The sequence below is a fragment of the Hypanus sabinus genome, chromosome 1 (genome assembly GCF_030144855.1).
Source record: "Hypanus sabinus isolate sHypSab1 chromosome 1, sHypSab1.hap1, whole genome shotgun sequence".
NCBI classification, from domain to species: domain Eukaryota; kingdom Metazoa; phylum Chordata; class Chondrichthyes; order Myliobatiformes; family Dasyatidae; genus Hypanus; species Hypanus sabinus.
In genome coordinates, this window is record NC_082706.1 from 147,587,085 (window position 1) to 147,731,263 (window position 144,179).

Consider the following 144,179-nt stretch of genomic DNA (forward strand, 5'->3'; position numbering starts at 1 on the left):
CTAAGTTGCCGTATAGCAGTTTAACTTCTGGTTAAGTTAGTCATTTGTTTATTTTTCATTTTTGTTGAGCAGAGTTTAATAAATGTTTTGTTTGTTTATAAAACCTGACTCAATTCTATATTCATTGCTGTTGGACACATAACACCTTGAAAAACGGTAAGGAGATAGAGAGCTTAGTAACATGGTGTCATGTCAGGCGCCATGGTAGTGTAGCAATTAGCACAACGCTATTATAGAACGGGGCATTCTGGTGCCATTCTGTCAGGAGTCTCTGTACATCCTCCCCATGGAATGAGTGGGTTTTTTCCAGTTTCCTCCCACAGTCCAAAGATTAATTGGTAAATTGTCCCGTGATTAGATTAGGGTTGATCAGGATTGTTGTGAGTTGCTGGGGTGACATAGCTTGACTCAAAGTCAACAAAACAGAAGAGCTGGTCATTGACTTTAGGAAGGGGGTGAGCCATATGTTTCTGCCAACATCAAAATGTTGAAATTGAGAGCAAGTTCCTGGAAGTGAACATCACCGATAGCCTATCCTAGTCCAACTACATACACATCATGGCTAAGAAAGCTTAACAATGCCTCTAATTCCTCAAGAGGCAAAAAAAATGTGCATGCCTCCGCCAACCCCTACCAATTTCTATTGATACATCCTATCTGGTTGCATGATGGCTTGATATGGAAACTGCTCTGCACGTGACTGCAAGGAACTACAGCGACGCAGTTCAGCACAGCACGGACACTAATCTCCTCTCCATGGACTCTGTCACCACTTGTCACTGCCTTAGTAAAACAGCCAACATCATCAAAGAACCCACCACCCTGGACATTCTCTCTTCTCTCCTCTTCCATCAGGCAGAAAATACAAAATCCTTAAAGCAGATACCAACAGGCTCAAAGGTAGTTTCTACCCCATTCTTATAAGGCTATCAAAGGTCTCTCTAGTATGTTAGATTATTGACTTGCCAATATGTTTCATTATGATCTTGTTTATTTCCACTGCATTTTCTCTGTAGTTTATCCTGTATTGGTATTGTTTTACCTTGTCCTAGCTCAATGCACTGTGTAATTATCCAATCTGTATGAACAGTATGCAAGACAGACTTTTCATGTGACAACAGTAAATTAATTTCAATTCCAATTCTGATCTATAGACACTTATTTCAGAACCAGAATCAGGTTTAATATTTTGTGGAATTTGTTGACTTTGCAGCAGCAGTACAATGCCATACATGATAATAGAGAGAAAAAACTGTGAAGTATAATAAGTATATATATTAAATATATTAAATTAAGTAGTGCAAAAAATAGGAAATAAAAAAGTAGTGAGGTAGTGTTCATGGGTTCAATGTCCATTCAGAAATCAGATGGCAGAAAGGAAAAAGCTATTCCTGAATTGTGAGTGTGTACCTTTTGGCTTCTGCATCTCCTTTCTGGTGATAACAATGAGAACTCCTAATGAAATAAAGCCACTGCTTTCAGGTGACCCTGAAATTCTACAGATATACAAGGTGCAGAATAGGACTCTGCATTTGCTTGCATGTTCCTTTACTTTTGTTCAGGCCTGTGATTTGTATTAATCCGGATTTTTGGATTCTATATAAAGTGTAAAAAGGAGGTGAGAGTAGATATCAGATTGCTGAAACATTCTGCTAAAGGGGTAGTAATGGGGAACAAGAAAATGGCAGATGAACTGAATAAGTATTTTGCATGAGCCTTCACTAAGGAAGACACTAACAGTATTGATGCACCATCAATAACTCTCGGAGACGTGAGCTAAAGTAGACTTTTATTGGCTGGAAGAAAGCACGAGCAGCAAGAGACCACCACACAACATCCTGGAGACTGAGGAAGGGGCTGTGCCTCCAGTCGCCTTTATACCGGGGTCTGTGGAAGGAGCCACAGGAGCAGTCAGCGGGTGGGGGGGCGTGTCCAGACAGGTATATGTAGTTCACCACAAGTATGCTGATAGTTCAAGAGCATCTGGGGACAGAAGTGAGTGAAGTTGCCATTAGTAGGGAGAAGGTTCTTGGGAAACTGAAAGGTCTGAAGATATTAAGTCACCTGGACCAGATTGAGTACACCCCAGTGTTCTGAAATAGGTGTCTGAAGAGATTGTGATTTATCTTTCAACAATCAATAGATTCTGGGATGGTTCTGGAGGACTGAAAAGTTGCAAATGTCACTCCCTCTTCAAGAAGGGAGAGAAGCAGAAGAAAGGAAATTATTGGCCAGTTAGTCTGACCTCAGTGGATGGGAAGATGTTGCAGTCGATTGTTAAGGATGTGGTTTTGGGGTACATGGAGGCACATAGTTTCCTTCAGGGAAAATTTTTCCTAACAAGTATGTTGGAATTCTTTGAAGAAATAACAAACAGGATAGACAAAGGAGATTTAGTGAATGTGACATACCTGGATTTTCAGAAGGCCTTTGACAGGGTGCCACACATGATGCTGCTTAGCAAGTTAAGAGCTCTTGCTACTACAGGAAAAATACTAGCATGGAGAGAACACTGGATGTTTGGCAGGAGGCAAACAGTAGGAATAAAATGAATCTTTTCTAATTAGCTACAGTGACAAGAGGTGTTCCACAGGAGTCTGCGTTTGGACAACTTCTTTTTATGATTTGGATGACAGAATTGTTGGTTTTGTGGCAAAATTTGTGTCAATGCAAAGATAAATGGCAGTGCAGGTAGTTTTGAGGAAGTACAGAGGCTGCAGAAGGACTTAGATTAGAAGAATGGGCAAAGAAGTGGCAGATGGAATAGTGTCGGGAAGTGTATAGTACTGCTCTTTGTTAGAAGAAATAAAAGCATAGACTATTTTCTAAATGAAGAGAAAATTCACAAATCAGAGGTGCAAGGAGACTTGGGAGTCCTTGAGCAAGATTCCCTAAAAGTTAATTTACAGGTTGAGTCGATGGTGAGGAAGACAAATGTGATGTTAGCATTCATTTTGAGAGGACTAGAATCTAAAAACAAGGATGTAATTTTGAGGCATCACTGGTAAGGCTTCACTTGGAGTGTTGCGAGCCGTTTTGGGCCCCTTATTTCAGAAAACACATGCTGACATTGGAGAGGGCTTAAAGAAGGTTCACAAAAATGAATTTGGGATTGAAAGGCTTGTCATATGAGGAGTGTTTGATGGGTCTGGGCCTCTACTCACTGGAATTCGGAAGAATGAGGGGTGACCTAATTGAAACCTAACAAATGTTGAAAAGCTTCGGCAGAGTGGATGTGGAGAGGATGTATAATATGGTGGGGAGGTCTAAGACCAGAGGGCACAGTCTCAGAGTAGAGGAACATCTTTTTAGAATGGAAATGAGGAAGAATTTCTTTAGCAAGAAAGAGGTAAAACTGTGGAATTTTTTCCCACAGATGGCTGTGGAGGGCAAGTCACTGGGTATATTTAAGTCAGAGGTTGATAGGTGCTTGATTAATCAGGTTATGAAGGGATATGGAGCAAAGGCAGGAGATTGGGGCTGAGAGGGAAAATGGATCAGCCATGATGAAATGGTGGAGCAGACTTGATTCTGGCCTAATTCTTCTCCTGTATATTATGGTCTTATTATTTAGGGAAGAACAATTGTCCTCAATGAGTCACTGGAGCAGATGACAATGGAGAGACATGATCATCTAAAAATAAGGTGCTGCCTTTTAGCTTGTTCCACCAGCATCCTGAAACACTCTTCAAATTCAGACATATTCTTGTCATCATCTGCTGTATTTTATTTGTCGAACTTGTGGGTGGAATGATTGTCCATTACAGGAAGAGAAGGAATAGAAGGAATAGATAGTGACAGAGAGGTGACAAAGTGAAGTTTTTCTGAAACATGATACACTTTGTGGTTCCAAGGTGCCCTTCAGAACCCCACTTCCTAAATATAATCTTGATGCACCATCAATAACTCTCCGAGACGTTAGGCGAGATATAGGCTTTTATTGGCTGGAAGAAAGAACAAGCAGCAATTGACCACCACACTGCATCCTGGAGACTGAGGCCAGGGCGGTGTCTCCAATCGCCTTTATACAGGGTCTGTGGGAGGAGCCACAGGAGCAGTCAGCGGGGGGGGGCTTGTCCAGACAGGTATATGTGGTTCACCACAAATCTCTCACAGTGAGAGGTAGTCCATGCCACAATGTTGTGAGACATTGACACTGTTTAGATTTAGAATTGCTGTTATAGATTTCAGTTTTGAAAGAGGACAGTAGTGACTAAGTTGAAAGATGGTATTTATGTTGGGCTTGATCACGAGTGTGATCATTAAACTTCTAATGGTACTGGGACAAAGAAGAGGAATCACTCTATCTTGAGGGTCTTTCTCTCTACCACCTACCAATATTATCTCAGGGCATTTTGGGAGCTTTCTTGGAATTGTCAGTAAAGCAGACCTTAAAATGTGCTTTTCAACAAAGATTGCTGGGTTGTTATCTGTGAATTGTTGTGCTGGCCAAGTGTCAAATTCAAACTAGAGCCTACTGTCATATACACAAGAACATGTATGCACAAGTGCAATGAAAAACTTGCAATGGCATCACAGGCACATCACAAAAAATATAAATTGTAGATAAATTATACTTGATTTTTACAAGAGAACACAATTGGAGAGAAACAAAAACAAAGTTCATTTTTTTGCAAAATGGTCAAGGTCATCACAGTAGCTGCTAAACTCCAATGATTACAGCTTTGCCAGTTAGTTCAAGAAGTGAATGACATAAGGAAAGTTACTGTTCTTGAAGCTGCTGGTATAGGAAATCAGACTTTTGTACCTCCTGCCCAATGGCAACTGCAAAAAGATGGCATGGCCCAGAATGTGGCAATCTTTGATGATAGATTTTGTCTTCTGGCGGCAGTAGTGGTGGGGAGGAATGTACCCATGATGTATTGAGCAGAATCCAGTACTGTCTGGAGCTTCTTATGTTCTTGCACCTTTGAATTGATAAGACCAAACCATGATGCAACAGACAGGATACATTCAATAGTACATCAGTAGAAGTTTGCTAGTGTGTTCCATGTCAACCTGAATCTCCTTAAACTCATTAGAAAGTAAATTTGCTGGTGTGCTTTCCTTATCATTGCATTTAAGTGCTGGGCCTAGGATATGTTAGCACCCTGGAACCTAAAGCTGCTGACCCTCTCCACTGCTGATCCATCAACACACATTTTCACCCTCTTTCTCCTTCCTGAAAATCAACAATTAGCAATTTAGTTCTGCTGACATTGAATGAGTGATTGTTTTCTTGTGGCACCGCACAACCAGGTGCCCTACCTCCCTCCAGTAAGCTGATTCATTACAACCTGTGATTTGCCCAACAATAGTGTCGTCGGTGAATTTGAAGATGGCATTGAAGATGGCATTGCTTAACTTTAAATGTGCACTTGTTCTTAAAGATTGGGAATATTGATTTCCAGAAATATTAGTTTTGGTTCCTACCTGCCCTTAAATGCTTGGAAATGTGAAGTCAGTTGATTTAGGGGGATTTGTGATACTCATGAAATGGTGTGCATTTAATGCAGACACAGGGGAGGAAAGGGATATGAGAAAATGTGTCTCATCATGCATCAGCTGCACAGGAATACCCTCAAATATTTCTATGGATGATATATATTTTAAACCAATCATCTATAGACTATAGTGGTGGGGCATCTTACTTTATTTTTCATGGGAGAATTTGAATGATAATTTCCTCCTTAGCTATTTAGGAATAGGCAAGAACAAACGTATAGGCAAGAACAAACTTGATGCTAATATGCATGTTGGACTTATTGAATACAGAACAGAAAAGAAACATGCATTTTTTCACTTCTGGCACCAATAACATAATTAAGTCAACCTGCTATTTTCACCTGTTACAAGTTTGCAAACATTTTGCTTTGTTAGTAAAACACTTTTGCATACATCTTTATCAAGTATAACTTTCTTCTTCACTGAGTACTATATTTCCATTTCCATGAATATTCCTGGCTTATCTTTAGGATCTTTTTTTAGTGTCACACAGGTTTGTATACCTCCTGCTGTTCCTTACAATGCTAAATATTGAGCACACATTCTAGGGAACAGATTATTTCTTGGAAAAGCATTTAGGAAACAGTATTGCAATTGTACCAATTGTTTGTTTTAGTTTTACTCTTCCAAATGAACTGAAACTGAGTATAATTCCATATAACTTTTTGACTATGAAGAAAGAGAACCTAGGTTCCTCATCAGATTTGCTTGCTTCCTTAGGTTTCTGTGTTTCCATGTATTGCATTGTTTGAAACCTGGGCCTCTGCAACTGGATGCTTGACTTCCTAAGCAGAGCACCACAGTCTGTGTGGATCAGAAATAATATCTCCACCCTGCTGATGATCAAAACTGGTGCACCTCCGGGATATGTGCTTAACCCTCTGCTCTACTCTCTCTAAACCCATGACTGTGTGGCTAGGTACAGCTCAAATGCCATCTATAAATTTGCAGGTAACACAACTAGTGTTAGGAGAATTTCAAACGGTGACGAGGGCATACTGGAGGAAAATAGATCAGCTAGTTGCGTGGTGTTGCAGCAACAATCTTGCACTCAATATCAGTAAGACTAGAGAATTTATTGTGGACTTCAGAAGGTGTAGGATGAGGAAACACACATCAATCCTCATAGAGGGATCAGAAGTGGAAAAGGTGAGGAATTTCAAGTTTTCTGAGGATCTAACCTGGGCCTAGCATATCAATGCAACTACACAGAAGGCACAGCAGTGGCTATATTTCATTAGGAGTTTGAGGAGATTTGTTACGCCACTAAAGGTACTCATAAATTTCTACAGATGTACCATGGAGAGCATTCTAACTGGTTGCATCAGCATCTGGTAGAGCGGGTGGGGGGTGAGTGGCTACTGCACAGGATTGAAATAAGCTGCAGAGAGTGGTTAACTTAGTCAGCTCCATCATGGGCACTAACTTCTGTAGAATCCAGAACCTCTTCAAGGAGCAATGCCTCAAAAATATGGTATCCATCATGAAGGACCCCCATCACCCAGGACATGCCTTGTTCTCATTGCTACCATCAGGACAGAAGCACAGGATCCTGAAGGCACACACTCAATGATTCAGGAATAGCTTCTTCCCGTCTGCCATCTGATTTCTGAATGGACATTGAACTCATGAACATTACATCACTACTTCTTTACTTTTATATTCACACTATGTTTTTAATTTAACACACACACACACACACACACATATATATATATATATATATATATATATATATATTCACTGTAATTCATGTTTTTTATTATTATGTATTGCAGCATTTATAGTATTTTCTTTGGAAATACACTCACAGGTAAATGGATTTTTTGTTTGCAGTATTACACTCAGTATCCACATACAGCATGTATCCTGCCAGTGAGGACTGGAAGCTATTCAATCACATTGTTCCACCCAGCCAATCCATATTCTGTCATCATCTAATACTCACACATACCTTTTCAGCAAGGGTGTGTGACAGTGATTGAAGCAGCAACTTTCCCTGATTACCTTCCCTCTCACCTGCAGTGCAAAGGGCAATTACATTCCTCATATTGCCATTTAGGCTGGTACTAACCAGCACAACACAGGTTGGCAATCAGCCCAAGACATTCTTGGACTATACATGGCTTTGTTATTGCGTGAAGTCTCTGAGCTGCAAGAGGAACTAGCTACATATTTTTAGTAAAATGTATAAGTAAATCTACTTATACATTTTGCTGAGTTTCTTTATTGAAGATATAGGAGAAGAAAGTAAATACAATGAAAGTCCTTTATCACCATATGCACTGAAACGAAGTGTGATTGCTGGCTTACTCAAAGGAAAGGATATAATTGTTTAATGGATCTGTATATACCTGGGGCAGCTCAATTAAGTACAGTTCACCATTAGTGATCTGAAATGGAACAATAAATTTTGTACAGTATGTCTGAAATGGTTCAGTGTAACATAGTGCAAGAAATACTGGAATGTTACTTATTACAAACTACCTGGACAGATGTTGTTCCTGCTAATAAAAAGCAGAAAACATTATTTTCTCATGGAGTAGATTTGGTTGTGGTTTTAATCCAGTTTATTATTCTTTATAATTTCTTATTTGAAAGAAAGTCAATTAAGAAGATCCGTTTAACATATATTTTCCAAAGAAAATCCATATCACTTCTCTTAGAAATGTTTCAAAGTGCTTCCTAATGAGTTTCGTAAACATGTAATTGTTGTCTCGATATAAGTAAATTGATAGATACACTAAAGAACTGGTACTAAAAAGGATAGCAAACTGGGAACAGAACAGATTGCAGCATTAGTTAGCAACTGAAATAATGTCCTGCGTTTGCTCTACTAACTTTTCTGACATTTTTTCAACACTTCCTGCTTCATAATATACAGTAAAGGGTTATTGATGGCAGTCAATACTAACAGGGGTCATATTCTATAGAGTGCAATATAATTTCTAATGGGACCTGGTCTTCCCAACTGGTATTGCAATTCTTGTACTTCTGAGGTACACTATTATATTGCAATAGCAGCTGTCTCACGTCATTGCAAAAATTAGAGTAAAAATAAATGGGGAGAAAAATTCAAAATCAGAGGTGCAAAGGGACTTGGAATTCCCTAAGGGTTATCTTGCAGGTTGAATCGATGGAAAGGAAGGCAAATGCAACATTATTATTCATTTTGAGAGGACTGGAATATAAAAGCAAAGTTGTAATGCTGAGGTTCTATAAGGCATTGGTCAAATCACACTTGGAGCATTATGAGCAATTTTGACCTCTTATCTGAGATAGAATGTGCTAGCGTTGGAGAAGGTCTAGAGCAGGTTCACAAAAAGGATCCCAGGAATAAAAGGGTTAATGTATGAGCAGCGTTTGATGGCTTTGTGCCTGTATCTTCTGGAGTTTAAAAGGATGTGTGGTGGTGGGGGAATCTCATTGAAAGATGTGGATGTGGAGAGGATGTTTCCTATAGTGGGGGAATGCAGGACCAGACAGCACAGCCTCAGAATAGAAGGACATTTCTTTAGAACAGAGATAGGAGGAATTTCTTCAGCCAGGAGGTGGTGAATCTATGGAATTCATTGCCATGGGCAGCTGTGGAGGGATTTAATTACTCTGGACTTTGCATTCAGACCATGAAGTAAGCAGCATCCATTGAAAGAGAGGAACTTCACTGTTAGACCAGTATGTCACATAATAGGAAGGAAGAAAACTATTGGGAATGCTCAGTCAGTTCAGGGAGAAAGAGAAAATCAAAAAGGTCTTTGACATGAATTATTAATTCTGTCTCTCTCCAAGATGCTACCTCACTTGTTGAGTGTTTTGTGTATTTTTTGTTTTCTATTTCAGATTAGTGGCCACACTTTTATGACTTCCATTCTAATGATCTGCACAGTGCATTTCTGGGACAATACTCATCTGTTATGTTTCCCCTGAGACTATTTTTTAAATATACTAATGGCAGATCTTAACTCACAAATATTATGATGGACATTTATTGTCCAGGGCTAAAGGGGGCTTTTGTTTTTTGCCAAGCTCAGCTTTCTAAACATAGCAAATGACATAGCTGTTGTTTTTGAATAAATTAAGCTTCCAACCAGTATTCTTTGTTTAGCTTCTGGTCATAAATGGGAGCTAGTTCAGTTCTTAATGTAAACTGCAAGCAGTAATCAGTTTATGGTTAAAAAGACAGCTTTGCAAACAAACACATGGTTTATAGGGCCACAGGATGCTTGCCCATAGCACCTGCTCAAGAGGTACAGTGTAAGACAGTGGGTTATTTACATTGGCTAGTTTCATAATAAACAATGATGACTAAGTTGCTTCATTCAAGAAAATTTTCAGACTGGTTTGATATTATCAATTAACATTTAGATGATGTATTAATAAGTTGGAAGGTTTGTATACTCAGGGAGTCAGCTTCATAGCATTAATTGTAGGTACCTGGGAACTCTGTCCCCAAGAGCTTTTAAACCATTTGTCTTAAAAGTTATCTGTAAGAATATCATATGTGTGTGAAGTCATCCAAGTGACAAAAGGAAATAGTATAAATTAAGAGAAAAGTTCAGGTTTTTTAGGAATGGTCCAGGAACATCAAGAAGCACAACAGAAACATGGAGTGAACTAAAATCCATTCCCCTGCCTTCGATTTCTGTGACTGGTTCATCTGCAGCTCATGGGTATGTCTTTTTAGCTTATAGAAATTGTACTCATGATCAGAAATCCTTTGTGCTTTTAAAATAGCTTGTAATTAGAAATTTTTTATAAGATAGAAATCCTCTGTGAGTTTTAAATGTATTTTAAGAATGTTGTTTGGATTTAAATGTGTATCACTGAAAATAAATGAACTGTGTTTAAACTACTTTGTTAGCTGGAAATATCTTCCAGCTGGGAGAGGGGACCCAAAGCTCACATAGTGGGTATTGAAAGCTAAACTCACTGTGGAGGATAAACAGGGAAGTAAACTAGTCTTTGAAGATTGGGAGTTACAGTATAACCACTCTTTAGTGAGGGTACTTATGGATATTTATATGGGATAGGGCTTACGATTTTCATTTGAGTTTAGAACTTCATTGTCAACAAACCCAATACCATCACAATGATGATGGGCTCACCATTGAGCCCAGTGATGATGGGCTTTTTGGTCGTCAAAACTGCACAACAAATAGTTGAAAAATCAACACACAGCAATTGCCAAAAAGTCTGAGATCAAAACAGAGAAATACTTGATAGGTCAGACAGCACCTGAGAAACAGAGCTATCATCTCCATTTCATCAGAATAAGTGTTTTGATTTCTCCCAAAGTAAATTTATTGAACAGCCATACCTACATTCCTAAAGATATCTTTTAAATTCCTAAGGCTCCAAAAGGTAAATACAGTAGAACCAATTGCTATTCTACAATTTAATGAAGTAAAAGGACGTGAAGTTGTTTCATTTCTACTGACGTAAATGCATCAGGCCTGCTATCAGTTTAGTGGGAAGAATGAGATGAAGCAATATAAATTTTTTTTACAAATTCATCTCTATCAGGAAACAATGTTTCATTTTATTTTACTAAGTAATCTAGTAGTATTTTCATCAGACTTGCTGTCCACTATTCCTTTTGCTTTACTTAGTGATTTTTGTTCCCTTCTGGAATTTTCTGTTACAAAATAATAGATATTTGTTTTTGGTTTGATTTCATCATTTAACTGAACAGTATTTTGGACAGCCCATATTTATCTTCTCTATGGCTCATTAGGTAAGAGCTACATTTAACTGATAATTTGCTTTAGAATCAACAATGCAAAGTTCTTCAATTTAAAGATTCTATTTTATGTGGTGACACTAGCTTGCATAGATTAATTAGTAAGTTCAAGTTTATTTCCTGCTATTTATTTGTGTTTTGCTGAAGGGTCTCAGCCTGAAATGTCAACTGTATTTTTTCCATAGATGCTGCCTGGCCTGCTGAGTTCCCCCAGCATTTTGTACACGGTGCTTGGACTTCCAGCATCTACAGATTTTCTCATTCAAGTTTATCTCCATTTCGTTTCTTGCTTTGTGCATTTTGTAGTGCCTTTGTATTTAATTAAACTGAAATGTTTAAATTACTTGAGGAATCATTTAATCTTTTCAAAGTTCATGTTTCTAGTGGTATTTTACAACCTTGGGGGAACAAAAGGTTCTTCTAACATAAATTCCTGCAGTAGTTCACAGCTACTGTGATTATTTGAGCATGATGCTTCATGGTAATATAATAATTTTAGTCTTTTTAATTTTGATAGAAATATTTCTACATTCCCTTACAAACCATGAAAACACTTTGAACAACATCTGTGGGTGTGGTGGTGGGGTTGGTGGTATTTATTGAAATTTGGAGGCAAAACCCTACCTTTTTCTCCATGGATGCTTTTCGGCTTCTTCAATTCTTCCAGCAGATTGTTCATTTGTGGCTCCATATTTCAGCATCTTTAGTCTCTTATGTCTAGAAGTAAAACCTGGTTGCACTGAATACAAAACAGCTAAAGCACTGGATTAATTTCTCCCAGCAACATTTTAAGCTTGCATTGCATGAGGGATATTTTCACTAACTCAAAGCATTATTCACACAACTGTGATTCGTGACACTGACTGTCCAGGTAGACACATTGTCTCTGCCTGTTCCTGCCCCACTGAACTCGTGCCTGCATACCTCACCTCCATTCTATCCCTCATGGTTCATTCCCTTTCCACCTACATCTATGGCAATTTTCATGCTCTCGATCTCCTCAGCAACTTTCAATTCGCTGGTTCACACAGTCACATTTTCTCCCTGGATGACCAGACCCTATACACTTCTATCTCCCATCAAAAAGGCTTTAATGTTCTCCACTCCTTTCTCAACAAAAGACCCAACCAGGTCCTCTCCCTCATCACCATCCACAGTCTGGCAGAACTGGTCTTCACCCTCAACAATTTCTCAATTGTCTCCTCCCACTTTCTCCAAACTCAAGGGGAAACCGTGGGCACCTGTATGGGCCCCAGCAACACCTGCCTTTTTGTTTGCTACATAGAACAGTCCATGTTCCAAGCCTTCCCTGATAATACACTCCTACTCTTCCTGCGCTACTTTGACAATTGTGTGTTACTGCTTCATGCATCCATGCTGAGCTTGTCAATTTCTTCAACTTTGCCTCCAAATTCCATCCTACCCTTAACTTCACTTGGTCAATTTCTGACACCTCTCTTCCCTTTCTAGATCTTTCTTTCTCCATCTCTGGAGGTCAGCTGTCTACCAATATCTTATTAATCTACTGATTCTCATGGCTATCTTACTATGCCTCTTCCCATCTGTCTCCAGTAAAAAAAAATGCTATTCCCTTTTCTCAGTTCCTTCATCTTGTTATATCTATTCCCAGGTTGAGATTTTCCTTTCTAGGATATCAAAGTTGTCCTCCTTCTTCAAAGAACAGCGTTTTCCTTCCTCCAACATTGATACTGCTCTCACCCACATCTCCTCCATTTCATAGACATCCGCACTCACCCCATCTTCCGCTGCCTTAACACAGATAGGGTTCATCTTGTTCTCACCCACCCCATAAACCTCCACATACAACACAATATTTTCTGCAACTTCTGCCATCTTCAATGGGATCCTACCACCAAACACATCTTTAACTCCTCCTCTGCCCCCCTCCCCCAGCTTTCTGGTTTCCACAGGGATTGCTCCCTCTATGATTCCCTTCTCCATTTGTTCCCCCACCCAATAATTTTCCATCTGGTATTTATCCCTGCAAGTGGCCACAGATAGGAACTCCCAATGTGGCCTCTTCTACATCTACCAAAAGTGAAATGTCCCAGTGGCCAACCATGTTAATTCCTATCCCAATTTCTGTTCCAACATGTTGATCCATGGCCTCCTTTGTTGCCATGATAAAGCCTCTCTCAAGGTGGAGGAGCAACATTTCATATTCCATCTAGGTAGCCTCCAACCTGATCATCAAATTCTTCTTCTGGACGGATGGAGGGATGTGGATCATGTTCAGGCAAAAGAGATTGAGTCCTGACCTGCTGCGTGTTGTACGTGTTGCTTTGACCACAGCATCTGCAGTATACTTTGTGGTTAGAGATTGAGTTTGGGTATGGACATGGTAGACTGAAAGATGTGTTGCTGTGCTGTTGTGTTCTATCTTCTGTCTGTATCTCAATCTCAGCTGTATGTATCTGATTGATCATTGGAATAGTAAAACATCTTAAGAGGAACCAGAATCAGAAACAGGTTTAATATCACTGGCATAAGTCATGAAACTTGTTGTCTTTGTGGAAGCAGTACAGTACAATGTATAATAATAGAAAGCAAAGGAGAATTACAGTAAGTATATATGTATATATATACTAATTAAACTAGTAGTGCAAAAATTAAAATAAATAAGTAGTGAGGTAGTGTTCATGGGTTCAATGACCACTCAGAAATCAGATGGCAGAGGGGAAGAACTTTTCTGAATCATTGAGTGTGTGCCTTCAAGCTTCTGTAGCTCCTTCCCAAGTGGTAGCAATGAGAACGAGGCATGTCCTGGGTGATGGGGGTCCTTAATGATGGATGCCACCTTTTTGTGGCATCACTGCTTGAAGATGTCCTGGAAGCTGGGGAGGCTAGTGCCCATGATGGAGCTGACTGAGTTTACGATTTTCTGTACTTTATTTGGATCCTATGCAATGGCTAGCCCACCCCATACTGAATGGCGATGGAGCCATCTGGAGTGCTCTCCATTGTACATTTGTAGAGATCTGAGTGATTTTGGTGACATACAAAATTTCATGAAACTCCTTCTTTGGAGCTGCATTGATAAGTGGAGCCCAGGAAGATATTGGCATCCAGGAACTTGAAATCGCTTACTCTCTCCACTTCTGATCCCCTTGTGAGGACTGGTGTGTGTTCCATTGTTTTACCCTTTCTTTAGTCCTCAATCAGTTCTTTGGTCTTACTGACATTGAGTGCAAGGTTCTTGCTGCAACACCACGAGCTAATGAGATTGCATCCACTGTAGACCTATTGCAGTGATAGGCAAATTGCAGTGGGTCCAAGTCCTTGCTAGCCATAACCCACCTCTCCAAGAACTTCATCACCGTGGACATGAATGCTACTGGATGATAGTCGTTAAGGCAGCTCACCCTGCTCTTCTTGGGCACTGGTATGATTGTTGCCCTTTTGAAGCAGGTTGGAACTTCTGACTGTAGCAGTGTGAGATTGAACATGCATGCCATTTGGTTAGCACAGCTTTTCAGAGTAGGTGAATCTCAGGGTTAGGGAGGGGAACATTGATTTTGCCATTTGATGTGACCTCCAGGAGATCAGGGGGAGGCAGAGAATGAGTTTAACCTGAGGGTACCTGGAATTAAGCAGTTTAGGCCTCCCAGGTTGACACTTCAAGAAAGTTCATGCAACAATAGGCTCTCACAGGATAATGCATTTCAAATTCCTCTGCAATGCTCTGTGAGACTTTGTCCCATAAAGTGTCTCCATCACAAGGTATTCCATAGGATTTTCAAAGTGAACCCAAACGACCCAGGGTTTTTTGTTTCACGCAAAAAAAATCATTTACCCGTTCCTGAAAAGTAGCTCAGTAATTGAATTTCGAGGCACTTGGCTTTGCTTTTAGGTAAATGTAACAGACACCCGATCTTATTGCAATGAACAGCAAAGATATTCCATTTGCTATGGTTAATGCTCGTCTCCCACTATCATTGATTACACAATTATCAAGTTCAAATTCAGTTGTCATTCAGCCATGCATGAGTAAAACTAAACAGCTTTACTCTGGGGGCAAGGTGCAAAACACAGTACCCACAGTCACACACAGCACAAGGCACATATAAGTAAATCCCTGATTGTTCCGCCCTGTAAATTGATGGTGTACATTATTGTTAATGGGTGTTGCAATGTACAACTTCTCCCTCACTTTGAAATGGCCCAAGGCTGTGAAAATGACTATATAAAGAGATGCCCTCCCCATTTTCATGTGTCAAAGGCGTGGAAGAAGTGTTGTATTGTAGCTTTCCAGAAAATGAGATTGAGAAAATGGTTTTGGTTTCAATGTTCTTGGAGGAAAATTCTGTGTATCCAGAACTGGTTGACAGACAAGGTTTCATATGCGTGACAGCAGCATTAGCTCTATCTCCCTCTCCGTGGAGGCTGCCTGACGTGTTGAATATTTGCTGCATTTTCCGTTTTAATCTCGGATTTCCAGCAGTTAGTTTTTACAGCAACATTTGAATAATTATTCATGGGCGGGGTTTAGAAACTGCTCCAGCTGTCCGTGCATGTTCCAAACAATACGAAAACATTAACACATATATACAGACGGAACAATCTCTGGTTTACGTGCGCGGCTCAGAGCGGAAGTGCAACCGCGCGCAGACGAGGCTGTCTGGGCGACGGTCCCGGAGACGCGGCGCTGGAGGACGAGCTGGTAATGTTTGCACAAGTGGCTACTGTTACTTATTCAGCATGAAATGTACGAGCAAATTGCAAGCAATATACCACCATGCTTGCAATACAATATCCCACCTCGTTCAATAGTTGCTGGTGGAAATTATTTTAACAATCCCATGGAGGAAAGGGGGCGGCTGCTGGCTAGTGCTTGCAGTTGATTGGACGGTCCCAGTACATGTTAATTTCCCATTGGACAACTGTAATGTCAATGGAATTGGTTTATCGGAAGCAACGTTGGCAATTTCTGCTGGAGTGTCTAAACGGGAAGTCAGCAAGTTATATTATTGATTTGCCGTGATAAACATTTAATTATTGAGTATTTTATAGCTGTGTTACAACAGATAATCCTTTTAAAAATATTTTGTTTTCAAAACCTGCTTCCGAACTCACTGCTTATTTCCTACCAACTCTGCCGACATGGAAGGGAAAGGACTTGCATTTACACAGTTCATTTTATAACTATCAACAGTTCTAAAGTATTGTGCAGAATTGGGCACCAGGGTTGTCAAGTCTGGCACAATGTTTTCCCGTAAGTTTGTTGAATCAAGCGATACATCACGAACACTGCAGATGAAGGAATTTCATAAATCAATAATAACGAAAAACCACTAATCTGAAACTTGAATTTGACAAAACGTTGAAAATCTGGCAGAGATTTGGAATGGAACATGATAGGTACTGAAATTTTGGCACTCAGGACTGAAGTACTGAGGTAGAAACCCCTTTAACACCAGCAATACACAAAATGTCAGTTGCCATTCCACCAAAGTGCCAGTCAGTATGCAGGGTCAGAAAACCTGAAATAACTTCATTGGCATTAATTTTCTATCTGAAATCCATGATATCTTTGAAAAGGAAGGACAAAGGAAACACGTGCATTGGAACACTTCCAACTGGCGATTCTCCGCCAAGTTACATAAGACGTTCAGCTGAATTGGGCCATTTGGCCCATTGAGTCTGTTCTGTCATTCCTTCAGTTCTGATTTATCATCCCTTTCAACTCCCTTTCTCTTTCCTTCACTGTAGAAACTTGAAGCCCTTACTAATCAAGAACCTATCAAGCTCCACTTTAAATATACCTAATGACCTGGTCTCCACAGCTGTCTGTGGCGATGAATTCCACAGATTCACTGTTCTACGGCTAACGAAATTCCTCCTCAACTCTGTTCTAAATGGACACTCCTCTATTCTGAGGTTGTGCCTTCTGGTCCTAGACTCCCCCACTGTAGGAAACATCCTCTCCATATCAACTCTATCTAGGCCTTTCAAAATTCAATAAGTTTGAATGAAATACTCCTTCATTCTTTTATACTCCAGAGAGTATAATCCAGGGCTATCATACACTCCTTGTATGTTGAAGCTTTCATTCCCTGAATCAATCTTGTGAACCTCCCCGATGCTGGCACATCTTTTCTTAGGTAAGGGGCCTAGCAGTGTGCCTCAGGGACCCCTACTCTTTGTGATTTTTATAATGACCTGGATGAGAAAGTGGAGGGATGGGTTAGTAAATTTGCTGATGTCACAAAGGTTGGAGGTGTTGTGGATAGTATGGAGGGCTGTCAGAGGCTACAGTGGGACATTGATAGGATACAAAACTGGGCTGAGAAGTGGCAGATGGAGTTCAACCCAGATAAATGTGAGGTGGTTCTTTTTGGTTAGTGAAATATGATGGCAGAATTTAGTATTATGGTAAGACTCTTGGCAGTGTGGAGGATCAGAGGGATCTTGGGAACCGAGTCCATAGGACACTCAAAGCTGCTGTGCAGGTTGACTCTGGTTAAGAAGGCATATGGTGTTTTAGCCTTCATCAATCGTGGGATTGAGTTTAGGAGCCGAGAGATAAGGTTGCAGCTAAAAAGGACCTTGGTCAGACCCCACTTGGAGTACTGTGCTCAGTTCTGGTTGTCTCACTACAGGAATGATGTGGAAACCATAGAAAGGGTGCAGAGGAGATTTACAAATATGTTGCCTGGATTGGGGGGGGCATGCCTTATAAAAATAGGTTGAGTGAACTTGGCCTTTTCTGCTGGAGCGATGGAGGATGAGAGGTGATCTGATAGAGGTGTATAAGATGATGAGAGGCATTGATCGTGTGGATAGTCAGACGCTTTTTCTCAGGGCTGAAATGGCTAGCATGAGAGGGCACAGTTTTAAGGTGCTTGGAGTAAGTATAGAGGAGATGTCGGTTAATTTTTTTACGCAGAGAATGGTGAGTGCATGGAATGGGTTGCCGGCGATGGTGGTGGAGGTGGATAAGATAGGGTCTTTGAAGAGACCCCTGAATAAGTACATGGAGCGTAGAAATATAGAGGGCTATGAGTAACCCTAGGTAATTTCTAAGGTAAGGACATGTTAGCACAGCTTTGTGGGCTGAAGGGCCTGTATTGTGCTGCAGGTTTTCCATGTTTCTAAAACTGCTCGCAATACTCTAAGTGCGGTCTGACCAATGTCTTATAAAGACATTACATCATGGTTTGTATGTTCTAGTCCTCTTGAAATGAATGCTAACATTTGCAGTTGCCTTCTTTAGAACTAACTCAACATAAGGCATGGTAGCGTGGTCAGCTCAATACTTTACAGTACCAGAGACCTGGGTTCAATTCCTGTAAGGAGTTTGTACGTTCTCCTTGTGACCTCTTGGGTTTCTAACGGTCGCTCCAATTTCCTCGCTCTGTCCAAAGACGTTCTGGTTGGTAGGTTAATTGGTTATTGTAAATTGTCCCATGATTAATTGCTGGGTGGCATTGCGCGAAGGGCTGCAAAAAGCCTACTCGGTGCTATATCTTAATAAGTAAATAACTTGCAAGTTAGCCTTTAGGGAATCTTGCACTAAGACTCCAAAGTCCCTTTGCACCTCTGATTTTTGAGTTTTTTTCCCTGTTTAGAAAATAGTCTATACCTTTATTCCTTCCACCAAAGTGCATGACCATACATTTCCCGACACTATATTCCACCTGCCACTTCTTTGCCCTTTCCGCTAATCTACTTCCTCCTGCAGACTCCCTGCTTCCTCAACACCACTTGATCCTCCAGCTACCTTCGTGTCATCTGCAAACTTGGCCACAAAGCCTTCAATTCCTTCATCCAAATCATTGATATATAACGTGAAGATAGGTGGTCCCAATACCAACTCCTGTGGAACACCACTAATCACTGGCAGCCAACCGGAAAAGGCCCAGTTTATTCCCACACTTTGCTTCCTGCCAGTCAGCCAATCTATCCATGCTAGTATCTTTCCTATAATACCATGGGCTTTTATCTTGTGAAGCAGCCTCATGTGCAGCCCAGTCAAAGGCCTTCTGAAAATTCAAGTAAACAAAATCCACTGACTCTCTTTTGGCTATCCTGCCTGTTATTTCCTCAAATAATTAGAATAGATTTGTAGCCAAGATTTCCCCTTAAGGAAACCATGCTGAAGGGAAAATATTAAAAAATATAATATTTAGTGTTCCTTCACTCTCAGTGGGTCTACATCCCAGATTTTATGGCAGTCTGTGAGTGCCTTTACCAGAAGGACTGCATCTTTTAAACCACAGTTCGCCATTTTTCCAAAGGAGAATCAGGGATAGGTAATTAGTGCTGGCATTGCCAGCCGTACTTGTGTCATGAAGAATGTTTTTTTTTTGTAAAGTACGAACGCTTGTAAGATATAATCAAATGGAAAGCCAGAAATGCAGATTAGTGGTCTGGAGGTTTACATGCCTACTGACAGTGATTCCTTACACCATACACTGTAGCTATTGCTTGCTCAATTTGTTGGCCTGTTTACAAAAACCCTGAACTGCTTTTCGAGTTCTACCCCACCATTGGAACTTTAGTCATAAATGGATTAGAATAGTTACTAAATAGTAAACAGATGGTTAAAAAGCAGCAGAGATTAAGGTATTCAATTCCAGAAAACACTAAAGATTTCTGGACAAATCTGATTGGAAAGCATATTGTAATATGTTCTATGAGTTGGTGTTATGTTACAGCTGCATGAACCTCTGGTGACACCAGAGCATAGTGTTCTGCTCTGGACACTGCACCACAAAGGGCACATTAACCTTGGATGCTTTGCTCTACAGACAAGAACTTGTACTGGAACCACAGGATAAATGCAGGGAAATGCATGTTTCTTCCATACAGCAGAGACTTTATCTGACAGTGGTGTTTAAGATGCTAGGAGGATTTCTAGGGGTGATCATATGGTGTAAATGGACGGGAACATCCTGAACATAAAAGCATCATCTTAGAATAGAACCCTAAAGCACTAAAACATTAAAATCTAGTTTAAATCTGTAACTTTATTCTCTCAGATCCATAAATGACAGATCAATTGAAGATTTGTGGAACTCTGCAGGGAGGTATTCAAAGCAGGTAGTCAAAGATCTCTATGAAGTTCCTTGGAAACAACAGTGGCTTTGCATTGGAATTGTTTATTTTATATTGAATTATTTTGAGGATACTGTATATATTTCGGCCTTATTACGTGGATTTATATTACACTTTATCCTCGTTATATGTGGGGGATACGTTCCTTGCAGTTGACGCATAATGTGAATAATTATTTAAATGGAGAAAAAATGGGGATGCGTTCCAGAGGCCTTCCTGAATATCTTTTATCTGTAATTTATTCATATTTTCATACCAATACAACACAAGGCAACATTCATATTATATTTAAGGTAATAGTCAATGTAATAAACCATGGAAAGTTAACATTCTGGGGTGTGCATTTCTCACCACCAGTGGCTGGTGTGTTTGCTCCGGGAGATGAGTGGTTGTTGTGGTGTTGGGCATGGATGGTTGTGGTCATCAGGATCATATCAAGCACAGCAAGGGGTGAAGCAGGACTCAGAGAACTGTTAGAACTGCCGGTACCGGTTTGAAGAAAGTGGTGAAGGTTGTTTGCTTGGCAGCATTTTGTTTTTCAGCATAAATTTGCTTGTAGGGAAGAAGGGTTGATGGCAGGGAACGACTGAAATGCTGACTCCTTTCTAAACTTGGGTCCATGTCCGTCTCCATTTGTGCCAAGTGTTCCGACTTTCACCATTCCCTCACCGTTGGTAACCTCCCGGGATTTTCAAAATCCTCTGTTGCTTGCAGCATCTGAGAGATAGTTTGCCGTAAAAAAAAAAATACTCCTTGAATGTGGATCACACCTTGGTCAAGTGGTTGAATCAGCGATGTTGTGTTAGGCAGCAGGAAACGCGCTGTTATGTTAGGATGAGTGCTGTCCCAATGTTTAGGATGGGTTGGCGCATTGTCAAGCAACAGAAGAACTTTAAAGGTAAGATTCTGTTCCCGGTAGTAGCATCCCAGAGCTGTGTTACCTTCACCTGTTGCTGCACTGTTTATAATTTCCAACTTTTTTTCAAGTGTTAAAGCGGTTCTTTGCCGCTCGGCTGATGGCCCAGGATGACATTGGATGCTTAGGAGGCATAGTTAAATATTTCAAGCACAAAATCACTGCACCGTAGGTAAAACCAACAAAAGTTTAAGAGCGCAAGATCGCACATCCACACCTTGCCAAAACCAATGCGAGACTGGCGGGTGTGAGTCTCTGAGGCATGCGCACGTGACTTGTATTGGCAGGAAAGCAGTGCCCCTCATATAACTGCAAGTTTTGGACGCATATAAGGAGATATTGGTAGAAATAGGTTCTTCGCATAGCTGTGCATCCGCATAGTATGGAGACGTATATAATGAGGATATGGTGTAAATAGTTGATTATAGGATTCTGCTAAATTTCAGTGAACAAAATATTTCAATAAATAGAATTCATCCTCTTGATAATGGACTTGAACACTTTGAGCAAGTAAATCTGTTTGGCAAAGAGTATTAACTAAATAGAATCTTTGGACTTGGATGTGGCTTGAAAGGCTGTTCTTGTTTAGAAGATCATAGCAGACTGTTTCTTAGAACCACTGCTATCCACGTGGTGAAATCACTTGTGGTACTCCCACAGAGATGTTAAAAAGGCAATTCTTGGATCGAAGAGTTGGAATTGTATGACCAAAGCCGAATATAGGCTGAAGTGCTCATAAGAGGCTTATTTGATGCTAGAGTAATGGTGGATTGAGAACCACTCTCTCCTAGTGTGAACTGATGAAGAATGCAAGCTGAATTGCGGAGGTAGAGTGAAAACGGGTGGGGTCTTATTAATTGAAAAAAAGAGAAGAGTGATGTGAACGTGGGGCGATATCTTCAAGGCTAACATGGTGAGATGCAACAATACTTTTAAAATTGATAGCAAAAATTTATTGTTCAATAAATAAAAGTGTGATCAGAATAACAGCATGGAAGAAATGCATTCATTTTATTCTGTCCATACAGTAAATGCCATACAGCTGGTTCCACCCTCCATGCCTTCTCCACAAAAGCCTGAATTTTCTTTTTCTTTTTAGCAATTTATTCAGTTCCCTTTTGATGTCTGCAGTTAAATCTGCCTCCCACTACTGCCTTAGCAGTGCAATCCAGACCCCAAAGATTCACTGCCAAGAAAGCTTTTTTTTCTTATTTCAGTTTCAATCTTTTGCTAATTATCTTCTGGTTCTGGAGATTTGTAGACATTTCATTTCTTTTCATTCTGACTAGAGATTTTGTTTTTTTTCTCTCAAACACTTTTGCTTGAAGGAGAGCAACCACAGTGTTTCCCATCTATTTACGTGATTAAGCTAGATTAAGCCTGGAATCATGCTTGTTAATTACCTGCTTTTCCAAAGCATCCATATTTCCATGATCACAGGAAATTCTGCAGGTGTGGACAATCCAAAGCCACATACACAGAATGCTGGAGGAACTCAGTAGGTCAGGCAGCATCCATGAAAATGAACTGTCAATGTTTCGAGCCAAGTCTTCTCCAGGACTGGAAAGGAAAGGGGGAAGATGCCAGAATAAACAGGTGGGGGAAGGGGATAAAAGGTTATCTAGATGATAGATGAAGCCCTGTGGGTGGGAAAGGTAAAGAGCTGGAGTTGAAGAAATCTGATAGGAGAGGAGAGTGGACCATAGGAGAAAGGGGAGGAGGAGGGACCCGGGGAAGGTGATAAGCAGGTGAGAAGAGGTAAGAGGCCAGAGTGGGGAATAGAAGAAGAGGGGAGGGGTGGGAATTTGTTTTACCAGAAGAAATTCATATTTTTCATGAAGTGCAATACACATTCGTTGTTTATCTGTCCTGTTAGCTGTGGTCTTTCATGGATTTTATTACATTGGATTTACTGAGTATACTCACAAGAAAATGAATCTCAGGGTTGTATGTGGTTATATATATATATATATATATATATATGTACTTTGAATTCAGTTCCCTCTGCTTTGAAGTTTTGTGTCATCTGCAAATTTGAAAATTGTGTCCTGAGTATCTGTATCCAAATTAGTAATTTCTCTTTAAATAATTGTCAACATTGTAAACTCATACATCATCACTGAAAATCAAAAATAAAACAGAAGATGTTAGAAGTAATGGTAGGTTAGGCGAGATATGTGGAAAGAGAAACATCTCACACCAAAATGCTGTCATCAGAATGGTCTGTAGAAATGTCTTTGCCCTGATAGGTTGATGCTGCCTGACTTGCCAAGTGTGCCTAGAATGATCTGTTTCTCTTTTTTCCCCCCAGAGTACCTGCCACAAACTTCCACAGCATGTTGAACCTAGACTATAGTTGTTACTTCACTTATGACAAAATCCTATTCTGGCACTTGTGTTTCCTCATTGTGTGTTACAAGTGCTTTGCAGTGACACAGTAGCATGTTGGCAACTGAAGGAGTTTGTAAGCCTAAATATTTAATTGGTTCTTTGGGTTGTAATTGTTTGAGTAATATGTTATTACAGAAAATGGTGGAAGCATTCAACGGGTCAGGAAGCACCTGTGCAAGGAAAGGCAGAGTTAATGTTTCTAGTGATGCTCTTCATCAGAACTGGGAAAGAGCTGATGCCCCTTTCGCTGCCATATTATCCTTTTCTCAGCCTATCAGAGACACTCACTTTGTTCTACTCTTCCTTCCCCCACCTCATCTGCTGATGAAAACTAATTAATTTTCTCATTTTCCGGTTCTGACAAAGGATCTCGCACCTCTGAAGCATCATCTCTGTCTTGCGTGTGGCGCGGTGATGTAGCGGTTAGCAAAATGCTTTACAGCGCCAGCTGTAAGATTGTAGTTCAGTTCCTCCTGCTATCTGTGAGGAGTTTGTACATTCTTCCCATGACTATGTGCGTTTCCGCATGGTGCTCCGGTTTCCTCTGAAATCCAGAGGTCGTAAATGTCGAGGTTAGTAAGTTGTGGGCATGCTATATTGGTGCTGGAAGCGTGGCTCCACCTGCAGGCTGACCTGAGCACAATCCTCGCTGTATTGATTTAAAACAAATGTCGCATTTCACTATACAATTTTGTCCTTATGTTTCAATGTATACTTGGAAAAAAAAGTTAATCTTTAATCATTTCCACAGATGTTGCCTGATCTCTTTTTATTTCAGATTTCCAGCATGTGCAGATTTTTAGAATTGAATTGTTAAATTTAAGTTTGAATTACTTTGGGCCACAGTTGTCATTTAGAGTATAGAATACGTGCCATACTCTTACACCATAAGACTCAGGAGTAGAATTAGCCATTCAGCCATTGTCTACTCCAGTATTTTATCATGGCTGATTTTTAAAATTCCTCTCAACTTCTTTTTCCTGTCTTCTCCCTGTAACCTTTGATGCCGTTGATAATCAAGAATCTTAACAACCTTCTCTTTAAATATATCCAATAACTTGGCCTCTACAGCCATCTGTGGCAATGAATTCCACAGATTCACCACCTTTTGGCTAAAGAAATTCCTCCTCATCTTTGTTTCTGTTCTAAAATTGTTCCCTCTGGTCCAAACCTTCCCCCCCCTCCCCCCACCCCCAGCTATAGGAAACATCCTCATTACACTTACTCTACCTAGGCCTTTCAATATTTGACAAGTTTCAGTAAGATTACCCCCCCCCCCACCCCATTTTTCTAAATTTCTGCAAATAAAGGCCCAGAGTCATCAAGTGCTCCTCATACGTTAAATCTTTCATTCCTGGGATAATTCTCGTGAACCTCCTCTGGACCCTCTCCTATGTCAGCACATCCTTTCTGAGATAAGAGACGCGAAACTACTCACTATGCTCCAAGTGTGGTCTGACCAATGCCTTACGAAGCTTCAGCATTACATCCTTATATATTCTAGTCCTCGCGAAATGAATGATAACGTTGCAGTTCTCTTCCTTACCATGGATTCAAACTGCAGTTTAATGTTTAGGGAATCCTCAATGAGGACTCCCAAGTCCCTTTCTACTGCTGATTTCTGAAAATAATCTACACCTTTATTCCCCTACCAAAGTGTAAGGCCATACACTTTCCTATACTGTATTCCATCTCCTACTTCTTTGCCTTTTCTCCTAATCTGCCTAAGTCAGGAGTTCACAACCTAGGTCCATGGACCACTTGATTAATGGTGGGGGTCCATGCAATAAGAAAGGTTAGGAACCCCTGGTCTAAGTCCTTCAGACTCCCTGTTTCCTCAACGTTACCTGTCCCTCCATCTATCTTTGCATCATCCACAAACTTGACCACAAGGCCAATCCAAATCATTGACATATAACATGAAAAGAATCGGTTCCAACACTGACCCCTACGAAACACTACTAGCAGACACCAGAAAAGGCCCCCTTTATTCCTGCTCTTTGCCTTCTGCTACTCAGCCAATTTTCTATCCAGGATCATATCTTTCCTGTTATACCATGGATTCTTATCTTGTTTATCAGCTTCATATGTGGCTCCTTGTCAATGGCCTTCTGAAAATCCAAGTAAACAACATCCATAGACTCTCCTTTGTCTGTCCTGCCTTTTATTGTCTCAAAGAATTCTAACAAATTTATCAGGCAAGATTTTCCTTCGAGAAACCATGCTGACTTTGGCCTATCTTATCATGTTTTTCCAAGTACCCCGAAAACTCACCCTTAATAATGGACTCCAACATCTTATCAATCACTGAAGTGAGGCTAACTGGCCTATCATTTTCCTATCTTTTGCCTCCTTCCCATCCCATAGAACGGAGTGACATTTTCAACTTTCCAGTCCACCAAAACCATTCCAAAGTGTAGTGATTCTTGAATGATCACTGTTAATGCCTCCTCAGTCTCTTTATCTATCTCTTTTAGAACCCTGGGGTGTAGTCAATCTGGTCAAGGTTCTACCTTCACCTTTCAGTTTCCCAAGCACCTTTCTTTAGTAACAGTAACTGCACTCAATTCTACCCCTTGACGTTCTTGAAATTCGGGCATACTACCGGTATCTTTGACAGTAAAGACAAATGCAAACTATTTATTATGTTTGTCCATCATTTCCTTGGTCCTTATTACTACTTCTTCAGCATCATTTTCCCGCAGTACAATATCGACTCTCACATCTCTTTTACTCTATATATCTGAAAAATCTTTTGGTATCCTCTTTTATATCATTGACTAGCTTACCTTCATATTTTTCATTTTTTTTCATTTCATTTTTTTTCTCTCCTTATGACCTTTGTAGTTGCCTTATATTGGTTTTTAAAAGTTTTCCAATCCTCTAATTTCCCACTAGCTTTTGCTATATTTTATGTTTTCTCTTTTGCTGTTGTGCTTTCTTTGACTTCCCTTGTCACCCACAGTCACCTCATTCTCCGTTTAAAATACTTGCTCTTCTTTGGGATGTATCTAACCGGCACTTTCTGAATGAAGAGTTAATAAAACGTGCACTTCACAGCTACATTGATTGCAGGTATCAAATGTGAGGTAAAGATACAAAGTGAGGAAGAAGCTAAGCTGTCTGTCAGTGGCTGAGGAAACAAGTGCTTCTTCGAAGCGGTCAGTATTCCTGTCCCAATTTATGGTCATCTGGATACAATTGACAACACTGCGAATGGCCATGAGACATGAGTAAGCTGAGCAGACAAGTGGTTAATTCTGTACATCAGTTCAGTTCATGGCTCTCTCAATCTTGCATAGGTGAACAGGTATAAAACTGTAGGAAGGATGGCCCCAATTCCTTGTATTAATTTTTTTTCCTCATGTACTTTTACAAATTTATAATACCTTCCATTCTTTCAAGTTTAAGACATCTTCGGGGTGCAATGTATTAGCACATTGAAATATTCTGATAATTCAGAAATGGCTGAACGGTAGAAGTCACTTAGATCACATTTCTTCCCCATTCTGATGTTTGGTCTGACATAAACTCTTGACCATATCTAAATGCTTTTATGCATTGACTTGCTATAACGTAATTGTCTGATTAGATACTGGCATTGATGTGCACCTGTACGGGGTACCTAATAAAGTGGCCGCTGGGTGGATCATTAAGCTATGTAAGTGTATGAGTGTTTGATTAAAGGCTTTGTTAATATTTAAATCATTACTACTGATTGGCTAGAGGTAAATTACACTGGACAACAAATTTTGTCAAAAGTGTTGCTTCCTCAGAAATTACTTTTGTTATGATAGACCACGTGAAGCAGAGCACAAACATAATTTCAGACTATCTGTATCATGTAGGAATTTGGAGATACAAGAAATTAACTTCAATTGAGTATCATGTGTTTAACTGCACAATGCTATTGATGCTTTGCAATAGTTCAATTAAGCTAAAAATGTTTTGTTGATGACTTTCGTTTGTACCCTGTCTGAGGCTTCTCACTGAAGTGTCCAACAATATTGCTGGATTCCAGTTTCTCCATGATCCCAGTGTTCTGGTGAAACCTTTCACCATGATCATCACTGACAGCACCAAGATTTGCAGGGAGGAAGTCTAAGTGGGAATGTTGAAAATGAATCTTTAGTGACATGCTGCACTTTGTGGTTTTGTAAGCTTGAAACATGTTGCCAACTACCTGCACATAGTTTAGTGCTCTGTAGTTGCCTAGAAAATTTTCAACAACATTCTTGAATGCCTGACATATGATTTTCTCCGGACCCACTAGAAGTTCTTCAAGTTGCCTGACATTGATTACCTGTTTGATTTGTGGACCAACAAAAATACCGCCTTTACTTTTGGTGTCAATTATTCTGACTTGAATTATGAACTGAAATAAAGGCGATTTTAAAAGAATGGTAATTTTAATGATCAGCAGCCCAAAACCGATCAGGTACACTCAAAAGTATTCAGGAAGCAAAATCTGTGTTCTCCAATGTTAGTGTTCAGATTGCTTTTGTATACCAGCAAGTAATGCAGCAAAGGTTTCTTTGATATTAAAGTGACTTTTCTTCCTTAAGCATTTCACAATTCATGTGAAAATATCAATATAGTTAGGCCTTTTGAGGTACAACTAGTCTTTATGAGAGTGCAGAGGGTGATGAGCTCAAGTCCCTAAGGGATGTGTTTCTGATAATAACCTTCATTTCAAATATACCAATATAGATCTATTATTCCCTTTCCACCTCTAGTGCAACACATTTTAAATTACACTTGATACTTTATGCAAATGGCTATCTGATTAGACACTGTGGCAACGTCTGTTAATGTCTCCCAGGATTTCTGTGGAGTTTTGTTTACGAACCATCAAAGCAGCACCGGAGAATGATGATTACTATGTTGCTTTGAAGGCCGGATCACTAGCCATATTTTACATTTTATAATTAGAAAAGTACAGTAGATCTTAATGCAGCTTTATCTCTGCTCTGTGATTTAACTACTGTACAATATCAATGGACTATGAATTTGTACAATGTGGAAGGATGTGCATTTGAAAATGAGTTTAACTTGGAGTAGAGCAAAATTGTAATTATTTACAAACCTTTCGATGACAGCTGGAAAATTCAAATGCTATCAGAAATCCACCAGGAAGTCTGGCAATGAAATGTGAGCCTGGAAACGGGAATCATTTGCACATGTTCTTAATCTTCTATAATTTTTGTTTTCCATTTTTTTGTGTACTAGCAACCCTTTCCTGTTAAAATCTCGCCTTTGTGAAAATAGCATCAATTATCTTTAGGGAGGCTGGTGATTTCCCAGCACAGCAGACGGATGCCTGTTGAAAGCAACTTTCCTGTCCCTGCCATTCCCACCCCTCACCACCAACCACTCCCCAGCCCACTTGTGTTTCTGATACTTCAGTTGTAATCTCTTGTGTTGCTTCAGTTAATTCGTGCATCAAATAAGGATGAATTCTAATTTCTGGCAGAAAACTCTCCTAAAAAATGTCAACAATGGCTTTGTTCCTGCAGGAGTTTCTACCTTGCTCATTGGAACAATAGGTGTTCTTATTTGCTTGTAGAACAGTAAGCTTTTTAGAAATTTGTTCTCACTGAAGTAACAACATTTCAAGGGCCAGCATCCAAACTGCATTTTATAGCTGCCTATTCCTCAAGAATCTATAACCTTAGTTTACACACAACTCGCGCTTGGAATGGAGCCTCATTGGTATCTCGAGTGATCTTTCTGTGCACCAAAATGATTTCTCTGAGTATTTGCAAATGCCTCTTGGTGGTGACATGGAGGTAGGCCATAGGCTGTTAGAGCAGCCTCATGCACTTTGTAGTCATGGAAGGGGTTGTTAACCAAAACTTTTAGGGACCACTAACCATTAACTGCTGTCAGTAGCATGTGTCTCAAATAGCCTCTGGCAACCTACCTGGCTCCTGGCCTTCACACGTGGCCTGGTAGAACCATATCTACTGACAGGAGAAGGGGCAAAGGTGGGTTACTGGCACCTTAAAACCAGTTGCTTTGCGCAGATGAGGCTTGTCAGACGTGGTTGGCAGTTGGTGAAGGAGAAGAAAATCTGATCTCAAACTTCTGCTGGCTTGCAGTATACCCACTTGTGAGGAAGGCTTTGAGAGTAAATCCCAAGGAAATACTTGGAGCTGGAGTCCCTAAGGCAGGCCTAATTTGAGTTCAATGCTGATGGGCAACTCCTGCCGCATCGCTAGTGCCAAACTGTATCAGTCTTTGTCATTCCTTTGGATTCATCAGATGCGTGGGGGGGGGGGGGGGGGGGTCTGCTGCGTGAGCAACAGCTATATCATACTGCCCTGGCTTGTGTATCGACTTCAGCAGCTAGGACGCATCATCCATGGTCAATCCTAACCAACAGAAGCCATCAATGTGATTAGGCTATACTGTCAGTATATAGTACCAGGGATGACTCCTGGCAGCACTGCCTCCAGTAACCACCTGCTGTCACTGCTCTCTCTGGGTTTACATGAGCTAAAGTGCAACATCAGAGATGGAAGGCGTTTTTAATGTCAGTCAAGCAGACGCCCACAGGTAGAAGCACATGCGATCTACTATTTGCACTAACCATATTCATCAAGAATGGTTCCCAAATTTATCTGAAGGCAAGTGTTTTGACCTTAGTGCAGCAGATGATCGAGCATGATACACAAGCCTACTTGTTAAAGTATCCAGGAGCTTGCCTGCATAGCTTACTGATGTTATCAAGCTGGTTCTGTGTGGCAGATGCCTCAGGGCACAAGTGGGTGGGAACATTAGTGCTTGGGGAAAACAGAACAGCAGCTTACTTCAGAATCTGAATTCACCTTCAGATCAACAAGATAAGCAATAGCAGCGGGTGCAGGTTGTGTGGCTTTTTTGAGTCATGGCCGATGCTCCCCCTTTTGAAACATGTTCCCTATATCACCTCGTTCACTCAATGCTCAAATAGCAATCTTGGCCTTGAATATACACCCTAAGGTGTGGAATTCCAAAGAATTTTAGCCATCAACGTAAAATGAAACTCTCCTTATCTCAGCTCTAAATGGCTGATCCCCTGTCTTATCCTGGCATTCTACTGGTTAGCAGAACTCTTTACAGCGCCTGCCAGTGATCAACAATCGGATTTCAATTTCTGCCATTGTCTGTAAGGAGTTTGTATGCTCTCCTTGTGATCACATAGCTTTCTTCCCAGTGCTCTGGTTTCCTCCCACATTCCAAAGACAGATGGGTTAAGGTTAATGAGTATGCGATGTTGACACTGGAAATGTAGCAGCACGTTGGGCTTCCCCCAGCATAATCTTCCTGATTTAATTTGATGCAAACAACACATTTTGCTGTGTGTTTCATTGTGCATGTCACAATAAAGCTGTCCAGATAGATTAAAGGTCTTTCTGGCATCCATTTTGCCAATTTCTCTTGGAAAGATGCAAGTACGGAGACAATTTAGAAGGATATTACTGGGTCTGGAAGACCTGAGTAATAAGGAAAGATTGAATAAGTTAGAACTTTATTCCCTAGAACATAGAAGATTAAGGGGAGATTTGATGGAGGTATACAAAATTATGAAGGGTATAGATAGGCTAAATGCAAGCAGGCTTTTTCCATTGAGGGTGGGTGAAACTACAACTTGAGGTCATGGGTTAAGGGAACCCTTTTTGTTGATTTCCACCATGAAGAATTCTATCTTAACACCAAAAGCCAATGGAAAAATTGAAAATGAACCACAGGTGATGAGGGAGCTGAAAGTAAAGGAACCCTTAGGTAGAAGTGATCAAAAACAAAGAAATACTCAAATGGCAAACTAGTGCAACCTTAGCTGACAAGGGAAGTCAAAACGAATGTGAAAACAAAAGAGAGGGCATACAACAAAGCGAAAATTAGCAGGAAGATAGATGATTGGGAAGCTCTTAAATACCTAAACAAAGAAACTAAAAGAATCATTAGGAGGGCAAAGATGAAATATGAAAGCAAGCTCACAAACAATATCAAAAACTTTTTCAAGTACATTTAAAAAAAAATTGGTATAGGACTGTAAGAGAATGAGGCTGGAGAAAAAATAATGGGGGATGTTAGTATTCATTCCAAGAGGTCTAGAATACAAGGGGAGGGTTGTGAGACTGGTGAGATCTCACCTTGAGTATTGTGAACAGTTTTGGGCTCCTGGATGTGTTGGCATTGGAGTGGGTTCAGAGGAGGTTCACAAGGATGATTCTGAGAATGAAAGGGTTATCTGGGCCTGTACTAGCTGTAATTTGGAAGGATAAGGGTGGATCTACTGGAAATCTTTTGAAAGTTGAAATGTCTAGATGGAGTAGATGTGGAAAGGATATTTACAATGATGGGAGAGTCTAGGAGAAGAGGGTACAGCCTCAGGTTAGAGAGGCATCCATTTAAATCACAGATACAGGGAAGTTTCTTTAGCCAGTGGGTGGTGAATTTGTGGAATTTGTTACCACAGGCAGCTGTAGAGGCCAGGTCATTGGGTGTATTTAAGGCGGAGATTGATAGGTTCTTGATTGGACATGGCATCAGAGATAGAAGATGTAGAAGGCTGGGGAGTGGGGCTGAGGAGCGGAAGAAGGATCAGCCATGATTGAATGGCAGAGCAGGTTTGATTTGTCAAAATGGCCTAATTTTGCTCTTGTGTCTTATGGTCTAACATTAAGATAGATACTTTGTTTTCAGTTGAGGACTATTTCCATTTAACTACTAGCTTATCTCAAGCTTGACAACATACTACTTGCATATCAAACTTCGGCTTGAGCTTTACTCCCTCTGTGACACACGAGAGGCTGCAGAAGCTAGAGGTTTAGAATATAAGAGCAGGGATGTGATGTTGAGGCTCTATAATGCATTCATGAGACCACACTTGGAGTATTGTGTGCAGTTTTGGGCACCTTATTTTAGAAAGGATATACTGACATTGGAGAGAGTTCAGAGAAGATTCACGAGAATGATTCCAGGAATGAATGGGTTACCGTATGAGGAATGTCTGGCAGCTCTTGGGCTGTATTCCCTGGAGTTCAGGAGAATGAAGGGGGATCTCATAGAAATATTCCGAATATTAAAAGGCCTGAACAGATTAGATATGGCAAAGTTATTTCCCATGGTAGGGGAGTCTAGGACAGAAGGGCACAATTTCAGGATTGAAGGGTGTCTATTTAGAACAGAGATGTGGAGAAATTACTTTAGTCAGAGGGTGGTAAATCTGTGGAATTTGTTGCCAGGAGTAGCTGTGGAGGCCAACTCATTGGATGCATTTAAGGCAGAGATAGATAGGTTCTTGATTAGCCGGGGCATCATAGGGTATGGGGTGAAGGCAGGGGAGCGGGGATGACTGGAAGAATTGGATCAGTCCATGATTGAATGGTGGAGCAGAGTTGATGGGCTGGCTGGCCTACTTCTGCTCCTATATCTTACGGTCTTAAATCTTAAACAACAAACATGATATGCTTGAGGACGTCAGCAGGCTGGGCAGCATCAATGGAAGAAAACAGTCATTCGAGTTTTCAAGTTGACCAATGACTGTAATATGTGACATCCCCAGCCCAACATTAGCTTGGAAGGTTTTCCATCTCTACTTCCTTTGGGGCTGGGTAATGTACTATTGGAGGGATCTAAATACCATCAAATTTCAATGAACAGTCAGATGCTGAAGCATGATACATGCTCATTACATCTTGACTATCTTTGACTGAATTCTGGCATTAAAATGTCACTTGGATAAAGTAGCAGCAAAGCTCAGGATGCAATAATTTTCTCCTTAAAATAAATTAGCTTCTCATTAGGAGTGGATATTGCACCCCTTTGAACTTGTGATCTTATGAACCTACTGACCTCTGCTGTGCCTATTGTCTTGTTATTATTTATTGTAATGCTTCCACTGTTTTGTGTACTTTATGCAGTCCTGGGTAGGTCTGTAGACTAGTGTAGTTTCTGTGTTAGTTTACGTAGTTCAGTGTAGTTTTTGTATTGTTCATGTAGCACCATGGTCCTAAAAAACGTCTCATTTTTACTTGGTACTGTACCAGCAGTTATGGTCGAAATGACAATAAAAAAGCAACTTGACTTGAACTTGATTTGTGCTCAGTAACATTTTGGCCTAATCAGAATCTGGTTTATTATCACCGGCATGTGTTGTGAAATTTAACTTAGCAGTAGCAGTTCAATGCAGGAAAGAAAAATTAAATCAATTACAGCATATGTATATTGAATAGATTAAAAATCATGCAAAAACAGAGATAATATATATATTAAAAAAGTGAGGTGGTGTTCACGGGTTCAATATCCATTTAGGAATCAGATGGCAGAGGGGAAGAAGTTGTTCCTGAATCACTGAGTGTGTGCCTTCAAGCTTCTGTACCTCCTTCCTGATGAGCAAAGGGCATGCCCTAGGTGCTGGGGGTCTTTAATAATGGGCCCTACCTTTCCGAAATGATGTCCTGGGTACTTCTTTGGCTAGAACCCAAGTTGGAACCAACTAAATTTATGACCCTCTGTAGCTGCTTTCTGTCCTCTGCAGTAGCCCCTCCATACCAGACAGTGATGTAGCCTGTCAGAATGCTCTCCATGGTACATCTATAGATGTTTTTGAGTGTTTTTGCTGTCAGACCAAATCTTTTCAAACTTCTAATGAAGCATAGTCACTGTCTTGCCTTCTTTATAGCTGCATCAATATGTTGGGACCAGGTTAGATCCTCAGAGATCTTGACACCTAGGAACTTGAAACTGCTCACTCTCTCCAGTTCTGATCCCTCTTTAAGGATTGGTATGTGTTCTTTCATCTTGCCATTCCGGAAATCGACAATCTGCTCTCTTGTTTTACTGACGTTGAGTGTCAGGTTGTTGTGGCACCACTCTACTAGCTGGCATATCTCGCTATCTATACGTCATCTCGTCTCCATCTCTGAGATTCTCCCAGCAATGGTTGATTCATCAGCAAATTTCTAGATGGTATTTGAGCTATGCCTAGTCATACAGTCATGGGTGTAGAGAGAGTAGAGCAGTGGACTAAGCACACACTCCTGAGATGTGGCAGTGTTGATCGTCAGTGAGGAGGAGGTATTATCACCAATCTGCACAGATTGTGGTCTTCCAGTCAGGAAGTCCCGTTGCAGAGGGAGGTACAAAGACCCAGGTTCTGTAACTTAACAATCAGGATTGTGGGGATGATGGTACAGTATAGTTGATGAACAGCATCCTGACATGGGTCTAAGGCCATGTGAAGAGCCATTGAGATTGCATCTGCCATTGACCTATTGTGGCGTAGCTCATCCATGTTGTATCTGGACTGGGTAAACTCTCAGTGCAAAGAATCAGCACTGTCTTTTTGGCTCTTTGTGAATATGTAGTTGCAGTTAATGTGCTTAGTCAGAAACGATGACATATGATGGAAGGTGGTCTTTGCCCAAACCGTCACACTTGGTCTCTAACAAGCTTGTTTGGAATAGATGAAAGTACTGAATAAATTAAAAATTTGCTCTGTCTGCTTCTCACTGGGCGGTAGCATATAGTCAAAAAGGAATGAGTTTTGGAGGCAGTTTAGAATGCACTGATGTAACTTTCTAGTGCATGCATTGTTCTCATCTGGGAATAAATGTGTAGGCAGGCACAAGCTTTTTAATTTTTATGACTCAAGGTAATGAAACAAATAGACTCAGTTGCCGCTTTGAGACACCTCTTGTACTCGTATTGCTGTCACTGAGTGTATGCATGTGTGATGCACCATCAATAACTCTCGGAGACGTGAGTTAAAGTAGGCTTTTATTGGCTGTAAGAAAGCACAAGTAGCAAGTGACCACAACACAACATCCTGGAGACTGAGGAAGGGGCTGTGCCTCCAATCGCCTTTATACCGGGGTCTGTGGGAGGAGCCACAGGAGCAGTCAGCCGGGGGGGGTGTCCAGACAGGTATATGTAGTTCACCACAATGTGGTCTGTCACTGCTGTAGTCTGATGACTTCAAGGTTCGACGGGTTCTGTGTTCAGAGATACTCTTCTGCGCAGCACTGTTGTTACGCTTGGTGATTTGAGTTTCTGTCACCTTCCTGCCAGCTTGAACCAGTCTGGCCATTCTCCTCTGACCTCTCTCATTAACAAGGCATTTTTGCCCACAGAACTGCCATTTACTGGATGTTTCTTTTTGCTTTTTTGCAATATTCTCTGTAAATTCTAGACACTGTTATGCGTGAAAATCCCAGAGCTTTCAACAATCATTCCACGGTCAAAGTCACATTTTTTCCCCATTCTGATGTTTCGTCTGAACAACAACTGAACCTCTTGACTATGTCTACGTGCTTTTATGCATTGAGTTATTGCCACATGTTTGGCTGAGTAGATATTTGCATTAACAAGCAGGTGTACCAAGTAAAGTGGCCTCTGAGTATATTATTGACAGGTAATTCATCAAAGTAAGATAATTATATACAAAAGGCCATAAGACTATCTGTAATTTAATATTTTAATAAACAGATGGTTGATATCTCGTTTATGTTTTGGAATATAATTTTGTTTTCCATTTTCAATCTAACCCTTTGTATTTTTTCATTGTTTGTGCTAGTGCAAAGATGGGAGCTCAGGAATGACCACATACAGATAAAGAAAATGAAAGGAGCTATATCTTGATTTTAGGTTGTAACCATTGAGTAGATAGAAATATCTACTGCACAATACAGGCCCTTTGGCCCACAAAGTTGTGCCGAACATGTCCCTACCTCAGAAATTCTAGGCTTACCTATAGCTCTCATAGCCTGGTGTTAGCATTCATCGCAGTACCCCCCCCCACCCCCACCCCCAGAGCAGTTACAAAACTCGTAGTAAGGCCATTGAGGTGATGTTGTTGTGCCCATATGGAAAGGAGCAAACGCCTAGGGATACACAGGAATATATGGAAGCTGCAGACTGGTGTGTTTCGTACATGGAAGGCTGTAAAACCTTAAATGACCCATCTCCAAAGTAGCCACAGACCAGTTGTGTTAAAAGTTGCTGTAGAAGAGAGGGACAACAAGTCATAAACACGGGTGCTGCAGATGCTGGAAATCCTGAGGAACATATTACTGGAAGAACTTGCAATGGGTCTGGGTCTGTAACATCGGCTCCTTGTTCCTCTCCGGAGATGCTGCCTGATCTGCTGAGTTCCTCCAGCATTTTGTGTGTGTTACTGTGGAGGTGATGGAGAGTGTAGTTGTTTGGTGGTGATGGTGGTGGGGCAACATAACTGTTTACTATCTCCACTGTGGTCCAATACCCTGACAGGGAGCTTGTGTTGTCCTCTTGCTTATACAAGGTGCAGGATAATCAGTGAAGCAGGAGTCACACCAATGATGCTCTGAGGTACAGTACATTAAACAATGAGACTGTAGTCATGACAGAGCAAGGGAAAATGATTGTACGTATAGTCAACCCATTGGAATATGATTCTAGCAGACTTTGTATTAAAAATATTTGAAAACAGAATGGACACCCTTTTTATTCACACGTGTAAAATCAGACTTGTTTATATCATTCCTGCCTGGATCTGGCCAGTTCAAGGTTGCAGTTTCATCCAGAAGTATCACTAATCTGATTAACTTCAGATAATATTGATCTTGGATCATATAGTACTGAATAAATGTGCACTGACCTATGTCTATAAATTAATCCTTTACAATAGTTATTACCTATTACAGCTAAGTGTTGTTCTGTTAGACTGCCAGCAACAGACACACACATGATATTAAATGTGAGTGGGTGATGTGGGTCAGCCAAGCATCTGTCACTTTTCCTTGGATTGAGGCCAAGTTTTAAAAAAAATTAAATTTCTCATGACTGTCAGACAAATTCTTTCAAATATCATACTATCAATCTGACTCAGCCCCTCCATACTTTCATACAAAACACCATATTCAAAATATAGTACTATCAAAATATAGTACTCTTTTATTTTCACATATAACAATTTTTAGTCTTTACCCAGCTTCTGAGAACGAACAGGACCCTCCACAGAAGTTGAAATTTACAATCAAACGTACTCTTGAAGACTCCAGTTTTACAGTGAGGTGATTTAAAACTTGCAGATTTCCCAAGAACTTTCTTTGAGGTAATTCCTCAGGCTAAGTTATTTTATTTTACAGCTGTCTTTTAATTCTTGGGGATGATTTTGGGGACAGTGGAGATTTAGAGGTCAGTGTAGCATTTGGGGACTGAGATGTGGGAGAATTAGATGTTAGGCCAGATTTAAGCCTCCGCTCTGTGTTTGAAGGCCAGTGATGTGGACATAGGATGAAGAACGTCCATGGTTGGATGTCCGGCTGGCAAACTAGCAAGGGCTGGTGGCCATCTCTTCCCCTTTCCCCCCCCCCCACCCCAGGTCAGCAAGTGTTGGTGGGCTCAGGGAATGGAGTTCTGTGTAGGCAGGAGGCATAAAGTTTGGTGACTCCTTAGATATGCAAGTTGGTGAAACTGGAATTCAAAGCCTAGTGTTCAGGGTCCCGTCATTGGTAAGTCCATAGTTTGAGGCCTAATGTTTAAGATCCTGTCATTGAGGAACCTGGAGTTCAAGGCCAAGAGTTTGGGGTTCTTATCCAGAGTCCTCTTTTGTCATTATCGGTAAGTTTGGGGTCGGCGCTGAAGGTCAATCAGAAGTTTAAAGGTTGAGGCTGGATGGTTGGAACCCTGAATATACCGCCAGTCCACTAGGATATCAAAGCCCAATGTCTGAATCCAGGAGTCTGCTGGAGGCTGAAGACTTCCTGTCCTGGGTTGGAGGACTGTGTATCTGCATGGTTGTGAAGGACACAACAGGCCTAGTTTGACTGTTGTCGTTCAGCTTGTTGTGTTCCACGTTGTTCTGCAAAGCATTGTGGGTATACTATGTTGTCGCCAGAATGTGTGGCAAGGCAAAACTTGCAGGCTGCCCCAATGCTGTGTTCGTTATTAACACAAACATTTTTACTGTATGTTTCAATGTACATCTGCTAAATAAAATTAATCTGAAAGGTGAATCTGGCTTAATCTTCCAGTTAAGCACTGCTGTTAGTTTTGAAATTCATGCCGCCATTATGTTCACTTACTGTAGATGAACCTTATACTCTGTAAAATAAAGTTCATTGTGTATCATAGAAATTATGTTTTGTTTTATAGTCTACAGTTATTTTCTCCTAATTTAAGCATTTTTTTCTTCCTCTGCTAATGGATTTGTTTGTGAAGTTAAAATAGAGTTATTGGACGCAAGATGCTGGAGGAACTCAGGAGGTCAGTCGACATCTATGGATAGCAATAAAGAGTTTTTGGGTTGAGAGCCTTCATCAGGACAAACAAAATGTTGATTGTTTATTCCTATCCATAGGTGCTGCCTGAAGCATTTTGCGTATGTTACTTTGGATTTCCACTATCTGCAGAATCTGTTGTATTTGTGAGAAATTAAAATGTCCCTTTCAACATATTATTCCATAAGCTCTGCTAGCTAATATCAGAGGCAGGTCTTCTCTGTTTTATTCATCATCTTCAAAATTCTCTTTTCCTTTTCAATCATGACAACTAACGGCTTTCTGAACGAAACTGATGGCAGGAATTGACTAGCTGGTCCATTGGAAAAACAGGAGAATTTTCCAAATACCAGAAATCAAGAAATAAAACCTAAAAATGCAGTTAGTTCTGAGAAGGCCAGGCAGTACCTGTGAAGAGAGAAACAGTTGATGCTTCAGGTTGATAGCCTTGTAAGAAAGGTTAGATATTGAACATAATTTAAGTTTGAGAAGAGAGGGAGGAGATGGGAGACAAACATTCGATGCAGTATTAGATAGTGATGCTAGCTGGGAGAGGTGGTGAAGCCTTATTCATCATAGGAGAAAACCTAGAGTAGAGAGACGAAAAGAGCAATGCTAGAACTGTGCAATGCAAATCACTGCACTTGTTGGTGAAATTAAAATGAAATACTAGAAAATCTTCAGCAAAAGAGATTCTGTAGATGCTGGAAATCCTAAGCTATGGACCTGGACCCCAAGATCCTTCTGTACCTCAATTCTTTTAAGAAGTCTACTATTAACCGTATACCTTCTCCATCCATTTGACCTCCCAAATTGCAGCACGTCACATTTGCCTGAATTAAACTCCATCAGCCACTTCTCTGATAACGTCTGTAACTGATCTTTATCCTGCTGTATTCCTTGTTAGTCCTTTACATGAAAAGTAATGTCTGGATAAAAGTATTATTGTGGCTCTAAGTTTTAAATTATTGTAGTGTAAATTTGCTAGAAGACTCAGTGTGGGGTTTGGATACATGAAGCAATATTTTGAATAAACTCAAATGGAAGATCAATCAAGAGAACATTAGAATTGTAAACCAAAGATAATAAAGGAATAGAGGTGGATTTCCTCAGTAGAGGTACTGGGTTTGCAGAGGACAGACATGCAAGTGTGCTTTTTGAGGAAAGTCTGCCTTTGAGAACTCATCTCGGAGTCAAATGTATCAGCAAGTTCGAGCCTGGTCTGCTTTGGCTTCACACTGGTCACGGGTGTTGTCGATGACTAAGGAATACGATTGTCATGGAGACTAAAGACAACTCCCTTGGTTTCACCTTCCTTATGTTTATCTCATCCAAAACTGCCGTCATATTCTAACCTACAGTGCCCCGTGCACATTCCACCTTCATGATCCAAGTCCAACAACAGCTCTGTTTCAAAATTTCCATTCTTATTTTCAAATCCGTTTATAGTTTTGTCTCTTCAGATCCTAACTCTTCTAGCCCTACAAGATCATTTTCTTCTCAGAATCTGAATTAGGCATATTATCACTGACTTAAATGACATGAAATTTGTTGTCTTTTCAGTGGCAGTACAGTCAAGAAATTACTAAAAATTACATAAATAGGACATATGATATAGGAGCAGAATTGGACCAATTGGCCCATCAAGCTTGCTCCGCCATTTCATCATGGCTGATCCAATTTTCCTCTCAGACCCAATCTCCTGCCTTCTCTCTGTATCCTTTCAAGCCCTGACCAATCAAGAATCTATCAACTTTTGCCTTAAATATACATAAAGACTTGGCCTCCACATTGCATGTGGCAAAGAATTCCACAGAGTCAACGCTCTCTGGCTAAAGAAATTCTTCCTTATTTCAGTTCTAAAAGGATGCCTCTCTGTTCTGAGGCTGTGTGCTCTGGTCTTAGACTCTCCCACCATAGGAAACATACTCTCCACATCAACTCTATCAAAGCCTTTCATCATTGAATACGTTTCAATTAGGTCACCCCTTATTCTTTGGAATTCTAGTGAATCCAGGCCCAGAACCATCAGACTATCTTAATGTGACAAGCCATTCAATTCTGGAATCATTTTTGTGAACCTCCTTTGAACCCTCTCCAGTTTCAGCACATCCTTTATAAGACAAGGGGCCCAAAACTGCTCAAAATACTCCAGGTGAGGCATCACCAGTGCTTATTGTCTGAACATTATATCCTTGCTTTTATATTCTAGTCCTCTGGCATTGAATGACAACATCACATTTGCCTCCTCACCACAGACCCAACCTGCAAATTAACCTTTAGGGAATCCTGCACAAGGATTCCCAAGTCCTTTGCGCCTCCGTATTTTTTTTGTATTTTCTCTCCATTTAGAAAATAGTCAACCCTCCCATTTCTTTTACCAAAGTGCATGACCATACACTTCCCATCACTGTATTCCATCTGCCATATCTTTGCCCATTCTCCTAATCTATCTACATCCTTCTGTGGCCACTCTACTTCCTCAAAACTACCTGGCCTATCTTAATAATGTCTGCTAACTTAACAAAGCTATCAATTCCATCATCCAAGTCATTGATATATAATGTAAGAAGAATCCGCCCCAACACAAGAATCCTGTGGAACACCGCTAGTCACCGGCAGCAACCAGAAAAGGCTCCCTTTATTCCCACTCTTTGCCTCCTGCCAACCAGTCACTGACTTTATCCATGCTAGAATCTTTTCTGTAATACCATGGGCTCATAGCTTGTTAAGCAGCCTCTTGTGTGTCAGCTTGTCAAATAGTACAAAGAAAAGGATAGTGTATTAGTGTTGATATGTTCATGGACTGTTCATAGATGTGATGACAGAGGGGAGGAAGCTGTTACTGAAGTGAGGGTCTTAAGGCTCCTCTACTTCCTCCTTGATTGTGATAATGAGAAGAGGACATGTCTCCAAGGGTGGGTGTCTTAGTGATAGTGCTTTCTTGAGGAACACGAGGAACATCACCCCATCCCCTCCAGTCTTCTCCTATCATTTCGCATTTCCCCCTCCCTTTCAAATCTCTTACCATCTTTCCTTTCAGTTAGTCCTGATGAAGGGTCTCGGCCCGCAAACTGCTGAGTGCTTCTTCCTATGATGCTGCCTGGCCTGCTGCATTCCACCAGCGTTTTGTGCATGTACTCTATGATGAGCAACTCATCTTTAGAATACCTTCCCCAAACAGCTCACCGAAGTCTGTATATTGCCAAGGTTTATAAAGAGGATAATGGAATTTTCTTTTTCAGCATCTAGAAAAATGGGAACAGGAAGTCTCATACTTGTTCAACATCATCATAACTCACTCAAAAATATACCATAGTTCAACACGATTGGACCAAATTCTGACAGACCCCACCCAACCATATTGTTGGAATATCTTCAAGAAGTGTCTCACCATCTTCTCCTTAAGAACTTTTAGGTTAAGGTAGTAGCTTTTGGTCTTGGCAGTGACATTCATGTCCCATAATTCATTGTGTGAAATACTGGATGACAGCCTAGATTACTAATAGAAAATAATCTAGAGAAATGAGAGTCTTTCACCTCATTAATGTTGTCAAGAAGCAACAAGTTAAGTGTACTATTTTTTCAAATATTTTAATTGTTTCTTTAGAAAGAAAACTTTGATTGAAATGCTTTTCAAATTTATAGATGGTCTGCTGCAATACCAATAATGGGAAGGAAGGATGCTAGTGCCTCTAAAATTCCAATTGATCACTACCGGAAACAAATTGGTAGGTACAAATATATTAGTCCTTTCTTAAAGCTTCCTCTTCTTTGATTATTTCTGCTGTGTCAAAGAATAAAATTTGCTGTTGTAATATGAATGGGTGGGTGAAGTACCCATCCATCACAAGTGGGACTTCCCAGTGGCCAAATAGTTAAACTCTGATTTCCATTCCTGTTGCAACATGTCGGTCCATGGCCTCCTCTTGTGCTAAGATGAGGCCGCCCTTGGGATAGAGGAGCAACACTTTTTTAATGTACGGATATCCTCCAACCCGATGGCACGTATCTCGGTTTCTCCTTCCAGTAAACAAATTTCCCTCCCACCCCCACTTTCTCTATTCTCCACTCTGATCTTTTACCTCTTCTCATCTGCCTATTACTTCTCCTTGGGTTTCCTCTTCCTTTTCTTTCTCCTATAGTCCTCTCCTCTCCTATCAGATTCCTTCTTCTCCAGCCCTTGACCTTTCCCACCCTCCTGGCTTTACCTATCACCTTCCAGCTAGCCTCCTTTCCTACCCACTCATCTTTTTAGTCTGGCATCTTCCCCCTTTGTTCTCAGCCCTGATAAAGGGTCTTGGCCTGAAGAATCAATAGTTTATTCATTTCCGTAGATGCTGCCTTACCTGCTGAGTTCCTCCAGCATTTTGTGTGTGTTGCTTTGGATTTCCAGCATCTGCAGAATATCTTGTGATCACATATTCCATATTGGTTACAACATAGTCTGTACCAGCTCAGAGAACAATCTAATTCCTCACTAATTTTCCCTTTAATGTACTTTTCACACCTCAAATGGTTCAATTTAATATCAGAGAATGTATTCAGTTTACAATCTGAAATTCTTACCCTTTGCGGACATCGACAAAACAAGAAACCCCATAGAAACTTCAGAACCCCGAAGCCCTCCTCCCTCTCCCTTTGCACAAGTAACAGCAGCATCAACATTCCCCCCATTTGTGCCAGAAGAAGTGCTGACGCCCCAATTCCCCCCTCCACACAAGAGACATTGATCTAGAGTGCATCAAAAAGTGCAGTCCATAACCCAGCACTTAAGTATCTCAGACAGGCTCTCCCCCCCCCCCCATTGAGGGAGAAAGAGGTCATTCTCCTGCAGCTACGAGAGCCAAGACCAGCTACTTGCTGTTCTGATGTTACAGTCTTCCACATCACTTCTCCAAGCGACCTCAACCACGCCCCCCGCCCCCGACCCGAAGACCTACAGGCTCTGACTCACCATCGAGACAGAGAGAGAGGGAGGGGTCGCTCAAGTACAGAGGCCTTCTTCTGACAGCAGCACGTACCGCCTGCTGAATTGACGTTTCAGTCAGTGAAAGCAGTGAGGAGCCAGATTATCTATGGATGTGCTCCCCGAAGGACACATCGTCCAAGCCGATCCTGGAGATAGTGAAGTGCCAGGCCACACAGCCAGTGCAAAGACGCACCACTTGCAGAGAACCGTAGTTTGAGCTGCAGATCACAGACTCTGACAGAACCCCAACTACCTTGAAAAGAAAAGAAAGACACAAGAGAAGAAGAGGAAGCTGTTTTGTGGATGAACTGGAAGAAGTCTCCTGGCTCTGTAAAAACCACTGGTGGCATCTTTTTTAGCTCCCTCTGAAAGTTTCCACCAACTCTCCTCACCATTCACTAGGAGCACAGTAGAATAGTCAATTCACTGACACTAAAGCCTGTGAAAGAAGCCCAACGCAGCCTGAGGAAACCCATGAAGCTATAGCGGAAGCATGTAAACTGCACACAGGCACTAGGTAACTGATGCTGTTGGACAATCACTACCAACTGTGCCTCTTATTTGGGTGCTGTGTTTTCTCAAGTGTGCTGCGATACTTCAGGTTGAATGCATGTTCTCCCTTCTAAAGTATATTCATCCTCAGTTCTTGAAGTATTAAATATAATATTGCTTCTAAAAAATAACGTATTCTGGTGTATACCGGTTTTGTGGATTTAAACAATATTCCTTGCCTCAATTTCACAAACTTTAATTTCCCACCAAACATATTTTTTCTGCATAGGAAGAAAAGTAATTTTAAATTGATTTTTTTTCTGTCAGATCAGGTATTGTACTTTAATATCTAAGAGCAAGAATCCAGCATTAAAAGCATTCAAAGCACTTACACAGCCACAAATACAAATGGCTGATATTAGCTAGCCTCAGTTGTACTCAGCTTATGATGTATACCAGACAGGGATTTTGGCTCAATAGCTCCTTCTCTAAAGAATACAAATTCCAATTTAGTCTCACCAAAGCTGCAGCAATTACATTTACTTACCTCTGCAATTTAATAATTGTTTTTATTTGCAAAAATGGCACAAGTGTAAATATAAACACAGAAGCATGATTGGCCATTCAATCCTGTCCTCGCCTCACACACCCCTAATTTTCTCTATTCCACCTCTGCAGGTGGTGACTCGAACCATTATATGGTTTCATTAACATTGGCAGCTTTCTGGTACTGATCCAAGTATATGCGAGTTTAGACAGCGAGTGCCAACAAGCAATTCTGTAGAACGCATCATATCAGAGACTGATCCTCTGCTTGTTCAACATCCAAATGTGCACGATGCAGCAGGTGTCTCAGAGCAGCGGTCTGAAATTAGAAACCTGGATGGTATTCCCAGAGGCAAGGGAGTCAGAAACTAATCACGCCACACCATTGCTGCCCTGATTTTATGAGATAATTTGAAACAGTATAATTTAATATCAGCTGTATGAGTAAAATTGAAGAATCAGCTATTCGGAAGGCTAGTTTGTTCATTGAATGAGAACTAGAATTTGCTATCAGTTAGCTGGTTCTCAGTTGTTATACTGCTTGATTTTAGTAATTTTATTGTTATGATTTTGCTAGTTAAAGTGAGGTTAGACAAGTGCAGTTTGTGCTACATTCCTGTTGATAAACATCTGGATTTTGACAAAATGGTTATCTGGTAGGAATCTCCGGCTATGTATGCAGCTAGTGGGGATAGAATAAAATGCAATTTCCATCTCTGAGCTCTTGTTGCTCTGTCACATCTGTTTTCCATTCCAGAGCATTGAAGATATCTTTTATTCCAAAGAACAGGGCTTCTCTCCACTACCGTCTACATTATTCGCACATCTACTTCACTACATCCTCCTGGCATCATAACAGGGATAGCATTCCCCTTTTGCTTACCTACCACCTCACAAGCCACTTTGTCCAGCACGTTCCCATTCCCCTTCCCCTTCCCATTCCCGTATGTTTATCTATGGTCTCTTCTACTGCCATGATGAGGCCACCTCATATTTCATCTGGGTACCTCCAACCTGATGACAAGAAAAAACATTGATTTCTCCTTCTGATTTCAAAATAAAAGAATCCTACCTCCTTCCCTTTTCTTCTATTCCCCACTCTAGCCTCTTACCTCTTCTCACTTGCCTATCACCTCTTCCAATCCTCCTCCTCTTTCCCTTTTTCCTACGGTCCATTCTCCTCTATCTTGATTCCTTTCTCTCTTGCCCTCTACCTTTCCTACCTGGTTTTACCTATCACCTTTTAGCAATACTCCTTCTCCACCACCCTCTCCCCCATCTTTTGTTATTCTGGTGTCTTCCCCTTTACTTTCGTGTCAAGAAGAAAGGTCTTGGCCCAATATGTTGACTGTTTATTCTTTTCTGTAGATGTTTTCTGACTTGCTGAGTTCTTCCAGTATTTCATGTGTGTTGGTTGCATCACTGTCTGGTATGGAGAGGGCACCGCACAGGATTGGAAAAAGCTGCAGAAGGTTGTAAGCCATACAAGAAAGAAAATGTTAAAGCTATGATGTAATTCATCTGGGAGCCAGTATAGTTCAGCAAAATGAATAATTTGCAAGTGGGAGTTGTAAGTCAAAACAAAGCTAACAAACTTCAGTTCTATACTTCAGTTCTATAAAGAGCACACTAAAGAAGCCAGTATAGAGTAGAATAAAGATATTATGTGGCTGGTCAAGTCAAGAAATAACAAAGGTATAGGTGAGTATTTCAGCAACAGATGAGCTGAGGCAGCAGTGAAACTCTCTTGGAATTAGGTCGAAGTAGGCAGTATCAGGTTTGACGTGCTCCAAACTCAGCTTGGAGTGGTGTGAGTGAAATCAAAATGGAAACAGTAGGGTTGATGTTGTTGGGGTGGGGTTTAGAGTTGGTGAACAGGGTACCCAGTAATCTACAAACCATGCAATCATAATTGTTTAAGGGCATTTTGTTTTCTGTGCGTAAAGTTAAAGAAACATTCACCGTGTTCTCATTGACTGAGAACAGTTTCATGAAATCACAACAGGGAACAAAAACAGTAACAGCTTTTTCAAAGCCCAACTCTTTCATTTCACTTGTCAAGCTAACACTGGCATAGAATTGACAATGTTTTTAATGGCAAGCTGCAATGAATTCAGCTTAAGCTATAAAACTATGAATACTATTTTATATTGTTTAATATGCAAATTCAGTATTTTTATCCTCAGGTTTTAAGCAGAGATTATGACCTTGTATTTTTCCACTTGGGTTGTTGCATTCTGCTGAAATATTGTTTAATCTCCTGAAATGACATGTAATATCTCTGAAATAAATTCACTCTAAGAGAGAGAGTATACTGAGTAAGTTCAGTTACTATTATTTGAGTGCATTATATTTGAAGTTACTTATGTACAACAGTCACAAATTAAACTGAAATTTTACTTTATTCTTTAGGAAAGTAATTTGCAGATTTATTTGGAAGTTGTAAGGCTGGCTTTAGCCACTTGGGTTTTCATTAAAGGTTATATTATGTGAAAAGAAAAAAACATTTTAATTAAAATGTATCAATGAGAATTTTGATTCTTAAACTTACAGAAAGGAAAAAGGCTAGTAATCAGTTGGTACAGCACACGTTTTTTAACTAATGGTGATAACATCCTTGCATAACACTGATGGACCTCTGTGTGATAGATATGCAGTGTATGCAATGCACATTGTAGGACATGGACTGGAATGGATGTTTGGAAAGCTGGCTTAGGCCTTGTACTAGCGTTTTTTTATTATGTTTGTTGTGGAGCTATTGGAGAGAGTTAAGAATATTCTGAATATAGCAAAGGCACGTGTTTGTTGCTTAAATATTGGAGTAAGAATAAGAGCTGAGGGTTTGAAGGCAAGAGCTTCTATGTATATCAAAAGAGGAATTCTGCGAAGAGGGCCCAAGCTCCTATTAGTGTCTTGGATAGACAGTGCGATCTGTAACTGTGGCGACACTTGCAGGCTGCCCCAGCACATCCACAGACTGACGGTTGCAGACGCAAACAGCATGTTTCATTCTGTGTTTTGATGTACAGTACTGTGCCAAAGTCTAGAGCTAGGGTCCCTAAAGCCTTTGTACAGTACTGTAGTAATTTTGTGCATTGTTGCTGCAAAAGAAAAACAAATTTCATGACAGTTGTGAGTGATGATAAACCTGATTCTGATGTGGGTCTCTGTTGTGGACTGAGAGTGGGAAGGGGGCAGGGAGAAGAAATCATGGTTGATAAAAAGGGAAGCATCAGAGAGACATTCTGTAATGATCAATAAACCAATTGTTTGGAATCAAATTACCTTGATTGGTGTCTCAGGGCTGGGTGTGTCTGCAACCACCCTTAATAAAAGCTTAAGTAAAAAAGTGTTCGTATCACTGGCCTACACCATCGTTGAGTTGGTGGTCAAAGTCTTGCTCTACAACCTTGTGAAACCAGTAAGATTTTTGAATACCAACACACACTTACAAAAATTTAAATCTCATTTGAACATTTATTTTTCACTTTTGTATCACTGCCTACTGCATTATCTGCTTGAATTTAGAGAAAAACAAGATATTTTTCTTCATGATGTAAGCGTTTTGTTGCCAGCTTGATTGCCTTGTACAGATTGCCACTCTGTTTTGAATTATGAATTGCTTTTATGAACCCTAAATTCAAGGAATTTTCACTGCTTGACCCATTTCAAATATTTCTACTAGGTAGATGGACTTGGATATTCAGAGGCAGCAGAATAGTTACTGTGACTGGCTGTGTTTTCAGTCTTAAATGACCCTCTAATTCCAGAGTAACAGTTAGTGAGGTTGGGGGAACTGGGGAAGAGAAGAGATATTTCTTTGCAACGTCAAATATTCAACTAGACCAACATTTAGATTAATCAAATCTGACAGAATAGAGAGAGGGAGGGGGGAAAAGAAACTGCTGGGTTCTGGGAAATATCTGCTGTGGGAGCTGTTGGACCACATTGAAGTTTCTGTTAAAAGAAGAGATCCTGTATCTAAACTTTAGATTAAGAAACTTTGATGTCAGATTGAAGATGCACATATCTTGACTTGTGTAATGACTACAAGTAGCTCTGTTCTAAAATGTATTTCCATAACGTGAATTGGTGATAACATGATTGATGGATGAGGAAATGTTACTGGTGTTACGTAGGCCTTATTAGTTGTATCACAATCTGTTTATATCTGTCCTGTGAAAGGAACTACAGATCATTCTGCTGTAATGTGACTTCGTATAGTACAAGGTTTCTTATGAATGCAACTATTGAGTTATAGCAGAATTACTTGTATTTGGGAAATAACTCTTTGCAAACTATTTTACATTAACAGCCACTCCAGTCTGTTGCCGGTACTCTTCCCAAGTAACTTATCTTTCTGTGAGGTGGTTGTTGGCTATTAGAAGAGCCAACACATCTTACCTGCTTATCACCTCCCTCTAGTGCTCCTCCCCCTGTTTCTTCTGTCCCCTCCTATTAGATTCCCCTTCAGCCCTTTATCTCTTTCACCAATCAACTTCCCAGCTCTTCACTTCACCCCCTCCCCTCTCCTGGCTTCACCAATCACCTGCCAACTTGTACTTCTTCCTCCCCTCCACCCACCACGTTATTCTGACTTCTCCCCTTGCTTTTCAGTCCAGATGAAGGGTCTTGGCCTGAAATGTTGGCTGTTCTCTTTTCCATAGATGCTGCCTGGCCTGCTGAGTTCCTCCTACTTCTGGTGTGTGTGTTGCTATTTGAAGAGCCTTTGCTCAGACTTGGTAGAGAGGGTTTTGCTCAATCCATTTGCTGCTGGCTATCATATTATTACATTCAATTTCCACCCAGTACCCTGCTAGAAAGGTGTTTGGTCACGACCCATTATATAAAAACCCCTATTTCAATGTGTCACAGTTATAGAGCGTGCCGCAAATTGTGAGTTAACTTGTGTGAAATATAATCTTGGCTACTAGCAAAAATGTTAACCTTCTGGTCACAAACTCATATAGCTGCAGTGTCCTTTGACATAACGTCACACTTTCAGTCAGCATATTGTTGCAATTGTCTTTACAGACAAAGCAAATGAGAAGAAATTGCAAGCCATCTTATTCCTATTTTAAAAATATAAATTAACTGTTACAACTTATTCCCAAATGTAATGACTTTTTGGTTCTCATAGAATTCATCAATTTATCAATGACTTGCTGAATTCTATTTGCATATTCTATTTGATGATGACAGCAGTATAGAATTCAATAAATTATGCTTGCTTTGTATTAGATCAATTAAAGCTTTTTGTACTAAATTCTTTTACAGCAATTGATCATAAAAGTTTTATGTGTCACTGTATTTAATGATTAATAATGATGATGCAGAATAGGGTACCTGATAATGGTTTGGATATGGGGCAGTTAGAATTTCTTGCATATATTCACCTGATTGCTGCCATGCTTCAAACATTGGCACATGGCAATAATAAACCTGACTTTTAATTCTTTATATTTAGATGCGTGATCCAATCAAAATGTTACAAATCAGTCCTAATGTAATTGGCCTGAAGAGATGAATGCCCTTTGCTTGTTCCTTTTGTGTGTGTATTCATGGGAGAGGAATTACAATTGGCACTCAGTTACAAGTCAGTAATTCAGTTCATTGAGTGGAATGAGTGTTATGATGTACAAATTTTCATAGGTGTAGACCTCAACTTGGAGAAGCATGTGGAAAGCTCCAGATACTTCTGGTCTTTCCATGGGGAGCACTTGGAGGCCAAGCATGAGCAGCAGAAAAATAGTGGAAGTAAATCATCTTGATCACAAGGGGCTGCCTAAAAAGAAAATGGGTAAATACTAAGTTATGCATACACAAAATACTGGAGAAACTCAAAAAGTCAGGCAGCATCGATAGAAGTTAACGGTTGACCCTTCTAGCAAGGTTACTTGCATTTTGTGTGTGTAATTTTGTATGTTCTGATTTGTGAAATAATTTGAGATTCTTGTGTAAATATGTTATGGTTCAGAAAAGAGAGCTCTCGGTGTGGAACTTTATTCAACTGAATTGATGGAAGATCCTGGAATCTGGAGTAATAGGAAATTGCTGGAAGAACTTGTGGTGTGAACAAATCTGTGGGGGTAAAGAAATTGTTGATGTTTCAGATCAAGACCCTGAATCAGGTCTAAATCACTATCCAGTGGTTACTGCAGGAAAACTAGAAACACTGAGCAAGCTGAATTCCAGACAATCTATCGATCTAGGTTTGGTATTTGATTTCATTTTATTAAATTTCAGGTTTTATTGTGTTTGTGTGTTCTTTTCACAGTCTACCTCTTTTTTTTCTACTGAAGGCATTGGCTCATAATTGGACATTTTTACTTAACTCATCCAGATATTGTGGGTCTTGTGCATGTGAATGCATGCAGTTCAAATACAGGCAACACCACAGATGAGTTTGATTCTTTTGTCTAATACCTTGCATGTGGATCATCGTCAGCAGCATGCCATTTATCTGGCACCACTCCCTCCTAAGTTGTGTTTCTTCTACCACTGCCATGAGTAAAAAACAGGTAAAATGAATGAAGTCTGCTTTCTCTTGATGTTGTTCACTGAGCCTTCTGAGGAACGGGAAATTAAAATTACAATATCTCATTGCAAAGATCAAAAGATGGTTCATACTCAGTTATCAATTTGCCTGCCATATGATTTATTCTAGAATATATTTGCAGGATTAAAGCTGTGTTTTTTCTTATCCACTCATAAGCAATTAAGTATTTGCAGTTAAAAATAAAAACAAAGGTAGAACTAAACACAGCTGGGAGTCCATTTGCAGGTGAAAGGATACTCCTTTGATGCTGTACCAGCTGTGTGTTTGTTAAGTGAATAGTTTACCGAGTTTCTATCCAACTGTCCACCGATAGTATAATGTAGACAAAAACAGTTTCAGTGGTATTCAGGAAAAGCATTGCATTAATTTTTCATGCACAAAATGCATATGAGGTATCGCACTGATGCAGTATGGTAATGAAGTCAGGATGTTAAAATCTGCAGGGAATAAATCTCCGAGCCACTGAGATATAAGAGTTCATCAAATAATTTAGAGACATTCATATGTTAATGAACCTGGTCAAAACTGCATGTTTAGAATTTTTCATGTTTGCATTTTGCAATTTTTATCTGTGTCGGATTTAACCTATATTACTTCCAGTCTCCATACAGAATAGCATGAGGAAATTAGTATTAAGTGCCAGAGTGTAGACAAATTGGAGTTTGAATTGTATTTCTCTGCTTAATCTTTATTCTACTGAAATTATCATTATTTCATATATGCTTTGTACCAGGAGTAAATAAACACCGATTTCAGTATGTTTTGCTCAGGTTGGGATGGATTGTTATTGCTATAGCCTGACAATGAGGTGCTTTAGAAATGGTAACATTCTCCACTGCTAATAAATCCTACAAATGGATAATAATGTATGTTATAGCATTGTAAAAATGCTTGGGGAAACCAGCAATGAATAACTAATAAATCTCTTCTATATTGCCTACAGCCCATGAAGAAAAATTTAAAAAAGACAACTGGATTAGTTATCATTAAGCAAACAGTTAACATTACTTTTCTGTATGCACATGGGGGAGGCATTTGCGAGCTTGCCAGTAATTACTGCATGGTGTGTAAATTCTAGGGCACTTTGGATGTGCTGGGTGACCGTGTTAGCAGAAGTTATTTCCTGCTGCTCAGTTCTCTGAATTTGACCAAAATCTCTGCAAGGCGTAAGAGGGAATGGAAACCCAGGATGTTCTTTCTGGGAGGTGGTCATTCCACGATTACAGTGAACTCGGTACAAATGACGAGTGAGTATGTGGCAGAGCAGGAAGAGACTAGCAGTGCGGGTGTGTGACACTCTCAGTGTTTATATTGAAGGAGATGTTACCTTGCAGGAATCCACTTTAGAACATGTTACCATGAGGCAGAGAACAGCATGAAGTATATGAACACAACAATATGTGATATTGTAGTGATACTAGGAGATTCATTGATCAGGATGGCAGGTACCTCAAAAAAGAATTCAAGCTCCCATTTGTCTGTTTATTTTCTGGAGTATTGCATGGTTGCAGATGCCTGAAATTGTGGTCGTTGTGGAAATGAATAACTCCGGCAGCAAAAGACTCAGCTGCTTCAATTAGAACTGTGGAAATTAAGAAGGAAAATATCAAGCAATATCTAAGATTAGTGCTCTCTGGATTATTTCAAATATCACGTATTAATAAATATAGTAATATGAAACAGATTTAGGACATGGGGTAGGAAGGAGGTATTTTGATTTCTCAAATCTCTGAGCACCAGTTCTCAGGTGCTGAGGGGAAAGAGATTTATATTTGCTGACAAATTACAAAAAGATGCAGTAATCACATAGTTCAATTATTATTATGCTGACTAGGAAAGTAAAATTAAAGGAAGAAAAGGGATACAAGTTCTTGTGATGTATTCAAATTTGCTGCTACTCACCAATGGTGAATACTGCAAGCATACTTCATTGAATGTGAATTCTTTCACATGTCCTGAGGTTATCAAAGCATGGAAGCACAAGCCTAGGCTCTTCATCACTTTTCAGTATCTTACTGCTTCATGAAGATCTCTTCACACTTGCACATTCAGTCCTGCCAACTCCACCATCACTTCAAGATTGCTGAACTTCAACTCCTAGCTTCTTCTGGAAGTCCATCTCCTCATTAGTATTCTAATAGTTGTGATCCTGGAGAGACCTCGAGCATCATCATGTCTCATGGATTTCTTCCCTGTTCAAAGTAAATTTATTATCAAAGTACATATATTTCACCTTCTACCATGCTGAGGTTGCTTCATTTCTTGCAAACATTCAAAGGTGGCACTGTAGAATCAATGAAAAACTGTACATACATACAGACAAAGAATCCAACTCAGATTTAATACCACCGGCATATGTGAAATTTGCTAACTTAGCGACAGCAGTATGATGCAATACATGATTATACAGAGAAAAATAAAATTGAATTACACTAAGTGTGTGTATAATGTGTATATTAAAATTAAGTAGTGCAAAAACAGTAGGAAATTTTAAAAAAAGTAATGAGGTAGCATTAATGGGTTCAATGTCCATTCATAAATTGTACGTCAGAGGAGAAGAAGATATTCCTGAATCACTGGCATGTGTCCTCAGGCTTCTGTACCTCCTTCCTGATAATAGCAGTGAAAAGAGGGCATGTTCTGGGTGCTGGAGGTCTGTAATGATGGATGCCGCCATTCTGAGGCACCACTCCTTGAAGGTGACCTGGATGTTATGGAGGTTAGTGCCCATGATGGAGCTGGCTAATTTCACAACTCTCTCTGTAGCTTACTTTGATCCTGGATCAAAGCATGGATGGTGGGGGTCCTTGATGATAGGCAGATGCTGCTTTCCTGCAGCAATGCTCCTTGTTGATGGTGAGGGCTTTACTTTGTTGATGGACTGGGCTACATCCAATACTTTTTTATGCTTCTCCATTCAAGGGCATTGGTGCTTCTACACCACGCTATGTTACAACCAGTCAGTATGCTCTCCACCATGCACCTTCAGATGTTGGTCAGAGTTTTAGATGGCATGCCAAATCTTTGCAAACTTCTAAGAAAGTAGAGGTGCTACTGTGCCTCCTGTGAGAGGTTGTTGTTGCTCCTTGACTCTGTGCAGCAATCCCATCATCTGTATATTTACACATGTAGTTCTCCTTTCTACTCCTGCAACCTCGGCTTATATCACAGACTGCTCCTGAGTGACTTTGAAACATTATTCCAGTAAAGTAGATCACCATTTTTTTTTCTTCCAAAATTTCTACTTGCCGTCTTTGCTGAGCACTTGCACTGAGCCTCTGTTCTTTGATAACTTCAGTTTTCATGAATTTTCCAATGGAAGATCTTGCAGTAATACATTAAAATTTAAAAGTGTGCAGTTCCTCTAAATATAACATTTAATTTCTTTTACACTTATTTATAATTTTACTGTTTTAGTTTTTTTCTACTTCTCAGCTTATTGTTCTTGCCTACCCACAGTATAATAATTTGTAAATTTATGCTAAATAATTTTCAAAGTTAATCAATTTGTCAGAGTTGAGAGTAATACAAAAATTTATGCCACCAAGAAATTTCTTGTAGCTGATTGGATAGCATGCATTATTCATTGGGATTCACTCATATTTGATTTTTTTTTAGAACACAGTATCAGCTATGGTAACTAATCGCATGACTCAGAAATTAGCAACTGTTTTTCCTCGACATTTTTTCCAGATAAAACATCTAAGGCTGAAAAATAAGATTTTATGTGTTGTAACGTCAGCTGTTTGGAGATATAAAATTAAATAGCTTCATTAAAATTTCAAATTCAAAGGAATGTTTATTTTAAAGCCCACTCTGAGACTTTTTCCTTTCCAAAGAGTTACTAAAAATTAATAACAATTTTGCACTTGTGCTGTTTATAGGGTGTCAGTGGATGGATCATTTAGGGTCTCTCAACTGAATCTCTTCTGCCCATTCTTTAATCATAAAGGCATTGCTGGTTATGCCATGGAAGGAAACCCATCATGTTTCTTTGGCTCCAGATCAGAACTAATTCATCTGCCTTGCTTTTGATACATAGTCCTGTGACTTGCTCTGAATTAAATATTTATTCACTTTTCATTCAGCTGATGCACTTGTTTCTTCCATAACTGCTCTGTGATGAGGCTTTCCACACTCAAACAACCTTCTCTGGTTATTCTAAGATCCTGGACTTGCTCACACTGACTACTTTAAATAACCTTTGCCTCACATCATTTTATTATTGTCCCCCTCTCCAGAGCAAATACTTTTCCAATTAAGCCAATCAGAGTCTTTTCCATAATTTTTATTGTGCTTTCTCCTAACTTTCAATGAGTCAGTGGAATATCCTGTCTGTTTCAAGCTTGTGCATGGCAGATGCAGTTTAATGTGCATAAATGTGAGGTTATCCACTTTGGTGGCAAGAACAGGAAGGTAGATTCCTATCTGAATGGTGTCAAGTTAGGAAAAGGGGAAGTGCAACAAGATCTAGGTTTCCTTGTTCATCAATCACTGAAAGTAAGCATGCAGGTATAGCAGGCAGTGAAGAAAGCTAATGGCATGTTGGCCTTCATAACAAAGGGAATTGAGTATAGGAGCAAAGAGGTCCTTCTACAGTTGTACAGGGCCCTGGTGAGACCCCACCTGGAGTATTGTGTGCAGTTTTGGTCTCCAAATTTGAGGAAGGACATTCTTGCTATTGAGGGAGTGCAGCTTAGGTTCACAAGGTTGATTCCTGGGATGGCGGGACTGTCATATGTTGAAAGATCGGAGCGATTGGGCTTGTATACACTGGAATTTAGAAGGATGAGAAGGGATCTGATTGAAACATATAAGATTATTAAGGGATTGGGGTTGCTAGAGGCATGAACCATGTTCCTGATGTTGGGGGAGTCCAGAACCAGAGGCCACAGTTTAAGAATAAGGGGTAGGCCATTTAGAACGGAGTTCAGGAAAAAACTTTTTCACCCAGAGAGTTGTGGATCTATGGAATGCTCTGCCTCAGAAGGCAGTGGAGGCCAATTCTCTGGATGCTTTCAAGAAAGAGTTAGATAGAGCTCTTAAAGATAGCGGAGTCAAGGGATATGGGGAGAAGGCAGGAATGGGGTACCAATTGTGCGTGATCAGTCATGATCAGATTGAATGGCGGTGCTGGCTTGAAGGGCTGATTGGCCTACTCCTGCACCTATTGTCCATTATTGCAATAAATGATCGTCCCCGCATTATTGTTGTGGACCTGCATTGCCCTTTTGCTTTTAGTAATACCTTCATTTTCCCAGACCTTTTACTTGGGCTTCATTCAGTTGAATTAGCAGTAATGTTGATGTTAAATAGAGGAAAAATGTCCTTCTAGAACAGTCACTGAAGACCAACATGTACAGTAGTTACAAACAACAGTTAAATGGTCAATTTTAATGTTGATCTTTATTACAAGAGGATCTGTGTATAAAAGTAAAGATTTTTTACTGTGATTGCATCATCTCTCAGTCCACCGGCTCTAGAGTGTTATTGGAAATCAAAAAGAAAAGTTTGCAGATGTGTGTATGTTCACTCTCCTCCTCCTGCTGCAGTGTTGTGCTTCTCTTAAAGCCACAATTTCTGCCACCTGTGCCGAGCATTCTACCGGCAGTGCTCCTGTAGGTAATTCTTGTCCCATCATCCAGTCTGTGCTTTCCCATCTCTACACCTCGGACCCATTTATAAAAACCCTCCTCTACTTCCCCTCCCATCGGTGTGTCCTTTACACCAGTATCTTGCTCCTGCTCTATTTCCAGTTTCAGGACAGCACTTGTGGGGTTTACTCCAGTGGATACTGATTTGTCTTTGGGGATGAGAACTGTCTCCCAAGTTGTCTTCCAACTGTCTGTGACTGCTCTCAGCCTCCCTGTATTCGACCTCCATGCACAGTGTAATGATCTGATTTATGTGAACAGTACACAAGACAAGCTTTTCACTGAATGTGACAATAATGATGTGTTGCTTCACACTCTGCACAGTACTCAATTCAAGCTGCAGTTGATCATAAATACTTTATCCGTAACTATATTTTAAAATATTTTATGTACCTGATCAGGCCTTTAGCTAAATCTGGAATTGTAGATTTACGGCTTTTGCAGAACAGAGAGAGTCAATTCAGCTACTCAGGGTCTGTTTTGGTTCTCTAAAAGAGCCATCTGCTTCGTCTCATCCTCATACCCTTCCCTATGGATTTTTATGTATTTTAGGTGTTTGCTCATTTATTTTTAAAAGTAAATATAGATTTTGCAGTCATCCAGCTCTGAGACAGCATTTTATCAAAAAATGTATACAGCAATCACATGAAATTAGGGTAATTTGTGTGTCACTCACAGAGGACTGGACACTGAGTTCCACAAACATTTCCATTCAATTTTAATTCTGGATTCTAAGTTGTATTGTCTCTAGTTCTACAAAGCCCAAATTATAGGCCAAATCTAGCATTATCTCTATCCCTATCTCTCTCCCTCTCTCTCTCCTCTCTATCTATCGCTCTCTCTCTATATCCCTATCTCTCTCTATATCTCTATCTCTCTATATACACAATTGCGTGAGCTGGAGGCAATGCTCATTACTGTCGCGATAACTTAAATCCTGAATCAAATTACAAAAGTCATTCAGTATTTGTAGCTTGAGATCTATCTGACTGTGATCAGGCCAGTCTAGCAAAATTGGTTCAAATGTGTTCTGGCTTCTAATGAATTGGGGTCTGACAGTGAAATGTGAAGTGAGTCTACTAGCTTCCACAAGACTATGAATGAGCCCTGACAGAGAGCCTGAAAAGATGCTTTTGTTTTGTTTTACAATGCACTCCAGCTCTGAATAGTACAATGGGACCAAAGGGATTAATGATAGGAGGAAGCAGAGTTGAAGGGGTGTCAGCTTAAAGATCCTGCTTCAAATACCAGAGTGGCAGAGGAGCACCGTAATTAAAATTGCTGACAATTATGGACCAACATTTTTAGCTCTTAACACTGTGGAATCATACTTAGTATTATGGCTGGAGGAATTTGGCTCAAAGATGAAAAAACAACCATTTTGGATGAAAGAGCAGAGAGTACAATCTTTACATATTTTGTCTGTATTCATACAACTGCCTAATGGTTAATTTGAGAACTGATGAAATTTGAGAAGATTCTCTAAATCCCAGAGCTTTGAAAGAAGTTGTTTTAGAGATGGTGATATTTTGATTATTATCTTCCAAAGTTACTTAAGATGATTCAACTGTTCCTATGGATTGGGGGTAGAAAGAAGGACAAGAGAATAAAGAGAACTGACCTATTAGCTTAACATCAGCAATCTGGGAAATGCTGGAACCTATATTGAAAGTAATGATAACAGAACCCTTTCAACAGAATAATACTATTCATCAAGGTCAGAAATTAAACATTGCTAATACTTAGTACTAAAATATATTGCATATATAAATTGTGAGGAGATTTAGTGTAAATTGGCATCAAGGTCAGCACAACAAATGAGCCGAGCAGTTTGTCCTGTGCTGTACAGTTATGTTCTATAAATTTGAAATAAAATAACATTTAAAATTAATATCATTATTTTCCAGTCCCTTTGCATCCAAGTTCTTTCCTTTCTTCACAATTTCTTTATTCATACCCTTTGAGACGTCAGGTCTTCCATTTCAATGCCAAAGCAGCTAGTTTCATTTTATGTTCTAGGATATGAAGATTTGGACTCTTCTCCCTACTGTCATACTACTCAATGTCCTTGCCTTCTTAAGTGGTGCTTATTAAACCAACTCTTTGACTCAGCATTTGGTCATATTCTCCAATAATTTATTATGTTACTCAGTGTTCCATTTTGTTTGATAATATTCATTGAATTGAATTGACTTCATTACTTGCATCCTTTATATACATGAGTAAAAATCTTTGTTACGCCTCCATCTAAATGTGCAATTTATAGTAATTTATAATAAATAGTATGTACAACAGAATAATCAATAAAACATAGAAATACTGTTGTGTCAGCATGATTAATCAGTCTGATGGCCTGGTGGAAGAAGCTGTCCTGGAGCCTGTCAGTCCTGGCTTTTATGCTGTGGTATCATTTCCCGGATGGTAGCAGCTGGAACAGTTTGTATTTGGGGTAATTCGGGTCCCCAATGATCCATCGGGCCCTTTTTACACACCTGTCTTTGTAAATGTCCTGAATAGTGGGAAGTTCACATTTACAGATGAACTGGGCTGTCCACATCACTCTCCAGAGTCCTGCGATTGAAGGAAGTACAGTTCCCATTCCAGGCAGAGATGCAGCCAGTCAGAATGCTCTCAACTGTGCCCTGTGCCCCTGTAAAAATTCTTAGGATTTGGGGGCCCATACAAAACTTCTTCAACCGTCTGAGGTCAAAGAGGTGCTGTTGTGCCTTTTTCACCACACAGCCAGTATGTACAGACCACGTGAGATTTATGCTGAGGAACTTAAAGTTGTGCACCCTCTCAACCCCAGATCCATTGATGTCAACAAAGTTAGCTTGTCTCTATTCTCCAGCTCCTTTGTATTTGTGACATTGAGGAAGAGGTTGTTTTCTTGACACCACTGTGTCAGGATGATAACTTCTCTGTAGTTTGCCTCATTATTATTTGAGATTAGGCCAATCAGTGTAGTGTCGTCAGCAAATTTTAATAGTAGATCGGAGCTATGGGTGGCGACACATTCGTGGGTTTACAGAGAGTAAAGGAGGGGGCTTAGGACACAGCCCTGAGGGTCTCCTGTGTTGAGGGTCAGAGATGAGGGAGCCCACTCTAACCACCTGCTGACAACCTGACAGGAGGTCCAGGATCCAGCTGAGGTCTCTGAGCTTCTTGTTGAGCCTGGAGGGAATTATGTTGTTGAATGCTGAACAGCATTCTTACATAAGCATCCCTCTTCTCCAGATGTGTAAGGATGCTGTGTAGAGCTGTGGCTATTGCGTTGCCTGTTGATCGGTTGTGCCGGTAGGCGAATTGTAGGGGGTCCAGTGTGGGTGGTAGCAAGCTGCAGATGTAGTCCTTGACCAGCCTCTCAAACTATTTGCTTAGTATTGAGGTGAGTGTTACAGACGCCAGTCGTTCAGACACGTTACCTTGGTCTTTTAGGTACAGGGACAATGGTGGATGTTTTGAAGCAGGAGGGCAGTCTACACTGGGAGAGGGAGAGATTAACAATGGCTGTAAACATACCTGCCAGTTGTGCCACACACAGTCTGAGTACTTGCCCTGGGATGCTGTCTGGTCCCGCAGCCTTGTGACTGTCCACACGTTTGAAAGACCTGCGTGCTTTGTATTTATGTGAAGTACCTTGATGTATTTTACTACTTTAACAGAGCCATATAAATACTGTACATGCTATTATTAGCAAGAAATTGAACATTGCTAACATTTAGTACTGAAATGTATGTTAGTGTGTGTAATTTTGATACAGACTGCAAAATAATTCTTAGTAGATGTTAACTGCAGTGTAGTCATGGTCTAATTCAATAGAACAGAATTTTGGAAGTTAAGCACATTAGATAGCAACAAACATGTTTGTTTAGCACAGTAAACTAAAGGCCAGTTTCTTTCTCCATTCCCCATCCCCTTTTCCCTGTGTCACCTCATCTCACCATTCAACTTCCCAGCTCTTTACTTCATCCCCCTCCCCTGCAGGTTTCACCAATCACCCGGTGGTTTTCTCTTCCCTCCCCTTTCCCCCCCCAGCTTTTAAATCTACTCCTCAGCTTTTTATCCTCCTGTGCTGCCAAAGGGTTTTGACCCGAAACGTCGACTGTACTTTTTTCCATAGATGCTGCCTGGCCTGCTGAGTTCCTCCAGCATCTTGTATGTGTTGGCCGGTCTCTCCTCTGGAATATCAATTTCAATTTGACATCATACATCCCAGTTTGCTAATAATGCTCAATAACTGTTTGAAAAGTCATTTTTATAAGATATAGTGTATGTAAGTAACATTTTGTTTTTGCCTTTAGGTAAACAAGATTATAAGAAAACCAAATCAGTTTTAAAAGCAACGCGATTGAAAGCAGAAGCAAAGAAAACAGCACCAGGAATAAGGGTGTGTGTGGTTATTAAATTTAAATAGGTATCAGATTTTTTTTCCTTAAAGACAACTGACCTAAATATTGATTAGTTCTCTAAAATATTGTTGATAATATTTAAGAATCCATGCAGACCCAGGGAGCCAAGTATTTCTGTGGCATTGCACTTAAAACAAATTACTTTATGCCTGTGGTGATATTTGAAAGTAGGCTAAAATTATAAGCTACTTGGAATGATTAGGCACAGAAGGAGCCCATCCACCCACATACTTCTGCTGGGACTTTGGCTAGCTATTGGGTTTATCCTACTGCACTGTGTACTTTCTGCACAGGGTCAATAATTTTATTGTCTTTTTTAAATGTTATTTTTATAACCACCCTCTCAGGCAGAGCATTCCAGGTCATAGGCATTAGCTACTCACAAAATTGTTTCTCATGTTACTTGTATTTCTTTACCCAAGGATCTTAAAAGTGCCCAATGCAGTATGATAATTCATCGGAGGCTTTACTCGTGGTTTTTAAAAAGTTAGAAGGAATTGTGTAAGAAAATAATAGAGCACAGAGCAACCCCTTAGTGTAATGAATTCCACTTTCATTTAGGCCCAACAGTTGCGGTCCTTCAATTTCAACAAACCTGCTCAGTTTCTCTATCTTTTGTTGCCCGTTCCCTTCAATAACTATCAATCAGCTTCTTATAATCTGCATTGCTTCTGTATTCATCCATTCACCCTAGCGATGCCTTCAGTATGAGCAGCCTTCATCTTTTTAGGCTGGATCTCTTGCCTCTAAATGATGAGACGGTAAAGAAAGGATTAGTAGTCAAGGCATGAAGTTTAAGAATCGGGAAGATATGCTGTAGCTTTATAAACCTCTGTTTAATCCAAGGCTGGAGTATTGCATTCAGTTCTTGTCAGCCCATGATAGAAAATGTCACCTCCATGTGGAGTCTTTTGGGTTGGTGTGGAAGAGTTAGAGAACATCTGCTGAAAGGAGAGGTTTGATACACTAGGATTATTTCCTCTGGAGCAGTGGAAGCTGAGGGGAGACCTGAGAGGCACAGATGTAGTAGATAACTGACATCTCTTCCCTTAGGATTGAAATGTCTAATACTAGAGAGCATGCATTTAAGACAAGAAAGTTGAAAGGTGATGTGCAGGGCGTTTTTTTTACACAGATGGTGGTGGTTATTTAAAATACACTGTTGGTGGTAGTGGAGGCAGTTATGGTAGATGTATTTAGCACAGGTACAGGTGCATGAATATGTAGCAAATGGATAAATGTGGACCATGTGTAGGCGGAAAGGATTAGTTTAATTAGGTTGGAAAACTTGTGGGCTGAAGAGCCTATACCTGTGCTGTACTGTTTTATGTTCTGTGTTCTATGCTCTATCGGATCCATTTACTTCATTTCAAAATGCATCTCTGTGTATAAAGACTGACCTGCGCAGGTTGGCCATTGATAATAGCTATTTTTAATCAACCAACTTTATGTGAAATTGAGTGTCTTGCTTTACTTCCAATGTTCTGAAGTTCCTTGAACTCCTCTGTAGAAGGTGAGGGTTACCTGTCGAATGAACAGGGTATACTAAGTTATAAGTTTCCTTTCATCTTCAGGATTAAGGTTTGATCTGGACTAAAAAGATGCAGAGTGGGAGATTCTCAAATTAACTACTTTTAGGTATGGTTATGCATTGTAAAACTGCTCTTTAAATAGCATTAATACTAATCACACCAACTGCATTGTGATTTGTAATAAACATATGACATCATTCGTCAGTGTGCTTTTGTATAATACTTCGCATGCAGCAAATTTGTTATTTTTGTAAAAGTTTGCTTCTTCAAACTGAGTGTCATTGAAGCAACAAATATTATGCCATTCACTTTTTAACAATACTATATTTTGAAGTATTTCTATTAATCTTTTTGATATGAGACAATTAATATTATGTTTCTCATTCCTCAGCTTCACTAGGTGAACAATATCATCTTTTTCAGTTTTGTATGCAATCCATTTCTTGTGCAACTTGCTGATTGTGAGTGTGCACAGTGACTCATTCTGTGATTTAGAAATGAAGTCCACTGATATGTAATGTATACTTTAGGCATCCAAATATAAAGCTCTTCAAGTAACCTTTGCGCTTGTCAAAACTCCTCCATATCAGTCATCCAGAATGTTGCTGAAACCTCTTTACTTTACTTTTGTTCAAAATGCATCTGCGAGTGCAAAGACTGTTTGACTTGAACAGGTTGGCTAGGAAGCTTGCAACTCAGGAGCTCCACATTTGAGGCTGCACGCATTGGTCGAGGGAAGATTTATTTCTCTTCCTTCATGTGGTTTTTTTCTGCTGTTAGAGCAAAGCCAAGTTTTTCAAAGTGGTAGAGTCCATAATATAGGTGTTGTTGTCAGGATCGTTTCTTCATTGTCTGAACGTTCCAGTTTTCTTCTGAAATGTTTTATGCATGCACTTGTCCTGTTTCTTCTGCTACATATTCATTCTTTGATCCTGACTGATCTTTATTTAAGAAAACACTCATCTGACACGTGCACACAATTACTGGCCCATTTCAACTTATGCATAACAATCCTGGTCCTGATACTGGTTGCATTGGCTTCGATTAGTTCAGTACATCATCTGTACTTGTGTGTTTGTAATTCTATTTGAATCCGAGGCAGCATTGATGATATTGCTCTGAGGCCCTTTGATGGTTTTGATACAAAACACTGGATTCACAGCCATGAAGAAGGTTTTTATGACCAAGGCACTGCAGAATAATGACTTTTGGAAAATAGCTTCCCATAAACTAGAATGTGCAAGCCTCATTCTATGCTGTTTACTTTGTCAATATGGTCTTTCTAGGAGAGAAAATCACTTGGTGTTGTAAAGTTTGCCATGTTTTCCAGTTGTTGATACATGATGGTGAAATGGGATGTCCTGTGATGTAACTCTTCTGTTTTCTTATAAGTGACAAAGCCTCCCAGAGTCAGCATATACTTGAAAAGAGAGATTTTAGGTTCTGCAAGATGCTATAATCTAGAACTGAAAACAAATTGCTGCATGGAACTCAGCCGGTCAAGTAGTATCAGTAGAGGGAAAGGAATTGTCAATGTTCAGGATGAGATCCTGTATCAGATCTGGGAGTGTAGAGGGGAGCTGGTCGCTATAAAGAGAGCGGGAGGAATAAAACAGTGACCAATAGCTGATAAATGGATTGAGTAAGGTTGAGGGAACCAGAAGTGAAAAGGGATCTGGTGGGTCAGATGCGTGGGTAGTAAGTGGATGGAATTGTGAGGGATGGTGGAGTGGGACAGAATGGATGATGAGATCTGGAGGAGAGTATGGGAAAGGGAACAAAGATGAGGCAACCCAAGATGGATCAGAAGGAACACAGCAGATAAGGGTACCTGAAACTGGAAATTCCTACATTCATACCATTGAATTGTAAACTGCCAGGCAGAACATGAGATGCTGTTCTTTCAGTTTGTGTTGAACTTTACCGAGGATGTGAAGACTGAAGAAGGCCAAAGATGAGCAAGACGGTATGAGAAGGGGAAGGGGAGGGCTTGGTCTTGCTGATGTAGTGGAGGCCACATTGGGAGTCATGAGTTCAATAAATGAGGTTGGAGGAGGTCTTTCCATTTTTTGTTCTCTCTGTTTTGTTTCCTTTTCTTTTTCTACTTATCACAAAAGTGCCATCATCTCCAATTTCCACTCCTATCCATTCCCGCCCAGTTACAACTGCTCATCATCTCACTCCTCTTCAGTCTGTCTATCATCTACTGCTCCTGATCACCTATTTGTACCAGCTATCTTCTCCCTTCACTCTGTCTAATGCAGACTCAACCCAAAACATTGGCAACTCATCACAATTGCCATTTGACCCACTGTTCCTCAAGCAGTTTGTTTTTTACTCAAGTTCAAAGTAAATGTTACTATCAAAGTACATGTATGTCATCATATGCTACCCTAAGATTCATTTTCCTGTGGACATTCACAGTAAATACTGAGAAACAGAGTGGAGTTACTGAAAACTGCACATGAACAAAAACAACCAACCAATGTGTGAAAGACAACAAGTATAAAATAAATAATAAATACTGAGAACATGAATTGTAGAATTCTTGAAAAAGAGCCTAGAGGTTGTAGAAGCCGTTGAGTGAAGTTATCCACTCTTGATTCAAGAGCCTGATGTCTGAGGCGTAAGAACTGTTCCTCATCCTGGTGGTGTGGGATCAAAGATTCCTGTACCACCTTCCTAATGGCAGCAGCGAGAACATGGCCTGGATGGTGGGGGTCCCTGATTATGGATGCCGCTTTCATGCGACAGCGCTCCTTGTAGATGCACTCAGTGGTAGGGTGGGTTTTACCTGTGATGGACTAGACTGTATCCATTACTTTGTGTAGGTTGTTTCCATTCAAGGGCATTGGCATTTTCATACCAGGCCATAATACAACCAGTCAATATACTCACCACTGCGCATCTAAACAAGTTTGTTAAAATTTTAGATGACATGCCGAATCTTCGCAAACTTTTAAGAAAATAGAGGCACAGCCGAGCCTTCTTTGTAATAGCAACTTATGTGCTGGATCCATAGAAATGATAACGCCAAGGAATTTAACCCTACTGAACCTCTTCACCTCTGATCCCCCGATGAAAAGTGGCTCATGAACCTCCGGTTTCCTCCTCCTGTAGTCAATAACCAGCTCCTTGGCTTTGCTGATGTTAAGTGGGAGATTGCTGTTGTGTCACCATTCAGCCAAATTTTCAGTCTCCATTCTATATGCTGATTCATCACCACCTTCAATTCCTCCAACAACAGTGGTGTCGTCAGCAAACTTAAATATGGCATTGGAGCTGTACTTAGCCACACACTCATCTGAAAGAACATCAATCTAATTTTAGTACTTCTAAAATATTTATACACCTGTTTAATAGCCCCACAAGCAAATTTTATTCTTTGATTGATCATTTTTTTTTGTTTTGGGGGAAGGGAATAAGATGTGAAAAGATAACTGCAGTCAAATTGTGCACATGGATTATCACCATAGCTTAAAACAATACACCACAAATCCTGATACGTCTGAGATAAGTGGTGCAAAACAACATCTAACATTAAATTGAGATAACTAAAATGTAGTTTATTGAAGGAAAATTGGAAAGTAAAGAACCTTATTAATGATAGTACTGAGGCAAAATATTTGGGGCTCTGGAAATTTGAAATTTGAACAGGCAATACTGGAAATAGAAGGTCATGATTGAAGCATTCAGAACCAGTTTTATTATTGATGACATGATGTGAAATTTGTTGTTTTGGCAGCAGTTGGTGCAGGTACATAAAATATATAGGTTACAAAAACAAATGGTGTAAAGAAAGGAATAACAAGATAATTCATGGACTATTCAGAAATCTGATGGCAGAGGGGAAGAGGTTGTTCCTAAATTATTAGCTGTGAATTTGAAGGCCTGTGTACCTTCTCCCTGATGGTAATAACAAGAGGGCATGTCTTGGCTGGTGAACACACTTTCTTGAGGCACCACCTTCAGAAGATGTCTGCATTGGTGGGAGCACTGAGGCTGTGATGAACCTGGCTAGGTCTACAATCCTCTGCGGCCTCTTCCAGTCCTGTGCATTGCAATCTCTAATGCAGTCAGGTTGCTACATACCATACATCTGTAGAGACTTATAAGTCTCCTCAAAGTCCTGACAAAAATTGTCTACCTTCTTCATGATGTGTTGGGCCCAGAATTGATCCACTGAGATATTGATGCCAGGAACTTGAAGCTGCTCAACCTTTCCTCCGCAGTCTTCTCAATGAGGATTGGTGTATGTTATCCCAACTCAACTTCTGAAGTCTATAACATCAGTTCCTTGGTCTTGCTGATGTTGAGTGCAGGGTTTTTGAGATACCACTCAACCAGCCAATCTGTCTCACTCCTGTAAGTCACTTTGTCACCATCTGAGATTCTGCCAACAACAGGGGTGTCATCCGTGAATTTATAGATTGTGTTTGAACTGTGCTTAGTCATACAATTACAAGTGTAGAAAGAGCAGGGCAGTGGCTGAAGCACTCATCCTTGACGTGTGCCTATATTAATAGTAAGGAAGAGACGTTCTAACTGTGGTCTCCCAATAAGAAATCAAGGATCCACTTGCTGAGGGAGGTACAGAGTCCCAGGTTTTGAGGCTTGGTTATTAGAACTGAGGGAAATATTTAATCAGTGAACAGTAGCCTGATATATGTCTTGTAGTTGTCTAGTTGCTCCAAAAAAGAGTGGAGAGCCAGTGAGATTGTGTCTGGTGCAAACCTGTTGAGGCAATAGACAAATTTCATCAGGTCTAGGACCTTGCTCAGGCAGAAGTTAATTCCGGTCATAGCCAACCTTTCGAAGCATGTCATATGAGTGCTACTGGATGATAGTTATTCAGGCAGCTCACCTTGCTCGTCTTGTGAACTTAAATGATGGCTGCTCTTTTGGAGTAGGCAGGAATCTCCGATTGCTATGCAGGGACGTTGAAGATGTCCTTGAATACTCCAGCCAGTGTTTGACACATGGTTTCAGTTGCTGGCCAGGCACCTTTCATCAGAAATATAAAAAGTTATAGGTTTAGTAATTTTTAAGGGAAAAAGAAAGGAGTTTTGAAGGAATAAAGTGGAATATTTTCCTGTCAAATTCAAGGTAGTAAATGACCAAAAGTCTTTACTTCAAGAGGTTAATTATCATTTTAGTTCTTCACACACCTCCTGCACAGACCTTGCTGTCCTTAGCTGCTAACACTATTTCAACAAAGTATTGCATAAGCTTGAGTAGCAGTATAATTGTCCAACTTGGCACATTACAATTTTTTAACTCTATCATATACCTTTTTTTGTTCTTTCTGTCGATCTTCATTTTCTCTTAAACTTAAAATGCAGTTTACATTCTGGAAAAAGATCATCAACATGATATACTAAGTCTCTCGTGCACTCTCTCTCTCTCCCACCATAGTTGGGAGCTTAACGTCAAAGGATATACTTTGTATCAAAAGGACAGGCAGGAAGGCAGAGGCGGTGGTGTGGCTCTGTTGGTAGGAGATGGAATGACATCTCTAGAAAGAGGTGACATGGGGTTGGAGAATGTTGAATCTTAGTGGATGGAGTTAAGAAATAGCAAGGGTGGAAAAAAAATTATGGGAATCATATATAGACCTCCAAATGGTAGCTAAGATGTGGGGTTGAGATTGCGGTGGGAGCTGAAAAGGGTATGTAATAAGGGTAATGACACACTTGTATTGGGGGTCTTCTATATGAAAGGGGATTGGGAAAATCAGATTGGTGTCGGAACGCAAGAGAAGGAATTTGTTGAATGCCTACGAGATGGCTTTTTAGAGCAGCTTGTGCTTGAGCCTGCTTGGGGAAAGGCTGCCTTAGATTGGGTGTTGTGTAATAACCCAGATCTTATTAGGGAACTTAATGTAAAGGAACCCTCAGGAGGCAGTCATCATAATATGACTGAATTCATACTGCAATTCAAGAGAGAGAAGTATAACTCACATGTATCTGTATTGCAATGGAATAAAAGGAATTACAGAGGCATGAGAGAGGAGCTTGCCCAGGTGGATTGGAGGAGGATACTGGTGGGGATGACAGCAGAGCAGAGATGGCTGATGTTTCTGGGAATAGTTCATAAGGTGCAGGATATATATGCCCCACAAAGGAATAAGTTCTCAAATGACAGGTGTAGGCACTTGTGGCTGACAAAGGAAGTTAAAGACTGCATAAAAGTCAAGGAAAAGGGCCATAAAGGTAGCAAAAGTGAGTGGGAAGTTGGATGATTGGGAAGCTTTTAAAATCCAACAAAAGGCAGCTAAAAAGCTATGAGGGGAAAAATGAAATATGAGGGCAGACTAGCCAGTAATATAGAGCAAGATACCAGAAGTTTTTTCAGTTATATAAAGAATAAAAGGGAGTTGAGAGTTGGTAATGGAACATTGGAAAATTATGCTGATAAGGTAGTAATAGAGACAAAGAAATGGCAGATGAACTTAATGGGTACTTTGCGTCTGTCTTCACTGTGGAAGGAACTAGCAGTGTGTCAGAGGTCCATGACTGTAAGGGAGCAGGAGTGAGTGCCATTTCTATTACAAAGGAAAAAGTGCTAGACGAACTCAAAAGTCTTTAGGTGGATAACTCACCTGGGCCAGGTGGACTACATCCAGAGTGCTGAGAGAGGTTGCTGAAGATTATGGATGTATTAATCATGATCTTTCAAGAATCACTTGATTCTGGCATGGTCCCAGAGGGCAGGAAAATTGCAAATGTCACTTCACTCTTTAACCATATAACATATAACCATATAACAATCACAGCACGGAAACAGGCCATCTCGGCCCTCCTAGTCCGTGCCGAACTCTTAATCTCACCTAGTCCCACCTACCCGCACTCAGCCCATAACCCTCCACTCCTTTCCTGTCCATATACCTATCCAATTTTACCTTAAATGACACTACTGAACTGGCCTCTACTACTTCTACAGGAAGCTTATTCCACACAGCTATCACTCTCTGAGTAAAGAAATACCCCCTCGTGTTTCCCTTAAACTTTTGCCCCCTAACTCTCAAATCATGTCCTCTCGTTTGAATCTCCCCTACTCTCAATGGAAACAGCCTATTCACGTCAACTCTATCTATCCCTCTTAAAATTTTAAATACCTCGATCAAATCCCCCCTCAACCTTCTACGCTCCAATGAATAGAGACCTAACTTGTTCAACCTTTCTCTGTAACTTAAGTGCTGAAACCCAGGTAACATCCTAGTAAATCGTCTCTGCACTCTCTCGAATTTATTGATACCTTTCCTATAATTCGGTGACCAGAACTGCACACAATATTCTAAATTTGGCCTTGCCAATGCCTTGTACAATTTTAACATTACATCCCTACTTCTGTACTCAATGCTTTGATTTATAAAGGCCAGCGTTCCAAAAGCCTTCTTCACCACCCTATCTACATGAGACTCCACCTTCAGGGAACTATGCACTGTTATTCCTAGATCTCTCTGTTCCACTGCATTCCTCAATGCCCTACCATTTACCCTGTATGTTCTATTTGGATTATTCCTGCCAAAATGTAGAATCTCACACTTCTCAGCATTAAACTCCATCTGCCAACATTCAGCCCATTCTTCTAACTGGCATAAATCTCCCTGCAAGCTTTGAAAACCCACCTCATTATCCACAACACCTCCTACCTTAGTATCATCGGCATACTTACTAATCCAATTTACCACCCCATCATCCAGATCATTTATGTATATTACAAACAACATTGGGCCCAAAACAGATCCCTAAGGCACCCCGCTAGTCACCGGCCTCCATCCTGATAAACAATTATCCAGCACTACTCTCTGGCATCTCCCATCTAGCCACTGTTAAGAAGGGAGGAAGACAGAAGACAGGAAAATATAGGCCATTTAACCTAACCTCAGTGCTTAGGAAAATGCTGGAGTTCATTATTAAGGATGAGGTTTCGGAGTGCTTGGAGACTAATGACAAAGTAAGCCAAAGTTAGCATGGTTTCTGTAAAGGGAAATCTCACCTGACAAATCTGTTAAAGTTCTTCGAGGAAGTAACAAGCAACATGGACAAAGGAGAGGCAATGAATGTCATTTACTCATCAACAAATTAGAAGAATGGGCAAAAAAGTGGCAGATGGAATACTTTGTTGGGAAATGTATGATAATGCATCTTGGTAAAAGAAACAGTAGTGCAGACATTTATCTAAATGGGGAGGAGATTCAAACATCAGAAGTGTAAAGGACTTAGGACTCCAGATGGTTTGTTTACAAGTTGATTCTGTGGTAAAGAAAGCAAAAACAATGTTGGCATTTATTTCAAGGAGAATAGAATATAAAAGCAAGAAGATAATGCTGAGCCTTTATAAGACACTAGTCAGGCTGCACTTAGAGTATTGTTAATAGTTTCAGACCCCATAGCTGAGAAAGGTTGTGTTGTCATTGGAGATAGTCCAGGCAAGGTTCTTGAGGATGATTCCAGGAATGAAGGGGTTAACATATGAGGAGCATTTGGCAGCTTTGGGCCTGTACTCACTGGAATTTAGAAGAATGCAGGGAATCTCATCAAAGCCTACCAAATGTTGAAAGGGCTGGATCGAATGGATGTGGAGATGATGTTTCCTCTGCTGGGGTATCCAGAACTAGAGGGTATAGCCTCAAAATTGAGAGGTGATCGTTTAGAACAGAGGATTGGAGGAATTTTTCTAGCTAGAGAGTAGTAACTCTATGGAATGCTCTGCCACAGACTGCAGTGGAGACCAAGTCTGTGTGTACATTTAAGGCAGAAGTTGATTGTTTCCTGACCATTAAGGCATCAAAAAATATGGCAAGAAGGCAGGTGTATGCGGTTGAGTGGGATCTAGGATCAGCCATGATGGAATGGCAGAGCAGAGTCAATGGGCTGAATGGCCTAATTCTGCTCCTATGTCTTCTGGTCCAAGCATAGTCTATGTGGAGTCAATTGCAGCAGCATGGGGTTCTTCAAACGACCAAAGTCCATTGTCACTAGGGAAAGATTACCACTTGAGTTTGAATCCAAATTTTCTTCTATATTTTAGGATGATTTAGAGCAGAGGTTATCAAAGATCAAAGAAATGATACAACAGGAAGATCCAGATTCCTTCTCTGTGGTCCAGGTTCTACTTTAGCCTTTGGCTGCAGAATAAATCTACTTTTTGGGGCTACTAATCCAGTAAGTTTAGATGGTGGTAAATATCAACTTTTACATGGCTTAAAGTCTTTGCAAAAAATCCGGCAGCATCCTAACACTCCCTGAGGCGTACTTCACCTGTGTAATTTTGTATTTTTATAAATATTCTTTATTTTGATAAAATCAGTGACCCAGCAATATTGTACCGTTCTACATGGTCATGCTCATATAGGATTGTGTTATTTTCCACATTATACAGATTTGTTCATCAAGTTACCTAGAAATAAAGTTAATCAGTTTATTACAGTCGACACTCAGCAGAAGCCTTCTCATATGGAAAAACAAGAATGTTAGAAATGGCCATGGCATTGTATCCACGAATTTTAGTGATTATTTCAAATGCTTCTGCTGTCCACTGGGCTCAGCAGATGGAGTTTGCAGTTGTGTGTCACTTGTTTATTACATCCTGAAAAGATTAGTAGCTATGTGGCCAGATGGGTCTGCGAGCACAGCTGTGGATACAGGAAAATAAATGGAAGCTCTCTTGCACAGTCTTAGCCTCTTGAGATGTATGAATGTAGCGATTAGAACAAAAAAAAGCCTAAGTACTCTGTGGATGTTTTTCTTACAGATAAACTGTCCCTAAATGGATATAAACATTACAGTAGTTGAACATTATATCGAGCTTGTGTGAATTAGTTGCAATATATTTTTGATATTACAGGACAGTACAGCCTTTTTATCATGTTATTATTTCCGATTTTCTTAACCTTATACTCTATCAAAACTGTAGCTCATAGGTTTTTCCATAAGCTCACATTCTTTTCAACAGCCATCTGTTCTGATGAATAATCGGTCAGGATAGAAGAGTCCTCATGCTTCTCATTTTAAAGTTAGGACCTTGTCTCTTTCTAAGTTTGTTAGCTTGTTGCCCTACAATGTTCCAGCTGGTAGTCCAACTGAAAACACACTAAACTCTCCCAGAGGTGGCAGGCTTGTTTAAAAACAGATGTGATTCAAAATCATTGTGGTGGAAATTTGTATTTAGTTTATTATGATCAGGAACCTTCGATTGCATCAACTCTGTCAGCACTATTGAAGTTTGACACCTTTTAATAACTTGTAGAGTTCATTAAAGTTTGGACAAGTCTTGGCTTTGCATTCTGCATATTATTAGAACATATTTTTGGGGTACAATCTGATAACAGACTTTAGACAATGATTACACATTTAAACAGCCTCCTCCCAGAAGTAAATGGGTGAGGACCACATGCATTTAAACATCTGCCAATAGATTACACCATAGGAAACTTGTGGTTTTATAAACCCCATTCTCTAGTTGTACTTCACTGCCTTGCTTCTCTTCTGTCCCAACCAGTTTAGAAATAGACCATACTAATCTTCACAACAGGAGCCTCCCACTTAAGTAGGAGCTAAATCAGCACATGTATTCCTTTTGACACAAGCTGAAGGGTCCCTGGGCACTTAAAAATATCCTTTATGGACCCATTTTCAGGTTCAGTTTAAGATACAGTTTTTAAAAGAAAATATTCACAAGATGTAGATATCATAGCCTAGCCCTTATTGTTGATTCTAGTTAAGCTGTGGAACTATTTAGCTCTCAACACATAACTGCTGTAACGGTAAGTATACTATTTTAGTGCTTTAATGCAGCAGTGAGTTTGTTAGAGTAGCCAATCGTGTTGATGTGTTATGAAGTCACATTTTCATGCTGTGCAAATTCCAGCTAAGGGCCTTTGTCCTGAAGCATTAACTCTATTCTCACTCCACAGATTTTGGCTGGCATGCTGAGTACTTCCAGCATTTTCTGTTTTTTTTAAATTTTGATTCAGATTGTACTCATAAAACACATTCTTCATGATAGAAATGACAAGAACCAGCAAGATAAAAGTACAAAGAAATGGTCAAACATTGGAAATGGAAATTAGATAAGTACTGGGTTGTTATGTGTTTACTGTTTAGACTGAACCATGCTGAAGATTCTGACACAGATAGGGAGAACCCAACATATACCTTGTGAATGCTGACTTTCCATCATGGCTTCAGAAAAACATGAGACAAGACAGCAAACTGGACTTCTGAAGTGAGCCAATAAACATCTTCTCAGTGATCAGACTGGTCATATCCAAACATTGATGTGCAACCATCTTACAATAAAATATTCAAGTGTTTGACTGATAAAGGATACCTGAAATAGGGAGGTAAATTGATCATTCACAGGTTGTCTTTGTGGTTAAGAAGGCATTGGCCTTCATTAACCGTGGGATTGAGTTTAAGAGCCAAGAGGTAATGCTACAGCTATGTAAGACCTTAGACCCCACTTGGAGTACTGTGCTCAGTTCTGGTCACCTCACTGCAGGAAGGATGTAGAAATTGTAAGGAGACTTACAAGGATGTTGCCTGGAATGGGGAACATGCCTTATGAGAATGGGTTGAGTGAACTCGGCCTTTTCTCCTTGGAGCAATGGAAGATGAGAGGTGACCTGATAGAGGTGTATAAGATGGTGAGAGGCATTGATTGTATAGATAGTCAGAGGCTTTTTCCCAGGGCTGAAATGGCAAACATGAGAGAGCACAGTTTTAAGGGGCTTGGAAGCAGGTACAAGGGGGATGTTGGGGGTAAGTTTTTTTACACAGAGAGTGATGAATGTGTGCAATGGGCTGCCAGCGATGGTGGTGGAGGCAGATACAATAGGGTCTTTTAAGAGACTCCTAAATAGGTACATGGAGCTTAGAAAAATAGAGGGTAATGGGTAACCCAAGGTAATTTCTAAAGTAAGTATGTGTTTGGTACAACATTGTGGGCCATAGGGCCTGCATTGTGCTGTAGGTTTTCTCTGTTTCTATTTTTCTTTTTAATAGCTTGAGACATTATATCAATGAATCTGAGAATATAATATGAAAGCTATTCCCAGAAGCTTTATTTGATGGCCAAGTAGTTCCGGGAAAATTTGGTGTCAACACTTGAGTCTGTGAATAGTGCAGGGCAAAATCATCAAAGACAGCCATACATGAGTAAGGATGGCCAATGCAACCATTTCCATAACACCACTTTGTTTTTGACAGAAAGACGGCTTGCTGGTCTTTACTGATGGTGATTCTAAATAGATTTGATTCCAGCACATGAGATCACACATATTGATCAAATGTACAATTGAGACGTTAAGACTGATTTGTGTAACTTATGGTATACCTGATGATCTAGTGTCAGACAAAGAACTTTAATTGTTCCAATGTTTCATTTGGTGCAAGCATATCGAGCAATTATTAAAAATCCAGCCACTAAAGGTGGAGCTGAAAGGAAGGCTTTGAAGATACAAATTTTGTTCAAGGTTGTTCAAGTTTAACACGAGTCATTGCTAAGCTATCTTCCTACCTCAGTATTCATGCAATGTGATGACAGAGTTCAAACCGACAGAGCATTTGATACAGAGACAATTTTGATCTTACACCATCACTTGAAGGAGAGAGTGCAGCTATAGCCGTTTAAACAAAAACAAAATCATTATTTGCAACCTAACAGTTCATCGGGACTGTGCCAAGAGAAACAGGTTAGGCAACAAGAGAGTGGGGGTTAGAAATGGCAAACAAGAATGATGCACAGAAGTTGATTATTGGTGAAGTACTATGTATTACAAGTAATAAATGATACGTGATTGGGGTAAAGTGTGGGGTGGGAATCTGCGTGTAATTTAGCAGAAAACACAAAAGAAATAAGTGATCATAAATTTATTCCAGAAATGGATGTAGAAAAAAGCTAAAGGATATTTAAAGTAAAGGATATTTGTCAGTGCAGAATTGAGACAACATTTTACATTTTGGTCAGATCGGGCAGTGGATATAAAGTCAACAGAATTAATTGCAAATGAATACAATCTGCCATAATTGTTTACATGTAAAACTCTCTTTCAAAGAGAGAAAGTGGTGTAATATATTTGTAAACACGCAAGTGGGACACATGTGCTTGTGAAGTTATGGTTAATAGTTATTGCTAGTCTACAGTAAAATATATGTACCTATTCTGAAGATATTGGAATCTCCATGAGATTTTTATAGATAGTAATTAATAATCCTACAAGATTGGCTCACAGACCACCTCCAAATTAATTACACTTGTGGCTGACAAATATTTGGAAAAATATTTTAGCTTTATAGAAGGACTGTATATGTCCCTGTGATAAACACAGTATGTAAAATTCATTAAATGTTATTGGTGTCTCAGTTACGCAATATTACCATTCCGATTTTTTTACAATTTTTGTTCTGATAATTGTCATTAGTATTAGTCACATTCCCCAGTTCCATTAAAGAATAAAATGAAAGGTTTAATATTGCATAATCACAGCATCTTACCAATAGCTTCATATCATGGAGAGCACTGAGTATTAAAATATCCCCTTACAGTATAATCATTGTACTTGGATGTGAGCAACATGCTTCCATTTTTCCTCTTGTCAGTGAGAATGTTTATTTTAGAGCAAATTGCCTTAACAATTATATAAAGCTAGAAAGAATATTTGACTTTAGACTGGATGTTGCATGAACTCTCGTTACATTCCGTACTGATAGATCAAAATAGATGAGTATTTGTATGCATATTACTAATAGAAATCCTGGCATCTCCTTATGTTTTATTCAAAATGTGGGTCTTGCCTTTGTACTGGGGCAACCCTTCCTGTTTGCTTCACATGGAAGTATGGTTTTCATGAATGGTATATTCTTATTTGCCAAGGCAAAATCATTCTACAGTTATTTTCAGAATAAACATCAGGAAATATGCATGTTTGTTTCAGTGGTTATTTCTTTGGAAAGTAATCTGTCACAGCTTCATATAGAGAGTTATATAATATAAACAATTTAATTGCTAACATTCAGAAATAAAATGCATCCTGTTTGTTTCTGAAAAATATCCACTTGAAGTAAACAGATTTTGTTTCCACATCAGTAACAGTCCTGATGTTTGTTCAATGTTAATATTGATATTTTTTCTCTTTTTGTAGGATGTGACACTCATCATTGCGGCTATAGTGATTTTACTTGTGGCTATTTATGGCTTCTTTTATCTGAAACTCACCGCAGAAGTTGATCTTAATCCAGACCGGGATGAAAATTAGCAATAGAATGGCTCTTTCAAGGATACATAATCCTCTGTGATGCATAAATAAACCACTGGGGTTTATAGATGGATGTTGGACTACAAAAGAAGCATATATGACTTTTCAGGGTTCATATACCAAGATTTACTTTCAACAAATTCAGCAGATTTACAAGCCAAGTCCTGTGCTCAAAGAAGTGCATTTCAGAATATTTTAATTGGTGCTCATTAATTTTTGAAGATTCAGTTTTGCTTTGAAAAGCTGAGCAGTGTATGGCATGAATGCTCTGGTTCAATCAGACACCTGTACCGACATGTTCCGCAGTTGGTTGCAGCAGAGCTGCTGCAATGTACTTCACTCGTAAGTTGAGTACAAAGAAATATCACTGGTTACTCAATGTGCATTGGTGGATATTAAGTAAGGGCATGAGCAGAGTTGGTTGTATATCGCATACTGACTGATGTTTTTAGCTTAAATAGGAACCAATGACAAGACAGACAAAAATTAGCAAGACTAAATTTCAGCAGGAAGGAAAATTTCTCTTTGAAAAATATCAAATATCAGCACTAACACCAAGTTTGTAAATAAGACGTTTTTTGTCTTAAGCTGATCCAAACAATGTAACACGCTATTGTACCAGAAACAGTCCATGTATAGCAGCAGTTTTACGATTTTTGAAATGGAGATAGGCAAATGAAAGTAACAATGGTTAACGATGAAATCAATAAATATGTTGCTAACAACTTAGTAGTTTTGTATGTTAGGTTTTAAGTGGAGAAAGCATTATTGATTATGGGAATTGGCTACTTCAGATTTATGGGTATGAAGTCGCAGTGGTGGAGTAACTAAAATGGTTATCTCATGTTGCATTAACTCTAATAGGAATAACAGCAATAAAATCAGTAGTAATTATACCTAAATTTAGAAGGACATGTTGCAAGAACAGCATTACAACAGATAGCTTATGTGAAGCACTCTTTTAACCTTAAAATAATCTTAGCAATTCTTTTCATCATGATTCAATCCTTTAATAAGTAAATGTAATTTTTTTAAACCTCTTTGAACAAACACATATCTACAAACAAGCATTGCTATCAGTTCACTACCCAATGGTAAATACCCATATTAACAATACCAGGGGTAGAAGAGAGTAGGAGCAAGAGGCAAAAAAAAAGAGCGCATACATGCAATTACATACAAACACAAAACATACACATGATCTACATACTTTACATCACCCCTCAAAGTAGATTTACATCTATTTTAAATAAAATCACAGTCCTCAGTAAATCAACTCAAGTCCTACATTTTACTAGCCCCCTGTATGGGCCTTTCACTGTGCCAGGTACACGATAACAGAGTTCCGTCTTTCCAAGTAAGAGTCCATTTTCAGTTGTAAACTTGCAGTGATATTTCAAGTCAAGTCAAGTCACTTTTTATTGTCATTTCAACCATAACTACTGGTATAGTACATAGTAAAAATAAGATGACGTTTTTTTCAGGACCATGGTGTTACACGACACAGTACAAAAACTAGACTGAACTACGTAAAAAAAAAACAACACAGAAAAAAAATACACTAGACTACAGACCTACCCAGTTCACTTTGTTCAGTCTCTGTATCCATTGTTCCAAAGTGGGTGGGTGAGGTTTAAGCCAGTTGACAGTTATCATTTTATGAGCAATCAGAATCAAGACTCTTAACATGTATAGCTTATTCTTCTCTAATGCAGATTGCGGGAGGTTGCCTAAAATTAAATGACTAGGTTTAAAGGGTATACTTATATCTAAAATCCTTCTTATTTCCTCATTGACCTTGTACCAAAATTCCCCTAATTTGGTACAGTCCCAGAATATATGTGCAAAATCTCCCACTGGGCCACAGCCTTTCCAGGAAAGTCTGCTGTTTTTTTCTGAGTATAATGATATTACTAACAGGGTTGTAAAGTACCTCATCCTTATTTTCCAAGCAAATTACCTCCAATTGGGCCTATTCAAGCATTTATGCCATGACTGCCAAGACCTCGCCCACTCTTCCTCTTCTATTATGGTATTTACCTCCACATCCCACTTATGTTTGACATCTAACATGTTATCCATTGTATCCAGGTGCTTTTTTTATATACACAAGATAAAATTTTCTGGAATTGTGTCCTACCCATGATGATCTCTATCCAAAATGTTTCCAAGTTATTTGGCTGTATTTTAAGATTGTTCCATTCTTTGTGTGAAGTAAGGTAATGTCTAATTTGGAGGAATCTATAAAAGTCATTTGATACAAGGTCAAATTCAGTTTGAAGTTGGGAGAAACGTTTGATTGCCTCACCATCAAACATCCACAAGAACCAGGCCTCTTTGTGCCCACCTGTTAAAACCAGAATCCAGTCTTGCTGGAATAAAATCTGAAATGAATGCAGTTCTGGTTGCCCTTAATATAGTCCTTGGAAGATCTAATTTTTTTCATAATTTTATCCCATACTTTCAATGTTTAGTTAACTCATTCATTCTGAGTCTCAACATTCTTCCACGCGTTTGGATTTAAAAAGGGAAGAGCTGCTAAAGATAACTCGCCAATTGAATTTTGCTCTACATGAACCCATCTTGAATCCACGTCTTCTCTGATCCATGACACAATTGCTCTTAATTGGGCAGCCCAATAATAGGTCCTTAAATGAGGTAAAGCTAAACCTCACTTTTTTATTTGAGTATAACACTTTAGTCTCACACTGGGCCTCTTTTTCTGCCATGTAAACCTACTGATGAGTCATCCAACATTTTAAAAGTAGATATAGGAACAATTATGGGTAGAGCACTGAAAAGAAAAAAAACCTGGGCAAAATATTCATCCTGATCACTTCTACTCCACCTATCAGTGATAAAGGAAGCATCTCCCAATGCTCAAGATCTCTCCTCACTTGATTAATAAGTTTAACATAATTGGCTTCAAAGAGCTGGGAGGAACTGTGAGTTAGACAAACTCCCAAATATCTAAAGCCCTGTTTTGGGCAATGAAAAGTCACTTCATCATCCAGCTGAATTGGCTACCTCAGATTTATGGGTCTGAAGTTACAGTAGTGAAGTAACTAAAATGGTTGTCTCATGTTGCATTAAATCTAATAGGAACAACAGCAATAAAATCAGTAGTAATTGTACCTAGATTTAGAAGGACATGTTGCAAGAACAGCATTACAACAGATAGCTTATGTTAAGCGCTGTTTTACCTTAAAATAATTTTGTCAATTCTTTTCATCATGATTCAATCCTTTAATAAGTAAATGTAATTTTTAAATTTTCCAAACCTGCAGTCTGACAATTGCTTAGAGAATGCATTTCTTGTTAGGCTTTGGAATATTACTGTCACAACTTTAACCATACTGTTAATGGAAAGACAATCTCTTATTTGTTGACTTAAATTTGTGTGTATGGTATATTAAGAAGTATTATAAAGCTTAATGTGTTTTGCCAAGCATACTTGTTTGTCATTTAATTAATATGCTACATTACGCAATTATCTTTCACATACAAAACAGCATTAACAAACGCATCACATCCATGACAACCTACAGAAGCCAAATGGAAAATTACCTATGTGTTATTTCTTATTTTACTTTCCCTCAATTACGTTTAAGTCCGTAGTTTGTTTTTTTTCCTCATCTTACGCTTTTGAATAGACTTAGCAAGTTTATTTATTTATTTATTTAGTAGGCCCTTCTGGCCCTACGACCCATGCTGCCCCACAAATCCGATTAACCCTAACCTGATCACAGGACAGTTTACAATAAACAGTTAACTTGGTACATCTTTGGACTGTGGGAGGAAATCAGAGCACCCAGGGAAAACACACACATTCACCAGTTTTGTGGACTGAACAAAGACATTCTGCAAAAACAAGAGAAAATCTGCAGATGCTAGAAATCCAAGCAATACACACAAAATGCTGGAGAAACTCAGCAGGCCAGGCAGCATCTATGGAAAAGAGTAAACAGTCGATGTTTCAGGCTGACACCCTTTGGCAGGTCCTGAAACATCGACTGCGAAAACAGTCCCCACTCTGTTTGGTTTCCTCATTATAGTGATTGCATGTTAAACACTGAATGGAGCATACTAAAAGTACATAAGTAAATTGCTCTTTCACCTGGAATATTCAATTCCAGGTATGTACAGCCTTATTTTTGGTTTATCAGCTGTCATTTGGTAGATCAGAAAATGCTGATAAAGATTCACATTCATACTGGCAGTAATTGAACATAATTATTACTATATTTTGACTTAAAAACTACAAGATATTCCAATTCATATTTGGAATAAGATTCTTGAATAATCATTACACCACTTAATTCATCTCAACAAAATGACATGGCCATTGATCAAGATGTTTACGGATTAATTTTTTTTTACCAGTAATTTCTGAATCTATGGTTTGATCAAAGGCTGGAAGTACCTACTCTGTACAGATGGTGATTACAAGGTGTCAATATCTTTTACTCAAATGGCAGACATATCTGTCATGAAGTGGATATATTTCACACTTTTTGGTGGACTTACCTCTCCCTAGCACGTTCCTATATTAAAAGGAGCCCATTGCACCATGTTCGAAACTGTAGGTGTAAGGACATTTAACTAGAAATTTGAGACAACTATCCATAGAAACATGGAAAACATACAGCATAATACAGGCCCTTTGGCCCATAATGCTGTGCTGAACATGTACTTAGTTTAGAAATTACCTAGGATTACCCATAGCCCTCTACTTTTATAAGCTTCATTCACCTATTCAGGATTTTCTTAAAAGATCTTATCGTATCTGCCTTCACCACTGTTGCCAGCAGCCAATTCCAAAAAGACCTTGGCAACAGCCAGACACAATCTTTAGTAATGAGTATTAATGATGCCACAAAATCGCAGACAGGTCTCTGAGAATACAGAGTGGACCAAGTGCAGTTGATACTCCGTGGCTTTGCCAAAGCAAAGTCCCCTACCATATGCATGCTGAAAGTCACCATTGCCAAACTCTATGAGACCAGCTACATTGATACTGTGGCTGTTACAACAGGACAGAGGATAGTTATCCTTGTGTGTCATTTATCAAGAGGAGCCCATTTAGACTATCAAGCAATGTCTGATCCTGTAGAAGAATCCCTTCAACTGCATCTTTCCCCTGCAACCATAAAACTTACTCTTTCACAAATAATCATCAACTCCCCATTTGGTTCTTTTGCTGCCTATCTGCACTAAGGGATAATTTGAAGCTCCCAAATAACCTTGCACCATATCTGAGATTTGCAAGGAACCTGGTTCACCTGTCTGAAACTCCACAAAATCACGAAGTGAGTGGATATATTCCACACAGCACGAGAGGTCACTACCTGCTGCACAACCACGCAATGAGTGGCTCATCGTCTGAGTGCACAAAGTACAAATCAGAATCCTGATGGGATATTCTCCTGAGCGAGTGCAGCTGCAGTAAAGCTTGAAAAGTCTGATCCACCATCCACAGCAAAGTTTGACTGATAAACAGTCCACCATTAAACACTGACTAAGTACTGTCTAGGCAATAGACTGCAATAACTCATCCTGACTACTCCAAAGGCTCCTAAATCTAAAAACATTTATTACTAAAAGCAGTGGATCCGCATGGACACCAGTACCTTCATGACTCCCTTCACGTGGTGCATCTTGACTTGAAAGTATATCACCACTCTTTTATCATCACTAGGTCTAAATCCTGGAATTCCTTACCCCAAAGCATTGTGCGGGCAGTGGTTCTGCGCAAAGTGGTTTTAAAAGGTTCTCAAAAGGACAATAAATGCTGGCTTTTTCACTGATGTCAGATCCCAAAAACAGAATAAATAAATAAAAATCAGAAAGCAAGTTTGGTGAATTGATTTTAAGTAATTATATAGTAATAGATTATAAATAATTAATAATAACAATATGGACAAAATAAAATTACTAAGTATCTTGGGACACATCTAGTTATTAGAGTTGTTTTATTCTCTCTGTGAGCCACGTGTTACTTTATCTGTCTTTTCGCAAACTGAATGATTGACTTCTATAATGATTAACTACCTTTTATTAATTCTAATTTGTAATACAGATCTATAATACTGAGTTTGCATAATACTTAGATCTATAATACTGAGATTGTATAATACTTAGATCTATAATACTTAGATTGCAACTCTCTCCATAAAGCATATTCCATTCTCCATTACATTATATATATTATTCACAAATAAGGGCTTTGTGAAGAAGATACAGAACATCAGAGAAGGTAATTGAATGCTCTCTGACTAAGTGAGGCCTGATAAACTGTCAGGGAACTCAAGTTTGGTTGAGCACAACTTGTCTAAGGAAGAGTTTGGTAAAATGATGAATAGATACAGGTTTTCCAGTTTTTTATCGTCTGCCTGATTTGGGGGGTGGGGGGGGGGGGGAATGCTGACAATGTTCAGAATGGTTGGGTTCTTGTATTATGTCAGCTGTTTTACCAAAGTTGCCACACTAAGATAAGATGCATCCCTGGTGCTTTCTATGGTGCATCAATAAAAAATGGTGAACGTCAAAGGGGTCATACCAAATTCCTTTAGGCTCTTGAGGAAGTAAGGGCACTGCTGAGCTCTCTTGGCTGTACCATCAATGTGGCTGGACCAAGACAGGCTAGGAACTTAAAGCTCTCAACTCTTACCATTTCGGCATTCTTGATTCAAACAGGAGCATGTCTGGCGACTCCCTTCCTGAAGTCGAGGGCTACTGTTGTGCTTTGCTGACATTGAGGGGAAAGTTGTTACGTCACACTATATCCTTCCTATATTCTGATTCATCATTATTTAAGATACAGCCATTCCAGTGGAATCATCTGCAAAGTTATAGATGGAGATAGAGCAAAGTCCGGCCACACAGTCTTGAGTGAACAGGGAGTAGAGTAGGAACTGAAGATGCAGCCTTATTGGGAATAATGTTGAGAATAATCATGGCAGAGATGTTGCTGTCTATCCTTAGTTATAAAGTCATCGAGGCAAGGAGTCATTGAACACTACAGCATCATTAATCTCCCTAGTCCCATTGACCTGCACCAGATCATAGCCATCCAATATCCTCCTATCCATGTACCAATCCAAATTTCACTTAAATGTTGAAATCGATTCCACACCCACCACTTGTGCTGGCAGCTCATTTGAAACTTCACCACCTTATGAGTCAAGAAGTTTCCCCTCATGTTCTCCTTAAACTTTTCACCTTTCATCCTTAACCCATGTTCTCTAATTGGCGTCTCACTCAACCTCAGTGGAAAAAGCCTATTTGCATTCACCCTATCTGCATTCCTCATAATTTTGCATACCACTATTAAATCTCCTCACAATCTTCTACATTCTAGAGAATACCTACTCAACCTTTCCCTATTTCAACAAGTAAATTCCAACAAGTATAGGTCCAGAGCCATCAAACATTCCGCATTGCTAGCTCTTTCATTCCTGGAATTATCCAGGTTGATGCACCATCAATAACTTTAGGAGACTGGAAGTGAATGATAGGCTTTTATTAACAGCAAAAAGGGAGCACGACATCTCGAAGACTGAGGGAGGAGCAGTGCCCCAATCGCCTTTATTCAAGTGTCTGTGGGAGGAACCACAGGAGCAGTTAGCAGAGGGGCGTGTCCAAACAGGTATAGCTAGTTTACCACACATATGAACCTCCTCTGAACCCTCTCCAATGCCAGTACATCTTTTATTAGATAATGAGCCCAAAACTGTTCACAATACTCAAGGTGAAGCCTCATCAACGGCGGATAAAGCCTCAGCATCACATCCCTGCTCTTGTATTCTAGACCTCTTGAAATGAACGCTAACATTGCATTTGCCTTACTCACCATTGACTTAACCTAGAAGTTAACCTTTAGGGTGTTATGCATAAGGTCTCCCAAGTCCATTTACATCTCAGATTTTTGGATTTTCTCCCAGTTTAAAAAATAGCCTGTACATTTATTTCTTGTACCAAACTAAAGGACCATGAATTTTCCGACATTGTATTTCATTTGCCACTTTCTTGCTCATTCTGCTCGTCTAAGCCTTTCTGCAGACTTCCTGTTTCCTCAACGCTACCTGCCCCTCCACCAATCTTTGTATCATCTGCAAAATTGGTAACAAAGCTATCCATTCCATCATCCAAATCATTGATACACAGCATAAAAAGAAACAGTCCCAACACCGACCCCTGCGGAACATCACTAGCAGCCAACCAGAAAAAGATCCTGTTTTACCCACACACTGACTCTACCAGTCAGCCAATTCTCTAGCGATGCTAGTAACTTTCCAGTAATACCATGTGTTTTTAACTTGCTAAGTAGCCTCATGTGTGGCACCTTGTCAAAGGTCATCTGAAAATCCAACTATACAACATCCACTGCATCCCGTTTATCTATCCTACTTGTTAACTCCTCAAAGAGTTCCAACAGCATTGTCAGGCAAGATTTTCTCATAAAGAAACCATGCTGTCTTTGTCCTGTCTTGTCCTGTGTCACCAAGTAGTCCATAACCTTATCCTTAACAACTGATTCCAATATCTTCACAACCACTGAAGTCAGACCAGTCGGTCAATAATTTCCTTTCTGCTGCCTTCCTCCATTTTAAAGAGAGGAGTAACATTTGTAAATTTCCAATCCTCCCGAACCATGCCAGAATCCAATGATTTTTGAAAGATCATTACTAATCTCTACATTGTCTTGTGCACTTTTAAGTCTTCCAGCTTTTTGAGTATCTTTTCTTTGTAATAGTAACTACTCTCGCTTCTCCTCCCTCACATCCTTCAACACCTGTCTCACTGCTGATGTCTTCCACAGTGAGACTAATGCAAAGTACTCAATTAGTTCATCTGCCATCTCCTTGTTCCACTGTTATTACTTCTCTGGCCTCTTTTTCTAGCAATTCTATTATCAATCTCATCTCCCTTTTATTTATATATACGTGAAAAAGTTTTTCTATCCACCTTGATATTGTTTGCTAGCTTGCTTTCATATTTCATCTTTTCCCTCCTAATGATTCTTTTGGTTGCTTTCTTTTAAAAACTTCCAATCCTCTGTCTTCCCAGGAATTTTTGCTTTGTTGTATGCCTCTCTTTTGTTTTTATGTTAGCTTTGACTTCACTTGTCAGCCACAGTTGTACTATTTTGCCATTAGGGAATCTCTTTGTTTTTGTAATACATCTATCCTTCGCTTCTTCACTGTTCCTAGAACCTATGTACTAAAAGGTCATCCCTGAATTTTGAGGCTGTGCCCTCTAGCTCTGGAAAGCCCCATCATAGGAAACATCCTCTCGGCATCCAACTTATCTAATCCTTTCAGCATTTGGTAGGTTTCAATGAGATCCCCCCACCTTCACCCCACCTTCTTCTAAATTCAAGTGAGTACAGGCCCCAAGCTGCTAAATGCTCCCCATATATTAACCCCTTCATTCCTAGAATCATCCTCACAAACCTTCTCTGGACTCTCTCTAATGACAACATGCCCTTTCTGAGATATGGGGCCCAAGACTATTGACAATACTGCAAATGTGGCCTGATTAGTGTCTTATAAGGCTTGGCATTATCTCCTTGTTTTTATATTCTATTCCCCTTGAAATAAATGCCAACATTGTATTTGCCTTCTTTACCACAGACTCAACTTGTAAATTAACCATCTGGGAGTCATGCTCGAGGATTTTAGATAATAGTCTGCACTATTGTTCCTTTTACCAAAATGCATTTTCATACATTTCTGAACACTGTATTCTATCTGCCACTTCTTTGCCTTTTCTTCCAATTTGACTAAGTCCTGCTGCAATCGCATTGCTTCCTCAGCCCTACCTACCCCAGATCCTTTCTGATACCATCAAAGTAGGCCTTCCTCCAATTTAGAATTCCAACCCAAGGACCAGATCCATTCTCTCCAAGAATTACCTTGAAACTAATGGCATAATGGTCACCAGATGCAAAGTGTTCCCCTACACAGACATCTGTCACCCGACTTGTCTCATTCCATAATAGGAGATCGAGCTGAGACCTGTATTGTATGATTAAGGAAACTTTCCTGAACATATTTGGCAAATTCTTTCCCATCCAGCCCTTTTACTGTATGGACATCTCAGGCTTTAAGGTATGGAAATCCTTGTATATAGATTTAACAACATTTTTCTCCACAAAAACTGCACTATCTGCTCGGGTACTCTAGCTCTCTGGTTAACCATACCACTGCAACTCTAGTTTAAACCCATCCTGACGAGTAATCCCTCCCCTTCTATCATATCTAAAAAAACAGAACCCCAGAACATTGAGCTGCCAGTCCTGCCCCTCCTGCAACCAAGTCTCACTAATGGCTACAATGTCATAAATCTACATGGCGATCCATACTGTAAGCTCATCTGCCATTCCTACAATACTCATTGCATTGAGGTATACGCAGCTCTGAGCATTAGTTCCACTATGCTCAACCTTTTGATTCCTCACTTTGTATGTAGGCTTAACAACATCTTTCTCCACAAACACTTCATTGTCTGCTCTTGCACTCTGGTTCCCATCCCCCTGCAACTCTAGTTTAAGCCATGTAGCACAAAAAAACCTTTCCACTAGGATATTAATTCCCCCTTCAGTTCAGGTCCAATCTATTCCTTCAGTAAAGGTTCCACCTTCCCTGGAAGAAAGCCCATGATCCAAAAATCTGAAGCCCTCCCTCCCGTACCATGTCTTTAGGCACGTTTTAAACTGAATGATCTTCCTATTTATGGCCTCATTAGCATGTGGCGCAGGTAGCAAACCTGAGATCACAACCCTGGAGATTCTGTCCTTTAACTTAGCACCTAATTCCCTGAACTCACTTTGCAGGACCTCATCACCGATCATACCCATGACGCTGGAACCAATGTGAACCACGGCCTCTGGCAGTTCACCTTCCCATTTAAGAATGGTGTGGACTCAATCTGAGATGTCCCTCAATCTGGGAATCTTATTCTCATCCACAGAACCTCCTTTCTATTCCCCTAACCAATGAATCTGCTATCACTACAGCTCGCAACTTTTCCCCACTTCCCTTCTGAGCCACAGACCAAACTCAGTGCCAGAAACCAGACCACTATGGCTTTCATTTGATAGGTCATTCCCATCATCTGTATCCAGACCTGCTGTTGAGGGGAACAGCCGCGGGTGTATTCTGCCCTTCCACCTCCTGATGGTCATCCAGTTACCTGGGTCCTGCACCTTGTGTGTAACCACTTCCCTGCATGTCCTGTTCATCACTCCTCAGCCTCCCAAATAATCCAGAGTTTATCCAATCTCAGCTCGAACTCCTTAACATGGTCTGTTAGAAGCTGCAGCTTGATACATTTCTTGCAGATGTAGTTGTCAGGGACACTGGAAGTCTCCCTGCTTTCCCAAATCCCACAAAAGGATCATCCCAGTGTCCTGTCTGGCTGTGGTAAATTATGTATACCTGTCTGGATACGCCCCTCTGCTGACTGCTCCTGTGGCTCCTCCCACAGAACCCTGTATAAAGGCGATTGGAGGCGCTGCTCCTCCCTCAGTCTCCGAGATGTCCCTTTTGCTGCTATTAAAAGCCTATCGTTCACCTCCTGTCTCCGAGAGTTATTGATGGTGCATCACTGGCATCTCCCCCACTGCTCTAAATGTGCAATGAGAAAGAAAGAATGAAAGAAAAACTTGAACAAAAAAAATCTACCTACTGCCTTCTCCTCTCCTCTCCTAAACCTGAAATCACCAGTCTCAGTCTGGTCCAATCACAGAATGGCTGCTCCACTTAAACCTAATTTCTTTTTATTAGTCCTTACTGTCATGTTCCGTAACTCCAGAAACTAATTGAAAGAAAAACACAGGAGCCAGGGAAAGGTCTACTTAGTTTTACTTTAGTGAGATACACCCATATGGTGTGGTGGTGTAATAACATATGCCATTCACATACTTTTACATATCACCTGTAATGGATTATTTAAACAGGCCTGGGGCCTGAAATGGCTCATTTGGAGGTTAGATGTCTGCAAATCTGCAATTCTAGACCCTGGACTGGGTTTAGAGACCCGATATCTCGGAATCTGAGAGTCTGGGGCCAAGAACTGGAGGCCTGGAGGCTGCTTGTCCTGGAGTAAGAGGCTTCTCTGTATGTGTGAGTTAGGATGAGAAAGGGGCTTATTTTGCTGTTGTTGTTTAGTTTTGTTTCATTTTGTTTTGTTGCTGCTGCTCAGGTTGTTATGCTGAACATTGTTGTCATGCAATGTTGGCATTATAATGTGTGACAACACTTGTAGGCTGCCCCCATCACATCCTTGGGTGTTTTAGTTGCTAATGCAAACAACACAATTTCACTCTATGTTTTGATATACATGCGATAAGTAAATCTGAAAAGAGATTTCACTGCTGCATACTGTAATTTGATCATTGCAATTGTGGTTTCTTAGTTCAAAAGTGAAAAAAAATTGCTGGTGGATCTTATTAGATTAAGGTGCAGTACTGCTGCAAAGAAATAGAAAAAGAAGGATAACAAAGTTTTGAGGACAGGTATGTTTAAAAAGTAGTTTCCATAATCTTGCTTGCCTGATGAATTTCTATGGTTCAGTTAGTTTAAGGAAAACAAGATGCTGCTCCTTATATTTCTCTTGTAACTGATACTCAGTAAAAATCAAGTTCATTCCATCCCTTGATAGTCTGAATCCACTTAGTCACTCCAAGAGTAGCTCTGGCTACTGGAAAGTATCAATTGATCTGGCTGTTACCTGCCGTTTGCAGCTCACTCAGGGTTGCAATATCATTATTGAGACATCTAAGATCTGGTTTATGATAGTGATAATAGTGATATGATAATGTAACATTAAGCTCTATCACTGTTGCAATTGTCCACATTAATTCAGCTTCCAAACTGCAATGGATTTAAGCCCAAAGGTTAATGGATGTTTGATGGTTGATGTGGACTAATTTGGTCGCACGGCCTATCTCCTTGCTTTATCTCTTTATGACTCCGTTAATATTCTGAAATACTTGCAGACATAGAATTACAGTTGGAGTTGATCAGAAATTACTTTTTCCATCTGTGACAGTTAACTGATGTCCCATTCTATTTCTTTATTTTGGAGGGCTTCAAAATGACCTCACTGCACTGTTCCAGAGAATCATACAGTTTTTCACCCAGAATCCCAATCTGCTGATCTTTCAACTTTCTGTAAGGAAATCAGCCAGATGAGTTAAAATTACAATTAACATGACTGAAAAAGGTACAAAGAAGCCAAGTTCTCAATATCGATCTACCATGCAACAGAGTCAATAATTGTACACCCTATCCCTTTATATGCAAGGGATACGTTCCTCACTATCGACGCATAGTATGGAAAATGCATAATGTGAATAATTATCTAAATGGAGAAAATGGGGATGCATTCCGGAGGGCTTCCTACATATGTTCTATCTGTAATTTATTCACATTTTCATACTAGTTCGACACAAAAGCAGTACTACAAGGCAACATTTGTATTATATTTCATCAATTTAAGGTAATATTCAATGTATTAAATCATAGAAAGTTAACATACTAGGGTGTACAGTACCCACTAACAGTGGCAGGTGTGTTGGCTCTGGGAGATGAGTGGTTGTTGTGGTGTCGGGCAGCTTTACATGGGTGAGGTGGATGGTTGTGTGTCGTCAGGATCATCAAGGACAGCAAGGGGTGAAGGAAAACACACAGAACTCTCTGGCAAGTTAGTGGAACTCTCAGAACTGCCGGTAGCAGGAGATGCGACAAGTGTGGAGTGCTCAGGTGGAGATGGAGTTGGTGTGGATGTTACCGGTTTGAAGAAAGTGGTCAGGGTTGTTTGCTTGGCAGCATTTTGTTTCTCCACATAAATTTGCTTGTAGGGAAGAAGGATTGACTGCGGGGAATGACTGAAATGCTGACTCCATTCTAATCTTGGGTCCATGTCCATTGCCATTTGTGCCAAGTGTTCCCCAGCCTTAAAAAATTCTGCCAGTTGCTTCACTGTAAAATACTTCATTTGCAACTCAACACTTCCCTCTTCATCGTGGTTATCACCTTCAGTCTGAGTTAAACTCACCATCCTCTTGTGCACTAAAACTGTAGGCCACATCCTTGAATTATTATTGGCTTGTTCTGTTTCAAATTTGTACTGCAGTCACATGGTCTTAGTTATCCACTTTAAAGTGATGGCTCTGAATGGAGGTTGCTTGCAGTACAGACTAAAAGGAATTTAATATTTATTGTATTCTGCTGGCAGACAAGATCATAATAACAATAGATAATGACTGATTAAAACTTGTGATCCACGTGAGAACTTTTGTTTTCTCAATGTTTGAAACTCCAGGATTGGAGACGAAAAATGGGCCAACCCGGCTTGCTGTCTGCTGGGTTTGCTTGTCTCTGTGCTGGACGAAGTCTGTGGCCTACAACTACTGGTCTTCTTGATTGGTCACAGCGGTGCCTAGCATTGTGAACTTCAGTTCTGAATGTTGTTTGCTTGCTTATATTGTTTACACAGTTTGATTATTTTTCTTTCTCTGCACACTGGGTGCATGCCAGTATCCTTTTGTTTTTAATGGATTCTTTGTTTTGTGGTTCCCTGTAAGGAGACAAATCTCAAGGCTGTCCCAGGTATACATATGTTGATAGCAAAATGTTCCTTGAACTTTGAAATTTGAAATTTGCACAGAATGCTGGAGGAACTCAGCAGGTCAGGCAGCATCCACGGAATTGAACAGTCAACAGTCAACTTTTCGGGCTGAGACCCTTCTTCAGGACTGGGAAAGAAGGGGGAAGATGCCAGAATAAAACGTTGGGGGGAGGGGAAGAAGGCTAACCAGATGGTGAGAGGTGAAGCCAGGTGGGTGGGAAAGGTACAGGTTGGGAGAAAGAATCTGATACAAGGGGAGAGTAGAAGAAGTGGCATGTGGCCAAGTGGTTAAGGCATTGGTCTAGTGATCTGAAGGTTGCTAGTTTGAGCCTCAGCTGAGGCAGCATGTTGTGTCCTTGAGCAAGGCATTTAACCACACATTGCTCTACGACGACCCATAAGCTGTATGGGTCCTAATGCCCTTCCCTTGGACAACATTGGTGGCATGGAGAGGTGAGATTTGCAGCTGCCAGTTTCCCATACAACCTTACCCAGGCCTCAGTCATCATTGAAAACTGATGGACAGCTGAAAAAGAAGAAGGGAAGGAGGAGGGAACCCGGGGGAGGTTATAAACAGGTGAGAAGAGGTAAGATGCTAAAGGTTGGGAATAAAAGAATAGAGTAAGATCACGAGACCATAAGACAAGGAGCAGATTTAGGCCTTTCAGCCCATTGAGTCTGCTCCACCATTTCATTATGGCTGATCCTGGATATCATTCAACCTCACACACCTGCCCTCTCATCATATCCCCTGATGCCCTGACCAATCAGGAATCTATCAACTTATGCTTTGAATATACCCATGGACTTGGCCTCCACCGTAGCCTGTGGCAGAGCATTCCATAGATTCACCACTTTTTGGCTAAAATATTCCTCCTTACCTCTGTTCTAAAAGGTCGCCCCTCAGTTTTGAGGCTGTGCCCTCTAGCTCTGGATACCCCCCCATAGGAAACATCCTCTCCACATCCACCCTATCTAGTCCTTTCAACATTCGGTAGGTTTCAATGAGATCCCCCCGTATTCTTCTAAATTCCAGTGAGTACAGGCTCAAAGCTGCCAAACACTCCTCATATGTTAACCCCTTCATTTCTGGAATAAATGCTGTGAATCTTCTCCGGAATTTCTCCAATGACAATACATCACTTCTGAGATAAGAGGCGAAAAACTGTTGATAATACTCCAAGTACAGCTGGACTAGTTCCTTATAAAGGCTTAGCATTATCTCTTTGTTTTTATATTCTATTCCCCTTGAAATAAATGCTAACATTGCATTTGCCTTCTTTACCACAGATTCAACCTGTGAATTAACCTTCTAGGAGTCTTTCATGAGGACTCTTTGCACTGCTGATTTTGAATTTTCTCTCCACTTACCTTTTACCAGAATGCATTATCATATATTCCCCACAGCTGTATTCCATCTGTCACTCTTTTGCCCATTCTTCCAATTTGTCTAAGTCCTGCTACAATTGCTTTGCTTCCTCAGCACTACCTACCCCTCACCTATCTGCGTATCATCTGCAAAACCTTGCCACAAATCCATCAATTCCACTATCTAAATCATTAACAAACAATATGAAAAGTAATGGTCCCAATACTGACCCCTGAGGAATACTACTAGTCACTGACAGCCAAACAGCCAATAAAGGCCGACCTTACTCCCACTTACTGCTTCCTGCCTGTCATCAATTCCTCTATCCATGTCAGAATAGTTCCTGTAACACCATAGTATTTTATCTTGTTAAGCAGCCTCATGTGAGACACTTCATCAAATGCCTTCTGTAAATCTAAGTAAATGACATCCTCTTCTTAGTCCACCCTGCTTGTTACTTCCTCGAAGAATAATAACATACTTATCAGGCAAGATTTCACATCCAAGAAACCATGTTGACTTTGACTTATTTTATCATTAGTCTCCAAGTACCCCAACCTTGCCCTTAATAATGGAATCCAACACTTTCCCAGCCACCGAGATTAAGTTAACCGGCCTATAATTTCATTTCTTTTGTCTTCCTCCATTCTTAACGAGTGGGATAATATTTGCAATTTTTCAGTCCTGGGACCTTGCCAGAATCAAGTGATTCTTGAAAGATCATGACCAATGCATCTGTTATCTCTTCAACAACCTCTCTCAGGACTCTAGGATATAGTCCATCAGGTTGAGGTGACTTATCCAGCTTAAGACATTTGAGTTTGCATTGCACTTTTTCCTTTGCAATAACAATGACACTCAATCCTGCTCACTGACACTCACAGAAACTCTGGTGTCTTCCACAGTAAGTTGCAGTATGAATTCAAACATATTATGATCACTGCATCCTAAGGGTTCCTTTATGTTAAGCTCGTCAATAAGATCTGTGTTATTACACAACACCCAATCTAAGATAACCTTTCCCCTAGTAGGCTTGAGCACAAGTTGCTCTAAAAGGTCATCTCGTAGGCATTCAACAAGTTTCCTCTCTTGCTATCTGACACCCTGATTTTCCCAATCCCCTTACATATTGAAGTCATCCACTACAATTGGATCATTGCCCCTATTACATATTTTATCCTGCTCCCTTTGCAATCTCAACCCCACATCTTGGCTACTATTTGGAGGCCTGTATACGAGTCCCATAATGCTTTTTTTCACTCTTCCAGTTTCTTAACACCACCCACAAAGATTCAACATTCTCTGACCCTATGTCACCTCTTTCTAAACATAGAAACGTAGAAAATAGTTGCAGGAGTAGACCATTCAGCCCTTCGAGCCTGCACCACCATTCAGTATGATCATGGCTGATCATCCAACTCAGAACCCTGTACCTGCTTTCTCTCAATACCCCCGATCCCTTTAGCCACAAGGGCCATATCTAACTTCCTCTTAAATATAGCCAATGAACCGGCCCCAACTGTTTCCTGTGGCAGAGAATTCCACAGATTCACCACTCTCTGTGTGAAGAAGTTTTTCCTCATCTCGGTCCTAAAAGGCTTCCCCTTTATCCTTAAACTGTGACCCCTCGTTCTGGACTTCCCCAACATCGGAAACAATCTTCCTGTCCAATCCCTTTAGAATTTTAGACATTTCAATAAGATCCCCCCTCAATCTTCTAAATTCCAGTGAGTATAAGCCTAGCTGATCCAGTCTTTCTTCATATGAAAGTCCTGCCATCTCAGGAATCAATCTGGTGAACCTTCTCTGTACTCCCTCTATGGCAAGAATGTCTTTCCTCAGATTAGGGGACCAAAACTGTACACAATACTCTAGGTCCGGTCTCACCAAGGCCTTGTACAACTGCAGTAGAACCTCCCTGCTCCTGTACTGAAATCCTTTTGCTATGAATGCCAAACATGTTATTCCATCACCTACCAATAAAGCCACCACACCACCGCCTAAGAAGAGGGGTAGGGGAAGGAATGATTTTTCTAGAAGGAGAAATCGGTATTCATGTCATCAGGTTAGAGGCTATATAAGATATTGCTCCTCCACCCTGAGGGTGGACTCATCATGGTGCAAGAGGGGGCCATGGACTGACATGTCAGTACGGGAATGGAAATTGGAATTAAAATAAAAAGACATTAAGCTGAACATTTTAAAAATGCAATAAAAAAAGTTTTAAAAAAAAGCTGAACATTGAAAGAATCAAATTTGGCTCCACTAGCTATGGGGATGATAATTTGATGGTATTACTTCAGAATCTGAACACAATATTTGATGTGGTTACACTAATTTAGGCAATAGTTGTAGAGATGTTGGGGATTGGGATGGTTGACAAATCTGCAGATGTGTGTCTATCTTCATCCTACCACTAACTTCCTTGTCTATTGGAGGCCACCTGAAGGCCCAGCAAGATCATATGGTGTTAATTTAGAACAGCTATTGAAAAGGATTATGACATTATCATGTTCATTTAACGTAAAACTTTCTTCTCATTTATATTCCTCTTCTTCCTTATGACCTCTGTCTTTTATTTCTAAACTGTTTTTTTGCCCATTGCCTTTGGTTTGACAAAGTACTGGTGCTTATATTGGGCAGAACCTTAAATGGCGGCTGATTCCTGATAATACAGCCTTAGCACTCACAGATTAGTCAGTGAGCAGTACAGAGAGGCTAAGGTTTGCTAAAGCTTCGTCGTTGTTGCTGTCCCATTCATGTAGCATCAGCACTGGTGGGTAGCACTTTGATAATATTAACTTGTTGGCCTTTCAATGTTTTGTTTTGAGGAACAAGCTGGAATTTTCTTTGGTGGTCCTTTCCTGAGGAAGTGTATAGCAAGTGAACACAATACCCTTCCTGAGCAGATGATGGGATTGGACAGGATCAGTTCATTCACATGCAATGTATATAGATTTTATTTCAGAAAATAATATTTTGTATAACAGTATCTATGCAATTTGTGTCATGATATTTGACTAGTATGGCTTACTAATAAAAACCAGTAAATACTGAAACTTTAAATTCAAAGCTATCAACCACTAAGGGGTTCATCATGTTTGGGTTTGTTATAGAATAGGTTTTGTAGTAATTGTCTGCAATCATTAGTCACAAAATGTTGGAGGAACTCAGCAGGCCAGGCAGCATCTATGATAAAAAGTATAGTTGACATTTCAGGCCGAAACCCTTTGGCAGGACTCAGCAACACACACACAAAATGCTGGAAGAACTCAGCAGGCCAGGCAGCAGCAACACACAAAATACTGGAGGAACTCAGCACACACACAAATTGTGCCGAAGGGTTTTGGCCCGAAACTTCGACTGTACTTTTTTCCACAGATGCTGCCTGGTCTGCTGAGTTCCTCTTGCATTTTGTGTGGTATTGCTTGGATTTCTGCCACCTGCAGGTTTTCTCTTGTTTGTGTAATCATTAGTCACCAAGTTTATTATCATTGTATCATGTGGCTACCAGTATAGTAGAAAGTAAATTCAATTGATTTCCATCTTGTTTTTTTGTTAAGCAAATCTTATAATTCCACGTTATGAAGCTCAAGGTGAAAGCATAAGCAAAATATAGTTAAACTATAGATACTGGAAATCTGAAATAAATATCTCAGGTATTTTCTAATTTTAAGGTCATTGACCTGAAATATTTCAATTTCTATCTTTCCTGCCGAGTATCTCCAGCATTTCTGTTTATATTTCAGAGATGTATCATGGTTACTTGCACATGAAATTCATATTTCATGTTTAAATTAGCACTGCTATTTGGCACAGTATGTCAAAGAAAAGGAGTGCAAAAAGTCAGCAGGAGCACTGAATAAATGCTAGCATGATAATGACCACATCTCGTAACTGCTGCCAGCAAAAACAATCCAGATTGCAAATGCATCCGAATAACAACAAAATACTGAGAAAACAAAAATTTCCCAAGCTTATTACAGTTTGGATGGTACTGAAATCTTGTAACGAAATATTGGCGAGAGTTAACCTGGCTGTGGCCAGAGGCCATTCCCAACCTTCAGGGTTACATAGATCCACTGTGTTCCTGCTACAGCTGTCACCATGTTCTATCATTGATATCCATGTGGAGTGCAGTGGTGGATCCCAGCTTTGCAACAAATTTTCACTTTTGCACTGGGGAGTCATTTCACTAATTCCATACCGATTAGAATTGGCATGGGATCAAAGATGCTATTTATTTCAAAGCAGATTCTCAGCCTGTGAATGGGAGATGTGTTTTTTAAATATATATCTGTGTAATGTTTTAGTGATTTTAGTATTTCAATGAGTATTTCCAAACAAGTTTAAATAGTTTATTATCATTTAATTATTCACATTTAATGTCAGAATGTTGTTATTCTGCAACTCCAGCTTTGACTTTTGTTAATGCCTGTTGAGGATGTCCAGGAACTGAACCACACCCGTGTTTGGCCCTCAACACTTGATCTCTGAAGCAGAGTACTCGTGCATCAGAGACTGACCCACGTATATGTAGACAGATGAGACTCTAAGAAGCAGTTCCCCCCCATTCCGCCAAGTGAAGTCAGCAATTTCTTTGGTTATTAGGTATGTCCTCATTTCATGATATATAAAATCTAGTGTATATGTTTCATGAAGAAAATCCGAAAACAATGCACTTTAAATGAGGGCATCCTGTTTTCTTCCTCCCATAACACATTTTACAACTTTAACCAGTGAGCACTTGATCCTGTAGTATGACACAATCCACATTTACTGTAAGTGCAGAATATTTTGATATAACTGATGTTCCAAATCAATGGATCTCATTAGCATTTGCAGATTCATTATTAAGCAAATTTTTAGGTCAGGGAAATAAATACTATGCACTTGCTTTAACATGCTCCCAATAATCTGCCAATGGTGGTAACTCATGCATTGCAAGCTTGACAAGTTGAAACCTAACATGTCTGAACCAAAATGTATGCCCTATCATGCCAGCATAGTTACTTAAATCATAACTATGGTAGTATGTTTTAAAGTCAAATGGTGTTTGACATGAAGGGAAACATGTAGGAGGTAGCTTTCTCTAAGCCAGTTGCCTTTAGATTTCTTTTAGGGTGGACCACACACCTGCAAGATACTGTTGAGGAAGCTTTGATGAATTGCAACTATTAGTCCTTAACATGGAGCATCTTCAGCAGTGGTATGCAATTAGACTGTGGAGGTTGCTCCAAAGAGTTCAAAATATTTTGTTTTGCAGGGCTAAGAACGAAAAGATCATTATCAAAAAATACTTTCTACTCTCAATTGCCAGTAAAGTGATGGAAGCTATCATTGACTATGATGTCAAGTGACATTTATTTACCATACCCAATCTGGTTTATCAAGACCACCTGGCACCAGATCTAAGCCAAGGTTAATTGACATGTCGGCCACAGAAATGAGCACTAAAGGTATGGTGAGAAGAGATGTAACATTAAAACAACATTGACTGAGTACAGCATCAGAGCACCTCAATAAAATTAGAATCAAAGGGTGTCAAAGGGAAAATGGCTGTAGTCATACCTCACATACAAGAAGATGGCTGTGATAATGATTGTTGGAAATCAATTAGCCATGTGCAGAATTTCCTAAGAGCAGTGTCCAAGGCCAATAATTTTCATCCATGTTATCATCCTTTCATCGTAAGGTGAATTGGGAAGTTCACAGTTAATTGCACAATCTTCAATTCCATTTCCAGCTTTTCTGCATATGAATCAGTTCACAGCTGCATGAAGCAAGGGCTAGGCAACAGTCAGGCATGGACTGACAAGTAGCAAGAACAAAAGTGTCAGCCAATGGTGATTTCCAAAAAGAGAGTCTACCTTTGACATTCAAACATTTCATTCTTAATTGCTTATACAACAATCTGTAAATCAAAAATCAGAGCAAAGGAAATATTCAATGGAGAGATAATATACACAATTTCAATAATTACTAGATATATAAACAAATTAACATGCTGCCATTTCACAAACATCAGATGTCACAATATTAAACTATTTAAAACTAGTTAAAAAATAAAAGAGTGAAAACTACAAACGTGAGGAAATCTGCAGATGCTGGAAATTCAAACGCACACAAAATGCTGGTGGAACACAGCAGGCCAGGCAGCATCTGTAAGGAGAAGCACTGTCAACATTTTGGGCTGAGACCCTTCATCAAAAGTGAAAACTACTTATCTTTTTCCCAACAGTGGATTTCTAGCCTAAGGATTATAAATTCTGAACAAGTCCATTTGGGAACAGAGGTATCCCTCAGCTCGCATTTGGCCGAGTGAAAATCTGCGCTACATTTCCTGGTTGGGACTGATCTAACAACAGATTTGCAGTGGATCTCAGTAAAGACCTTTCCCTATAATTTCATTTCTGTTTCTAGAGTCTTGCTTTTTTCAAATTAAACATTGTACTTCTTAGGTTACAGCAAGGATGTAATGTTGGGACTTTATAAAGTACTGGAGAGGCCTCTCTTGGAATATAGCGAGTAGTTTTAGACCTCTTATCGTAGAAGATTTGAATGGAAACTGGAGAGGGTTCAAAGGAGGTTTAAAAAAATGATTCCAGGATTGAATAGTTTGTCATATGAAGAATGTTTGATGGCTCTAGGCCTGTATTCACAGGAATTTAGAAAAATGGAGGGGGGGCAGTGACCTAGTTATAAGGTATCAAATGGTGAAGGGCCTTGATAGACTTGATAGAGTGGATGTGGTGAGGATGTTTCCTATATGGGAGTGTCTAAGGACACAGCCTCAGAATAGAGGAGTATCCTTTCAGAATGGAGATGAGGAGGAATTTCTTTAGCCAGAGAGTGGTGAATCTATGGAATTCATTGCCACAGTCAACTGTGGAGGTCAAGTCACAATGTATATTTAACGTATATTGGCACTAAACGGTGAATCCTTTGCTTGCATCTTCAGAAAAAGCTCTATTTCCATCCTTAAAATCTCTATTTTTCCCTTTCAGGGTTCTTTTGAAGACCCTGACCTGGAGTTACACGCTGACTTCAGTTCTTTGCAAGAATGGGACCTGCTCTTGGGGTTTTATGACTGGCCATTACCCAAAATGCCAAGGGTGTGGCCTGAGAGTTTGGCTCGCCTTTGGAGGCCAAGGATCTTGGGACTTTGGAGATGGGTAGATCGAAGGTCAGAATCCTGATAGACAGGTGTCTCATGGGAACCGAAAGATCTTTGGCTGTGTGCCCAGAGACCCGAGACCTTTGGGTACAGAGCTGGATAAAATGATGCAATGAAATTTTAACATCATAAGCCAGTGAGTTGTTTGTTATGTCTCCCCTCCCACTGTGAAAATCTCTTTCTCCCTTACTGGGGGGGGGGGGGAAGAGAGAGAGAGAGAGAGAGAGAGAGAGAGAGAGAGAGAGAGAGAGAGAGAGAGAGAGAGAGAGAGAGAGAGAGAGAGAGAGGAGAGAGAGAGAGAGAGCCTGTGGTATATCGAATACTGGGTGAACAATGTAGACTTTGGGGTAACTGCAAGTCTGTGTCTTTGCTGTTGCTTTTTCTGCACACTTGAGTGCTTGGTGGCGAGTGCCGATGCTTTTTTTTGCTGGTGGTGAGAGGGGGGTCATTGCTTGCTATCACTTATGTGTAGGAGGGAGGGCAGCTGGGGCTGGACTTCGGGGCTCTAACATTTAACTGTCATTTATTCTTCGGGGCAGTCCTCTGTTTTCGTGGATGGTTACAAAGAAAAAGCATTTCAGGATGTACATTGTATACATTTCTCCAACATTCAATGTATCTTTGAAACCTTTGATAGGTTGATAGGTTCTTGATTGGTTAGGGCATGAAGGGATTTGAGGAGAAGGCAGGAGATTAGGGCTGAGAGGAAAATTGGATCAGCAGTGACAAAAAGGTGGTGCAGATTCGATGGGCCAAATGGTCTAATTCTCCTCCTATATCTTGTGGTTACAAAACTGACTGCACTTTAGAAGTATTGTATTGGATAGAAGTTGGCATGAGATTTATTGTGAAATGAACTATTAAAATTAAGATTCTTCCTTTTAAGATGACATTGAACTGTTTGTTCAGATGATTTTTACAGAATTGTCATATCAAAGAAGTTATACACCTTCAAAATTTGAAATAAAGCTCATGAAGAAGTTTGGAAATTATGAATCAAATTGAAACCCTTCAAAGAACTTATGAAATATGACAATGATTAAATATAATAATTCATCATACCAGATGTTTGTTTTCTGGAAGAAAATCTATTGTTTCCTTTTGTTTGAATTACTTAGGTGTGTGTGAGATTATTCCTAAGAGAGGGAAAAAAAGGCATATCCTACGTTGATAGATCCACAGGCAATTAAAGACTTCACCTTCCTAGCAAACATGTGGAATCTTGAAAAATTAAATTTGGAATTGCAAAGTAAGATAAACCTCATCTAAATTTTTATAAACATGTGTGTTTAAGATGAATATAGCATATCAGAATTAATGGACACTGGTCTGACTGTAATAATAAAGGGTATCCCAAGTTAATGAATGGATTCTTTGTTTTACAGATGCCCATTTGCCGATTTTTTTTCTGTAAGTTGGAAAGGTCAGAAAATCCCACTGAATATGATAACCATATCTAAGTAAAAATTTACGCTGATATACTCACGCTTAAGAATCTTTCCATATCTAAGCACAAATACAATATGTGCCATAGGTTCTTCTGAACATGTTCATTATAGTGACTAGGAATTTTTAATTGGAAGCACTTCTGCTATAATGAAGCGCCATGGGCCAAAGATGCACAGTTCTCCTTCTACTGGTTGCACCACTTAACATAAGAAACAACATCTGTGAGCACATTGCAATTAAAGACACATCTTTGGCTTTGCTCTTCTAGAAACTGTGTTGTTAATAGGTCTTAACAGAGCAGCTGTTTGCAAGATGTAAACCTTCAAAATCCTTTGCTTTTGAAGAAAGCCTATGAAAACAGCTTTGAAGAAGCACATTTTGAAAAAAATGTTACTACAAATTACAATCCCTGTGAATTCCCAAAATATGGCTGCTGCTAGTGCCAATCTACATTGGAAGACCTGGATTGTAGAACAAAATTCAGATTTTTTAAATCGTTAAGCTCTTTGGGAATCATTGGTTCTGGAGTGGATAAATAGTCTTGAAGGAAGTTGAACAAAGTTTTACAAGTTTGAGATATTTTGTAGAATGAGCTAGTCTGGGAAATTATTTCCAGCTAAACACTAGCTTCAGAAGAGGTCAAAGATATGTACAAACTTTGAGTTCTTATTAAGTGCCAGACAGCACTTTTTTATGTAACAATCTTGTTTACCTTGAATAATATTCTGAAATTATCTGTACATCAGATGATAACTTGGCGCAGTTTATAGTATTTTGGGGTAGAAGATTGTGAGACCAAGTCTCATCCTCACACTTTGGCAAAGCATTCAGTGTTGGAGTACTGTCCTTCAGATTATATTTTGAGCAGTGGCCCTTTGTAACACCTTGGTAGTTGTAAATGACCTTGTGGCATTTCAAGGAAGGGAAATATGTCCCGTCTAGAAGTCATTTCTTAACAAATATCACAGGTACAGACATGCTCAGAAATTGCATTATGGAGAGCCACATTTTTGTGCAGCACACCATCCTGTCTTAATATAAAATGTCATTGAAAATTGTAAGTTTATGGTGTGGATTTTCAATCTGAGCTTCTGCTTTTATGACTTACCAACGTACAGATGATTTTGATGTGTGTGCCAGTGTTAAGCACCATGGAATGCATGTCAATAATTTTCAGTCTCTCAGAGGATTTTCTTGAGCAGACATTAAATTGGTGTTGGGAACCTATCTCAAGAAGACCCTTATGTTATTTACTTAGCTGTCCCAAATCTATAACCTTCAAACTAAAACTAATTTCTCATATATTGCCAGACCATTTTCAATCCATTTACCTGCCATTCAACCAGACACAACCCTCCATGTAAATAACCATTGGACTGGTTATCTCCTCAGTTGGATTTCCCAACTCCTGACTATTTTATACTCCTAGCAAAACCCCCTAAGTTGACCACCTAACTCTGAAGATTGATCATACTGTTCAATTCAACTAATCTCCCAATCCAGTTGACTATGACCACTCACCAAAATACCTGAAGAGAAGTGTAGACTGTGGTTGAATAGATAATTTAATATTATTGCAAATACCATTTTCTGATGGTGAGATTATGTAGTGTTACTTGGTTATTTGCTATAAGTTGCAATAGTGCTCTCTGCTTGTGATTATCTTAACACTTTATACTTTGAATATGAACAGTCTTGATTCTCTCTGTGTGATTGATGTTCCCTTTAAGTGCATGCTGTGTTAACAATACTTGTTCTGGTTTTGGGTGTAATAACTATGAACAGTGCTGACTCTGGCTGTGATTTTTTTGCTGTGAGTTTGAAGTATTGCCTTTGTTTCTGTACTGTAATTATGAATGGGGCTCTCTGCCAGGCAACCAAGATCCATTACATTCATAAACTCACAGAAATGTTGAGTACATTATCTTTCACCCTGCTTCCTACGCAACTACCATTCCATTCTCACTGTTACTCTCTCTCATTTTTTCCTGTTATGTTTTCTAACTCCAGAAATTAACTGAAAGAAAAGTAGGGGAGACCCATGGAAAACTTGTGTGTACTTAGTTTTATTTTACCTTTAGAACGGCACATACATTTTTGAATCATTGACATAATGATGAATGCCATTCATGTAGTTTTACATATTACCTGTGATTAATTATTTGAACAACAAAGACAATAAAGAACACTTCTCCCTGTTTAGCTATAAACCAACTCAATATAAAATGCATCTCAGCATATATATCAGAGTAAATTTTAAATTGGTCCATTCAAGTCTAAATATTTAATCACTGAGGATGATCTCTTATTCTTGTTGGATAATGTTTTCCCTGACAAGGGGGCTTGGCAGGAGAGACTTGTGGCTGTGAAACAATCTCAGGTTCTGGGGCCTCCTCCATGGTGGTTGTAGGAGTTGACTCTGGGTCTGCAGGAAGTGGCTCTGACAGCTCTGAACACCTTTCAGCCAAGTCTCGGGATGAATTCAAGAGAGAGTTAGATAGAGCTCTTATAGATAGCGGGGTCAAGGGATATGGGAAGAGGGCAGGAACAGGGTACTGATTGTGTATGATCAGCCATGATCACAGTGAATGGCGGTGCTGGCTAGAAGGGCTGAATGGCCTACTCTTGCACGAACTGTCCATTGTCTATTGTCATCTGGATGTGCTGGCATCTTGAACAACTTGAACTACTCAATCTACTGATCTATCCCAGGCCAACAGATGAAGCTTTGAGCTAACGCTTTCATTTTGACCATGCCTAGTAGCTCCTCCAACACTTTTGCTCTCAGCTTGGATGGTACAACAACTCTAAATTCCCTCATAAGGCAACCTCTGTCAAGGGCAGTTTCATCCCAATGCTGGTAAAAATGGAGGAGCTGGAGTTTCTGCTGCATATTCCAGCCGATTTGGGTTGCCACGTAAACCTGAGAAAGTGTGAGGGTTTTTTGCTTTCCCTTTGGATTATCTATGCTGTAATAGGAAGACTTTCAATTTGCATTAGGGAGAATATGTCAAGAGGAGTGCCTTCTTTTATAGATTTTTCAGGTATTTCCTTTTCCAAGGGTAAATATGATAACCATCAGCATTTTGTGATTATTTCTCCTCTTGTATTCGATTCTGCGATTATTTTTCAGGGAACAGAATGGATCTCTGTATTCATGCTGCTGCTGTTACTGGAACATTCTTCTGTGGATTAAAAATGTTCATTAGTGGTTGATGATCTGTAATAAGCCCATAAAACCTCTCCCATACAAGCACTGGTTGATACATTTTGCACCCCAAATCAGACACAAGGCCTTTCTGTCAACCTGTGCTTAATTTTTCTCTGCAGTAGTAAAGGAATGAAATGTAAAAGTTATGGGGCGTTCACTTACATCACTCATAACATGTAACATGACTGCACCCATACCGTAAGGTGAGGTATCATGGGCAAGCTTCACTGGAAGAGGTGGATCATATTGTGTGAGTGTTGTCTGATGTCACCATTTCATTTATCTTTTTGAAAGCTATCGCCCTCTACTTTGTCCATTGCCATTTTTTCCCATTCTGTAGTAGTGTGATCAAGGGGTGGAGACAGCAGCCAGGTTTGGCAGCACTCTGTAAGCGATAAATCCTAAGAAGGACCACAACTATGACACATGTCCTTTGGCCCTGGGTATCCATCTCTGCTTGAAATTTCTCAGCACACTTGTATAATACTTGTGCATAAATGGTGTGACCACAGTAAGTGATGCTTGGTTAAAGAATTCACTCTTTTTGTATCATGCTCTGAGCCCATAATCTTCTCATCTTTTTATCATTGTCTTGAAATTGGAAATGTTCCTTATCATCCTGGTAACACTGAGTGCCTGGGCTGCCTTGGGGCACCTGGGCCATAGCTTTCTGCCAAAGTTCTGCTAGAAAAGTAACCTCATTATAATGATAAAGCCCTTCCTGAGTACTTATGGTGAGAAACACTTTGCACTTTTCTTCCATCTCCAGCTGTAGCTAGGCCTCAGCTAAGAACACTTTGCTGAAGCATTTTCCTCCAGAAAGGCTTGCAAAGATATCCTCTATCCTGGGCAGAGGGTACTGGTCTACTTTCAGTACTGGGTTGAAGGTGACCTTAAAATCACCACATATCCTGACAGACCCATTCTTCTTGGCCACAGGCTCCATTCCACTTTGGAAAGGATTAGTTCAGCCTCCATGCAATCAAGCTCAGTTCCTGCTTTATCATGGATGCTATAAGGAACCAGACGGGCTTTGTAAAACTTGGGTGTGGAATTTTCATTTAACACTATTTTACCCTTAATAGTTTGAGTTTCCCAATCCCATTTTCATTGCCACTCTTATGTTTTGTAACTCCAGTAATAAATCAAAAGAAAAATATGAGAGAGCTGCGGATAACTCGTGTGTACTTAGTTTTGTTTTACTCTAGTGAGTCATGTACTTATAACATGGTGGCATGATGACATATGCCATTCATGTACTTGTACATATAATCAGTAATTAATTATTTAAGCAGCAAAAATGCTTAATCAAACAATATATTTACAATATTACTCAAATATTATTGAAATATTAAATACACATTTCTGTTCTACAAATGAAATTTTGCACCCCTGTGCTTCCAGATATCTTTTCTAACGATGACATTTCCTTGTCTACTCTCCACTTACAGTGTTCCCAAGATGCAGTTCCACCTGGGTGCTATGGTGGGGTAGAAGTTTGAATGACGCTATTCCAGCTTGGGGCATCGCAGCTCAGAGTTCAATTCTGGCAACACTTATAAGGAGTCTGTATATCCTGTTCATGGAATGTTGCCTGAATGCATAGGTTTATTCCCACAGTTCAAAGATATCCTGGATAGGTTAACTGTCATTGTCAATTGTCCCGTGATTAGGTTAGGGTTACATTGACGTTGTCGGGGGTTTCTGCGGCAGTGATGCTCAAATGGCTGGAAGGGCCTACTCCACACCGTATCACTAAACAAATAAAATCCGGAACTAACACGAGGAAATCTGCAGATGCTGGAAATTCAAACAACACACACAAGATGCTGGTGGAGCACAGCAGGCCAGGCAGCATCTATAGGGAGAAGCACTGTCGACGTTTCGGGCCGAGACCCTTCGTCAGGACTGGAACTCCCTGCTTCACCTTCTGAATGATCTAATGCTCATTCTTCTTCATTTGGCTTTTTCCCTCCCAACGGTAGGAAATGTTACTTTTCCTTTCACTTTCCCATTTACTCTTTCTCCAGCAAAATGTTTTACATGCGTTCTTGGTACAGTTAGCTAGCCACGTTGGAGTAACTAAATCCAGGAGCTTGCATCAATCTATAATATCGAGTCAGATTTTCTGTCACCATGGCTGCTACTTGACCTAATTGATATTTACAACAGTCTTATTTAAGACTTACATTAACCACAATGATTTGTCTTTCCATTCCAACATTTTTAAATGCTTCCTTCTAATGACATTTCCTCCAGGTCTATTGGATACAATCAGCAAGCTTTCCCCAAAATTGCTTTGGTGCATCAGTGTGAGCACCTTGGCATTTATTTCATTGCTGCTGTTCCGTTTGACCTCTCCAGCCCCCAGAACACCCCCCCCCCCCCCGCCCCACACCTCCGCTCCTCACTGCAACTGGAAACATGTTTGATTGATTTCTGATGAATTACATTCTGGCAAAAGATCCTGGAGCTGCATAGGTGGTTGGTTCTCTTTCCTCAGATACTGCCTGACCTGTTGAGATTTTCCGGTAAGCTTGTTGCCTAACGAGCTGGGCCCGATTGCTGACAGGCAGGTTTAGGTGTGCAGCAGAGGCTCAGAGGTGCACACCTGATGCTCCAGCTGCCAGCACCGGTCTTGTCTAGGAAAGAGGAGCCTGTCAGAGTCCATGGGGAGTTGTAGTTTTGTTTATTAGTTGGCAGATGAAACAAACAAAATACTAGGGTGAGAAGCCAGTAGTTACCTGCACCAACATCCTTTTAGACATTCTTGTGCATTTGTACATCTTGTTATACATTTTATTTATTTATTTATTTATTTATTTATGAGGTTGAAAAAGAGATAGAAAAAAATCCTTAAAATGGGTTGCAGCAGTTTATGTGACTTGGCTTCTAGTAAGTAAAATATAAATCCAATGTGTTAGTGCTTGTCAAGAATGCAGTATGGATACAGCACAATTTTTAGTAAAATGTGCATTTTTTCATTGTGTGACATATGTTTTCTGATACAAGGCAATATATAGGCTTTACCTAATGTTTACATGCACACAACATGACATCATGAGAGAGATAGATGCATTTGTACATTTGAAAATGGGAGTGAGACATCATTTATATGACATCCAGCTGCAGGATGTGCAGGTGCTCAACAGGTGCATTCTGACAATACAGTCCTAGTTTGCTTCCAGCTCCTCTACTGTTGTTCTGTTTGTTTTATTTAGGGGTAGCCAAGCATGCACACCTGTATGTCTGCTTTGAAAAACAAATGATCCTATTGCCTGATATTGTTACATCACATTAAAAATAGAATACAGCCTCTGTGTTTCACACAGTTCATAGCAAATGTTAGATTAAAATTAATGATGTTTAAAATAGCACAATGCTGCTTCAAACTTAATCCAATTTGTTTCAACAGATAGCCTATAATATGTAATTATCTGTGGCAGGTAATGAAGAAATGTTATGGGTTAGTAAAAATATCTTTTAATCTTAATATTTATGGCAAAGAAAATGTTATGGACAAGTTATAATGTCAACATTCAAAATAATAAATAAAGTCACGATCCTGCTAATTGCAGTAATTCTTGGATAAAATGCCTACAGTATTGCAATTGAAAATCCAAACATTATATGATGTTTTAATTGCTGCTGTGTAAAATATTTAATTAATGTTTTAGTATTAGTAGTATAGGTAAATTTGAAGGCACAAATATTCCTATACAATTGTTTTTTAAGGTAGAATATGTATTAAAGCAAAATGTTGTAAATGAAAAACAGTAATTTTTGAGAGTAAATGCCTTGATGGAAAAGAACTACACGATCGTGAAGATTGTTACCATTTTCTTCTGAAACGGAACAATGTGTTATAGCACTTAATTTCATTTTTATCTTTGGATGAGTGAAAATGGAGTCAATAGATGAACTTCCCTGGCAAGCAACAGATTTGAGGAGATTTTCAAGTTTATGTATAGATTCATTATTCTTCTTACAGCTATGGCAAAGGGATAGGGATTAAAATTAAAAAAGGTAATTCATATATCCATAATGTTTGAAGACAGTAGTTTAATGGATATTGTGAGTAATATTTTATTATGGATTTATTGAGTATGCCCACAAAAATGAATCCCAGGGTTGTATATGGTGACATTAGGGTTAAATTCCATTGATAAAATTTACTTTAATATTTCAGCATTTTGTATTCTGTTGTGGAAGCTCTTGGTGTTTTTTTTTACATTATATAACACTACGTGATTGAAAGAAGATAGAGGGATATTGTAATTTATATGTTCTCTGAGTTTTGTTTCCATTGATGTTATTAGTTATTTAATACTTTAGCTTTACTAAAACAAAGTGCTTAACATATAGTATAGTGTTTATATTTTGCTTCCAAACCTTTCTGACTCTGTATTTTTGAAATTGAGGAAATGAATTTGTCTGGAGATTTTTTTGTAACTTTTACATGGGAGCCATGGAAAGCACAGAAAGAAGTCAAAATTTAAGGTTTTGCAACATTCTTTCATCAAAGTTAAAGCAGATACTATGAAAGAGGAAGAATGGTGCTCTTGAGATGCTGAAAGACTAGAGGGTGGTTACTGTTGTACTTATTTTAAGCAGGGTGCAAGGTCAAGCCAGTGAGCCCATCAGTGGTAGGAAGGCTACTGGAGGGGATTCTGAGAGAGCAGTTCCATCTGCATTTGGAAATACAAGAACTGATTAGGAATTGTAAGCATGGCTTTTCGTGTGGAAAATCCATGTCCCACAAATTGTATTCATTTTTTAAAGAGGCGATCAAGAGGATTAATGAGAGTAGTTACCTATATAGACTTCGGCACTGACTTTGACAAGGTCCCACACAGTAGGCTGGTCTAGAAGATAGATCACATGAGATCCAGGGCAGGTAGTCAATTGTCAGAGGTTGTAGTGGAGAGTTGTTTGAGGCCTGTGACCAGTGACATGCTGCAGAGGTTGGTATAAGGTCCCATGTTGTGGTCCCATTTGGTTAAGAATGTAAGTGGCATGATTAGTAGGCTTGTGGATGGCACCAATATTGGTGATGTGGACAGTGAAGACGGTTGTCTAAAGTTTCAGAAGAATCTTTATCAACTGAGAAAATGAGCCAAGGAATGACAGGTGGAATTTAACTCAGACAAGTGTGAGATATTGTACTTTAGGAAGTTAAATCTGGCCAGGACTGACATGGTGAATGGTGTAGAGTGTTGTAGATCAGCAAGACCTGGAATACATGTTCATAGTTCCCTGAAAGTGGTCGTGCAGTTAAACAAGATGATGAAGAGATAAGGCATAATTGTCTTCATTGGTCAAGGTATTGTATACGAGATCTGAAAGGTGTCAACTTAGGAAAAGGGGAAGTACGACGAGATCTAGGTGTCCTTGTTCATCAATCACTGAAAGTAAGCATGCAGGTACAGCAGGCAGTGAAGAAAGCTAATGGTATGTTGGCCTTCATAACAAGGGGAGTTGAGTATAGGAGCAAAGAGGTCCTTCTGCAGTTGTACAGGGCCCTGGTGAGACCACACCTGGAGTATTGTGTGCAGCTTTGGTCTCCAAATGTGAGGAAGGACGTTCTTGCTATTGAGGGAGTGCAGCGTAGGTTCATGAGGTTAATTCCCGGGATGGCAGGACTGTCATATGTTGAAAGATTGGAGTGACTGGGCTTGTATACACTGGAATTTAGAAGGGTGAGAGTGGATCTGATTGAAACATATAAGATTATTAATGGATTAGACACACTAGCAGCAGGAAACATGTTCCCAATGTTGGGGGAGTCCAGAACCAGAGGCCACAGTTTAAGAATAAGGGGTAGGCCATTAGAATAGAGTTGAGGAAGAACTTTTTCACCCAGAGAGTTGTGGATCTATGGAATACTCTGCCTCAGAAGGCAGTGGAGGCCAACTCTCTGGATACTTTCAAGAAAGAGTTAGATAGAGCTTTTAAAGATAGCAGAGTCAAGGGATATGGGGAGAAGGCAGGAACGGGGTACTGATTGTGGATGATCAGCCATGATCACAGTGAATGGCGGTGCTGGCTCAAAGGGATGAATGGTCTACTCCTGCACCTATTGTCTATTGAGAGATAGAATGTTATTTTACAGCTTAACAAGAGTTTGACTGTGAATGAGATTGCACTTGGAGAATTGTTTGCAGTTTCAGACACCATAAAATAGGAAGGATGTGATCATGCAAGAGAAGGTGGAAAAAAGATTCACAGGGTTGTTGCTGAGGCTTGAGCTATAAGGCGAGACTAGATAGACAGTGAATGTTTCTCCTGGGTGACTGTGACTGAGGGATGACTTTATGGAGTTTATAAAATCATGAAAGAAATAGGTAAAGTGAATGATTACAATTTTTATCCCAGGGTGGGAAAGTCCAAAATTAGAGGGTGTAGGCCTAAGTTGAGGGGCCTTGGTAAGGTTTTTCTAATGAATGGTTATGGATATATAGAACGAGCAGTCTAAGAAAGTGTTTTTTTAAATAGCCAACTAGGATATAAAACCAGTAACACTTTTGTTGCTATTGATTTCCAGATAGATTAAAATTAGTTCCCAAATATAAAATCTACATGACATCTGAAAAGGCACATGGATAGAAAAGGTTCAGAGGGTAGGGGTCTAACTCAGGCAAATGACACTACGTCAAGTAGGCATCTTGGCTGGTCAAATGGCATGTCCCATGCTGTATAACTCTGTGACTCTATCAAATCATGAATCTGCAGCTGAAGAGCATCATCAAGCAACGAGGCCCCTCAGCTTTTGTTCTGCCTCACTACAGTATCTTGATTCTGTTTTAAAAATCACTTCAATTAACTTTACTATAAACCATTGGGACAATCATCTGAGAAATATTTCCAATTTAAAACCTTCAACTTTCTTAAAATGGCAATTTTCTTAATGTAATTTTATTGAAAATAAGCACTTTATATAAAAAAACCTTTTCTTTCCCTCAAGTCGTTTTTCAGATGTCAGTCCCGTTTACCATCCAAAAACTGTTGTGTCTGAGCTGATGATCTCTGACAAAGTCATATATTTAAGTGGAGTAGACATAATGATTCATATCTTGCATTAAGAATACTGACAGGCTTAACACCTTTTGGCAATATTACAGAATAAATAAGACCATAGACATAGGATCAGGTTTAGGCCATTAGGCTCAGCAAGTCTGATCCGCCATTCAGTCATGGCTGATCCTTCTCCCTGCTCATCCCTACTCCCTGGCCTTCTCCCCATAACCTTTGATGCTGTAGCCATTCAAGAACCTGGCAATCTCTGCCATAAGTACACCCAATGGCCTGGCCTCAAGAGATGCCTGTGGTAACAAATTCTACAGATTCACCACTCTCTGGCAAAACAGATTTCTCCACATCTCTGTTTTAAAGAACGCCTCTCTATCCTGAGGCTGTGCCCTTTTGTTCTAGATTCCCCCACCCTGGGAAACTTCCTTTCCACTTCTACTCTCTCTAGGATGTACAGCATTCGAAAGGTTTCAATGAGATCCCTCTCATCCTTCTAAATTCCAGTGAGTACAGACCCAGAGCCATCAAACATTCCTTATATGATAACCCTTTCATTCCTGGAATCATCCTTGTGAGCCTCCTCTTAAACTTCTCTAATTTCAACACATCTTTTCTTAGATGAGGAGCCCAAAACTCTTGACAATGCTCTAGGTGAGGTCTCACCATCCCATCCCTGCTCTTATATCCTTGACCTCTTTGTATCTCAGGTTTTTGGATTTTCTCCCTGTTTAGAAAAAAATTGCTTATTTATTTCTGCTACCAAAGTGCATGATCTTGCATTTTCCAACATTGTATTTCATTTACCACTTTCTTACCCATTCTCCTCATCTGTCTAAGTCCTTCTGCAGCCTTCCTGTTTGCTCAACACTACATGCCTGTCCACCAATCTTCATACCATCTGCAAATAGATGGCAACAAAGCCATCTATTCCATCATCCAAACCATTGATGTAGAGCATAAAAAGAAACCGTTACAACACCGACCCTTGTGGAACACCACTAGTCACTGGTGACCAACCAGAAAAGGATCTTTTTATTCCCACTTGCTGTCTCCTATAATTCAGCCAATTTTCTGACCATGCTGGTAACTTTCCTGTTATACCATGGGCTTTTAACTTGGTAAGCAGCCTCTTGTGTGGCACCTTGTCAAAGGCCCTCTGAAAATCCAAATGTACAACTTTTTCTGCAGCCCCTTTATCTATCCTACTTGTAATCTCCTCAAAGAATTCCAACAGGTTTGTTAGGCAAAGTTTTCCCTTAAGGAAATCATGCTGACTTTGTCCAATCTTGTCCTCTGTCACCAAGCACTCCATAATCTTATCTTTAACAATTGACTCCAATATCCTCCAAACCACTGAGTCGGGCTAACCGGTCTATAATTTTCTTTCTGCTGCCTCCATCCTTTCTTGAAGAATGGAGTAACATTTGCAATTTTCCAGTCTTCCAGAACCATGCCAGATTCTACTGATTCTTAAAAGATCATTACTAATGTTTCCAGAATCTCTAATTCTACCTCTTTCAGAACCCTAGGGCGTAATTCAGTTGGTCCCTATGACCTATGTACTTATAGGTCTTTCAGCTTTTTGAGCACCTTCTCCCTTGTAATAGTAACTACACCCACTTCTCTTTCCTCACACCCTTCAACACCTGGCACACTGCTAGTGTTTTCGACAGTGAAGACTGATACAAAATACTCAGTTATTCATCTGTCTTCACTTTGTCCCCCATTATTATTTCTCTGGCCTCATTATCCATTTTCATCTCTCTTTTATTTTTTATAAACTCTCTTATTTTTTATTTTCTATCCACCTTGATATTGTTTGTTGGCTTGCCTTCATGTTTCATCTTTTCCCTTCTAATGATTCTTTATTTGCTTTCTGTAGCTTTTTCAAAGCTTCCCAATCCTCTATCTTCCCTCTAATTTTTGCTTTGAAAAACCTTGAAGTGGATGGATTACAACAACAGAAACCACAGCATACACTCCGTAGCCACTGAGTGTAGAAATACAGCACTAAGGTGAAGCTGTATTTCCTTAATTTTTGGGAATGAAAAAAATCCAAGAAATTCCATGCATCTTTGCCTGCTTGTTCCTATTGGAGAATTAATTGATTCTCCTTTATTTGGATAAAGTGATTCCTTGGTTTGATTGGTTGATAATCCTTACTGTTTCTTGTTCACAAATCCCCTGCACTGGATGTTAGTTCTGATGGCCATTGAGGGTAATTCTGAGATTGAAGACGTAAAAAGTCTGGGCACTGCTGTTGGCAGAAACTACTCATTAAAAAAAATTGCTAGATAATTAGCTTATATACTGTATAGTCAGAGTTCAAAAGTTCAAAGTTCAAATTTATTATCAATCTAAGAATATGATATATGACCTTAAGATTCATCTTCATGCAGGCACTCACAAAATAAAAAAAACCATAGAATTCACAAAATAACTCACATACAACAAAGGTTGCCACATCTCTAATATGCAAATAAGGACATTCACACAAGTAATAAAAAAAGTGAACAAATATCACATAGAACATGAAGTGCAGATTCCGCGGAAGTGAGTCCACAGCTGCGGAATCAGTTCAGTGCTGATGTGAATGAACCCATCCAGGAGCACAATGGCCACAGGACAACGACTGTTCCTGAGCCTAGTGGCCTAGGACCCAGGTCTTCTGCACTTCCTCCCTGATGTTAGTAGCAAGGAGACCAGTCAAAAACAGGCAGACAGCACTGAACACCTGTTCTGTTTCCACTCTTAGACTCGACAATTTTAATCTTGCTCAACGTTTTAAATGGCATGGAGTAATGGAGCCAAGCATGGGTTCATCTTTCATTATCAGACATCGATGCAGCTTCTACCCCCAGCAATAGCCCTCCTGCACCTTCAATCGATACAGCTTCTACCCCCAGCAAGAGCCCTCCTGCACCTTCAAGAGTCTAGTTCGCTGAGTTCCCCAGGAGACTGCAAAAGGGCCACTTGGCTTAGTTGACTCAAAAGTACATCCTTTAAAGGGAAATTACAGGCTTCAGACTGCAGCAATTGCAATTCTGAGGAAGATGTATATCTACTCGAGTATCAAATAGTTTTGTGATGTGCCTGAAAACATCGCCATTGGCAACCAGGCAATCTTGTATAGTCATTTCAAAACTAAGCTTTTCCTTGATAGTTACCCTTATGACAATCACCAATATTTGCAGGTATTACAGTGGCATACAGCATAAAAAGTGTGTACCAGCTATTAAGCACTGGTCTACAATAATCCTAGAATAACCACTTATTTATTATTCTTCCCAAATTCTTCTCAATTTCTCACCCCCATCCCACTCCCAACATTCTACCATTTACTTACACACTCATGGAAATGATTTACAGTGGCCACTTAATTTACTAATCCGTATGTCTTTGGTCAAAGGTAGGGAAGGACCAGGAAACTTACCCTGTGATGCACCATCAATAACTCACTCTGAGACGTAAAGGCGAGATATCGGCTTTTATTGACTGGAAGAAGGAACAAGCAGTGAGTGACAACCATACTACATCCTGGAGACTGAGAGGCCGGGCTCAGACCTCAATCGCCTTTATACAGGGGTCTGTGGGAGGAGCCACAGGAGCAGTCAGCAGGGGGCATGTCCAGACAGGTATATGTAGTTCACCACACCCTGTCACTGTGAGAATGAACAATGGCCACACAGACAACACCTAACATCTGGATTGAGTCAGGGTCTCTGGTACTGTGAGGCAGCAGCTCCCGTAGCTGAGCTTGTCACTACACCATTGTGTAACCTGTACCTCATAAAGTCCAAAACATTTATGTCAAATGATTTAAAGGGTAATGCAGCATGGAATCAGGGGCTTCCACCAAACTAGACGTCCATTTACCAAGTTTGGTTGTAACGTTTCAAGTGCGGGCCTCTGTATTGAGAGATACATGCGCTGTAACACAGGCTGTTTTGAGAAAGATCACTAGTCAGGGCCATCCTGCCACTGCAAATCAAGTTTGAAGTATGGTTATCATCAAAGTATGTATAAATGATATAATTTTGAAATTCATCTCCTTACAGGCAGTCTCAAAGCAAGAAACCAAAAGAATCCCTTTAAAAAAAGACCAACTAACATCGAATGCGCAGAAAGAAAAAAAATACACAAATCATGCAAACGATAAAAGCAGGTGATAGCATTCAGAATGAAAGTGAGTCCATTGACACGAAGCCTGGAGCTGGCCCATTGCCTCAGCATCAGTTCATCGCACAGCAGATTTTGCAGACTTGAAGCCTGGAACAGGTGGAGCAGACCCTTGGCCTCAGTCTCAATGCAGTGGAGAGCAGAGCAATTGTCATGGAGCAGTGAGCAGAACTGGCCTGACCCTTGCCTCCAGGCCTGACACCACGCCTTTTCAATCTGTCTGGCCCAGTGTTTAAGTTATCCAAATACCACGTCATCCCACGAATTAGAACCTGGGCCCTGTTGCATCAATACGCTATGGGTCTGGATCTCAGCAGCACGTTTTGGCCCATTCCTGGCCCTTCCAAATCACCCCGGTGCTTGGATTGAACAGACCTCACTCTCCGGTTAACTGGATGATCTCTGACTCTCCGCCACTCCAACTTTTGTCTGCCTCACGTGGCCTCAAGGCTGATTTGTACTTCTGCGTAGTAGCCTATGTCACAGTCTTCATAAGTGGCCTGTGCCATTATGAGCATTTATACCTGTGCGTTGGTGTCCACATCGCTCTGCAATTCACCGCCGAAACGTTAGTTGGCAGTGGGGTTTCTATGCCGCTGTGCTGAGTTTCCTTGTGTACTTCAAACAATGGCGACTAAACGCATCATGTTGGAGTTGGAGCTAATAAATGTTGAACAAGGGTTACTTTTATTGAAATTACTGCAACCCAGAAAAGAGAGAAGACTTAGGAGGAGATGGTACGTATGACCATTGAATGGATTGAGGCAGGAGGAGGGTGAATTTTCTGTGCTTGTCCAACCACTGAGAGAAATGACAAGGAATTGCATTTCAAATATTTTCAGATGTCGGCAGGTAGATTTGACAATTTGGTTCATCGTCTCCAACCACTTATTTTGCATCAGTGTATGCAGAGTATGCCTATAGACAGGAGGAAATGTGATGCTACCAAGCGGACTAATCACAGTTGTTGCGGTCTGCATCGCCGTGACGCACAGTTACATTTTTGGAGAGGTGTATGTCAGGCTATGGCGTAGGGTAGGGTGTAGGGTAAAGCGTAAGCTATGTGGCTACACCGTACCTATGGCGTTCATTTGATGCAGAAGTATAAATCAGCCTTCACTCCATCTCAATCATGCCTCAATCTCTTCTCCTCGAACACACCTCGACCTCACTCCGTCTTTGCATTGCATCCACATGCCTTGACCCTTGATTCAGCCTTGTTTTTGATCGCCTCTTTATTCTTTGTGGTGATCGTTTACTGCGATTTTACACAGAAAAAGTGTTATTAATAAAGTATTAGCTTGTATTTCTTGCTTCATGTTGTTACCCATCTTCAGCAGCACTATCTTAAATGGGATTGATTCCTGTATAAAGATCTCTAGGACTTCTTGCGTGTGGAATGTTCATGGAAGGACAATGGATTCATGGTGATATCAAGTAAATTCGGCGAGTATATATACCTTGCATGATGGCATATGAATTCATTGTATTATATTTTTGTATAATTTATGAGTAACATAGTTTTTGAAAAAATAATCTGATCTCATGTCAAATTCATGTCATGATCCAATGTTATCAAATTCCAGAAATAGTTGAAAAATTGATTTTCATATCCTGTAGACATACACTTTCTTTAGTTAAATATTCATTGATGCTGCAAAGGTGGATGGTATTTTGAGAGGCAAAAAAAATCCTGCCCCAAACTTCAGTTTTACTGTGACTAATATCTCATTAGAAAAGGATTTTTTTTGCCTTCTTCACAAAAAATTACAGTGCTCCTGGCATAAGAAAATTCGTGTTAAGAAAAGCATTGCATTATTAGCAGGAGTTGATCAGCAAGAAGGTTCAGATATTGAGTAACTTGCTCCCACATTGATCATATGGCGTATAGCCTGAAGGGTGGTTTCTTCTTTTCTCTGTGATTCATTGAGGGTGCCATTGCCCCTTTGTGTCTCGTTCTGTTGGTTAGAAAGGTCTAAGTAGGTCAAATCTGCTATAATCTTGCTCTGCTCTCTGGAGGACTTAAAACTGAGTTTGAGAACAGAGAAGTGATATATTTATAAAATACTTGAAATCTAAAGTTTGTGCCCTCTGATGTGGTAAAGTATAGATAATAAACAAATTAGTCAGGAATTAGTAGAGTATGTTTTGATTTTGATTGAAAGCATTCAAATAAACATCAGTAATTTTTGTAGGATTAAGGCATTCTGATTTATTTGGTCATTTTTGTAACCTTCAGCTCAAGCTTATGTTTTGCATTATAATTTGCCAAGAACAAGTAGTTAATGGCATGGGTGATATTAGGTGATATTAGGGCTATAGTTAAATCAAGCTGATAATTTGCTCTTTCTTCTGTTTGCACCACGATTACCTGTCATTCTCCTTTCTTTCTTCTTTTATGTGTCCTGTTTTGTTTGCTGGACATGTCCCTGTAGGGCAGACTTCATAACATTTGTAACATAAGGCACAGACAAAGGAGGTTACCTGCCCCCTTAATGACTACATTATTTCACCCTTTCAGAGAAATTCCCTTTGTTCCACTAGCTTCCTCTTGCACCTTCGCTGTCAAATCAGAGCTGCATACTGATTAACTTCATGCTCTGGCATTCCTGCATTCTTCCAGCAAACACTGTGTGTTCACCGATATGGAAATAATACAATATGAGGTCAGAGGGTTGATCTGAGGCTTTTGGAGCACTCAAGATACCTTAAAAAGGTGTGCTACTGAGTCTAGTTTTCAACTACACACTTTAGGCTTGTAAATGATTGGACTGAGGCTAAATAAGGCATTTGTCAGACAGTACTTGGAGGATTGTGAACAGTTTTGGGATCCCTATCTATGAAAGAGTTTGCTAGAATTGGAGAGGGGAGCAAAGGAAGTGCACGGGAATAATCCCAGAAATTAGATGGTTGATCTATGAGAATGTTTGGTGGCTCTGGCCTGCATTTGCTGGAGTTTAGAAGAAAGAGGGAACTCTCATTGAAACACATCGAATACTGAAAGGTCTGGATAGAGTGGATGTGGAGAAGCTGTTTCCTATAGTAGGGAATCTAGGGCCAGAGGACACTACCTCAGAATAAGGAAAGTCTCTTTAGAGTTGAGAAGAAATTTCTTTAGCCAGATGTTGGTGAATCTATAGTTCTCATTGCCGTAGCTAAAGGCCATAAGACATAGGAGCAGAATGAGGCCATTCAGCCCATCGAGTCTGCTCTGCCATTCCATCATGGGCTGATCCTGGATCGCACTCAAATCCATGCACCTGCCTTCCTACTATATACTTTGATGCCCTCACTGATCAGGAGAAGATCAACTTTTGCCTTAAATATACATATGGACTTGGCCTCCATCACAGTCTGGCAGAGCATTCCACAGATTAACTACTTGGCTAAAAAAATTCCATTTTACCTCAGTTCCAAAGGGTCAACCCTCAATTCTGAGGCTGTTCCCTCTAGTTCTGGATAATCCCACCACAGGAAACATCCCCTCCACATCCACCCTATCTAGTTCTTTCAAGATTCAGTAGGTTTTAATGAGATACCCCCCCAAAGGATCCTCATATGTTAACCCCTTCATTCCTGGAATCATCCTCATGAACCTTGTCAGGACTCTCTCCAATAACAACACATCCCTTCTGAGATATGGGGCCCAAAACTGTTGACAATACTCCAAGTGCAACCTGACTAGTGTCTGATAAAGGCTCAGCATTATCACCTTGCTTTTATACTCTATTCCCCTTGAAATAAATGTCAACATTGCATTTCCCTTCTTTACCACAGACTCGACCTGTAAATTATCCTTCTGGGAGTCTCCCACAAGGACTCCTAAGTCCGTCTGCACCTCTGATGTTTGCATTTTCTCCCGATTTCGATAACGGTCCATACTATTGCTCCTTTTACCAAAATAATTCATCATACTGTAACCCCCTGGGTCGCCTCAGGCTCGCTCAGCTCGTTCTCGTCTAGGGGGAGCAGCCTTCAGCCCCGCCAAACTGGGTAATCAGCTGGTGTGGATGCTGTGTGATGTCCCCGCCTCGCCCAAAAACAGACAGTACACCATATGCGATTAAATGAGTACAATTTATAAAGATTACTATAACTAAGTGATTAATAACGATACAGTATATATGAAGAGAAAATTAAAGAAAAGGCGCCAAACTTATCAAAGTCCAAACCACTTCGTGCACAACCGTTGGAGCTCAATTACTGAAGTCTTCTGGCCACCATTCGATCCCCTCCGAACTCCTCGACTCGCAGCTCAGGACCCTCCGAACTCCTCGACTCTCCAAACAGCTCAGGACCCTCCGAGTGGTCAACCAAGCACATCTAGCTTCATCCCCCCCCCCTCCTCGGAGAATCTCCCGGCCTCGGACCCCCCTTTGGGGTCCGATCCTCGCCCAGTTTAGAGCATTGCGTCCTCTCTCTCGACCCCCTCGCGCCGATCTTCCCAAAAGCCCGTCAACAAAAGCTTACAGACTCAGAAGAAAGAACATTAATCCCCATTTGGTTTACAAAGGAATACCATTCTCGTTATCAGTAAATTAGCATTCCTGCTAGTTAACAAAAAAGAAGAAACCCTCTTTACAATACATTACAAAAACATTGTATTTCATCTGCCACTTTTTTACCCATTCTTCCAATTTGTCTAAGTCCTGTGCAATCGCATTACTTCCGCAGCACTACCTACCCCTCCACCTATTTTCGTATTATCCACAAACTTTGTCACAAAGCCATCAATTCCATTATCTAAATCTAATGGTAAGACTCTTGGTAGTGTGGAGGAGCAGACGGATCTTGGGGTCCGAGTCCATAGGACACTCAAAGCAGCTAAGCAAGTTGACTCTGTGGTTAAGAAGGCACACGGTGCACTGGCCTTCATCAATCGTGGAACTGAATTTAGGAGTCGAGAGGTAATGTTGAAGCTATATAGGACCCTGGTCAGACCCCACTTGGAGTACTGTGCTCAGTTCTGGTCACCTCACTACAGGAAGGATGTGGAAACTATAGAAAGGGTGCAGAGGAGATTTACAAGGATGTTGCCTGGATTGGGGAGCATGCCTTATGAGAATAGGTTGAGTGAACTCAGCCTTTTCTCCTTTAAGTGACGGAGGATGAGAGGTGTCCTGATAGAGGTGTATAAGGTGGTGAGAGGCATTGATCGTGTGGATAGTCAGAGGCTTTTTCCCAGGGCTGAAATGGCTGCCACAAGAGGACACAGGTTTAAGGTGCTGGGGAGCAGGTACAGAGGAGATGTCAGGGGTAAGTATTTTACTCAGAGAGTGGTGAGTGTGTGGAATGTGCTTCCGGCAATGATGGTGGAGGGGGATACAATAGGGTATTTTAAGAGACCTCTAGATAGGTACATGGAGCTTAGTAAAATAGAGCCTGGTAATTTCTAAGGTAGGGACATGTTCGGCACAACTTTTTGGGCCGAAGAGCCTGTATTGTGCCGTAGGTTCTCTATGTATCTATGTTTCTATGCAAATCATTGACAAACAATTTGAAAAGTAGTAGTCCTAATACTGACACCTGAGGAACACCACTAGTCACCGGCAATCAACCAGAAAAGGGCCCTTTTATTCCCATCTCTGCCTCCTGCCTGTCAGCCATTCCACTATCCATGCCAGTATCTTTTATGCCAGTACTTGGCATTTTATCAGTTGAGCAGCCTCATGTGCTGTGGAGCTGTGGAGGCCAAGTCATTGAATATATTTAAAGTGGAGGTTGATAGGTTTTTGATTACTAGAGGTGTCAAAAGTTAAGGGGAGAAGGCAGGAGAATGAGGTTGACAGGGAATATAAAACAGCCAAGATGGAATGATGGAATGGCAGAGCAGACAATGGGCAGAATGGCCTAATTCTACTCCTGTGTCATATGGTCATGAAACAAGTGGGTATGGTCTGCTTCCTGGTTTTATTGCCTCGGATGGGGGTGATGGGGTTGTGGGGGGAAGGTATTAGTCTCTGGATGAGACCTGTTCTAAAGTGCCCTGAGCCTCTGCAAGCAGGCATGGACATGAAGGCTCGCTTCCAGTCAATATCTCCTAGGTTATGAAGCAAACTTAAATGCCTCATATTTAGGGACTTTGACGAACCTATTAAGACTGCTTTAAATAGTTAATAAAATATAAATAATTTTAAATACATTATAAAATAAAGATAATTACAAGAAGAATATGTTTAAAATGTTAAAAGAAAATAATTTAAAAATAATGAACAGCTTATCTTTTTCTATCTACTTTTCAGAGCAGAAATAATTTTTGAAGTGAATAGGAATTCCAGTTCCAAGAAAAGATTTGGCTGGAGAGAATCAATGTGATAAATTCCTCAGTAATAACGCCGATCAGAATCTGACATTAAATTTCATATGGAGTCTATCAATGAAACTGAAGGATAGCTACAGTAATATCTCTGACTCAGCATACAAATTTTCATACTGTATGTCCAGGGGTATAGTATGCCGCAGAGAGTGTTTGACTCAGCCCAATACACTGAGAATATCCCTCCGCACATGAAGCACTGCCTCAAAAGAAGGCAATGTCCATCATCAAAGATCCTGGCCATTTGGGCGATACACTACTGGTGGGCACGAGGTACAGAAGCATGAAGTCTCACATTGTCAGGTTCCAGATGCGTTCCTCCTATGTGTGGCAATATCTCATCTGTCGATCTGTCTGGGTCGCCTATTATATCTGGTGCTCCCAGCGTGGCCTCCTCTACATCGGTTGGGCACACACAGATCAGTGGACTAACTTGTTCAGCACCTTCGCTCTGTCTGTCGTAGAAGGCAGGATCTCCTGGTGGCTACCCATTTCCCATTCCCATATCTCTGTGTGTCTATGCCTGCATCTGCTGTGTCAATGGTGCCAAACTGGAGGTTGGAGAATTACCTATCATATTCTGTCTGGACAGCCTCCAAATTGTTGGCACGAACACCAATTGTTCTAAATTTTGGCAATTTCTACGCAATAAAGTTGCAGTGCAATCAATGCAAAAAGTACCAAATATTGGACTAAGGTGTTATATATAAATGCACACAGCATAAGGAATAAGGTGGATGATCTTGTTGTACAGTTACAGATTGGCAGGTATAATATTGTGGCTGCATGGCTAAAGGATGCATGTCTCTGGAAGCTGAATGTCCAAGGATACATGGTGTATCGGAAGGATAGGCAGGTAGGTAGAGGGGGTGGCGTGGCTTTATTGGTAAGAAATGATATTAAATCATTAGAAAAAGTTGACATAGGATCAGAAGGTACAGAGTCATTATGGGTTGAGCTAAGAAATCGCAGGGGTAAAAGGACCCTGATGGCAGTTATCTACAGGCCTTCAAACAGCTGCAGTGATGTGGACTACAAATTACAACAGGAAATAGAAAAGGCTTGCCAGAAGGGCAGAGTTATGATAATTGTAGGGGATTTTAACATGCCAGTGGATTGGGAAAATCAGGTCGGCACTGGATCTCAAGAGGGAGAATTTGTGGAATGTCTACGAGATGGCTTTTTAGAACAGCTTGTTGTTGAGCCCACTAGGGGATTGGCTGTATTGGATTGGGTATTGTGTAATAAACCAGAGGTGATTAGAGAGATGGAACTGAAGGAACCCTTAGGAGGCAGTGATCACAACATGATTGAGTTCACTGTGAAATCTGAGAAAGAGAAACTGAAATCCAATGTGTCAGTATTTCAGTGGAGTAAAGGAAATTACAGTGGCATGAGAGAGGAACTGGCCAAGGTTGACTGGAAAGGGACACTAGCGAGAAGGACGGCAGAGCAGCAGTGGCTGGAGTTTATGCAAGAAGTGAGGAACGTGCAAGCCAGATATATTCCAAAGAAGAAGAAATTTTCGAACGGAAAAGGATGCAACCATGGCTGACAAGAGAAGTCAAAGCCAAAGTAAAAGCAAAGCAGCGGGCATACAAGGAAGCAAAAATTAGTGGGAAGACAGAGGATTGGGAAGTTTTTAAAAGCTGACAAAAAGAAACTAAGGAGATCATTAAGAGGGATAAGATGAACTATGAAAGGAAGCTAGCAAATAATATCAAAGAGGATACTAAAAGCTTTTTCAAGTATATAAAGAGTAAAAGACAGGTGAGAGTAGGTATAGGACTGATGGAAAATAATGCTGGAGAAATTGTAATGGGAGATAAGGAGATGGCGGAGGAACTGAATGAGTATTTTGCATCAGTCTTCACTGAGGAAGACATCAGCAATATACCGGACATTCAAGGTGTCAGGGAAGAGAAATATGCGCAGTCACAATTATGACAGAGAAAGTACTCAGGAAGCTGAATAGTCTGAGGGTAGATAAATCTACTGGAACCAGATGGAATGCACCCTCATGTTCTGAAGGAAGTAGCAGTGGAGATTGCGGAGGCATTAGTAATGATCTTTCAAAAGTCGATAGGTCCTGGCCTGGTTCCGGAGGACTGGAAGATTGTAAATGTCACTCTGCTATTTAAGAAGGGAGCAAGGAAGCAAAAAGGAAATTATAGACCTGTTAGCTTGACATTGGTGGTTGGGAAGTTGTTGGAGTCGATTGTCAAGGATGAGGTTACGGAGTACCTGGAGACATATGACAAGATAGTCAGAACTCAGCATGGTTTCCTTAAAGGAAAATCCTGCCTGACAAACCTAGTGCAATTTTTTGAGGAAATTACAAGTAGGCTAGACAAGGGAGATGCAGTGGATGTTGTGTATTTGGATTTTCAGAAGACCTTTGACAAAGTGCCGCACATGAGGCTGCTAAACAAGAGCCCATGGAATTACATATGTGGATAGAGCATTGGTTGATTGGCTGGAAACAGAGAGTGGGAATAAAGGTATCCCATTCTGGTTGGCTGCCAGTTACCAGTGGTGTTCCACAGGGGTCTGTGTTGGGGCCGCTTCTTTTATGTTGTACATCAATGATTTGGATTATGGAATAGATGACTTTGTGGCTAAGTTTGCTGATGATACAAAGATAGGTGGAGGGGCCGGTAGTTCTGAGGAGACAGAGAGTCTGCAGAGAGACTTGGATAGATTGGGGGAATGGGCAAAGTAGTGGCATATGAATTACAATGTCGGGAAGTATATGGTCATGCACTTTGGTAAAAGAAATAAACAGGCAGACTATCATTTAAATGGGGAGATAATTCAAAGTTCTGAGATGTAACGGGACCTGGGAGTCCTCGTGCAGGATACCCTTAAGGTTAATCTTCAGGTTGAGTCGGTGGTGAAGAAGGCGAATGCAATGTTGGCATTCATTTCTAGAGGAATAGAGTATAGGAGCAGGGATGTGATTTTGAGGCTCTATAAGGCACTGGTAAGACCTCACTTGGAATACTGTGTGCAGTTTTGGGCTCCTTATTTAAGAAAGGATGTGCTGACATTGGAGAGGGTTCAGAAAAGATTCACTAGAATGATTCTGGGAATGAGAGGGTTAACATATGAGGAATGTTTGACTGTACTCTTTGGAGTTTAGAAGAATGAGGAGGGACCTCATAGAAACATCTCAAATGTCGAAAGGCATGGACAGAGTGGATGTGGCAAAGTTGTTTCCCATGATGGGGGAGTCTAGTATGAGAGGACATGACTTGAGAATTGCAGGGCGCCCATTCAGAACAGAGATGCAAAAAAAATTTTTTAGCCAGAGGGTGGTGAATCTATGGAATTTGTTGCCACAGGCGGCAGTGGAGGCCAAGTCATTGGGTGTATTTAAATCAGAGATTGACAGGTATCTGAGCAGTCAGGGCATCAAAGGTTATGGTGAGAAGGCAGGGGAGTGGGAGTAAAGGGGAGATTGGATCAGCTGATGATGAAATGGCAGAGCAGACTCGATGGGCCGAATGGCCGATTTCTGCTCCTTTGTCTTATGGTCTTATGGTCTTTATATGTATTCCTCCAGTCTCATTTCTTCCCTTCAGGAGCACAAGATGCATCAACTGTACTAATTTAAACACTCCATACTCTGAAACATTGGAGCCTGCAACACATGTGAACGATGCGATGGTGAATCTGGTAATAAAAGTAATAACATGAGGTAGCCAGTAAAAATATGGCAACATTATGCAATGGAATATCTACTCAATGTATTTATACATGCTATACGTTTAAGGATGTTCAACTCCCATAAAAGTTGTTCACTTGCCATTCTAAATAACCGTCCTGTCTACATGTTTAGACACACACTGAAAATTACAAACCTCTAATATGTTTGTTCCTATAAATATGGTGCCATATGTTCAATTTCATTGGAAAATAAATATTTGAAACTGAGGAATTTATGGCATGGCCAGTGAAGTTCACAAAATTCATTCCAGATTATCCATGTATTTAACACTGTAATATATGGAACAATCCAGGAATTTGCAATGGCATCTATTAATGTGTAAAATGAATCGTTGAGCACCATTTCTTCAGCTGGAAGGTGGAAACAAGGTATTTTCACTGATAGCATGTGGTCATTTGGGCACATGTGAGGCTTGCCCCATTGTCACTCTGACTATTGTAGGGCTGGAGGACTTCAAAGAGACAGAAACATGCAAAGGTCATGGAGGGAATTGAAAATGAGCGCACTAATTTTAGAAACAAATAATGGCTGAACCGGGATCCCGTTTATGTCAATGAATGCAAAGAAACTGAATGATATGATCTATGACAAATGTGGGAAGGTTTCAGTGTCTTCATTTATAAAAAGTAGAAGATCTTAAAATGACGCATTGGTTTATGCACGCCATCCATAGAGATCATTTAATTTCAACTGTGGATTGAGATAGTTTGAGGGAAGGCAGTACCAGAACTCAGAATGAAGTATTACTGCTACAAAGAGAGTGTAGAGCAGGCAAATAATCAGGTGTAAGGACATAACGAGGATGATTGTGAGGTCAAGAGCATATCTACATACTAGAGGATGGTACAATACTCGTCAAGCAATGGGATAGAAGTTGTCCTTGAGGCTGATGGTATCTTGACTGGTTGCATTATGGTCTGCACAGGAATGCAGACAACAGTCGACTCTGCCTAGCATTTCCCTTCCACCATCAACAGCATCTGCAGGCGATGCTGTCTCAGGAAGGCAACATCATCATCAAAGATCTCCATCTTCTTGCATCTACCACAGGCAGGAGATACAGAAGCCCAAAGTTCCACGCTGCAGGTTCAAGAATAGCTATTTCTTTTCAACCATGTAGTTCTTGAACCAACCAACCACTACAATGTAGCAACACTAACTTACTGAACACTGCACTAAAATGGACTTCAGTGGCTTTAGTTTTAATTGTCCTTTTTCTTGTAAAAATTGTGTATAATATATGTGTAATTTATTTTTCACTTGTGAATGCTGCTTCTGTAATGTTATGTGCCTCTGATGCTACCGCAAGTAAGTTTTTCATTGCAACTGTACCTGTGCATATGGCAATATACTCAACTTTGACTTTGATTTTTCAGTCCAATGAGAGGAGGAAAAAGAAAGAATGCCTGTGGTGGGAGAGGTCTTCAATCATGTTGACTGCTTTACCAAGCCAGCAAAAAGTATAGATAGGGTCCATGGAGGGGAGGTTCACTTTCAAAATGTGATGAGCTATGCCCTCAACTCTGCGTCGTAGAGATAAAGTGTCCCCAGGCATGGGGAGTCCACAACTAGAGGGCACAGGTGCAAGATGAAAGGGGAGAGATTTGAAAAAGGACCCAAAAGGGTCATTTTGCATAGAGGGTAAAGTCTTAGTCATCCATATATGTATGGAACAAATCATTGCATTTCAAGGTGTTGTTATCATGAGACAGTTGGGTGATAAGGAATATGGTAGCACTACATTTGTGAAAGTGTTAATAACTGATTTTTTTAGACATGGCAGAATAGACAAGAATTAAACCATGCTGGTGCTGACCCTCCCAAACGAATGAAGGAAGAGAGATATAATTCTATCAAAGACTGCAAGCAGATTGGAAAGTATTAGGTCACCTTAGTTGCACTTAAAGCTATCTAATACTGTGGAAGAGTAGAAATCTAATTATTGGGATTTAGATTTTTTTTTAAATTTTGGCATGGAGTTAATGATCTAAGTAATGAAGTACTATTTCCTCTAATTTGAGAATTGTGGTGAAGATAAATAATTTAAAATGATTGCAGTGAGATATGGAAAATTTTCTGTTGGGAAAAATTATTTGAGTTTGTGATGTTTTTGTGTTTACCTAGCTGGTAAACATTAAAGAGAAAACTTTTAAGTATGAACTAACATGTATGTATGAAGTAACAGTAGAAAGAAATGTAGCTTGTTTTGTGCGTTGCATAGATAGATTAGGTAGAAAGGTCTGCTCAACCTTCTGGCAGACATCTAATTCTAATTTTGTTTCAAAGTTGATCATGTTTTGTAATAAGTCTTGTAATATGTTTAGTACCAGGAACCAAGCAAGCTAATATTGGTTTGGCCTTCCCAGGAGCTTCTTTTGCCTGACGGGTTATCTCAATAGTCTTATGGAAAGAAGCAGTTGAATAAAACGTTTAACAGTGAGTCATGTCTTATTTTAACTAGATTAAGGCTGTCTGGATTCATTATATTTTTTTCTCTTCATAGTTCACTGTGGAATTTATGGTTCATTCTACATAGTTGGGAAAGATTACCATAGCCGAAGAGGCTTTAAAATATTACATTCCTTTCTCAAAGAAGGGCCTATGTGCCCTTCTTTGATAATCTGTTTGTGTTACAGATTTTGATGTTGTACTTTTAGTATGGCATCTGTGTTGAATTAGAACAGGAGCCATTTTATCCATCCACAGTTTGTCAAGTTAAAATGTTTTCTTCTGATTGCTGAAGTCGTTCCAACTCTGAAGTATAAGACAGAGCACAGAACTTGTCACGAACTGGTACGAGGATTTAAGTACATTCTTGCAATATGATTCACTGTCTGGCTCCAGCCTGACCATACATCTTCCTGCTGCTCATTTTAAACTTACAGAAGATTGCCTCGCTTGTTGATTTCTGCAAAATTGGCTAAGAAGAAGCAACTCTGAAAAATTCATCCTTTCATCCGTCTTTTGCTTTCTTTAGTTATTTCACTTTGATCAAAGAAATAATCAGAGGTATTTGGAAAATAGAAGAGTCAAATACTAATGAATAATGATTGACTTTAGAAAGAATAAGGTACTTTAAAATGGATTTTACACATGGGATTCAGTGTGATTTTAAAAGTTGCACTTGGGACAGTAAAGAATTTTGAGTACATAGCTGTATTAGCAATTCCATAGCCTTCAATTCCCTGATCTTTCAAAACTGCATCTACTTCCTTCTAAATGGCTCCAGTACTCTATCCTCCCAAACATTCTATGGTTGACGGTTCCAGTAATTATTCATCACTCTCTTAGAAGAAATAGTTATGCACTTCAGCTGAAAAATGAGCACTCCTTACCTTATCTTGTAATTAAGTCTTTTTGCTTGAGACTCTGCACATCTTAGCATACACCTTGTCATGTCCCCTTAGGATTATTATACCTTTCAAAAAGACTGACCCCATTCTCCACCACTGAAATATCAAACATTGCTCTATCATTAACACGGTAGCTGTACTGATGTCAAGATGACAAGGGCTTATTCAGGATATTTGCTGACAACAATCAATGCTTGGAATGTTATCACCAGAGAAACAATATGGGTTTGACATACAGGTACATGCTTCCTTGGTATACAGGTCCACAATAGACAATACACCAGTTACATGCTACTTTACTAGTCTGGAAGTAGCTGTAGGTCTAGAATCTTGTGTTATTGAGGTGTCTGTGAGCTGAGAGAATTGTATTCATCAAATATCAGAATCAGGTTTATTATCACCGGCATGCGACGTGAAATTTGTTAACTTAGCAGCAGCAGTTCAATGCAATACATAATCTAGCAGAGAGAGAGAAAAATAATAATAAATAAAATAAAACATAATAAATAAACGAGCAAATCCATTATGTGTATTGAATAGATTTAAAAGAATGTGCAAAAACAGAAATACTATATAAAAAAAGTGAGGTAGTGTCCAAAGCTTCAACGTCCATTTAGGAATCGGATGGCAGAGGGGAAGAAGCTGTTTCTGAATCGCTGAGTGTGTGCCTTCAGGCTTCTGTATCTCCTACCTGATGGTAACAGCGAGAAAAGGGCATGCCCTGGGTGCTGGGTGTCTTTAATAATGGACGCTGCCTTTCTGAGACTAAAGATGTCCTGGGTACTTTGTAGGCTAGCGCCCAAGATGGAGCTGAAGAGATTTACAACCTTCTGCAGCTTCTTTTGGTCCTGTGCAGTGGCCCCTCCATACCAGACAGTGATGCAGCCTGTCAGAATGCTCTTCACAGTACAACTACAGAAGTTTTTGAGTGTATCTGTTGATGTGTCATTGAAAATTAATGTTAGCATTTTAACAATTATGCAAAATCTCCATCCAGTACAGAGACTGTTCTGAAATACTTGGGCAGCAACAATGAAAATAATGTGGAAAGGAATAGGTTTTGAAAGACAGCAGATAATCTCACTAATGAAGGTTAACAAGTGAATTTTGAAATGAAACCAGAAGGTTCTGAAAATACAAGCAACATGCAGCATCTATGGAAAAAAGTACAGTCGACATTTCGGGCCGACAGAAGCATCTGCAGATTTGCCCTTGTCGGTTCTGGAAATACCTAGTCCGTCAGGCAGCATCTGCGGAGAAAGGTAGAATTTTGAAACTTTTCTTATCACATTATGATGAGGACTTGAAAAGGAATCCAAGAAGCAGGGAGGTTCTATTTAGTGGAATGTGTCACCTATGGATTAAGCTGTCATCGGAGGTCGTTAGGTAAATAGTGTGAAATGAACAGGAACTGAAAGCAGTCAGGGATTCTCCAGAACAGTGTAGTTACAGGAGTTTGGATATTCTTAAACCACGTATTGCTCTTGAATTCACAGCTAGCATTCACATTGCCTTTGAACATGGAATGACTGTGTCAAGTTATATTCACCATAGTAAATTCCAGTCAATGAACGGAAAAGGGGACATACTCCTTCAGTGTGTTATGAAGTCTTCAGTTACTAAGATAATGAAGGACAATGGTGGTACTCTGAACACACTCATTTTCTACATTACTTATGAAATCAAAGCAATTCTTCCATCTAAGACCCCAACAAAATAAGAAGCAGAGTAAAAATAGGACATTTGGCATGATAGGGCATTTGTTCTGATATTTCTGAAAATCACAGCTGATATGCTACTTCAATGCCAGTTTTCTGCACTATTCCCATATCCCTTAGTTCCCATAATATTCATAAATTTGTAATTTTTTGTTTTAAATAAACTCAGTGACTGAGCCTCTTCAACCCTCAGAGTTACAGAATCCTCTGTGTGAAGAAACTTCTCATCCCAGTCTAAATGACCTATCTGAGGTACATGAGATTGCTGTGGTAAACTATGTATTGTTACGTACCCTGTAAGTGGGTGTCTAACCAGCAGAGAAAGAAGAATTCGTTGGAGTCTGGTGATACAATACTAAAGGAGTTTATTAATAAAAATAAGCAAAACCATATCAATAATGCAAATATACATATAAAACAAGTTAGCAGTAATAAACCTAAAAGTGTAGGAATAATAATAATCAATAATAAACAAGCTCTATTGATGTCTAGGGGTAAATAAATTGTCATAGAAAAGTATAAAGTTCAGTTCAGTTCATAAGTGCTGATGTAGTTATGGTTGTTGTATTGTATTCGTTGGAGAGAGAGAGAGAGAGAGAGAGAGAGAGAGAGAGCGAGTGAGATGTAACAGCTACAGTCAGGCAAACCTTCCTTTACTTTCTTAATCCGTCGTATCGGTGTGGTCATTCAGTTATGACCTCTCCGTCCTTCTGCTAGACTGTTCTTCTGTGGTGTACTCGTCACTCTGGCATGAGTGGACACACACACAGGTCCCCACCGGCCCTGCTTTAACACTGATAGCCTTAATGACCAACCTCCTGGTTCGGTCTTCGAAGCCCCCACCTTTCTTGTGGCTTCCAACACTCAATCAGTGTCCACTGGTGTGTCTGGAGGGTGTCTCTCCAGAACTGTCTTTTATACCTACTCATGGGGACTCAGCTATCTATCATTCCTGAATGACTGTGTCCATCAAATAAGGCCATTCCTTCAGTCCACTGAGGAATGTTTATCAACAAACTATTGTCCTTGCAGTGAAACAGTAAATAATTCAAAAAGGAGTCACAATACGGTTAATCAACAATTTCCCCATCTCTCCTATCTGTCACCGATGTTCTTGCTTGTTTTTCCGTCTCTCTTTCTCATGGTCAGCATAGCAACAGTAATAGTTCATGTTTCTCGGGGGGAGATGGTTAACTCTGTACCCCATTGTCCATCAGGTCTGTTCATCACTCATAACAGTATACCTGTCTGGACATGCCCTGCTGCTGACTGCTCCTGTGGCTCCACCCACAGACCCCCGTAAAAAGGCGATTGGGACACTGCTTCTCCCTCAGTCTTCGACATGTTGTGCAAACACGAGGAAATCTGCAGATGCTGGAAATTCAAACAACAACACACACAAAATGCTGGTGGAACACAGCAGGCCAGGCAGCATCTATAGGGAGAAGCGATGTCGATGTTTCGGGCCGAGACCCTTCGTTAGGACTAACTGAAAGGAAAGATAGTAAGAGATTTGAAAGTAGTTGGGGGAGGGGGAAATGCGAAATGATAGGAGAAGACCGGAGGGGGTGAGATGAAGCTAAGAGCTGGAAAGGTGATTGGCAAAAGTGATACAGAGCTGGAGAAGGGAAAGGATCATGGGACGGGAGGCCTCAGGAGAAAGGAAGTGGGGGGGAGCACCAGAGGGAGATGGAGAACAGACAAACAACTAAATATGTCAGGGCTAGGGTAAGAAGGGGAGGAGGGGCATTAACAGAAGTTATGTTGTGCTCCCTTTTCGCTGTTAATAAAAGCCTATCGTTCACTTCCAGTCTCCTAGAGTTATTGATGGTGCATCAATTGCAGATGCTATTTGACCCACTGAGTTCCTCCTTACTTTAAGTGTGACTGCTCAACGTAGGTTCCTCAGCCAGAAGAAACATCCAGCCAGTCAAGTCGCTTTATAAGTTTCAATGCAATCTCTAAGTTAGAAAATGCAGTCTCTTCTGAGCCTCTGTTCACACAGCAAACATTGCAATCCCTGCAGCCAGTCTCTTGCTGCATTGCTGCACTCTCTCTCAGGCAGGTGCATCTTCACTTGGCGAGGAAGCCAACACTGTAAACAATACTCCAGGTCTAGGTTCACCAAGGGAGAATTTACAAAGGATATGCAGCAAATTCACCTTACTGCATATCCTTGGGAATTAAAAATCAAGATAGTTGGATTGAAGGGTTTGAGTTATCAGGAGGTAGGTCTGTTTTCTCTGGTTAACAAGTCACATTTTAGAGGTATATAAAATTATGAGAGGTGATGAGCCAGTGTCTGTTTTCCATGAGAAGCCATACATTAAAAACAAAAGAGTCGCTAGGCAGAGGGTCGGACCACTCAAGAACAATGGAGGGAATTTACGTATGGTGCTAAAGGAAGTGGGCAAGATACTAACTGAATATGTTGCATTGGTATTCACCAAGATAATATACATGGGGGATAGCAAAATCAAAGAGGGGAATACTGATATTCTACAGCATTTTGATATCAAGAAAGAGGAAGTGTTGGGCCTTTTGAAAAATATTAAGGTGAATATGTCCCTTGGGCCTGATGGTCCCTAACCCATGTTACAAATGGAGTTGTAAAAGGAGATTGCTAGGGCCCACACAGAGATTTTTGAATCATCTTTAGGCATAAGGGAGGTCACAGAGGACTGGAGAATATCTACTGTTGTTCCTTTGTTTCCAAAGAGCAATAGGAACAACTAGGAATTAATAAGAATTAATAGACTCATGAGCCATACCTAAATATTGGAGCAACACCCACAAAATGCTGGCGGAACGCAGCAGGCCAGGCAGCATCTATAGGGAGAAGCACTGTTGACATTTCAGGCTGAGACCGTTCGTCTTGACTAAGGGTCTCGGCCCGAAATGTCGCCAGCGCTTCTCCCTATAGATGCTGCCTGGCCTGCTGCGTTCCACCAGCATTTTGTGTGTGTTGCTTGAATTTCCAGCATCTGCAGATTTCCTCATGTTCGCCTATATATTGGAGAATATTTTTCGGATATGATTTACACACATCAAAAGCATAGACTTATTAGGGATGGACAGCATAGCTTTGTGAAGGAAAAGTTATGTCTTACAAAGTGGACTGATTTTTGATAAGGATGGTCAAAATCAGAATCAGAATTAGAATCAGTTTTAATATCATTGGCATTTGTCGTAAAATCTGTTGTTTTATAGCAGCAATGCATTGAAATAAATAATAATAAAAACCTATAAATTACAATAAGAAATATATTTTTAAAATTAAATAGGTAGTGCAAAAACAGAGCAAAAATAAAAGAAAAAGGATATTGTAGTGAAAACTCATTGTCCATTCAGAAATCTGATGGTGGAGCGGAAGAAGCTATTGAGTGTCTGTCTTCAGGCTCTTATTGGTAGCAATGAGAAGAGAGTATGGCCTGGGTGATAGGGGTATTTTATGATGGATGCTGCCTTTTTGAGGTATCAGTTTTTGAAGATGCTCTTGATGCTGGGGAGGAAAGTGCTCACGATAGATCTGGCTGAGTTTGCAACTTCTGCAGCTTTTCGCAGTCGTGTGCAGTCACCCCTCCATGACAACCAGTTAGAATGCTCTCCACGGAACATCTATAGAAACTTGGAAAGTCTTTGGGATTGTACCAAATCCCCTCAAACTCATAATGAAATATAGCCACTTCTGTGGTTTCGTAGCTGATGTAGCCAACAGAGGACCTGCAAACTCTGCTAAGGCAGGTGGTACTCAGCAGTTTTGCTGTTTGAGTGTTTGAGAGACGGCGTTCCCCTACACCATTCATGTTGGGCATCTGTTTGCTCTGAAAGATTATCTTTGAAGTTCTCACTGCCCTTGTATGTACTGCCCTCTTCTCCATTTTGGACAAATACAGGCTAGTGATTCAAATGAGTGGGTGCTGATTTTATGCTTTCTCAGAGAATATCTTTGAAATTTTTCCATTATTCTGGTAATCTCTTACTGTGTAAGAGCTTGGAATAGAGTACAGCTGTTTCAGGAACAACGTGATCACTGTGGCCTGCCATCTGTAGCCAACTATGTAATTATGGCATTAGTGCTAAGGATGTTTACTTAGGATAGGATGCCAATGATGGTTTGTTTATCCTGCCAGTGAATTTGGAGTATTTTGCAGAAATAGCATTGGTGGTATTGCTCCAGTGCTTTGTTGTTGTCGGTCTTTCATTATTGTGCAGCTTTCCATATCATCTCAAAATGTCATGGACATGTGACCAGAAATTGACCAAACAGAATTAAGGATTTAAATTGAGACACTCCAGACTGCAGATACTGGAATCGGAAGCAGCAAACAATCTGCTGGAGGAACTCAGTGGGTTGAGCAGCATTCATGGAAGGAAATGCTGCATGGAAGACAATTTAAAACTCAGTGTCTGCTGACCTCTATTTAGGCTTTTTGCAATTGTTTTATTATTTTATACATTTTTTTCTTTTTGGATATGTAGCATATGTAGCAAATGAATTTTCTATTAATCTTGAATATTAATTTAGTAAGAGTCAAAGTTACACCTGATATAATTTGGTTACCAAATTGAAATAAAGCAGGCATTTACAGAACACAACACTAAAATGTGAAATCATGCTATTGAAACAGAATAAAATAATAATAACTATCACGTTATATTTGATCTGTCTTCTCATTATATTAAATGCACAGGTAAAATATTGTTTCTTGATTATGTGGCATATCAAATTTTAATAACATTCAATGTCAAATTTGACTGAGCTGTACTATTGTAATTCATGTATCCATTAATTGCAAGATTGTGAAGACATGTTTGGAAAAAAGAATCATTCTCCTTCATTAATAATTATCTTAAGCTGAAATGTTTTAAGTGCATTAAGGAAATAGTTTAGAATTAAGATTTTTTGAAATGTGTAGTTACTTGCATCTTAATTTTTAAATATTAATTAGAATAAATGGATCTGGCAATTCATATCCATAATTCCTTAAAAGAGGCATCACAGTTGTAAAGAGAGTTTTGGAACTTTGGACTTCAGAAATCAAAGTATTGAGTACAGCAGTTGGTATGTTATGCTGAAGTTAGGGGCCGAATTTGGAGTATTGTTTGCAGTTCTGGTTATCTACTTAGAAGACAGTATTACTAAGATTGAAAGAAAAAAATTACAAGGATATTGCTGGGACTTGTGAACCAGATCTATAGGGAAAGGTTGAATAGGTTAGTATTTTATTCCCTGGAGCATAAGAGAATGAAAGCGATTCGATAACGGTATACAAATTATGAGAAGTACAGATAAAGCATAAATGCAAGCAGGCTTTTTCCGCAGAGGTTGGATGAATTAGAACTAGAGTTCAAAGGTAAGATGAAAGACGAAAAACTTAAGGGGAAACTGAGGGAGAGCTTCGGCAGTCAAAGGGTGGTTCAAATGTCGAATAAGCTGACAGTGGAAGTGTTGGGTGTGGGTTTGACTGCAACATTTAAGAGAAATTTGGATAAGTACATAATTAGGAGAGGTATTGAGGTCTATGGTCCAGGTCTGGGTCAAGGGGACTAGGCAGAATAACAGTTCTTGTGCAGCAGTGTTCTATGACTCTCTAATATATACTAAATCTGAAAAAAAAATGTATGAAAATGTTTATGCCTGGAAAATAGATTATGGTATGATGATGTCTGTGATGCACATTTAGCTTTGTTTCCCCAGATGATTTAAAACCATGTTGTTTTTCAAGATCTTTCTGTATTTGGTCTTTATAGTTTAAACAGAAAGTTACATTTTAAGTTCTCCAAGATTTGGGAACCCTGGACCATGCATGCCATTTGAACTGATTTGAAATATTTGAAATTCAGGAACATTTTCAATCTCTTGTTTTCAATAGAATAAAAATGTTTTCCTCTTCTGTGTTCGGCCTGCCATTCAGGAGCCCTAATTTGAGAGCAGTCTGTGTACAATCTGCAGGACAGATAAAATGAGAGATGAGTGGGAAATCATCATGAGACCTCTGTAAGAGCCCCAGTTCATTTTAAGTCTTGGGCCTCACCCAAAGAGTGCTGAACCAAATTCCTATTGCTCAAAGCTTGTAGATACAGTTGTGTCCTTAACTGTGGTATTCTGCAGTCAGGGGTTCTAAATGAGGCTGTTTACAAACAGACGATAATGCTGAGAACTAATGAAGTGTAAGAAATCCTTTTGATGTACTTGAACCTTCACAGGAGGTTTATTTTCCAAGTGAACATTGGTTCTTTATGAGCTTCTCTGTTATCTCCTGTCTGGAATTGTTGTTGGCTTTAATCCTCTGGGCACTTCTTGATTTCTCTTTTTAAATCTGTTTTACATTATCAGGGCTTGAATTCGACATTGTAAATATGATCCTTCTGTCCGTGTCTGAATTCTACCAAGTTAAAGTGGCAATATAAGTGTCTCTATAAAGAAATTATAGGTTTGCAAATTTGCACTATTTTGGTTTGCAAAGTTTGCACTATTTGGTTTGCACTATTGGTTTGCAAAGTTCAAAAAACTTTGTGACTAAGTTTGAAGTAAATTTATTATTAAAGTATATATATGTCACCTTATACAACCCTGAGTTTCATTTTCTTTCAGGCATACTCAATAAATCCATAAAAGAATAATAACCTTAATTAAATCAATGAAAGACTGCACCAAACTGGGTGTTTGAACAATGTGCAAAAGACAATAAACTGCAAATACAAAAAGATTATCCAAGATGGCGGCGTGACGCAGCTTGCAGCGGCCACTCCAGAGCTGATTATCTGTTATTTGTGAAGTGGGGTGCCGTGCGCAATCATAATCTATTGAAAAAGGACGTGTGAGCAACGGAGGAACATCGGGAAATCTCCAGGAAGACCTTCTTCGTTGCTGCTGCTGCTGTGAGGTCTGGGATTCTGCTGGGAAGAACAGGCCCCCAGTCCTTGGGGTCGCTTTGCCAATGGCCGTTGGCGGGGACTTCCTAATACACTCGGCAGAGGATGGTGCTCAGAGAAGTTGTGCTGGAGGGGATGGTCGGTGGCTCGGAGGTTCGACAGACTCGGAGTCCACTGCGGTCAAGTCGCTTTTGGTGTGTGCTGCATCTGCGAGGCTGAGTCGGGCGGTGCCGTGAAAGTCCATGGCGGGGGTATTCCCTTCTGCCGCCGGCGTGGGATGGCGAGTCTGTCGGGACCCTGGGGACGTGGAAACTGTGTGGTGATTTCTTTTGAACTTATAGTCTTTTAACATCTTTGGACTATTTTTACAGTGCCCATGGTCTGTTTTTTTATCAATTATGCTATTGTTTGCACTATTGTAACTATGTGGTTTTGTGCAGGTCTTGTAGCTTTAGTTTTTGGCCTTGTTTTATCTGGTGGATTTGGAGCTCCTTTCCAGGGAACGTGCTAAGACGGTAGCGTGATATTAATATGCAGCAGCCTCTCCTGACTCTGGATTAGGGATTGCCAAACGTTATGTGGATTTTCTGGTGTAGTCTGTTTTGTCATATGCTTTTGTGATATCATTCTGGGGGAACGTTGTCTCATTTTTTAACTGCAATTCATTTGTGGTTTCTAAATGACAATAAACTGAATCTGAATCTGAAAGAAATATTAATGATAAATAAATATGCAATAAGTATCAAGGACATGAAATGAAGAGTCCTTGAAAATGAGTCCATAGGTTGTGCGAAGTGAAGTTAAGTGAAGTTATCCAGTGATGGGATAAGTGAAGTTGAATGAAATTATCCCCCCTGGTTCAAGAGGCTGATGCTTGAGGGGTAATAACTGTTCATGAATCTAGTGTGTGAGTCCTGAGGCTCTCGTACCTGCTTTCTGATGGCAGCAGCAAGAAGAGAGCATGGCTGGGTGGTATGGGTCCCTGATGATGGATGCTTCTTTCCTGCAACAGCATTCCATATAGATGTTCTCAATGCTGGGGAAGCCCTTACCCATGATGGACTGGCCTGTATCCACTACTTTTTGAAGGATTTTCCATGCTAGAACATTGGTGTTTCCATACTAGGCTGTGATGCAGCCAGTCAATATACTCTGCACCACCCATCTATGTAAGTTAGTCAAAGTTATAGATGTTAGCTGAAACTTTGCAAATTCCTAAGGAAATAGAGACATTGCTGTGTTTTCTTTGAAAGTGCACTTATGTGCTGGGCTCGGGACAGATCCTCTGAAATGATAACATTTAGGAATTTGCTGACCCTCTCCATCTCAATTGCACAAGGAGATGTCTGGGCCAAGGTCTTGATGCTTATTGATTATCTATGTATTGAATGCCGAGCTGTAGATGATAAAGAGCATCCTGATTTATGCAGCTTTGCTGTCCAGATGCTCCGTGTTGAGCGAAGAGCCAGTGAAATGCCCTTCCCGGCATTATTTAAATAGACTTGCTGCCTCATTCATAATGTCAGAAGTAAAATTAAGATAATGCCTTCAGTTACTACTATTAACACTCAAAATTCATTGTCATTTATTCAGTTTTGTGGATCTAGACAGTGCAGGCATCAAAGACAAGGTACAAACAAGAGAAAGTCTGCAGATGCTGGGAATCTGAGCAACAGACACAAAATGCTAAAGAAACTCAGCAGGCCAGGCAGCATCCTGGCCTCCAATCTAAGTGTGTCCTTATCCCGTTAGTGGAGGAGACCATGGATGGACATATTGGAATGGGAATAGGAAGTGCAATTAAAATGGGTGGCCCTTGGAAGATCATCTTTGTTCTGCTAGACAGACCGTAGTTGCTCGTTGGGTCTCACTGATATATAAGAGGCCACACATGGAGCACCGAACACAGTACATGATCCCAACAGACTCACAGGTGAAGTGTTGCCTCACCCGGAATGACTGTCTGGGGTCCTGAATGATAGTGAGGGAGAAGGTGTAGGGGCAGGTGTAGCATTTGTTCCGCTTGCAAGGGTAAGTGCCAGGAGGGAGATCAGTGGGGAGAGATGAATGGACAAGGGAGCACATGCTCCCATCTCTGAATTTAGTTTTTTTTCAACTCGTGGACCATAACTGTGGTGATATCTGAAACTGAAAGTTTCTGAAGGAACCCATACTAAGCACAAGTATGGAAGTATCTCTTTCAGCAGCTGCTTCCATCAATCCGCAGAGGACTGACAGCAGGTATTCGAGGAAGTAATTGGATTTGCATTTGAACGTTTTTGGACATTTATGGGCAACTTTCCCATTGTGTTAATGCCAATGTTGTAGGTATACTTACACTGCAATCAATGCTTGAGAATGAATCTTCAGTCCAAGTGAAGATATTATCAGACTCATAACCCAGTCACTATTTCATCCATTCAGCTCTAGCTGTGTACCCTGGTATGAAATGAATTGACTAAAGGCTATCTTTCTTGACAGTGGGATCAAAGAAGGCAGTTTATTGAAGCGAAAAACTAACTTTGTCTTATGAGCATGTCCTAAGCTCTACAGAAAGTGATGGCTTTTCTGAAATCACATTGTTTGGGTGAGAAACAATCATTGGAATAAAAATGGGAGGAAAAAAGTTTGTTTTGTTTTAGAAACTAATTAGCTGTCTTTACACACTTGACTAAAAATCTCGTTTGCCAGATTTGCACTTTAAACATTTGGACAGGTCTGAATTTGATTTTCCATCTACTTAAAGTATTGTTAGTAAAATTGCATATGGTGTGGTCTAAATTTCTTATTTATATTTCTGAAGGAGAAATCTTATTGCTAAATATTGAAAGTCATGAAAATGTCCTTGGGGATTCAGCTTAAGTGCAACTTAAAAGCAGGAAATTATAGGTTTTCATCACACTTCCGGCAAAGTTATGATGGAAAACAGAATCAAATCCATCCAAATTCCAAGCCAAGTATAATTTACTTCATCACTGTATGTGCCACAGCTACATTCTGTCTGCCATCTGTTGGCAATCTGGAATCGAGGAAGCCAGTTTGAATGGTGCCAAGTGTTGTCTGTAGTGTTAAAACAGAGCTGACCTATCTTTATGGCTTGTTTTTATTTATGCTTAGTCTGGAGTTACAGTCGCATTGCCATTTTTGTGTTGCTATGCAGCAATGCAAAAGTAATATTTCAGTTCTTAAATAAGTGCATTAAAGAGGATGAGCAAACTCATTCTCTGCCAAGCATTTCAACTGTTTGGCAGTTTTGGACTCAGTTCAGGTCCCACGATTCAGATATTCAGTGGTGTATTGGACACATGTCCAAACGTGCAGCAAAATATATTGAAACTTTAATCTACATCTTCCATCTGTGCTACAGCCATTTCAAGAAATTGCACCAAAGGAACCTAGTTTGCTAATCCAAGATGAGTTTCTTGGTGAACAATACTGTTGTCAACAGGACAGTACATCACATTACTAGCCCTTTGGCCCACGATGTTATGCCAATCTTTTAATATACTCCAAAGTCAATCTAATCCTTCCATCCATTTTTTCTTTCATCCATGTGCCTATCAAAGAGTCTCCTAAATGTCCCTTACGTATCTGCCTTTACCACCATCCTTGGAAGTACATCCCACACATCCACCACTCTCTGTGAAAGACTTACCTCTGACATTCCCCTATAGTTTTTTTAAGACCATAAGACATAGGAACAGAATTAGACTATTCAGCCCATTGAGTCTGCTCCACCATTCCATCATGGCTGATCCAGATCCCATTCAACCCCATATACCTACCTTCTCGTCATATTCTTTGATGCTCTGTCCAATCAGGAAACAATTAACTTCCACCTTAAATATACGCAGGGACTTTGGCTCGACCACAGTCTGGGGCAGAGCATTCCACATGTTTACTACTCTCTGGCTAGAAAAATTCCCCCTTACCTCTGCTTTAAAGGGTCACCACTCAATTTTGAGGCTGTGCCCTTTGGTCCTGGATACCCCCACCATAGGAAACATCCTCTCTACATCCGCCCTATCAAGTCCTTTCCAATTTGGCAAATTTCAATAAGACTGACAGTAAATTCCAGTGTTCTCTAGAACATTTGCCCAGTTCCACTCTCCTGATTGGATGACACACATTCCTAAGCATCCCTTATCTTAAACGATAACCCAAATGCTGCCAGCAGAATATACTGCTTCTACAGAAAGAACATTACATGAAATACCCGACATTAGTAGTAAACCTTTTCCCAGGGCTCTCTCCCACCTAAAATAGACAAGTCTTCAAGACTTTGAAATTGAACAACCTCCCATTAATAACACAGCCTTCAAAGGAATTTTGTGATGTCAGGACCTCCAATCCATTTGTAAGTGCTCGGGACATATCTCACTAGGGGGTATAGATGCAATACTCTGTTCCCCTGGTGTGATATAGGCCTGCCTATCAGGGAGTTTCCTGACTCCTTGAGACCTCCTTATCCCGTCATCTATTTCTTCAGTCTCAGACACTTCTTGGGATCTGTCCTGTGTACTTGGAGAGGCCTCCCCCAGTCCAGTTCTCATGTCTTCTGGTAACTTATGTCCCCTTGTCATTTTTGAGCCCATTTTCCCTGCATTGTCCAACCGCAAGTCTGCCTGTTCACTGCTAGTCCTCAAGGACCTCACAACTTCAGCAGCTGGTCCTTTTAGACTTTACCAGTTGCTGTCTCTTCACATTGTCAGAGCACTGCCACTCATCCAGCATCTGAGAGGTTTGCTCCACCCAGGTCTCATATTCCTCCTCCCCACTGGGGGCGGGCTTCACACCCGAGAACATCTTCAGCATACAATAACTTTGACTGTCTGCCGGTGCACTATGACATTTACCTGCCAGGGACGTAAGGGCCGTTACCAACTCAGCATTTTCACCCCTTGCTGGAAGACTCATTAGACCTTCCATATCAGACCACTCTGTCCCCTCAATCCGCAGAAATAAGGACAACCTCTCTTTAAAGACTCCACCCTCAGGTACAGGAAAACCCAACTTCCAATGCAGCCCTCTTGCCTATACTCTCCTCTTCTTTGAAAGTACGGATGGCCCATGGCCCTGCCTCTCCTGGGACCCCAATGGTACCAGGCAGGTCCACTCCCACTGCATCAGCGCTAGTCTGAACTAACACCATATTTTTCCCCGCCATGTGATCAAACTGTCGCTCCATAATCATAACCTTCCCTAATGCTTTAACAGTGCTTAAAACTCTAAACAATAATTCACCCTGCTCAGAACACAAGCATTAGCTACAGGTAATCTCTTTGAATCGCACCAACGCTCAACTCCTGCGTCATCCATAACCACATAACTTAAGCACTTTCCTGGACAATAGTTCAACATGGGCTTAAGCGCAAACCCATTTAATCAATTCTTAGGGCAATCGCACAGAGTTCAATGAATTCAGTCCCGGACCATAACCTCCACAATGGATAATTCCCTTTTTACTGGGTGTCTCTGGAAAAGTGGCCCATTAGTCCCTCATTAATAGCCACTGAACCCTGCTGCAAGAAAACTACCTTTCTCAGGCTACCTACGTCTAGGTGTAAATGATGTTTGTCCCACCAAAACCATGAGGTTAGAATGCTTTGCCCACCCAAACCCTGGGGTTTGTGGGAATGCTGCATGACTTACTGCCCCCGCCAATTGCCCGTCGGCAAAAAACAACAGATTGTACACTGCATACAATTATAAAGAAGTATATTGAAGAATGTTAACTTAAGCAAACAGTTATTAAAGGCAGGAAAGAACAGAACAAAAAAGGTCTATTATACTTAAACAATCACATGTGCATGGTGGAGCT

General features: G+C 40.1%; 1 protein-coding gene across 1 annotated transcript; it reads left to right on the forward strand.

Annotated features, from left to right (window-relative positions):
- Positions 1-15,785: 15,785 nt before the first annotated feature.
- triqk (triple QxxK/R motif containing) lies at positions 15,786-80,760 on the forward strand. The gene is made up of 4 exons (XM_059978702.1): positions 15,786-15,926; positions 42,530-42,612; positions 61,409-61,494; positions 77,198-80,760. Exons 2-4 carry the CDS (start codon positions 42,552-42,554, stop codon positions 77,309-77,311), a joined length of 261 nt encoding a protein of 86 aa, XP_059834685.1. The 5' UTR covers positions 15,786-15,926; positions 42,530-42,551; the 3' UTR covers positions 77,312-80,760.
- Positions 80,761-144,179: the final 63,419 nt, after the last annotated feature.

What these genes read in the sequence shown, in the direction of transcription:
- triqk (XM_059978702.1), top strand. Translation starts at nt 42,552, where the DNA reads ATGGGAAGGAAGGATGCTAGTGCCTCTAAAATTCCAATTGATCACTAC. An exon ending in TCACTACCGGAAACAAATTG is followed by an intron (nt 42,613 to 61,408) that starts GTAGGTACAAAT and finishes TTTTGCCTTTAG; the next exon opens with GTAAACAAGATTATAAGAAA. An exon ending in AAACAGCACCAGGAATAAGG is followed by an intron (nt 61,495 to 77,197) that starts GTGTGTGTGGTT and finishes CTCTTTTTGTAG; the next exon opens with GATGTGACACTCATCATTGC.